The sequence below is a fragment of the Schistocerca nitens genome, chromosome 10 (assembly GCF_023898315.1).
Source record: "Schistocerca nitens isolate TAMUIC-IGC-003100 chromosome 10, iqSchNite1.1, whole genome shotgun sequence".
Lineage (NCBI taxonomy): Eukaryota > Metazoa > Arthropoda > Insecta > Orthoptera > Acrididae > Schistocerca > Schistocerca nitens.
In genome coordinates, this window is record NC_064623.1 from 107785895 (window position 1) to 107907790 (window position 121896).

The 121896-nt window shown below is 40.5% G+C and overlaps 1 protein-coding gene and 1 non-coding gene across 3 annotated transcripts; both read right to left on the bottom strand.

Annotated features, from left to right (window-relative positions):
* Nucleotides 1-23959: 23959 nt before the first annotated feature.
* On the bottom strand, nucleotides 23960-24030 carry Trnag-ccc (transfer RNA glycine (anticodon CCC)). Its single transcript has one exon. It is a non-coding gene; the product is annotated as a tRNA-Gly (tRNA).
* A 13067-nt stretch (nucleotides 24031-37097) lies between these two features.
* On the bottom strand, nucleotides 37098-120720 carry LOC126210646 (ADP-dependent glucokinase). 2 transcript variants are annotated; one of them, XM_049939970.1, is made up of 8 exons: nucleotides 120380-120720; nucleotides 98821-99011; nucleotides 88358-88454; nucleotides 84390-84526; nucleotides 70939-71102; nucleotides 60694-60800; nucleotides 51385-51562; nucleotides 37098-38311 (listed from the first exon to the last, which is right to left on the bottom strand). In XM_049939970.1, the coding sequence occupies exons 1-8, from the start codon at nucleotides 120706-120708 to the stop codon at nucleotides 38042-38044; spliced, it is 1473 nt and encodes a 490-aa protein (XP_049795927.1). In that variant the 5' UTR covers nucleotides 120709-120720; the 3' UTR covers nucleotides 37098-38041. The 2 variants fall into 2 exon arrangements, with proteins under 2 accessions (XP_049795927.1, XP_049795928.1); XM_049939971.1 differs by lacking the exons at nucleotides 51385-51562; nucleotides 60694-60800.
* Between the last annotated feature and the right edge of the window lie 1176 nt (nucleotides 120721-121896).

A 121896-nucleotide genomic window follows, 5' to 3' on the forward strand; every position in this document is an offset into this window, starting at 1 on the left:
GCCCTACAACTGGTGAAAAGATGAATCTCTGGTGTGTGCTGATAAAAGACAGCATAGTTAGAACATTTTTTTTTATCAATCACAGTAACAAGAACTGTTTTTCTGGTCATACTTGAGCAATTTGCTGTCCCTCAGCTTCTTCCCATTCAGGCAAATGTTATCTTCCAACAGGATGGTGCACCACCATACCGGAGTTAACATGTTTGTGACTTCCTGGACTTAACATTTTCAAAGCATTAGATAGGATGTGATGGACTAACCACAATCCCTGGACATAATCCTTCTGTATTTCTTCCTGCAGGTTTATGTGAAGGACGTTACCAGTGCTTTGCTTGTACATGACCTTTGCGACCTCCACAGAAGAATTGTGTATGCTGTAGTTTCCATCATCCCAAGGGTGCTTATGTACACCTGGGTTCAGTTCGAATATCGTCTAGTTACTTTACAGGTTATAAAGGGAACCGATGTAGAAGTGTATTAATCTGTTGCACAAACTTTCTGAGGCCACAAACTGCAAGAATTTATTTTTTAATTGCCTTACAAAATCAGAGAGTTTGCAAGATGACAAAGATGATGATGATGATGATGATGATGATGGTGCGAGCTCACAATAGTAACGTCTTTAGTACTAAAATTTTATGGGATGAGTGTAAAGAAATATCGAAAAATTATTAGTCAACTGCAAATTAGAATATAAAGATTTCCCTACACACACACACACACACACACACTCAGAACAACGAGAATCATGTTGCCAGATCTAAAAACTACAAAAAAAGAGAAGAAGCAATGGAAAGAATTAAAATAATACAGCTGATACGCGTGACTGGCTGATCGCTGGGATAAAAGGAATGAGCCAGCCACTCTGCAACACGCTACCATCTTCAGTCTAAAATCTCAGACAGACAATTTACACATCTTGAAAAGCTTGAGCACATTCATTAACAGCTAAAATTTCCTTCTGCCCACTTACCACAATAAAATCGCATCACAGACTTCACCAATACCTTTTTTATAGTTCATTCACGATAGTTTCAATAATGGTCCATATTTATTAAACATATTTACAAAATTATAAAATTTTCTAAATATGCATGAAATTGGAGGACGATAGCTTTACAGGGGGAGGGGTGGGGAGGGGGGCAACTTGAGTAATTGTTCCTCGGGTGGGGGATCTCTTCAGCATGGATCTGACCCCATGCAGTTGCAGGTAAAGCAAAAATGGTAGGTTTGGATTTAGTGGTAGAAACAACAATATTTCCATAAAAGAAAGTCTGCCTACAAAACACTCGTGCTGAGGAAAAATAAACTGCATATAGGGGTGGTCATGGACTGCAAGGATAGAAACAAGCTTGTGTTGCAATGACGAGATAACCCAAGAAATGCCACGAAAATGTTCAGCAGACCATAATGCTTCCTTCTCTGGGCTGGATGCTTCTGGAGATTATTGCAGGGCGTGTCTTTCAGGCGTTTCACGCCATACACGCCAACGGCCGTCTGTCCCATGGAGCATAAAACGTGATTCATCTGAAAAGACTACCAGTCACCACTGAGTGGACATACAGCTGTGGTACTGGCATGCATATTCCAGACTTTGTTACCGAGCGAGGTGGCGCAGTGGTTAGACACTGGACTCGCATTCGGGAGGACGACGGTTCAATCCCGCGTCCGGCCATCCTGATTTAGGTTTTCCGTGATTTCCCTAAATCACTCCAGGCAAATGCCGGGATGGTTCCTCTGAAAGGGCACGGCCGACTTCCTTCCCCATCCTTCCCTAATTCGATGAGACCGATGACCACGCTGTCTGGTCTCCTTCCCCAAACAACCAACCAACCAACCAACCAACCAGACTTTGTTGCAGCAGTCAGTATGGTAAGCACCTGCTATGGAGGCCCATAAGCAGCAACGTTTGCTGAATGATCATTGAGCAGACACTCCTTCGGTTCACCTGGGCACTCAGCTGCTGAACAGTTGCACGTCTATTACCCATACGCATCACCACAGTTGTCGTTCTCCCCTGGCGTCGATGGTCCATGATGCACCACGGTTGTCTCAGTGCCAGTTTTGGATAGCACAATTTTGCCATGCATGGTATACTTTAATCTAGTGATGGGAATCCACTCATTCGACTGCAAAAATGGCTCTGAGCACTATGCGACTTAACTTCTGAGGTCATTAGTCGCCTAGAATTTAGAACTAATTAAACCTAACTAACCTAAGGACATCACACACATCCATGCCCGAGGCAGGATTCGAACCTGCGACCGTAGCGGTCGTTCGGTTCCAGACTGTAGCGCCTAGAACCGCACGGGCACTCCGGCCAGCCATTCGATTGCAGCTTTACGTATCGGTTGAATTATTTGTTCATTGTTTTGATTGAAATCAGTCTATGGGAGCAACCGAATGGAAACAGTCAAATCAGTCGGTTTTAGTTTCACATATCAATTTGATTATTATTCATTCATTTCTTCTGCATGAAACTAATCTCTGGGAACAACCAAAAGAAAACAGTAGCCGCAACCTGGTGGTGTTTTGTGTACTGACTGAGTTATTCATTATTTCTTTTGAAGTAAAATCATTGTTTTAGTTTTTCTGGCGGTTGAAGCAAGCATCCATTCATTCGTTCAACTATAACCACTGTTTAGTGGTTTAGCTGACTGAGTTTTCCAGTTATTCTGCTGAGTGAAACCAATCTGCAGTACTTTCATCTGGTCAAGTTGAAGCAGTGGTACACAATACAAACTGGGCTACACATCCCCAGAGGGTGGACCAACCCGCCACTCCTCCTCCCCCCCTTTCCCCCTCCCTTCGCCCGGGTGTACGAGAAGGCACTGAGTACGCCAAAGTTGTAATAAGCAATATACATAATCTCTTAATTATATACTGAAAGACTGACTAATTCTTCTTTTCACCATTTAAAACTGATAAACTGAACATATGTTTTTGGATAGGGTCTGCCTTTGGCAAAACACAATTTTGTTTTTTAACCCAGACATTTTTCACTGCAGTTGCAGCCTCTTCAATGGGCTTTTATTTTATGGCTTTTTACCACATGGTGCGGTTTTTCTAATGTATCACGTTTCTACAGCGACAATTTTGTTTCACAGTTTGCCATCTGCAACCACTTACACGTTTTCTGTTTCTCCTTCGTCACTGTCAGACACTATATATTGAGTTGTCACTGTCACTTTTTCACTGCTTACCGATTGAAAAAATACACAATACGTCAGGAAAACCACACCATGTGGTAAAAAGCCATAAAATAAAAGACCACTGAAGATGCTGCAACTGCAGTGAAACAAGTTTGGGTTAAAAATCAAAAGTGTTTATTGCCAAAGATGGACCCCATCCAAAAACATATGTATTGTTAAAGCAAAAAAGAGCTTCAACCCCAAAATGATGAACAGATTCTGCGCAGTAATTAAATTAAATTGTTCCAGATGCAAAACACTAACTAATAAATAAGAGTTTGTTGGGAGTAATGTATAAACAAAGCAGAGCAAGAATAAAAAGCTTTCTTATGGGTGCGTGAAGAAGAAAGGAACATGGCCAAATTTTTGCGTGTTTCCATTCCGTTTCCCTGAAAAGGTATGACGGACGCTGGCGTTTAAAAATAATGACTCTGTAACTCACGTAAACCTAGCGATTATGTATCTATACTCCATAAGCCAGTATATAATTTGAGGTGGAGGGTAAATTGTGTACGACTGTTGCTTTCCCCCTTTCCCCTTTCAGTCAAGAATTTTTTGTTGTATAGCTGTTTCTATATTACATATAACATCTTTAATGTCGAAGTTTTGGTCGTCTGGATTAAAGCGAATAAACACACATTTTAACTTGGTTTCTATGAATTTTTGTCTTTGAATTTCTTCTTCTTTATTCCGATATTTGTGACCATTTTCATCACATTCAACAGCAAATCTATATTTTTTTAAATACAAGTCGATCCTGTATGGTTTTACATGAAACTGCAGTTCAATATTTTCGTTTGGAAAACGTTCAATTATTTCGCCAATACATCTTTGTTCTTTAGTTCTTTTCGGTAAATCTATATTTAACTGGAAATCATTTCTAATCTGATCTACAACTTTTTCTGAAGATACTGTTCTATGTTTCAACAATAAAGATGTCAGTCCCCTTTTATTGATGAATTTTGTCGATTTATGAATTCCTTTTAAGTTCATATTCTTAGAAATACTGAGGGTTTTTAATGACTGTTGATCTTCTTTGTTAACATTCTTTCTAACTGCTTGTGTAGGTCGTTTAAAATGCAGTATTTCCGCAACATCGCTTCCTTTGTACCATACATTATTTTGTTCATCAAGAACTGTCAAAGGCCGTTTGCCACCATACTTGTGATAGATTTTCATTCTCGACGTCTGCTGTATGTTATCACACTCCTCTTATCAGAAGTACATACAGCCCAAGCGTCCCACTATATAGAAATGTAGAAGTACTATTTCATTTTATATTTCATTTTAAATTTTATATTAGTTGTTTTGTTTCTCTGAGCTCGACTTTTTCTTTTATTTTTTAACAGCGTACTCGTTTTTTCAAATAACCTTTCACTCTTACCGTTAATTCCCTCTGCAAGCTCACGTCAGCGTACTGCTGCTGCCAGGGCTAGGGCAACAGCCGGCGCGAGGAGGTGGCGCAGTGGTCCGCTGCAGCCAGCGCAGGTCCCGTTAGCCCTGTATTCACGTCAGCCAACGCGCCACCTCCTCACGTCGGCTGCCTCCCTGGGCCGGGCAGCAGCAGGAGGCGGCTACGGCGACGGCGACGGCGCCCGCCCCCAACAGTGACCGTCGGCCCCCACGGAAAAGGGTGAAAGTATGGAACGAATCGTTCAAACCCAGAGACTGAGTGGAAACATTCATAAAACTGACATAACTGGCAGATACATGGAGAGTGACGTGGGTGCAGGCTATATTTTTTTCATTCGACCGAAAAAACCGGCTGTCCGTTGTCGCACAAACCACAAACGTAGCCGTTTCGGAAATGCAGGGTGTATACGTGGAAAAGGAAACAAAATTCCCACATTTTTCCCGAATTTCCCGGTTGAAAATACACTTTCTCCCGGGTGAAAATACACTTTTTTCGTATTAAATGACAGTATACTTTTCTTCGGCACTGTAAAACTTACCAATCCTTAGAATGTTTTATGGTTTTCTACACAGACGTAGGATTTGCCGGCACTTTAGAAAACGAAACCCAGGGGGGAAAAAACACGTTTTGGAAAGATCTTTACGCTGCATTTCTTCATTTTACGGAGGTATAAATTCGAATTCCACCAAACACTGCATGTTACTTTCCGAAGCAATGAAATCGAGATTGCGTCGCGCTTTTGTAAGCCAGTCATAGCTCATGTCACGTGATATCCGCAGCTGATGACAGCACAGGACACGTAGTGTAGTCAACCAATAGCAAGATCACTCTTAAGTAGCGCGAACACACAAAAAGAAAAGTTAATGGTTTAAATTAATATACATAGTTTTGCTAGAAGAAAAACAAAGCTTTTTCACAAATAATATTGGTCTTAAGATTAATAAGCTGCAAGAGAAGCTAAGCTTCCACATATAATTCTGATCATTTTGCGTGTGTTACACTTTAAGATACAGCACACAAATGTGCCAGTAAAGTTTTTAATAACAACGTAAATGTCTGATCTTCTGGGCTCGAAATTCTTCTAGATGGTCGACCTCAAAGAGTTGATTTTTAAATGAGAGTCAAACGCTCTGTGATTTAAGAAATTCGTTGTACATTCTCGCACATAGTTCATCTTGCGCAAAAGGAAATTTACTTTGAAAGTAACTCTTCTCAAACCACCATTCGCAATATTTTCCCGTGACCTGTTAGAAATTGGTTCGCTTCAGCAGTTGCCAGAGAGCTCCAGATAACAGGCGTCACTGCGCCTGCGCAGCTACGATGACGCAGGAAACTCGCATGTTTGTACGTGTAAAACATTAGAAGATCTTGCATCCTGTCATAAAAGAAACAAGACATCAAGTGGCTCTGAGCACTATAGGACTAAACTTCTGAGGTCATCAGTCCCCTAGAACTTAGAACTACTTAAACCTAACTAACCTAAGGACATCACACACATCCATGCCCGAGGCAGGATTCGAACCTGCGACCGTAGCGGTCGCACGGTTCCAGACCGTAGCGCCTAGAACCGCACGGCCACCTCGGCCGGCAAACAAGACATCAAAGGATACTTCAGGAGCATCGGAATTTCGTGAACCATACTGAAATGCATAATGCGGCTTAAAGTGCACAATCGTATGTCCAGATTCGTATGTAAATTTTCTTGAGTACCAGTACTGTATTATCTCATGTTTCGTTTTTTATTATGGCATAATGCCATACAAGCTAGAAGGTGGAAAACGTGCACTTGAGATGCAGCGAACAGTTGAAACTAGCCAACAGTGTGAAATTAAACACTTCGTTTCAAATAAATTGACTGCCTCAGCGCAAAATATTAATAAAAGCCAAATCTCTTTAGCAAACCGACAAAGAAAGGTGGAAATAAAACCTGAAACTAACAACATATTTTAGCCTTCCGTAATTATGCGAACGTATTTTAATTCATTTGGTAGCTCCCAGCCACAGAAATCTGTTTTGTTTTCATTTAATGTGAGAGCAATAAACGAAGAGGAAACAGCAAAATCACTAAACGTAAGCACAGGTAACGTGGAGACTACCCACCTCCCCACTACAACTCAGACTGCTCTGTGCATCAGCCTGGATCTACGATATTTCGGAACCGGAGCAATTTAGATAGTGGCGCCCAGCCACACATCTGTAGCCAGAAGCGGGAGAAGGTACTACTCGTAGGCGATTCAATTGCGCATGCCCAAGAGCCCGCCCGCAACTGCTCAAATGAATCAGATGTGAACAGCTGTCATGTCACGCTCATCGGAGGCAATTTTTTGTTAGGAAGCACTGTATATTCTTCCTAAAGCCTTTGACACACTTTGGTTGGCAGATGCTTGTATGAGCACTATGTTTTGTTATTGTATATGGCGCATTTCCTTTGCGACTTCAGTTTTATTTTCTTTTTTTCTCTCTCTCGTTCATGTTTTTTTGCTGCAGCATTATTCTGGAGAAGCGGGATACAGTAATAGCCTTCGTTAGAGTACTGGTTTTTACCAGTCAAAATCACAAAAATTTAAATGGTAACTAAAACAAGGAAAAGTTCCCGGAATTCTAAAAAATTCCCGTGTTTTTCGCGGTTTTCTCCCGGACGAAAAAATTCCCGGTTTTTTCCCTGATCTCCCGAATGTCCCAGGTCGTATACACCCTGAACTGCTTCCACCCATTGCCCGAAAGCAAATGATCAAAAATGGTTCAAATGGCTCTGAGCACTATGGGACTCAACATCTTAGGTCATAAGTCCCCTAGAACTTAGAACTACTTAAACCTAACTAACCTAAGGACATCACACACACCCATGCCCGAGGCAGGATTCGAACCTGCGACCATAGCAGTCCCGCGGTTCCGGACTGCAGCGCCAGAACCGCTAGACCACCGCGGCCGGCAGCAAATGATCATATTCGTTTTGCGTCGCCCCCGTCACGCTTTACATTAATAACACGATTATTGCAGCTAAATAGCCATACAGATTCAAAGGACAATTACAATAATACACTAAATTAGATATTTTACATACTGTGTTTCAAATGGCTCTAAGCACTATAGGACTTAACATCTGAGGTCATCAGTCCCCTAGACTTGGAACTACTTAAACCTAACTAACGAAAGGGCATCACACACATCCATGCCCGAGGCAGCATTCGAACCTGCGACCGTAGCAGCAGCGCGGTTCCGGACTGAAGTGCCTAGAACCGCTCGCTTACAGCGGCCGGCTACATATTGTGGTTTGAATAGTCACTGTGCCAGCTTGGTACAGAGCATTCACACGCTGCGTTTTTGGTTTATGATACGACGTGCTGCGAATAAGGTGGACTCCCATTCTGATGATCACGTGTCTCTTCTCGAAGTTTTCCTTTGTCCACATCGGTCAACCATGGCGCCTGTTCTGTAAACTTCTGGAGGTATGCCGTCCCTGTTTTCCTTCAATGTTTTTATTGGGCTTTTCGTAGCAGTGGTGTTGAGTAGCATCAGGTTTATCTTCAATGAGGAAGGATTCCTTCACCAGCAGGTATACGAGTCTGGACCGTGTTGTTTTGGACACTCAGATTGCTTTCTTATATAGGTCGCTTTTACTCTTTCTAATGTCATTAGTTTTTTCACTGTGAGATGTGGTCCGATTATTTCTACGCCGTACGTCAGTAATGGTGAGATATTGGCTCTGAATAGTGACATTTCTTTTTTTTTATTTAACGGGTTTTATCAACACGTGGCCATCGCACTGAACATGAGTGGCGCACACATTATAAATTCTGGATATCATGACAACATACAATTCGAAGGAAAAGGCCACCAATCTCTTTCTGTTCACTATCTTATTTATTCCGATAAATTCTATAACCTAAACACACAAATTCTATAACCTACAACAATAACACATGAGAAATTCCGCCCAGTGGGCATGGCTTTACATTGGTGAATCTCTATCTTATGGTCTCGTAATTATTTAACGCTACAGTGCACTTTCTGGATAGGATGGTGGATCTTTTATTATTTCTCACACTTCGACTCTCACAATCATCATCACGAAACTTTCCTCCAGACCGAGCAGTACAAAAGGAACACGCATAACCCACTACCTCTGAAACTACCTTGCTACTCTCCCATGCAAACCACACATACTTAAATTACATGACATACACCACACTACAATATGAAATTCTACACAGGGAATAGTCACAACATTATCACTTTCAGCTTTCCCACTTCAATTAATATTTATCCCAGTTTCAAACGACACTGCCCCACTTCGTAATTCTACTTTCCTACTATGAACTCTGGAGATATATGCACGTCTTCCTGTGCAATGCAAGCCAAGTGGCGTTGCTGGATAGATGGCTGACTCGCCTTGCTTCTCTCTCAGAGTATTATAGTTTGAATCGTCACACGGAAACATGTCACGCAAAGTAATATTAAGAACATATTCATCACACACACGAGTCCTCAACTGATACCATGGACGAGTACTTCTCTTTATCCTTTGTCTCATACACAGATTGAGACTCACACATTACTCACCACGTGGAAGTACTCGCCTCTAATTTCAAGTCCTGCACACGCTATTTCTTAAATATTTCAACTTATAGTACACACGCTAGTAATTCAGCTAAACTTCAGCACACGGAAGTATATCAACTTATTGCTACACGTGGTTTCATTGTGACCATTGGTCACTTCCGAAGATTACTACGATCCCATTAATATTACCTGCCTGACATTTAATTCTCCCCACAAAAGTTCCTGAAATAGGGAAATTATTATTTCAAACTACTCTTAAATATTCCACATGCATACCATGTCTCCACTCTTTTGTCTGTACGGAGCACACCTAAGACAGGTCTTAAAAGCACAAGATCCAGCGGCAGAGTGCCGAAACATGGCCGTTCTTTAGGTCCTCTCGCACCTCTGCCGAAGTGGGGGAGCACCTTGCTACCGTATTGGTCAGCCACATTTCAGGTAAATTTCATCTCTTTTGTCTCAAAGATGATCATATATTCACATTCACTATCTGCGGTTAGCAGACGACCATACATTCATTCATTTCACAGATCTCACCAAACTGGATGTAGGGATTTATTTTGTGGGACTGCACATGTGATCAATTAAATAAATAAATTGTCATTCTTTCCCACACTGGTATCCGGCTTCGCTGTATTAATTGAAATTGAGTTATTATTAGAAAAAAATGTGTTGTTCTGACAAAAATAATGAAGTATGTTGTACCTATTTTCAATGTCGGGCGGTACTGTACCCTTTCACCACCGGCTACCCACGCAGAAAAAAATGGCACGGTACTATCCTTGCAATGCGAGGGTAGTTCTGAACATTTTTTTAAGAAAGCTGTATTGGAACAAATGTAGCAAGTCATCAAAATAACCAGGAGGAGATCTTAGCCCCTGGTGACCTCAAATAGACGACCAAATGCTGTTACTTTACCAAATTATTGACACAGTTGTTGTATTATTGTACTCTCCACAATCCGGAGTAACGTACACATACAAATTTACAACAATCCACATGAAAAATAAAACATTACATCATACAAATAAATAATAATGTTGAGATATAAATTTGCTTAGTTACTGGGATCTTCGTTATTTTTATGAGTAATCCAAACTTCACTAATTCTATGACAAATAAAAAAAATACTAATTGTACTCATGAAATTTTAAATAGCTCACCGTCCAAACACAGAACAAGTAATCCGACATTCATAAATTGCGTTGTAATAATCTTTACACGGCAATGTCTAAATACAAAACAAAATCAACAAAAGAAAAAAATTGCGTACACTAGTTACACGTAGAAGTCAGGCTCCATATCAGTACTCTAAAACATACATCAAACCTACAGAGAAACAAAATTGAGAAGAAAAACAATGAAATATACCACAAGTTACATACTGGTTACGTAATATAGTCAACCTAAGACATCATGTCATACCTCATTAACTATCATCACTTAAGCAATTGCCACCACTACTCGACTGTGAGTTTAACCTTATCCTTGTCCACCAGTACAAATACCTGCTGCTGAGCTAGTCAGTCCATCAGCTTTGATCAATACACGCAATAAATAGTTAGCAATAAGTGCTTGAATCCACCAGTAGCTCTCGTATCTTACTCTACTGCTCATTTCTTTGTTGTTACACATTTAGACGACAAGAACTTGCATTTCGACTAGCCTTCATTACACTTTAATGTGAAATATCACCACTGTGATAATGCAAATAAGCGGCTTCAGTCAACACACCAACAAGATCATTACTGTCCACGACATTAAAATGCATCAGTTAATTCCGATATTTGTTGTGCAATGCAAACTTTTGTCCCCTGTGACAACCTTACTGACCAATGCAACAAGAGCCGCTACGTTAGTATTACGCCACTGGCTAATAATTAAAGCATCATTGTACCAAATATTCTAATAAACATTTTACGTGTACTTGATAACCCAGAACAAACAAAAAAACACACTAACTATTCTAAACACAAATGTTAATGAAATACAATTACACTTGCTGTCCCTTCAGGAATGAAACATATAAAAAAATTTACACAATTACAAGTACAAACATTATTTCCTATCTTGCGAGTCACACAGAATCATTTCATTCTGTGATTTTCTTGGGGTCAAAAAAGTTGCTGACAGGTTCCCTAGAAACACTGTCTCGGTGTCAAAGCTCTCCCATGGTTACCCCCGACGAAAGTCTTTAAGTCACTCAAATCGGCATTTTGAACACACACTGAACAGTAAACTGTCTCTCACATTAAACATAAATGTCATAGTCACTCTCAGAGTACCATCCACACGAATCTGGTCGTCCAGAAATGGCCCAACAACTACTATTACCCACTGTTCTGTCCTTTCAGTTCATGGTGTAATTAAAAGTCGTAAGTTCCATCAAACAGCACTTATTCCCGCACCAATTAAAGAAATGTCTCCTACTACAAATGCAAATGTCAATGTCCCACTTTAGTTTCTTGCATTCATACAATAATTAATCACCAAACGACAACTGTCCTTTTTAAGTATACCAAGCGTCTCACATGCAATTCACAAAGCGCACTTAACAAGTCACTGCCAAAAGTTTATGGATCCCACCGTTCAGTGGTCAAGACAAAACAAAACAATCGTCCTGTCTGCTAAAGACAAAATCTTTTCTACCACTCACAACGTGGAAACACCAGTCCTTCACTTTCCACCTTATGGAGACATACGAGCAGTCATCTTGCTTCACGGCTCCACAGTCCAGTACTAGTTAATAGTTGCTGGTAAAAAATGCCCGCCGGACTCTGCCGCGCGTCGTTCATTCTGCCGTGGCGCCGCCGCGCAAGCCGTTGAGCAGAAGAAACCACCCACTGTTGCCTCCGCGCTATACTTTCCCCAGTCGTAAGGGTGGCGGAACTTGTGTCGCCCCAGGCCGTCGACCTGCTGTAGCGGGCGCGTGGAGTGTACCCCGACCGGCAGTGGAGTGGGGAGTGCCGCGGCTCTGTCGCCTCTCCCATGGCGACGTCAGCTTGGCCTCCCCTTATGCAGGTACAGGCGCGTTCTGCATGAGCACCTCAGCGCTACGACACCCAAACAGTCAGACCCTTCCATGCATCTCGCAACATTACAGACAAAAGGATATTCTTACAGTATTTAAATACTCATTGATTACATGTATCATCTATTAGATACATTGGTAATAAAAGAATCTTTGTTCCAAAAAACGTAAAATCATACACCCTAGTTTTCTACACATACAACATCAACATCAACATTTATCCCTTTTCTATATACGGCCCACACTTGCGCTATTGATTGTACCTGTCGTCCCTCATACAAAACATGAAAGTGTAAAAAAAAAAAAAAAGGAATAAGAAACAATCTATACAGATCATAATTACAATATCTAATAGTAGACTACTCTAACATCCTATCACAGCGAAACTATTAGAAACTGTTGATTCTAAAACTACAATATACAGTGAACCTTTGTGCTTGTGACAGACTGAAATTAATACCCCTTGAAAGTGTTCTAACAAAAAAATAAGAAATAATCTACACAGCTCACAATTACCTACCACATGTTATTAAATAGTAAACTACTTTAACATCCTAACACAATAAACATTTTAGGAACTGATGACTCTAAATCTACAACATACAATGCACCTTTGTGCATGTGACAGACTGAAATTAGTATCTCTTTATATATTTTACCTTTTTATTATATATAACAACATTTCTAGGACATGTATGAACCATCCACATGATGTCAGATCCTGACCTGCCATCGAGGTTCATCCAAATCAAACAATAAAGCACAATAACGTTTTAGTTATGGATCGGTAGCATCCCATTTACAGGAGTGTGCGCATTGATCACACTACTCTACGACTCTCACTCACCAGACATCACATTTTCCTTCTCATTCAATCCATTAATACACTAACAGAATAGGTCTAGAAATCAGCTAACCTTAACACCACCCCACTCGCGACAACATACCATACCTTTGCTCCCTTATACTCAACCACATAACACATAAAGCTGTTTCGGAGATAGCATTCCAGTCTCTGAATTCGTCCTTTCACTCTGGCACCTCTCTCCATTGGCTTACCTCCGCATTCACTTTACCGACTATTCATCCTGCTAAATATCACTTTAGAATTGCGACATTTCATCTAAGAACAAAAAATACACAAATTATTCATCCTGCAAAATAACTGTACACATTCTTGGTACCGTTTTGAATAGTTATACTGGCACCAGGCTTCAACAACAACAAAAATTACTTTTTTTCATGTTGCAAATGTTATGGTAAGAATTAGATTTACACTTATATTACATCTTACGTCAGTATTCCACAACGTTCACCATCTGGATCTCATACTCCCTTTATATCCTTTCACGTTGTGCAGTTGTCCTCATCTCTTCATTCGTATTTCGGCTCTCCGTCCGTCCATTACCCCATCATTTCCTGATCTTCCTTCGCCATTCGCATCAATCTCGATTGCAGCATACACAGGCCTCTCTGTAACATACATCTAAGACATGTCCACATTATTAATTCTACTCACCTTTATTTACCACTGTTTCATCACGTCGAATCTCTCTTTATTAATCACACTGCTTCACGTCGCTTCTCTCCTTATATATCACCTTTATCAACTATTATTTATTACGTCGCTTCACTCCTTAAATATCACCTTTATCCACTACTATTTATCACGTCGTTTCTGCTTGATCCTTATTCATATGACAAAAAGTACTCCTGTTCATGACTCATTCGACCAGTCTATTCCGTCATACTTCCTGACATCCCGCCTGAAAACTGTTATGTTCGATTTGACCCTGCACAACGTTACATACCACAAATAAATACACTGACTATCTACCATAAATTGCCTACTTTCGATCTATCCTTAACTTTTCCATAATTTGATGTTAGAAATGTGACGAAGCCCACGAGATTGTTTTCCCTTGATCGTCTCAATCAGTACAGCATTTTCATGGACAATCCGCCTCACTCAGAATGGTCCACTATACACCGTAAAGAATTTGCTAGTTAGGAATCTGTGCTTCTTTGATAATCGATGAGTTTTAATTAGAACCTTGTCTCCTACTGCCAATTCGATCTTACGGATCTTTCCTTTCTGCTTCTCCTGCCTATCCTTAGCTGCCTTCTTAATACGCTCTATCGCAATCTTGACAATTTCTGTGTGCCTCTGCTTTCCTGATCGCGGAAAATCTACCAGCTCCCTGACTCGATCTGGTGGTGGTTCATTCTTTAGTACCGTAATTGGTGATAAACCAGTTGCTCCATGTGGTAGCTCATTGAGGATGTCCTGAAAATCTTTGAGAAAAATACTCCAACTTCTATGTTGCCTATGGCAATAGATCTTACACAACTTTCCCAGTTCTTTTACCACTCTTTCACTGGGGTTACTTGCAGCATGGTATCGGGATATGAACACCGGTTTTATCCTTCTTCTCTTCAGTGTGGTTAGCCATTGTCTGGATCTATATTGCGGTCCATTGTCAGCTATGAACTTTTCTACAGTTCCTACTTCTCGCAAAAAGTTTTTAACGATCGCTGCAGCCACTGTCCTACCCGTCGCACGTTTCAATGCGGTAAAAGTCACATACTTTGACACCAATTCCACTGCTACTAAAACATATCTATAACCCTGCACTGACCTAGGTAGCGGGCCAAACAAATCTGTTGCTCCGAATTCCCTCAATCTACCTGGCACTATCGGAAAAAGCGGTGCTTTGCACGAGATAGTTAACGATTTTGCCTTCTGGCACAATTTGCGACTACCAAGCACGTTCTTGATCCTCCTCTCCATACTAATGAAATAAACTGATTCCCTTAACTTCTTACAGCATTTCCTTGCCCCGTAATGCCCGTAACTTAGATGCGTGTACCAGATCAGCTTGTTGACTATTTCATTCGGTATACACAACACCCAGTCCTGCGTGTTCGGATTTCTACGGTAGAAAAGGACCCCGTTCTGAATTGTATAAAAGCGCGCTATATTGGCATCTAAGTTCGATCTAACTCTGTCCTTCACCATTCTCCATGACGCGTCTTTATCCTGCTCTTTCGCGATATTTGTGAGTACCGCCCCTATGTATTTCTCGAACGGCACGCCCTGCATATACAATATATCATATCTGTTCTCGTTTACCTCCTCATCAAAGCATTGACCACGACCTACTGGGTTCCTTGACAACGCATCTGCCACTATATTCTGTGGCCCAGGAATATACATGACCGAAAACTGAAACTCCTGTAAATAGAGTGCCCACCTAGCGAGTCGTCTATGGTTAAGTTTGGCCGACATCAGAAACTGTAGTGACTCGTGGTCAGTATAGATTTTAGTATGCCTCCCATACTAATAGTATCTAAACTTACTAAAACCCATACTATTGCCAAAGCTTCAAGCTCAGTTACCGTGTAATTTGCTAAGCACTCGGCTCGCAAATGCAATAGGTTGTTGTATTACTTCTCCTCCTTGCTCTTGGTCTTGGAACAATGTTACCCCAAGTCCACTACGGGAACTGTCCGTGGCCATACAAAACTCTTTCCCTAGGTCTGGATACCCGAGAAGAGGTGCCGATAGAAGTGCCTTCTTTAACGCCTCATATTCTTCCTGCGCGACAGGGTCCCAATTCCATACCGTTTTCTTTCCACTCAGCTGACGTAGTCTGGGTGTCGCTGCACCCCCAATCTTAATGAACCTCCTGTAAAAATTGATTAATCCTAAATAACCCCGTAGCTGACGTTTTGTTCTCGGCACCGGAAAATCTCTGATTGCTTCGAGTTTGTCTGGATTTGGTCTTATTCCCTCTGGTGTCACAATGTGACCTAGAAACTCGATTTCTTTTCGTCCAAATTCTGACTTTCCCAAATTCACGGTCACCCCATGTCTCTCCAGTGCACCGAGTAATATGCTTAACGTTCTATTGTGGTCTTCCCAGTTTCTTTCGGCTATCAGGACATCATCCACGTACTGTGTTACCTTATCTTTTATTTCATTAGGAATGACAGTATTTAGCGCTCTGATAAATGCCGCGGATGATACATTTAACCCAAATGGTAGTTTCCGGAATTGATACGATTTCCCGTAGCACAAGAAAGCAGTGTATTTTCTACACCCCCGATCTAACTCCACCTGCCAGAAACTCATTCTCAAATCAACTGAGCTGAGAACTCTGATCCCGTGGAACTTTTGTAGCAATTCGTCAAGTGTCAGCGGCCGATCTGTCTCTGGCTCTATTATCTTATTTATCCTTCTTGCGTCCAAAACTAATCTAATTGACCCATCCTTTTTTTCAACAGAAACTAAAGGGCTGTTGTAGCATGCTTTCGATCTCAGCTTCCACTCTTTCTTTGTACACAACAGGTATCGGGTACACTTGGGCCCTAAACTGTTTATGAGGCTTGACCTTGAATCTATACACAAAAGTTCTTATTGTACCCGCAGCATGTTTAAATACCTTTCTATTCTCGTATAAAATTTTCTGCAATTCCCCGTAGACCGTGGTCCCTCGTAAATGCCAGATTTTCTCCCTGATCTCCTCCTCCAAACATTTATGAATTTCCTTCTTCTCTTGTTCGAACCCCGTATTCTGTGCCTGTCTACCGGACTTTACCGCCAGACATAATGCTAAGTGTGCGTTATATTTAGCATACAAGCAGTCGTCGAATCTTAATGTAATTTCCTCCGAATCTCGTTTCAACTCCATCGAACCATTTCTCATGTTAACGACTGCTTTATATTGGTTCAAAAAGTTAACGCCTAATATCCCTTCAACAGTTAGAGATGACACAATCATGAACACTGTACTAAACCTCTTCGCCTGGCACACAAAGCCTACCTGCGCTTGTAACTTCACCTCAATTCCCTTTCCTGTAACTGCCCCTCTCACTGTTGTCCTTTGCAATGACAACGTTGGCCATGGTTTTGTAAGACTACAACACTTAAACACATCTTCCCTCAAAACACTCATTACACTGCCTATGTCGATGACACAAGGTACGATTATATTATTTATTTCTACGCTAATTATTGGGTGGACTTCACTCCCCACATCTCCTACCTCCTCTAACAGATTCTCCCTTAGTTTTCCGTAATCGATATACCTAATATTTACATCATTAATAGTCCTGGTTTGTACCCGCCTATCATGTAGTCACCTTCTTGTCCCTCCGTCATTGTGACAGTGATTGTCCTGTCGTGAACCCAATGACTGCCCATCCTCTCTTCGCCCATCATTTTCATTTTCCCTTCTTCTTCCATCTCTGTCCCATCTTCTATTTTCCCGGTTTGCCGGTCGATATCCCCATGAATTCTGCCCCCTATTTCCTCGCCATCTTCCATTTCCGTCATTCCTCTGATTCCATGCTCTCCTGTCATTCTGATAGTTTCTGTCGTTCCTATCCTCGACTCTGTCTGACCTATGAGTCGTGTCGCCGTTCACAATATTGCTCTCATTACCCAGTTCCTGTAACAAGTGCTGAAATGACGCGGAATCGTCTACGCCTTTGCCTGCTATCACTATATCTCTGCGCAATCTCACTGGTAACTTCGTTATACAGATCCTAATGAGCTCCCCAGCATTTCCTGATAGCACGACACTGGATCTCTTATACCACCTTCGTTACAATTTGGCATCATCAATATGCTTTGCTTAACCTGGTCCTGCTTACTTTTCGACCAGAATTCATTTAAAAACTTGTCACAAAATATCTTGTAGCTACTACAGTCTTTAATAACTTCCTGCATTTTCGCTCTAGCCTCGTCCCTCAAATGGTTACACACAAACTTCATTTTGAGGAGCGGTCCCCACGATGAAGGTAATGAATCTTGAAATTGAGACAGCCACAGGCATGGATGTTGGTAATTATCAGGATCCGGAAAACAAGTGTATGTTTGTACCGACACGAAGTGCCTCCTACATTCTTCTTCCGCATTTATGTTTTCCGACCTTGGACTATACCCAGTTGGGTTTGCCACCTGTTTTATCCGACACAACCGTTCTTCTAACTCTCTGAGTTCGTCTTCCTCTTTCTGCCTATTTTCGTTTTTTGATTTTATCTCACTCTCCCTCTGCAATCTACATAGTGGTGTTTCACCTTCGCTTCTGCACGCTAATTGCAACTGTGCTAGTTCTTCCCTATGTTTCCTATTTGTTTCTAATTGTGCCTCTTTAAACTGTAATAGTGATTGTATCTCCTCCTGGTCGGCATAAACCTCTCGCTGCGTACTGTCAGAGCCTGTTTCGCCTCTTATACTGACTGATCTTTTCTACATCTGCGCTAGTCGTATTCATTCTGACCACTACCTCCGCAACTTCATCCCTGTGTTTATTTAGCGCCACTTCCTGCCGGGTGACTTGAGCTTCCACACTGTCTAATGCCCCTTGTTTATCTGCCAGTAAGTCCTCCACTATCTCTTTGATTCGCTCATCCGGCAACACGTCCCTACGTTCTGTAATATCGCTCTCTATTGCACTTATTCGTCCCTCCAAATTATTGGCTTTTCCTTTCACGGCATCACATACTTGCTTCAACGCATCCAGATTCTTCTCCCCCTCATCTAACCGATTATTAACTGCGGACAGACGCTCATCGATAACTGTGTGTAGCTTCCTCATTGCCTCTTTATTTCCCTTATCCATTGCCTCCAGTCTTTCCTTACTATCTTTATCCATCGCTTCCAATCTTTCCTTAGTTTCCCTATCTCTCTCCTTATTATCTTTATCCATCCTCTGTAAAAACTGCAGTAGCACATTGTCATTTGCTACTTTCGGTGCGCTCACCTCGTTCGTCTGGGAAACCGTAGCTTCGCTAAGGGTAGCTACACCCTCACTGCATACCTGACCTAGTCCCGGCTCGCCTGCGTCGTCGGGAAAAGCCCCCGATTGTGGACAAAGCCCGCCGCTTAAAGGATCACCTAGCCGCGGTCCGCTGAACAATTCAGCCCCTTCCGAGTGTTTGCCATTCTCGCTCATTAACCCAAGGTCGACACATACTTCCTGCTGCACTGCTACGTTCACCCCAGAAACACTATTCTCCATGGTGACTACACTTTTCGACTGTGACCTAGTTACTACGGACATTACGCAAAAAAAATTATGCAACGATCTTCCAGCCTTGGACGATATAGCAATTAATTACATAAAAAAATAAAAGATCCTCACCAATCCAGAAAGAAATTGCAACAAAAAAAATTTTACTTCTTAGCGCTATCACAATATATTCCATCAAATAAAAAAAATCTTAACAGAAAACCCTAACAGCAAACCCTAACAGCAAAATATCCTGGCAGGGCTTCGCTGTATTAATTGAAATTGAGTTATTATTAGAAAAAAATGTGTTGTTCTGACAAAAATAATGAAGTATGTTGTACCTATTTTCAATGTCGGGTGGTACTGTACCCTTTCAATATACTTTCACTAATGAAACATTAAATGCTCTGAGTAACCGGAAGTCACTCATTGGGATTTTTTGTGATCTATCAAAGGATTTTGATTGCGTAAATCATGGAATACTTCTAGATAAGCTCAAGTACTGTGGTATGAATGGGACAGTGCTCAAATGGTTTAAATCATACCTAACTGGAAGAGTGCAGAAAGTTGAAATAAGCAGTTCATATAATATGCAAAAAACTGGTGATTTCTCAAACTGGGGAACAATCAAGAATGGGGTGCCGCAAGGTTCGGTCTTGGGTCCTCTGCTGTTCTTAATATATATTAATGACTTGCCATTCTCTTTTCATGAAGATGCAAAGCTGATACTTTTTGCCGTGATACAAGTATAGCTATCACACCCAACAGACGAGAAATAACTGGTGAAATTGTAAACGATTTTTTTTTTCAGAAAATAATTAAGTGGTTCTCTGCAAATGGGCTCTCATTAAACTTTGACAAAACACAGTATATACAGTTCCACATAGTAAATGGAATGACAGCATGAATAAATATAGACTTCGATCAGAAATCGGTAGCTAATGTATAATATTCAAAATTTCTAGGTGTATGCATTGATGAGGGGTTGAACTGCAAAAAACACACTGAGGATCTGCTGAAACGTTTGAGTTCAGCTACTTATGCTATTAGGGTCGTTGCAAATTTTGGCGATATACATCTCAGTAAATTAGCTTACCACGCCTATTTTCATTCTCTGCTTTTGTATGGCATCATATTCTGGGGTAACTCATCATTGAGTAAAAGTGTGTTCAATGCACAAAAGCATGTAATCAGAATAATTGCTGGAGCTCATCCAAGATCATCCTGCAGACACTTATTTAAAGAGCTAGAGATCTTCACTGTAGCCTCACTATATATATATATATATATATATATATATATATATATATATATATATATATATATATATATATATATATTCACTTATGAAATTTGTTATTAACAATCCGAACGAATTCAAAAGTAAAAGGTGTAGATGGCTACAACACTAGGAGAAAGGATGATCTTCACTACTCAAAGTTAAATCTAACTTTGGCTCAGAAGGGGGTAAATTATGTTGCCACAAGTCTTTGGTCACTTACCTAATAGCATCAAAAGTTTGAGATAGCCATATAGCATATAAAAGGAAATTAAAAGAATTTCTTAATGGCAACTCCTTCTACTCATTAGATGAATTTTTGGATATAGTAAGTGGGTAATTTCCCCAACCCACATCAAAAAAAAATTAAAAATATTAAGTGTCAAGTAATATTTTGTATAATGTAATATATTGTATACACACCTTTTATTAGCCTGACATGTTCCACATCATTATGAAGTGTCATATTCATGACCTATGGAACAAGTACTAATCTAATCTTACTAAAACTAATCTATAAGGGGACCAACTGTGCAGGGAATGAACATAACTGTAGAGATTTGCCTATGCAGATTACGTAGCACTGATCAGCAGTTCCAAAATAAAATTAATAATATCCTGCTACAAAGTCGCTGAGAAAACAAGATTGTAAAGACAGAATATATGGTCATAAGTATGAAAATCCGAAATCACGAACATTTGGCTGTCGATAGATTCACTATTCACTTCCAAGACAGTTGCCCGTTTCAGATACTGAACAGAACAATTTTTAAGTTTTGTCAATAGCTTAAGCGAAAGAACAGTTAATACGGTACTAATTTCTTCGCTTGTACTGACAACATTACACGGATGTGAAGCATTAAAATTTAAAAAGAAAGACGAAGGAAAACTGTTTCGAAACAAAAATTCTAAGGAAAATTTTTGGACTTGTAAGTGATGAAAATAACAGCGAATGGAGGATAAGAAAAAACGAAGAGTTACCAGAGCTGTACATACACAATTTTTAAACATCGTCGAAGTGCTGTAGAAAAGAAGGTGAAACTGGGCCGGCCATATAGCAAGAATGATAAATTAGCAAACGTCCCTATAGAACAGAAGATTGCAGGACAGTAGAAGCAACAAGAGGAAGACGTATGATCAACTGGAGAAGGAGAACATAGCTACTATGAACATCAACGCCAAATGGACAAGCAAATCACTCAACAGAAAAAAAAAGGGGCTCGTAAAGATGGTCGATAGGACCCTTGCCAGCTGTGAAGTAAAAAGTACTTACAACACTTTTTAAAAATTCAGAAATCAACGAATATTCAACTCGATAGAAAACTGTCCCCTACATATTGTGACCGTAAGATTAAGCTATGTAACAGCTCGCAAAGAGGAACTGAAGGGGAAGAAATCTTAAAATATAGCACAATATAGCCTAATAATCAATATACAAATATAAATATACAGTAATAAAGCTGCAATTCTCTTAGTAACGTCTGTTAAAAGATTTCGCTGGCACGTATTCATTAAGGAAAATTAATAAAGTAAAACTTGATCAAGGCGAACGTATATAATTCGGAAATCTGCCCAAACCGTCCAACATTTTAGTCCTGACACATTCAGTGCACATTTATATGCAAACATTTTACATAAAACGGAACGTGTCTATGGCGCAAACGGAATGCAAATTTTAAAACTTAATTAATAATCCGTTGTATAATGCGGAAAAAAGCTTATACAGTACTACTGTATTACAGTATACATTAGCTATTCACGACTCCACAAGGAATCTACTTGTTAACGCGAAGACTGTTAAGCGACGAAAAACCAACAAAGAGAAGTTAGGCGCTGCGGGTGTGGACACCCAACTGCGCGGCTCTGTGCAACAACGAACAAGACACGCGCAGTGTTGGCACATAAAGGAAATGATTCGTTCCTGAGCGCCTTCTTTGTCAGTGTTTCTCGTTTTCCGTTATCATTGAGGCGCGCGCGGGCCCACACAAGAACGTTATTGCGCCACTACGAACAATCAGCTGCAATCTGCACAGTGAAAGAGTTGGATGTTGTTCCGTTAAACAATGGTTTTATCCAGCAAGGTCAAGCATTCCAAAGAAATGGGCTGCCTGTATTATTTTCTGCCAGTTTCAGTTCACTAGTAGCATTTTAGGTGTTGTCGGTAACGTAATATCGAACAAAAGGTATGTGTCAGCAAACACTTAACAAAAAGATTAAGGTAAGCGAGGCGATTAGGAAACAAATTTTCTGTTCGCGAAATACGTTGCGTTTCAAATGCGACGAAACACAAAATTATGATACTTTAAGAAACAAGGATAAGATACGGGACGAATGGACGAAAGGGAACGAGCAAATGATAAGGAAGAAAACGGAAATGTAGAAATTAACGAGATGAAGTTGGAATTGTTTGTAAGTGCGCTGGCAGAAAACTTGCCTATAGTCTGGACACACGTTGCATAGTGCGGCTCTGAAAGTCGCTAAAGAGCTTGGAAATACGTAGGATGCTTGAATAGTTTCAAAGCTAGGCGCAACATCCTGTGGAATGAACTGTGTGGGGAGGCTAAGAACGTGTAGCAACTGGACGTAAGACAATTCGGTACAACCAATTTCGAATTAATTAAAATGCGAAATACTTCATATAGGGCAGATGAATACTTTCGAAGTGATGACTTCCTGCCAACTCACTGCACTTTTACTTCAGTAACAGATTTAGTAGAAATCTGTAGCAACACAGAAGATAATCAGGAAGAACCAAAGGAAGAAGAAGAGCAAAATGATGTCCCTAGAAAAAAATTAATACGCCTGAAGAAAGCGATTGCATGCGTACTCGATGTTATGCAATTTGCAGCTCACACAATTTCGCCCAAGCTATTGGAACCATTGTATAGTGCAAAAATTAGTGTACACAACAGAGATTTGAACAGTCTCTCCTTGATATTCAGCAACAAAGTGAAATCTAGAGTAAATAAACACAGCAATAATATGTATCCACATATAACAATAAACGAATTTAGAGTAATAATAATTATTTATCAGTTAGTGTAATAGTCTAGTGTTCTGTTGTACAATATACAGTAAGTGAACGACCACTATGCAGGGGTGAAGGTACGTAAATACGAGCATAATTACAAATTTATACGTTTGTGCATGATACCTGACAAATTTTATGTAGCCTACTGAGTTTTATGTAATCCGGAAACTTGTACAAATTAGAAAATTATTTTAGTCCCATGCGATTCCGTTTTGAGCTAGTTTTACTGTATTCACAACTTGCTTGCGTAGAGATAAGTACTGCACACACAAATCGAATTCCTAGTAACATGTGAGAACGTAACAGGAAGCAGTATATTAACACCACATCAATCAATAGCCATTACTTCTTTAAGACATTAAATGAAACAACAAGTTCATATTGTAACCGTAGTACGAATAACTAAATAGAAAATAAATTTTTAAAAAACATGCACTGCCCGGGAATCGAACCCGGGTCGCAAGAATGGGAATCTTGCATGATACCACTACACCAGCAGTGCCTACAAGGACAATCGGTTACCTTTAGTGTACATACCGGGCATAATTCATTGTTTCCGTTAACTTTAGACTTACAAATATTTATTTTGAATCCTATGTGAATCGAATTAAAGAGAAATTTGTTTGTATGCAGGGCGGCCTATATCTAGCTATAGTCTAACTTATCTCTTCTGTTACTGAGTAGCCGTAAATGATCATTTCCACTAATTTATTCGTTGCAGGCACCAGCTTCGTCTACGATTTTTTTTTTTAAAGATTTATTTTATTTGGTCCTATGAAATTACATTCTATACGAAGATTGTACTGTAATGTACGGCAAGTCAACGATTACAATACTATATGTGCAAAAAGGGAAGGGAAACAAACGTTACTGCACACAGTTTCAATGTGAAATATATGAGAAGTCGGCTCGAATCCCACTGATGGAAAAATATTTAATAGCCAAAGGGGACTTATTGTCACTCAGATCACAGTATATGGAGGATGTATGGTAGATGCACTGCCATTCATAATAAACAGTAAACTTGCAGACAGCTTTCACTAGCTTGTATAACAGAGAACATGATCAATAAATCAGTAGCTAAGTTCAGCAGTTCTAGAGAAGAGAACTGCTATGGCCTTTTATGTTAAGTTATTAGATGTAACAGGAAACAAACTGTAATCCTGTTGACTAAAATAATTCATAAAATCTTAAAGGAAGGCAGTCATCAAGGATGTTTGAAAATATCTGTGGCAAATCAGTTAATAAGAAAGGAGATGTAGTGTGTCCAAATAACTATCGACCTATCACTTACACCTATAATTCAGTACAAACAACAATAGAATACTGCATGCATAGGTGAGCCAGTATTTTGGTTCGAATGATATGCTTTGCTCCTCACAATGTGGGTTCTACTGCCAAAGCATGGCAGCAAAGCAATACAATTGCTTTGAATACAAAGAGATAATCTGTGCAACACTGTTGGACTTAAGGAAAACATTTGAAATGGTTTCCGACAATATTATTGTCATAAAACTCTTGCTCTGTGGAGTAGGAGAGAATGCTCTATGCGGAATGCAGGCTAACCTGAATGACAGGAAAAAGTTATTGAAGAATAATAATTACAAGTCAGTCTTTCAGTTACAAAGAGTGTGCCATAGGAATCTGTTCTTGGACCTGTCCAGTTCATTATATATATATATAAATGATTTAGTTACAGTTGTGCTATATGCAGATGACACAATATTATGTGACACAAATCTTGAAAATGTGCAACACAGTACGTTGGGAGAGAAAAAAAAAAAAAAGTTCCACTTGGTTTTTACTACAGTAACGTGACAGTAAAACTGTGGGCATAGCATCCAGTCCAGGAGTGTACACAGACCAAAAACCTTGCTTGGATACCCACACATCTGGTAGAACAGTATGTATCATCTCTCTGCTGCTCAAAGTGAGGAGCAGCATCAGTAAAGAGATCATATTAGAAGCATGTTTCACATTCTTCCATTCGCACATGAACTATAGAATACTACTATGCAATAATTCTGTAGGTTCAAGATTGTTTAAATGGCAAAAGAAAGCTATTTAGTGCATCGCTGGTCTTAGTCCATGTGAACTGTGTAGAGGCCATCTTGTGCATCGCTGATCTTAGTCCATGTGAATTGCATCAAGATTATTTCTGCCAACTTAATATAACAAAACTACTTAACCTATGTATCTATAACTGCACCTTCATTAAAGAAAACCAAAATGTATATGACCCAAGGAGGCAAGTCCACAACCTTAAAACAAAAAGTGGGCATACAATTAATATGCCTTGTTTTAGGCCAGCAGAGACCCATAACAAATATCTTGGTTTTATCTACTTCAACAAATTATCTTAAAAAGCCTACACAATGTCAATACATAAATTTATAACTAGCATTGCAAAATAGATTTAAAGTAAATAATGTTACTTCATTCAAGTGTTCCACTTGTGTGAGACATGTGACCTACATTTCTTATGAAATTAACTATCACTAAACAACAGACTGCATTATATAATCATAAGCTGCTATTTGTATTTATTTCATTATTATCTGATTATAATAGAGGGAAACATTCCACGTAGGAAAAATATATCTAAAAACAAATATGATGTGACTTACCAAATGAAAGTGCTGGCAGGTCGACAGACACACAAACACAAACATACACACAAAATTCAAGCTTTCGCAACAAACTGTTGCCTCATCAGGAAAGAGGGAAGGAGAGGGAAAGACGAAAGGGTGTGGGTTTTAAGGGAGAGGGTAAGGAGTCATTCCAATCCCGGGAGCGGAAAGACTTACCTTAGGGTTAAAGGACAAAACTCTACCATCTGGTGAGCAAGATGTATGAGACAGGCGAAATACCCTCAGACTTCAAGAAGAATATAATAATTCCAATCCCAAAGAAAGCAGGTGTTGACAGAAGTGAAAATTACCGAACTATCAGTTTAATAAGTCACAGCGGCAAAATACTAACGCGAATTCTTTACAGACGAATGGAAAAAATGGTAGAAGCCGACCTCGGAGAAGATCAGTTTAGATTCCGTAGAAATGTTGGAACACGTGAGGCAATACTGACCTTACGACTTATCTTAGAAGAAAGATTAAGGAAAGGCAAACCTACGTTTCTAGCATTTGTAGACTTAGAGAAAGCTTTTGACAATGCTGACTGGAATACTCTCTTTCAAACCCTAAAGGTGGCAGGGGTAAACTACAGGGAGCGAAAGGCTATTTACAATTTATACAGAAACCAGAAGGCAGTTAGAAGAGTCGAGGGACATGAAAGGGAAGCAGTGATTGGGAAGGGAGTGAGACAGGGTTGTAGCCTCTCCCCGATGTTATTCAATCTGTATACTGAGCAAGCAGTAAAGGAAACAAAAGAAAAGTTCGGAGTAGGTATTAAAATCTATGGAGAAGAAATAAAAACTATGAGGTTCACCGATGACATTGTAATTCTGTCAGAGACAGCAAAGGACTTGGAAGAGCAGTTGAACGGAATGGACAGTGTCTTGAAAGGAGGGTATAAGATGAACATCAACAAAAGCAAAACGAGGATAATAGAATGTAGTCGAATTAAGTGGGGTGATGCTGAGGGAATTAGATTAGGAAATGAGACGCTTAAAGTAGTAAAGGAGTTTTGCTATTTAGGGAGCAAAATAACTGATGATGGTCAAAGTAGAGAGGATATAAAATGTAGACCGTCAATGGCAAGGAAAGCGTTTCTGAAGAAGAGAAATTTGTTAACATCGATTATAGATTTCAGTGTCAGGAAGTCGTTTCTGAAAGTATTTGTATGGAGTGTAGCCATATAGGGAAGTGAAACATGGACGATAAAAAAAATAGTTTGGACAATAATAGAATAGAAGCTTTCGAAATGTGGTGCTACAGATGAATGCTGAATATTAGATGGGTAGATCACATAACTAATGAGGAGGTATTGAATAGAATTGGGGAGAAGATGTGTGTGTGGCACAACTTGACAAGAAAAAGGGACATGTTCTGAGGCATCAAGGGATCACAAATTTAGCATTGGAGAGCGGGGTGGAGAGTAAAAATCGTAGAGGGAGACCAAGAGATGAATACACTAAGCAGATTCAGAAGGATGTAGGTTGCAGTAGGTACTGGGAGATGAAGAACCTTGTACAGGATAGAGTAGCATGGAGAGCTGCATCAAACCAGTCTCTGGACTGAAGACCACAACAACAACAATCCAATTAAGAGAGCATGTTCTTGTAAAACAGCAGCCGACAGCACTTCTTTAATGCCTTCTTCGCCACTTTACATTTCGGTATCACTGTCTTTAAAATCCTCATCATTGCTGTCTTCTCCACAAAACATAAATACCACCAATATCTGTTAAATGACACTTGGTAGTATGACCCTTGCAGCTGATATAAAAATCTACATCTGTTTTGTAGAGCTTTCCGAACTGTAGGAACAAGGACTATCTGTAGAGTAAACTGCAGCACTGCCAGGCAGTCCAAACTCAGTTCATAGAGCACGGTTAAGGATTTAATGAGAAGTAATGCAAATATATCTCAAGTATTAGTTTGAAAAATATCTTTTTAAATATATCAGAAAACACATGTTAACAATGTTTATAATAAAATCACTGGGTTACAATGTCCCAGCTACTGAGGCATCTATTTGCTGTGTCCATAACTGATTATAATCATATCATAGTTGCTGAATGCGAAGATTCCTAATGGAATAGTAAAAGATTCCTAATGTAATAGTAAAAGTACTGATAATGGTTTCAATGTTGTCCACCAACATGTAACGTAGTGCCATAGCTACCACAGCCTTAGCTGTGTCTGTCCTTTAATAGGGAATACTCACAACCAGAAGGCTCAGCGTGTCAGTGTGGTGGAGAAGTGTGAGGGAACCATGTCATAGAGATGCACTCGTGCTTCCTGCAGCCAGCTGAGTAAGTTTGAAAAGGGTCAAATTGTGGGCTTCCAAGGGGTGGGATGGTCCTTATGGAGAATTGCCACGAAGGTTAGATGTGCTGCGCCAGTTGTGCAATGATGCTGGTATCAGCAGTCACAGGAACATTCCACACACCACATACATACACCAGGATTGTCATATTGCAAGGACAGCAGTAGCTGGTTCTACTCTACCACAACATAGAGAAAGAGGGCTTGTGAGTCCAGATGTATCAACATAAACTATTGTGAACCAGTTATTAGCAGTGGGTTTATGGGCATGCACACCTATCACCCATCTTACCTCACGCAACAGCTTTGATGCGCACCACTTGACCGGTGCCATCAGAGGATTACTTGAAAGATCAATAGCATGCAGTGATCTTCAGAAATGAAATCAGATTCTGCCTGAATGCAAATGATGGTTATTTATGTGTATGACTTAGACCTGGTGAGTGCTGTCTCAGAGTATATTCGTCCAAGACACACTGGCCCCACCCCGAGGCCTTACCACCTGTGTGCAATAAGCTACAACTTTCATTTACCTTTTGCTGTTTCTGGAGGGGACACTAACCAGTGCTTAGTACATGCAGAATGTTGTTAGACCCATTCTTCTGTCGTCCTTGCAACAGGAAGAGGATGCTCACCCACACATTGCCTATGAAATTCAATGTCCTCTCGCAAGCTCGATCTCCGGACTTGTCTCCAATCGAACACATGTGGGGTATGATGGGACGAGAAGTGACTTAAGCAATTCGTCAATCAAGAACTCTTACAGAAATGCTTGAACAGGTCGAGCAGAACTGGTATAATGTATCCCATAACAGTATTTGCCATTTGTGATCGACGGGCTGCTAGAGCCAGCGGCTGCATTGCTGCCTGTGGAGGCTGCACCATGTACTGATATTGTGTTTCAGCTTCTCCTATTTATCTGTATATTTAATCTTTTCATATACTCCATATGCAACAATAAATCTTGAGTGAAATGGAAACCTTAAAAGGGTGTGCTAATTTTCTTCCAGTAGTTTATATCAGGACTTTTAGTTTAATTTTTTACTTTTATGTGGAACTGATATAAATTGCAGTTTGTGACCAAAAAGTAACTAGTACAGGGGGGCACCTTTTACTATCTATTTATATAAACCGTGGTGCTGTGTAGGCTTGTAAACAGCAGCCTCAGTGTGAATTGAGCTATGGACAGTATAATGTTGTTTTACTAACCAGTGTATGTACATGCTTTCTGAGTGTGTATGATTCACTTCAAAACAGTGTGTTTGCCTTGCCCTGTAACCTTCAGTCTGTGTAACTGCTAAATTCTTCTTGACAAAATCAATTCAAGTGTCTGACTGTAATGTTTTCTTATTCCTTTCAGCACCGATGATGGCTGTAGTATAGCTGGATCCTGGTAGATATGCAATAAAATACAGATTGATACAAGACTGTTTACTGTATTCATCCGTGATGAGTCTCAGACATAAGGTTCTGGATGTCAACATCCCCTGTGACGTCAATATAGTCCCATTTCTTCATGCCTGCAATTTTCTAGTTAACCAGTGCATAAATTTGTGAGGCACAACATCTAGCCATCATCACAGGATAACAAGCTTCTGCCTTGTGGAAATGTTGTGTAGTTGAAACAAAATAATTCACCACTATGCCCAACAATCTATAAAGCAAATTTCTCATGTTAGCACTTCACTTCATATGAGAAACATTTTGAGTAACTTATGTCATAAACAGAAAAATTGATAAAATATTTTTACAAGCTATAACAGTTCATTCTACCTTCAAATTATGTTTACACATTTATGGCAAGTTCAGGGCCATCAGTCCTTCTCTCATATCTAATGAGGCATTCTTCGTTTTTCATCAGTACATTTATTATGATATGCTGGCTGATGAGTCTTATAATAGATCTTGTATTAAGTGCAGAATCTGACATTTAATAGCAATGTATACAACACAAAGAACCACATTTTACATTTATCTGTGAAGGGGAGAACAAGAACGATATCACTGAGTAAGCAGATTTAAGAGATTTAGACTGTGGGAGCAATGCATGTGAGAGGAGAGATATACGAGAGAGGAAAAGAGAATAATATGGGGAAGGAATGTGTGTGTGTGTGTGTGTGTGTGTGTGTGTGTGTGTGTGTGTGTGTGTGTGTTCACTATGTCTGCACACTTAAACGTTTGTGACACAGCCACCAAACTGATATTTTAAACATCTTATCAGTACAAGATTATTAATCTGCACTTTCAAAACAGCAATTCACTTTCAACGGTGACTTAATTCTTGGTGTAGGCTGTATTTAAAATCCTGAAGGCTGTAAACAATGAAAAGGGATGTCAAGAAAATTACACAAAGTTAATGCTCATTTATTTTGTTTAATTTTGTACAGAATTAACAGTGTTTATATAACATTTAACAACATATATATCTGTAAAATATCTGGCACATATGAAGTTTGCATACAACCATGTAAAAATCTAAAGAAAACTATTAGTGTTTCAATCAATGTTCTCTTTAAATTGTTAACCATTCACAGTGAAGTCTCTCTGCACCAAAAAGTGTCAAAACATTTCTCCAAACAATGGTAAGGCAAAAACTGTAAAAGTAAGTACAAAACGTAAAAGTGAAACACTTACAAGAAAACATGGTCCACACTTGCTTTAAGGCAGCTTACGATGAGCACAGCACTGTTCCTTTGCAATACGCACAGAATAGAAGTTCAGCATGAACAGTTTTATACTTCATTTATATTTCCTAACAAAGAAATTCATCATAAAGTGACCATCAGACTAACAATTGGTAACATCAATGACTGACAGCAAAAGCTCAGAATAAATTCACAGGATACTAAAACATCAGTCAAATAAAATTTACATGGAGCCAGCTAACCATATACAAGGAACTATTACTTCTGACACCCTCATGATACTATAAAAACTTACGACACTTCATCGCTTGAGTAAAATAGTGCACCACATCCAATTTTGCAGTTTTTCAACTAGGCACCACTTCTCATTGTGGGGATAAGCATGTGTCAGGGAAAAAATAGATTACATCCTAGGATGTATATTTCCTCACCATCTGTTGAAATATATGTGCACTTCCAAGAAGTGATACTTCTTCGTTCAGTGATATAATGGGCCAAGTAAATAGTGTTGAATGTGACAGATTGTATTTGGAGTTCAACATTTATAGTAATTCAGGAGACAAAGAAAAGTGATTAAAACACAACAGTTTGTTAGATGTGGGTATATTCCAATTAAAACATGATAATTTCAGATTAGGAAAGGATGGGGAAGTAAGTCATCAACGTCCTTTCAGAGGAATCATCCATTTCCCTGAAGCAATTTAGGAAAATCACAGAAAACCTAATCAGGATGGCTGGACGCAGGTTTAAACCGTTGTCCTTCCGAATGCAAGTCCAGTGTGCTAACCACTGCACCACCTCGCTCGATTTGAGTGTAGTGGGATACAAGAGACAAGGGTAATATCTGTATATTCAGATTAATATTGAAATCATCTGTATCTAGGATCCTTAATAAAAAGAACACTGCAACCTATTAAGGAATGGGCCAACATACAGTGTTTTAATAATGATTTTAACACATCTTTCCATACTCTTGAGTGCACGTGTGGAAGGCAGAGGCAGTGAGACAGAGCCTTAACAAAACTGAAACACCCCAGGAAACTTCTTCCTTATGTACCGTGCCTTCTGTCTGAACTACATGTCAGAGAATGGAGGTAATGAAGAAAGTAAGACACACATTGCTGAAGACGAAGAACAGTAAATCAGCACCCATAGTGCTGGTAAGGAAGGGATATGCCTTGGTTTTCGTAAATTTTTGGTTATGCTGTCCATATTATGTACTTCCTTTAAAAATTCTTACAATGAAAATGAATGATGTGGACAAGGTCCTGTTTTTCTCAAAAACCCAGCTGCTCTACAACAAGAGCGAGGACTTTCCTCGGCCAAAGCAGCCACTGGAAGTGCAATTTCATCATAACAATATTTTTTCTAATGTTAATTGTATTCTATCAAACATAATAAAACAATGTACTCATGTAAGCTATTCAGGTATTTTAATAATAAAATAAAGCACATACATTTTTTTTTGTCCTAACACAGACATGGCCCATTCCTTTACTCAAGCATCCACTTGTGGTCTATACCTGTGGCTTGTTTTATGAAATAATACCCATTGATAAAAACATGGAGGAGAATAAAATAAACCAGATCATAAGAGTGTCTACACATTTGTGAAGACTTTCTGTAAGAAAACATTCATGCTACCATCTCATTTCTTCACTACTGAGCTAAGGCCTTCAGAAAGCTATCAAATAAAAATGGCAAAAAGCCAGTATGGATATCTCAGTCTTTATTTAGGCTGTTAATCTTAAAAATTATGCTAAAACAAAACATACATTTGAATGTTTTGTTTGGAATGTAGTTATGTTATTAGGCCCTTTATTTTCGAATATAGATGCACAGCACACTTCTCTGCCATGTAACAAAGTAAACTGCAGAATTAGTGCTGTACTGAAGATATATAACTTTTGCTGTTCAAAATGGTGAGTAAATTGTATACAAATATGAAGGACACAACATGTAGGTCAGTCACCCCACAACAATTGATAAAATAAGTGCTAGGTGAATGCCAATGAGAAAAATGTAGTTTATAAGTTGATACAAGAGCAGTTACAATCTTCCACAAAGCACACAGTACACATCACTAATCTGATGCCTTAAGAATATCCCAGTAACATTATAATGCTCGATTTCACATTCTGGAATTTGCAGTACCGTAAAGCTGCAAAAAAAATGAGGAATTCCACAAAGTAAGTCCTAAGTCTCACAGAGATGCTAGGTATCATTAGTAATTAAAAAATTGTGACAAATCATTACCAGTGACGGCAATGTGGACAAACCAAGTGAAGCTGAAGAGTAGGATGGGAGGACTCAAAAGCCAAAAATGACAGTAGTCTGTACGAACTGCAGAGTTCGGCGCAGCACGCAAGACTTACTACAAAATTATTATCAAGCCCAGAATTCAAGACTGCACACAGAGCTCAATTAGTATAGTTGGTAAGTAACACAATGGCACAAGGAAACGACAAGGTGACATTTTAACATCTGGTAGGAATGTACGTACATCATCATGTTCACTGCTCAGTGGAGATTTGTCAGATGTGTTGCGACAACCGGATGTAGCTTTAAAAACGGCAACTACTAGTGGCATCTGCCCAAAAATAACAATGATGACACAGTCTTAAGACTAAACTACAATCTCAACTGAATATTTTTCACTTTGATACCAGTACCGCATATTTTACATTGCTTAAAATTTGTCTGTGGTATTTCTTCAGTATGCAGATTGTTAAAACTTCTCTCATGCAAAAGGGTGGTTTATTTATTTAGATTTCTGTCAATGGGAAATACCTTTAGTACATAAAGGGCATTTGTTCACCAAATGCAAAAACATACACCCTGGCCTCTTGTGTACAGTTGCCATCCTTTCTCACTAGGTGTGTATGGTATCATGTCATGTATCATTTAATGTGGATGTGAAGCTGTTCATTTAACTTTGAGACTATGTACTTCATTTTGAAGCATGAATGAAAAAACAGACCCAATTTGGTCTCTATTAGAGCAAGATATTATAAGGTCACTGGACCAGACACAGCCATATGGCAACTGATAGCAGTTCATCTTCTTACCTTGCAATGCAAGCAAGAAAATCCATGACATAAAATATCATCACAGACAGATGTCACTGTTTATCATCAACTTCATACATAATTACTATGGGAAAGAGACTGAAATGACAAAGCTAGCAGAAGAGGAGACAATACCTATCAAAATTGCCTAAATTAATGGAGGATGGACACAACGCAAAGGGAATGAAATTTTAGGATCTAACCTAAAGAATGATAAACAATGTTCCTACAACAAGCATTCCTTTGGCAACACAGATAAATGTGCTACTACTCAGCAATCTCTGTGATCAGTGAATAATTCTGAAAAATCCCATATCTATGAGAACTTTACAGCTCTGAGCTCACACATGACGGACACACAAACTGTCACAAAAAAATTATTTCTGTGTTCTAGTTATAAAAAGTACAGTAATGATTATGTGTGAATAACAATTCTGGAAATAACAAGATAGTTGTGAGGATGGCATATCACCTAACATCTAAGATTTTATGAAGAGAGCAGGAAAATCAGAGGATGTGGGAGAATGTGTCATCAGAATACTTAGGAAAATACATAGCCCACACAAGAAATTATAATCTGGATAAAAAGAAGACTGTCTAACCTTAACACGCATACAGACAGAATCAGTGTGAAAGTGCTTGAAATTCTAAGGTCTTATCTATAAAATGGTTGGCAATAGACTTAACACTAATAACTGAAACAAGGCAAAAGTCAACTAGCAAAAAAGACACTATGCCTGATTTAAAAGAAAGAAACATGACAGAAGATATATTACAAAATCTTACAACATCTGAAACACTTGGAACAATGTATACATTAGTGGAAAACCTCAAAAAGAAAACTGGCAAGAAGGATTCAGAAGAACAGGAAAAAATACAAAATTCTAAGGTTTTAGTAGACAATGAAAAGAACCATCAAACTAATTACCAAATTTAAACATAAACTTTCAGTTGGCAAAACAGACTAACGCAAAGAAGAGGAAGCACACCGCCAAAATGAAAGCATGCAAGGAGAATTATTCAAGAAAAATGGCAAACCAACATTTATTGGGTGCTACATATTTAGTGGATACAGCTCTCCATTTGTGAGAACAAAAAGACTGCACTTTTTTGCTACCCATCTCCCTTTTTTCTTGAGCATAGGTATGATGATGCTGCTGACGACTGAGACCTTAAATGTTTTCGATGGGTAAGATATTTGAGGTGCCAAATCACCACAGAAAATGGACTGAAATTAGTATGCTACTACGAAACAAGTATATTGAACAATAATGGTACTGCATCTAGTCAGTTGTGTGGCAAGTCTTTCCTATAGCACAGACATGTAACATTACTGAATTATTCCACTTCCACATTTTTTTCATAAGCCTGTAGTGCAACCTGGTTACACGGAATATGCATCACAATTACCTTTCCATTGAACATGATTTCTCTGCCTTTAATGGTTTCACCATTGCTGTGTTTTGTGGTGTAGTGTTTATGAAGAGGATGGTGTTTAACTGATTCTATCACAAGTATCAAAGTGAACTTACTGATATCTGATCAGAGTTTAGTGTGGGACACAGGAAAAATGATTCAACCAGTACTCTGTCAGTGATTTCTACATTCTGCAGCATAGCAAAATATGTATTTTTTTAGTAGGTGCATCTTTTTGTTAACAAATTACCTGATTTCCTATTAAAAATCCAGTAGGCAGCAAAAATGGTTCCAAATCTTATTTAACTTTTTTCAATCAACATTCTCAAAGAGTACCTTATGTAAACCCTAGATATATTTTGGAGGCATTTACTTTAATTTTTTTAAAGACAAAATAAGACATACATCTTTTCCTACCATACACACTGTGGAGCTACAGTAAATGCATAGACACAAACTGACTATTGACTATTTTTGCAACAAATATCCAACAATACATGTTTATGTAAAGTACTCTGTCTTACTCATGAAACAGTATCATCATTATCACACCAAATATGTAGTATTTTAAAAATAAGAAAGCATTCATTGACCTGAAAGACCAGAAGCCAACCATTTCCCATTAACCTGAGTAATCCACAGGGACTTTCATATAAGATACTGGAAAGAAATACATATTTCGAAGAGGGAGCTGAATTGACATTTCAAGATATTGAAGTAGAATTATTTGCATTTGCTATATAAATGCTGAATAAAAATATTATGTGAAAGGGACTAAATAAATAACATATTAACATTAAATTAAAATCTCTCATTGCTTGTTGCACTAAATATAACGAGGAATGTGAAACTTATTCTCTTACACTGGAATGGTAAGTAGTGGAGGATTAGTTAGAAGTAAAGACAGCAGAAAACAATTCAAAAATTTAAAAATGCCGTGTACTAGTCTTAAACCATTTGTTTTTTAAATCAAGCACACACGAGATGAAATGATTAGCTGTAGTTACAATAACTCAAAGCTTCATAAAAGTCTGCAACAGAGAGACAGAACTGAGTATAAATACAGTGCAAAAAGTCTGGAACAAATTCCCTGACATCTAGCCATCCTGTAATGTTTCAGAGTCGTCATAATTATTTCAATGGCTTGGAAACCAGAATGTGTTCACACAGTCATCACCCTATTAATTTCAAGTTACATGTAATGAAAAAAATAACTTGACTCACGACTATGGTACTAAGTACAGTCAAAGGGAGAAACAGTAGAAAAATCACTAATGTGTTGATGGGACACGTAACACAACACACCATTACCAGCAATTAACCACAAAAGAAACCAACTTTATGTCTGAACATTGGAATGAAATTCTGTGGGAAATGGGTTACATGTCACTGGCAGTCCCCCCCCCCCCCCCTCTACCTCTCTCTCTTGCGCGCGAGTGCACGCGCGCACGCACGCACACGCGCGCACACACACACACACACACACACACACACACACACGCACACACACACACACACACACACACCAAAGATATTAAATGACAAGTATGTGTTAATGTACTCCATAAAAATAATAGTAATCAGTCTTTTTTGTAAGTTCAGAAATATCTCTCATAGTTGTCCCAAAACACATCAGAACTGGAAAGTTAGAAATGTACTACACAGCGCATCTCTCCCCTTAACAAACAGAGCCAACATCTCCAAATAAATCAGTGTTACTACTGTCTCTCTTAACTTTTGATGTACAATATTTCATACAAAAGGAAAATTCAGCTGAGAACACTGATAAATTATGAGCCAGAATTGCTGAGTAGTATATACCTCAATTAGGGGAAATGTTTAATCCTGCTGATGCATGCATATGAAAGCAAAACTGATGATTCAGTCTCAGTTTCTGTAACTACAAGTTCCTTCCTCATGAAGGAGAAAAAGAGAGGTTGGTGGACGTATATCACCCTCCTCCTCAATGCAGGTGGGCCCCTCTCACCCTGAGCGACCTTCCCTTCGTTTCTCGGTCTTGCCGACCGTATCCCTCACCCCTTCCTGAGAAGGGGAGTAATAGTTCCAAAAATTAAAAATAGTGTAATAAATTTTACTTTCATGGCCATGTATTGGTAGTCCTAAACATTCCTCTCCCTGTAGGTAAGTACTGGTCAGCAGTTAAGTCTCTTAATTTATTAATGTACAACATTTGAAATCCGTTTGTTGACCTAGAGCGTGAGTGCACAGGAATACAATAAAGCAAGGAGAAATTCAAATTTGTGAAGAACAAAACAGACAAAATTTTGCTAAGGATATTAGTCTTAGTTCTGAACTACAGAAAGTGACATTTATTTACAACCAATCATTTCATCTCGGCAGCTTTTACAGCGTGTATTACATGGTAACAAAAAAGGGAACTTTAACCTTCGAACGCGTACAACAACTTCCCCAGGCATGTCAAATCTGGAGGACGAGACCAGCAGACGAGATGTTGTCACCACCTCCAGCAGTCTGGTGGGCACGGGTACAGACCAGGACGGGCGCAACGCAAATCTCGACAGGCACAGGAGGCACTGGCAGATCATCCCGGCTGACATCATCCTCCCCCAACACCTCCTCCCAACACGACACAGGTTTCTCCACGTCCAGAGGAACGCGCCGACTGCCCGGGGCCACAGACGTCGAAAAGCTCTCATCCATTATCAGCATAGCTTTACCAATGTCCACCTGCAATCACACAAATGTGCACAAAAAATGTCAGGTCAACATGTCCAAGTTCAGACGACAGTGCACTTCTGTTCAGTCACTCACAGCCCTTATAATATATTCAAACACGGAATGCTGTACAAATGATTTAGTCAACGTCTTCCAAACACCACACCTCTCGAGTACACAAATACTGGGGTGGCACGCCTGCATAACACCTTTTCAAATGGAAAACAATGTCCCTGATGAAGGTCATATGCTATGATGTAAAGTTTCCACAGGTCGACCTCTGAGCAAAGTCTTAAATTCTGACATTTAGTTTCCAGTTAAACACGAGTATAAATAATTGGTTTAAGCAAGTGATCTCCATACCTAACAATACTAATAAATCAAATGAGAATAGATTTTCATTTTTCAAAAAAGGTGTCGACATCTGTCCCCCTCCCATTCCAGTTATTACCAATTCATTTACTTTTTATGGGGAATATGAATAAAATGTACGTCACCCATCTTCATCACTACCAGTTGATTGAACTTAAGTCTCATTTCTTTAAAAATAAGAGTAACGGGCTAAATAACATTCCCCCCCCCCCCCCAATTCTATTAATGCCAACTGATTTCAGTTGTTACAATTTTGACAGATTCACGAGTAATGCCTGATGGTGACAGCTACAGTTTGGGAGCATACAGCAGCTGTGAGTACTGCCTTCTATGTAGATTAATTATGGTCAGATGATGGTTAAAACAGAAACAGGTCACCACCAACAGAAAACTGAAAAAAGGTTGTTATGTAGATTGTTACCATTTATTTTTATACAGGGTGGAGAAAAATTGTGTCACAAAATTTTAACCCTGGGTAGTTGAGGCCAGTAAGAACCAAAATTACTAATGCTGTGTAGGTCGACAATACACCATTTTTAACCTACGGAAACTTGGCATCACGCGCTCTGATTGGCTGTGAGATTGCCCTGTTGCTGTCTGTCGGTTGATGGGCAGCGCTATTGTTGTCGCTTCACACATACAAACGTCCCTCACCCCGCAGATGAAAACTGTGCGCCCGACTGAGACTCGAACTCGGGTTTCGCAGGCAAGTGCTCTACCATCTGAGCTACCGAAGCACGACTCACGCCCGGTACTCACAGCTTTACTTCTGCCAGTACCTCGTCTCCTACCTTCCAAACTTTACACAAGCTCTCCTGCGAACCGGGCGTGAGTCGTGCTTCGGTAGCTCAGATAGTAGAGCACTTGCCCGCGAAAGGCAAAGGTCCCGAGTTCGAGTCTCGGTCGGGCACACAGTTTTAATCTGCCAGGAAGTTTTATATCAGCGCACACTCCGCGGCAGAGTGAAAATCTCATTCTGTCCCTCACCCCGACACTGCCCCAATGTGATATGAACATGTCTCGAATAGGTCTTGCTGTTTGTTTGAACCTCACATCAGAGGCATCCACACGTAAGCTTCGCTTCAAAGCACACACACGTCATCTGCAATTTAGTCACGCAGTAAGCATGATGGCACAGTATTCGTTTAAAAAACAAGATATGATTTTTGTTTATGGACTAGCCAATGGTAATGGGCATGAAGCTCGACGGTTGTATGACGAACGGTACCCAGCAAGACGCCAACCACACCAGCAAACGTTTACAGCAATTCCCCGGCAACTTGGTGAAACAGGCTCGTTAGCGGGATATCATCGTGATGCTGGAAGACCCCGAACACGATGGGACGCTGCATTTGAAATGACTGTTATTGAGCTCTTCAAAAAAGCACTTACAACAAGTACTCGAGTGGTTGGACACGACATGGGGGGGGGGGGGGGGGGGGGCGGGGGGGTGTCACTCATTGGCCAGCATCCATTTACCTTCCACCCTGGCGAAGACCTAAATCCTGTGACAGACTATGAACACAGGCTAGGATTCTGCTGGTGGTTTCTGCAACACATTGCATGAGTTCCTGACTTCCCCGCTATTTTGTGTTGTTTACCCACGAGTGCACTTTCCATTGGGATGGCCTTTACAACACTCGAAACATTCAGTACTGGGCATAGGGAAATCCTCATGTGATGTATGTACACAGACGTCAAGAACGATGTCTGCTCAACTTTTGGACAGGCATTGTGGGTGACCATCTGACTGGGCCAGTCCATCTACCTCCTCAACTTAATGGGACAAATTACCTTCAGTTTTTGCAAGAAACTCTACCCGGTCTGGTGGAAGGTGTTCCCCTGGACATACGGCTACGTGTGTGGTTGCAGCATGATGGGGCGCCCGCACGTAACAGTCATGCTGTGCACAGATATTTAAATTAACCGTTCAGCAGCTGGGTAATTAGCAGAGTTGCTCGTAGGACATGGCCACCGTGAACATCAGACCTCACACCACTAGACTTTTTCCTGTGGGGATTCTTCAATGTTCTAGTTCACCCACCCGGACACAAACCACGTAGATACAAAGATGAATCAATGGATCGCATTCGACATGCCACCAATTACATCAAGGCAATGCCAGGAATCCTTGAAAGAGTTCAGCTAAACACCGTTCGACATTACCAAGCTTGTGTAGCATCAGAGAGTCGCCAGTTCCAGCACCTGCTCTAAGTAAACAAAGTCCTAGCTACAAAAATACGCCCTTTTCAGGACCGACACAATTTGTAAAAGACTTTCTGTATGTGAACTAACAGCTGTTGACAGGTTTGTTCCCAGTATGTCTTAACATGAAACTACAATGGATGTGTCGGGACCCTGGCGAATTTACCCCCAGAGCGGAAGGCTAGTGCGCTACCACCGAGCATGCGGATACATTGCAATCTCCGGCAGGCAAAGTACTTGCGGTCATGCGTTGTCCAGAGCATCCAACAACAGGGCAATACCGCAGCCAACTGGAGCGTGTGGCGCCAAGTTTCTGTAGTTTAAAAATTGTGCTTTGTCGACCTACACAACATTAGCAATTTTGGTTCCTATTGGCATCAGCTATCCAGGGTTAAAATTTCATGACACAATTTTTCTCCAGTCTGTATAAATGAACTGTGGATGTTCCAAACATGTTGCTAACATTTCTTACTTCTTTAGCTAACAGAGAAAATTTCTCATTTTATTATGACTAAATGAATTTCCTGAAAATCACTGATAATTTGAAGTTTAACAGTTAATGATTTTAAAGTTCATGACCAGCAGTTTATTGTATGCAATAACCCTACTTACTATTTTTATGTCTCTTCCAAGGGAAATAGTAATACAAGGTAGAGATATATAAAAAATTAAGGAGTTTCTGGGTAGTTGGTGATGTATGATGGGTCTCGGTTCTATTTTTGTATATTATAATGATTATTATTTGGGAGTTTGAAATGTTGTTCTGATTGGATGAAGCATATTTTGTTGTATTATAATAATATTTGCTGTAGCTGGAGTAGTGGAAGTCAGTTTTTGAGTCAGGCTATCATGTAAATCGCAAATGAATTATGTTATTGCCACCAACCAAATGCCAAGTAAACAGTTTCAATATGTAAATAGGGATACTTGGGTGAGGCACTGAGTAGCAAATAGACACGAAGAAATGACAAAAAGTTGCTTAACATTCAAAGTCTTTCATGGCTAACACACAATCACAGCACACACAAACTTTGCTGCAAGCGCTGTACAGTGTCGTATGTGGGGTATAGCAAAACATTAACCTAGTAATTTGCAAATTGTGGCTAAACACATGCTTGACCAGCCGATCGCAGTGCATGGTACACACCGTAACATGTTTGACTCCTACAGAATTTGGATACTCACAACACTCTCCACTCTTTATGAACTGCAAAGAGAGGAGCTGCTCCTCATACACAGCCATATACCTATTATTCACATAACACTGCTAATGACAGTTACTGACACTAAACCACCATCATCCCCCCCCCCCCCCCCCTTCCACCGTCTTGCTCCCACACCAAACTCTCGTATCCTCAGTTAATTTCAACACCACCTTAGACACTACATTGAAACTCGCCTCTCTACCCTATGCTGTTTCCTCGTTTCCTCCACTTCTGTGTTCTACCCAACTTCCATTTCCTCGCCATCCCCTACAGTCAAGGTCACCGACTGCCAGAATCAGGATACAAAATTGGCCGTGTGTGTGCTTATTAGGTCTAAAGAAGGACTTTGTTTGGAATCTACAGAACATTACTTCTTTTCTATGTGTCTGTCCAACTTCCATGTTTGGTAAATTGAGACATAAGTATTTTAAAATATCCTCAGATATAAGTATTTTAAAATATTTCATTCATCACTACCAGCTCCAGGCATCACCCATTTTCAGATACATAACACACCATAATGAAAACGAAGTTACTACATAAAAGCCATGCAACTACACTGGATAGTGTGTTACACAAACACTATAATTACCTGATGGTGTATCTACAGATGTAGATAACCATTCTTGTCTCGTCATACAAAAATTGCATGACGTGTGTATTTGTACACAGTATAGTTATCAATAATCATCATCTAAAATATAACTGCATGAAAAGATTGTCGTTGTGAGCACAATAGCATTACCACACTTTACAATTTCCCACAGAACCAGTAACAACAAGAAGACAAACCTTGTGATGCATAGCTACAAATCACACCCATACATACACACTTGTTTATGAAACTGACACACACATCTCTGTGCACAGGAAAACTGTAACGTCAATCACAGAGCGAAAATTAAAAGGATCTTACAGTACTATCAATACACTATTTCAAAGTTCACTTAATGTCTTATCATAAGTTACATGGGAGACAGGGGGATATAACATGAAAATATTTGTGCATTATGGATGACAGCAGTAAAATGTTTGTTTTCAGCACTGCCACACTACAGGGTGTCCCAATCAAACCTCCCTGATTTCAAGGACCCAGAAGAGAAAAACTACAGTAGATACAATAACGAAAAATGCACCACATTGTAGAGCATCTCAAAGAATTTTTATTCCCACATTAGAAGTGCTAAGTATCGTTGCCAGAGTGCAGCAAGTTTGCATGAAGTGAAAATGGCAACTCCACAGCAGCGCGCGCAAGCAGTGGTGTGGTTTGCAGAAACAAAATCACTGATTACTGTGTAAAGAAATTATCGCCGTGTGTATGAATGTGATCCACCTGATGTGAAAACAATTAAGCAATGGCACAGGAACTTTCTGGCAACAGGAAGTGTTCTGAAACATTCTGGCAGTGCACATTACGGAGTTTCAGAAGAGACAGTGGATGACATCTGACAAACGTTTCTCAGAAGCCCACTTAAGTCAACCCGTCAAGCATCTAGGCAACTTGATGTACCTCGATCAACATTGCATTGTGTAGTTCACCAGTGTCTTCATATGTGTGCTTACAAAGTGCAAATTCTGCAACATCTGACACCAAACGACAAACCACGCCGACAACAATTTGCTGTGGATAGGCTGCAGCGTATAGATATGGATGCCAGCTACCTGGAAAGATGTTTATTCTCAGATGAGGCAACCTTTAATCTATCAGGAAGGGTTAATAGGCATAATGTTCGGATTTGTGGTTCGCAAAATCCATACGTTGTCACTGAACATGTTCGTGATAGCCCTAACCTAAACATCTGGTGCAGGCTAATACACGACAGGACTGTTCTACTTTGCTGAACAAAAAGTGAATTGGTCAGTGTATCTGGACATGTTGGAGTAGTTTGTGTATCCTCAGATACAAGACTTGCAAACCAACATCATTTTTCAACAAGATGGAGCTCCGTCGCATTGGTCAATGGCTGTTTGCAAGTTCCTGGATAGGAAATTTCCCAATCGGATCAGACTTGGAGGACCCATTGCCTGGCCACCACATTCACCCGATATTATGTCGCTTGATTTCTTCATGTGGGGATTTGTGAAAGACCGCACATACGCAAATAGGATGATATTCCTACGTTGTGACGTCATATCACTAATGCGATTGCACAGATAAAAGAGGAAATGTTACAAAGAACTTGGCAAGAAATTGAATATAGACTGGATATTCTTCGTGCTACAAATGGTTCACATATGGAGGTGTATTGATGATAAATAAATAAGTTCTTTGAGATGCTCTAAAATGTGATGCATTTTTCATTGTCATATCTATTGTGGTTTTTTTCTTTTTCCTGGGTCTTTGAAATCAGGGAGATATGAGTGGGACACCCTGTGTTATTTACAATGAATTAATAAATAATGTTTTACCTGCACCCAATTTCTTATGTTCATTCTGCTACAATGATGTAATGAATTGTCATTATCAGGTTTCTTTTGATGTATTCACTAACACTTTGTTTTACACTCAGGCATCTTTATAAGTTCATCTATACCTCAATATTATGTACCAAGCAAGCCATCAGTTTTGAGATACGATGTTATATATACAACTTACTATAATTGTAATGAATACACATGGTATCAACATTCATGTTCTGACATTTGTACGAAATGGTTTCTGTACCAGTGCTTATGTGCGATACTACTAGAATAAGTCACAAGATGTTGGGTTGGGTTGTTTGGGGGAGGAGACTAGACAGCGAGGTCATCGGTCTCATTGGATTAGGGAAGGACAGAGAAGGAAGTCGGCCGTGCCCTTTCAAAGGAACCATCCCGGCATTTGCCTGGAGCGATTTAGGGAAATCATGGAAAACCTAAATCAGGATGGCCAGACGCAGGATTGAACCGTATGCGAGTCCAGTGTGCTAGCCACTGCGCCACCTCGCTCAGTGACACAAGATGTACTTTGAAATGGTGCAATGGTAGTACTGTAAGAACCTCTGTATTTTCACTCTCTGACTGACAGTCACAATTTTTCTGCAAAAATTCATACTTGTGTATCAGTTCCATAAACAGGTGTATGTAGGTGTTATATGTACCTATGCATCACAAGGTTTGTCACCTTCTTGTTAGGTGTTAGATGTGATGTTTCAATAGTTTGGTAAAGCTATTGTTTATGGGTTTGCAGCATGCTAGATCAATTGCACGACAGGAACGGGTGTTAGCCCGTTTGATTTAGAAACAGTCAAAGTATCAAGATTCACTTTTTATGTTATTGATGACTAGTTTCACGTAACCTGAACCAGTTTTCAAATCATCCTGCAAGATGGAAAGTTAAAATTATAATTTATCCAATAAGATGTTACAAAAATTATTTAGTGCATGTAACAAGACACATTGTATTGTAGCAACATATACGAATCAGACAGACAAAACAGTATTTTCCAAAAGGCATATAAAGCATGTTAAGATTACTTTAAAGTCAGTACTGCAATTGGACTGCTGCTTATTTGCAGTGTTACATTTACACTTACACAGTGTAAATGTAACACTGCAAATAAACAACAGTCTAATGGCAGTACTGACTTTAAAAAATATATATTATGACTGTGGCCCCGCATTATGAAAAAATTTTTAAATGTCAAGATTACACATATACATATAACCACAGCAAGTTTAACCATGAATAGTGACAGAATAAGCATTTAACTGACAGTCTACTTCCTCCACTGCCACAAGGAGTGCACCATCAAGGTTTAAGAGAATGTCTTTATTACAACTAGCAAACATCAAGAATAAAGCAATTAATACAATAAAAGTGCAAGTCAAGTACCACACTTAAGCTGTTTAATTTTTGTCCGAAAACAGGGCATTAAAATCAATAAAAAGTAAATAGCTACAGCACCACTCACAGTATACACAAAAAAAAGTCATATGCTATAGTGACACATATCATGATTCACTGTAAACCATAAAGTAACAAGGAAAAAATCGAATAGTATGAGATCAAAAAATCACCATCACCTTTCGAACTTGTAAATAAATACTTAACCAGAAACAAACCGAACAGAATGTGTAAATATAAAAATCCCTTTTAAAGAACACTTCATTAGTGAAGACAGAAATTAAAATGCTATGTTGTCTCTTACACTGTAGCAAATGTTGGGGCCCATAAAAGCATATATCAAATTGACATAGTTGTATGACCAAACAGTAAAGTATGAATATCAGGCACCTAAAAGGGAGAGGTGAGGAATGGAAGAACTTGTAAAAGGGGACGACAATGTTCATAGTGAACTCCTTTGCCTACAATTAATTCATTACTCCCCCTCCCTTCTGCCATCCCCGTCGCCTTTTCCGTCAGGTTTGTAGTGACCTACTCTTTGATATGTCTGCATAAGCAGAAGAAACTAAAGATCAAAGTCCGAAAACAATTTATTGGACTGTTCAATTAACCAAAACAACTTCTCCAAGTATAACACCAACACAAAACAGTGATCCACCATCAAATCACAACTACATACAAGAATAATATAGAAAACAACTGAAATAATTTCCTACTAGTCTCCACCAGAGACTTCTCCGATATACCAAGCCTAATCCAGAGATCAGTGAGAAGATCCAAGCCGGGCTGCCAGGGCGGCAGCTATCCGCGTCTGCTGGCGGTCGATGAACTGCCGATGTGCGGCTGAGAGCCGGCCTTTATAGCGCTTCGGCGGATAAGTACCTCGGAACTATTTTCGGTCACTTGGTTTGACCTCTTCCTTATGTTTATGTGGGCCGGTAGTGGCCCCTGGTGGCCGCTGGTGTCTTTGCTGTGGTGTTGTTGTTGTTGTGGCCGTTCATCAATATTGCCTGTCGGTTGTGTAGTGCTTCAGTGTGCCTGCGAAGTGGGAAACCCACAGCTGCAGGCTGTCAGTTTGGTTGCTGATACTCTAGGCGCCGTGATGTCTGGTGGAGAAGGCCACAGCACTCTTCATAAGTCTTGAATCCCAACCATTTTCCCTCTTTTATATAAATCATTTTTACACACCCTTCTGTCCTCCACCCCCTACCCCATTCTTTAACCCAAGCATAGTTTGTGCAATATATTCCTGTGTATTTCTCGTTGGTTGTCCCTTATACACCATTTATAGGTGTATAATCAGTGGATAATTTGTGGAAGAATGTAGTCCACACTGCTCTTTTAATCCCTTATGAACCATGTGTATTGTTTCTTATTGCCATTCCATAATACTGCTGGAGTTCACCAATGGTTTTGTCTGTTAAGTCGTTCTTTACCATTTAGAGTCTCCACAAAATGCATATGCAATACCACTATTTCTGTTTACACACTGCATCCAACCTCTTAACACGAACATTAACATGAATTCAAGTAGCAAATAGCTGAAAACCACAGGCTTCTAGATTGAATAGTTCTGGAGAGAGACGTACTTAAAGAAGTCAGTGCAGAACGACTGAATCTTTTTACACTTGCACTATTGACATTGACATAATAAAAACGATGCTTCCAACTAGAATTAATCGACAAATGATGCCTCAAATTATTCAGGAGATATCAAATATTATTAAGAGATAATAATCGGAAAATGTTACTTTTTGACCAGTTTCACCATAAGCACTTCCCTTAAACTTGCCTTGGTTATGTATAATCTTGACATTGTTTATATGCTATTGTATAATCTTGACATTGTTTATATGCTATTTCGGAAAATAGTTTTGTCTGTCTAGTAGGTATATCCTGATATGATATGTTCTTTATTTTGTTATATGCATTTTTGTGCCAGTTCATTGGATGAATTGTAATTTTAACTCACCGTCTCACAGGATGATTTAAAAATGGAATCAGGTAACTCGAAACTAGTCGTCAATCAAATAAAAAGTGAATCTGGAAACTTTGGCTATTTCTATAGTGAACTATCAAATGTTACTGTTCTCGTAACCACTATTATTTTAGCAACTTATATTTTATATAGGATGAACGTCAACAACTGTGCTATGCACAAATACACACGACACGTAATTTTCGTATGACCGTAGGAGGATGATGTATTTGCTTCTGTAATAGGACATTACTACACCTGCATAACATTACATTCAGTACAATTGTGCGGCTTTCGTGTGTCTTTCTCTCTTAATTATGGTGCGTTATATTTTTTTATGCACTTGAAAAGTGTTTTAAACTACAGCAAGGTGCAACAATGTCTTTCTTTAAATTATCGAAGCTGTGGTGTCCACCCAGCAGAAAATATTCTCAGATAGATAGCTCCACCTGAATAAAAGAAATGAGACCATTTGCTTTACTAACAAGCTTGCCATCTTGAGCAATGTCCTCACACTGTAACAGATTTTCTTTAAGTTTCAGTTTACTATGAATGTGTTCTTCAGCTATGCTAGAAAGTAAAATCAGTGGAGCACCTGTGCAACCTCGCAGGAAATGACACGTAGGAATGTCTGAGTAATGGGAGGCAATAAAGGCAGACGTGTTTGAAATCGAATGAATCTTGCGCTGTGACTGTCGCTAATTGAAAATAATTACAATGTAAACACATCTGCATGAGCACATTCATTCTCTTGTGCCCGACATTGTATGTGATATATGCTGATACAGTATAATGACACCTCTGTGGCACATAAACTGGTCATTCATAAGTGCCGAGTTCATTTTTTATAAATTTTTATTTCTCACAGTGTAGGGAGACTGTTCAAGACAGAAAGTAGTAATGATCCAACACACAGCATGTTCCTTAGTAATAAAAGCAGTTTCAACTCTTTAGTCAAAATAAGATTTTCTACACAATTTTTTTTTTTTTTTTAACTAGAATTTTTCCAGAAAGCATCATACAATTTGGTGTTTTTCAGGAATTGCACTAGGGGTGTGTAAAAACGAACAGCCATACAGTTTATTTCAGTTAAGGCTTCTGTGCTGAGAAGCCGTGGTCAGTATATAAAAGTATTCCCAAACATTTTGTCTCAGACTGTATGACACATCTTCAGATGTAAAAGGGGTAACTGCATAGAAGGCTCAAGGGACCCCTTGAATTTATACAGATGTATAAAGGGCACCACCATTTGTCACGATGCCACATATGTGATTATCACTGACTGGTGCCACTGTGCTCAATTAAAGGTAATTGGTCATTATTCTGTTGGTACGAAGTTGGCACCTAAGGTCCCTCTATACATGCACACATAGTAAAGTGTTGTCTCTGCTAAAATACTAGTCCTCATAGTTTTCCCTCTCAGAAAGCATGTTCCACTATGGCCGATTTGTATGACCCAGTCGGCAGTTACTTTTGTGTTTGGCTAAGCGGGCATTAACACTTTGGTATGTTTCCCACGGAATTTTATATACTCCAGGTGTTGCTAGTGGATGTCGAACATCTTTTGCTGTTTTTAAGAATTCCTTTTTTTGCTTGGTGGGTCTAAAGATTGTTTCAAACACACACTTGGCAATGCTTTTCCGTTGGAATCTGTAATTCAATAAAAGGAAATACAGATGGGCTGATTCACTTACTGCTGGCTTTAAAAAATCGTTGCTCCATTAAGGAAGTGGATTAAGCACTCCACCCAATAAGAAAGAAAGCCAGTACTAATGAGGAACAATGGCCACCAACCGGCGAAATTTTCCTCTCTTTTATTACCAAGGCTATGGAGGCATCGATAAAATGTTGGCTTCAGAATGGCAAAAGATGTACTGCATACATTAGGAACACCTGCAGTAGGTAAAATTCTATGTAGTTGTGGGCAAATACACAACACTACCATGAAATGAAGTGTTAACACCCATTTAGCTGAACACAAATGGAACTGTCATCTGTGACAGACAGACAAAGCTGCCTTAAAAGAACACACTTTCTTAGATGGAAACCATAAAACAAAATTCAGCAAATTTTAGCAAATTAAATGCATTATCTTATGCATACGTATACACAGGTCATCGAGATTTACAAATACCATAATAATTTTAACAGAAATATACAGAGAGTTAAATTTCACAAAATACATTTTAATTGAGAATGACGACACCTGCCAGAGATAATCAAACACTTGACATCAAGTCATGGATGGTGCTGCCTCCTATACATCTTTATAAATCTGGGGGAGGGAGGGAGGGAGCAGGGGGGGGGGGAGGCTTGAGCCTTGTCATAGCTTCCTTTTAACTTCCATAATTGTCTCCTGCAGTGAGAGAAGAAATGTGTGGGAATCATCTTATAAATCAACCATGGCCTCTAAGTTCACAAATTTTAAATGAATAAACATGGCTGGGAATGCCTACAGTGTATGCTTAATATACGATCCTCTCCCTCATTTTCAGCATGCTGTTAAAATTACTGAGCTTTAGCTGCCCACATTATTGTTGCTCTCTTTCACATGGGCAATACTTTTCATGGTATTTTTAAGCAAGCTGCCACATTTTATACAGTTACACTGACAATACATAGAAATTCACCTAATGCGTCATAACTTTGCCTCTTTTGTTTATTAGTGTGTGACCAAGATCACAAGCAGAGCTAGCAGCCATCATTCAATAGAGGCCACAATAGTACACTTTTTCCCTTATATTGTTCTTAATACACAGGGTGATCAAAAAGTCAATATAAAATTGAAAACTTAATAAACCACGGAATAATGTAGTTAGGGACGTAAAAATTGACACACATGCTTGGAATGACATGAGGTTTTATTAGAACAAAAGAGTATTGCTAGATGCGTGGAAGATCTCTTACGCGCGTCATTTGGTGATGATCGTGTGCTCAGCCGCCACTTTCATCATGCTTGGCCTGCCAGGTCCCCAGACCTCAGTCCGGGCGATTACTGGCTTTGGGATTACCTGAAGTTGCAAGTGTATCGTGATCGACCGACGTCTCTAGGGATGCTGAAAGACAACATCCAACGCCAATGCCTCACCATAACTCCGGACTTGCTTTACAGTGCTGTTCACAACATTATTCCTCGACTACAGCTATTGTTGAGGAATGATGGTGGACATATTGTACATTTCCTGTAAAGATCATCATCTTTGCTTTGTCTTACTTTGTTATGCTAATTATTGCTATTCTGATCAGATGAAGTGCCATCTGTCGGACATTTTTTGAACTTTTGTATTTTTTTGGTTCTAATAAAACCCCATGTCATTCCAAGCATGTGTGTCAATTTGTACCTCTCTATCTACATTATTCCGTGATTTATTCAGTTTTCAAATTTATACTGACTTTTTGATCACCCAGTATAAACACAATAAACAAAAAAACTCAATTCTGAACTTCTGGTAACAACTCGATCTTTCGGTTTGTCATCTCTGTACTGTTCTCCACTCACCTCTTCGGAGGCACAGACGTGACGGTGAGCCGTCAGTGATGCCTTGGCGGCTGCTGCCATCGTGTTGCGCCATGGCGAGCCCTTCACAGTCATCACTGCCTGATAAGCTAACGTATGGACGTGCAAGCGAGTAAGCGGACGGTTGCCGCGGAAGCCCTTACTCTTGCTCAGTACTAACCTGAAACACATTATGATAATTAACAATATGCTCTAGCTACATACAGAAGCATAAAAAAATGTAAGTACGCTGGAAGATGTACAGGAAGTGGTATCAACAGTAACGTCACTGTAGTCGAATAGTGCCTAATGTACGTCACTGGCTTCCCAGCATCTCACTGTCACACCCGAGTTCAGGCTGTCACTTAATTGTGCCCAGAAGGCTTGCTCACAAACGCCGTGGAGAATCAGTCCAGCCCATTTTCCATTTGATGACTACATTAATTTACTCAAGATAATAGTATTTCTCAATCACTGAACTGTATCAGTGAAACTAAAAGTGTGTGAGTTAGCCATCACACAAAAGCAAAAAAGGGAGCTACAAGCAACAGAATGAAGCCACTTGCAGTGCTCGAAATTCAGTCAACAAAAATTTTGTATTGGTGAAAATATAAACTAAAGATTGGTGAAAGACCCAACATATCGTGGCATAAACAAAACTCTCTTATGACTATTTGGGGTCAGGAATAAAAGTGTGTTTTTAAGACATATACTGCCCTATTTTAATGTACTGTGTGCTGGTGTAGTATTGAATTAAAGCAATTTATACAAGGAAAATGTGTAGTAAAAATTTATGGAATTTCAAAAGAATACACTGGTTAGGATATGGAGGAGGATGGCAGAAGTCAGGATGCTTGAAAGAATAGGGTAAGGAAGATTATATTCAAGCAATAATATGGTGGGGGGAGAGGGGGGGGGGGGGAGGCTGACCACAATCAAAACCGATGTTAACAAAATATAGATCTGAGGATGGGGGCGAAATGCAAACAACAGTTATGTATGGAGGGAATTGTTAAAGATGCCACAAGCCATGGCAACTCCTTCCGTTCGCCTCCACCTGTAGCAGCAGATGACAGGCTGTGCTGATCAAATTGTGATCAGCAAAGCAACTGCCAGCAAGTGTATAACTACAGCACACCAGCACACTCTCTGGTCACTTCCATTGGAGATAGAGCTTAGACTGCCACACTTTCTGGACATGACATGCCAAACCGTCACTCAAGCAGACTCTTCTTCCACTTCAATGAGGCAACCCCACCCAGCCATGCTATCAAGAGCTCATCCTGTGCAACACCACATGGCTTGAGCTGTCATTTGCTGCCCTTTTCCTAAGTATGCGTGGGCAGCAAGATTTTACACCCGCATCCAGTGTCACCATTTTGTAGTGGTTCCGTTAACAAGAGGTGCCTTCCTGAGCTGCATTCCTCCCAGATTGACGAGCAGTATTCACATACGGGTCAAATGAGGGTTTTGTAATCTATCTCCTTTGTTGATGGGCTACATTTATTGAGGATTCCTGATGAATCTCAATCTGGCACCTGCCTTACCTGCAATTAGTTTTATGTGGTCATTTCATTTTAAATTGCTCTGTATGCATACTCCTAAATTGCTCTGTATGCATACTCCTAGAGTTTTATGAATGTGACTGCTTCCAGGGATTGTTCGGCAATTGTGTAATGACACAATAGCGGTTTTTTCTGCCTATTTATGCACAATATTTTACATCTTTTTACATTAGGGGTCAAGTGACAATCCCTGCACCAAGCATCTGTCCTCTGCAGGTCTTCCTACATTTTGGTTTAATTTTCTAGCAATACAATTTCTCTACATGTAACAGCATCATCTGTGAAAAAGACACCTGCTACTTTCGAAGTTCTCCACTAGACATTTATATATATACTGAGAAAAATAATGTTCTTTTAACATTCCCTGAGATAAGCTGAAAGCTACTTTTATGTTTGAAGATTAATTACCACAAGCATTTTTGTGTTATCATACCATGTAAATGCATATAAACAACCCATCGACCGACCCTTCCCTCCATTTATATTATCATTACCCAGTGTGTAAATTAGATGTACCTTTTCTCACAGCAGATTAACAACATTCACATGGTTGACTACCTTCTGCCATCTCCCATCTGCCGTTAGTAGGTGCACTTCACTACCAAACACAATGGCCTCACTCATACGCTGTAAAGCTACAACACAGCAAAGCTAGTACACTAACCTTCAAATGCCAATACCTGCTGTACACAAAGTATTACAGATGAATAGCACTGATATGGCCAACAGCCTTGTCGCAGTGGTAACATCGGTGCCTGTCAGATCACTGGAATTAAGCACTGTCAGGCTTGGCTAGCACTTTGATGCACGATGTTCTGGCATATGGACAAGCGCCAGCATGAAGATGAAAAACACAAGAGCAGAGAAGGCTGAGAGACGATGTCAGCCAATTGCCCGCTGACTAGGACCACGCCCCGACAGGAGCGGCCTACACAAGAAGAGAATATAAGTGGCACTCCTGCCAGCCTCAGGTGCACAGTACTAAACCTGACCTAGCAGAGAGCGCTTCGATAGCAGTTATTAGTCATCCGTTGCTTGTATAGACACTGTCTATGGCGAAAGACATTGACTGTTTGCATGTCACCCATCGCTTGCAACACCATTGGAAACTCAAAGTTTAGTATTATCAATCTTCTTTATCGTAATAAAAACTATTAATGTGATTTGCTTGAATTGTTGAATAGCTATCCAAGAATGCAATCTTTAGGCACCCTATAAGACAGGTGGGCAGGACCCCACAGGTGACCATATGTGCTGCTGAGCGCTACTGGCAAGCAGGGTGCACTCAGCCCTTGTGGGGCCAACTGAGGAGCCACTCGACTGAGAAATAGTGGCTCCGGTCACAAAAACGAACAACAGTAGTGTGCTGACCACATAACCCTCCTTATCTACATCCAGTGGCGCCTACCTGCTGAGGATGACACAGCGGTCAGTTAGTATTGTTGGGTCTTCTAAGACCTGTTCAGATGAAGTTCATAGCTATACAATTTGTTGGCCCAGCACAACTGGAAAGAGTGAAAGGAGATGATCCAAATGTCGCTAACTAGAATGAGAAACAACAATCATTGAAAGATCAACAATGCTCTCTGATCTGTCTCCATGCTATCTAAAGGTAGCAAAACATTACCAAACTTGACAGTGTGGCTGATATGATATGGAACATACATAAAAACTAGATACATTCTGCAAGAGGTAAATTTTGTGTGTGTGTGTGTGTGTGTGTGTGTGTGTGTGTGTGTGTGTGTGTGAGGGGAGGGGGCGGGGCATACATACAACTGTGTCCATCTCAGACTACAGTAAAGAGAAACAGGGAAGCTACACACAACAATCTGCTATTCAATTATTATCCGAGGGCAGTGACCCTACCATTGACAAAATAAGTAACTATAGTAGAATTATTAGGATTAGTGTTAGTATAGTAACATAATAGCAGCAGTTGCTGCAGAAAAATCAAGGTGCTTTTAGTACTAATAGTGACTTTTTTACATTTTTAATAGTTGTATTGCAGAAGTACTACCAGTTGTCTTAACAGGAATAAGAGCAGTGGGTATAAATATTACTGCAAAATTATTCAAAATAGTTTGAAATAATGAAAACTTATGGCTCTTTTCATCAAAATTAAGGAACACCTGACAGGGTGAGGAAGAAGGTGCTGTAGGAAAGCTACATATAGAGTAACATACATTGAGAGTCCTAAATAGTGCAATAGCAACAGAAGGAAGTAGGACTAAAGATAAGGAAAAATAAATAGTGGTAGACACCATAAACTTAGTTCAATGATCAGAATAGAAGGAAAAGTGAAAGAAAGGAAATAGATCATCACAAAAATTCACATAAATGCTATTCTATATATACTCAGTCCTTTGTTGTCACAAGAAACTGGACTTTGATAAATAAATATATAAATAAGTCTATTTCAGCCATCTGAGTTTAGATAATTTTCCTGTAGTCCAAGCACTTTCTCCAATAATATAAACTCAATGTGACTGGACACACTGGAACAGTACATACATCACATCACATTACATTACATTACATTTGCTATTTACGCTTGAGACGTAATGAATGAATAGAGAGAAAATTTTAAAAGAGGAGCGGAAATTATACCTGTCACAGAATACAGGTGAAGGATGAACAAAGAAAACATAAATGTGATGAAGAGAAGCGGTTAGGATAACAACGGTGCTCAACATCAAAATTGGGAATGACAATGTAATTGCATGAATCCTCCTGTCTAAGAAGCAACCAGTAAACCCCCAATTCTTTAAAGAATCTAATTTCCATGTAAAAAACAGCTTCCAACACACGATTAATATGTTAAATATCTGACATTAAGCATGTAAATGAGAAAAGCTTAGAAAAGATTTGAAATTTTGCTTAAAGTTCGTTTGATGTCACTAAGTGCTCTCATTATAAAACACTTAATGAATGTAGTCTGGGGAATATGCACTCCATTTTAAGCAAAAGAAAGTTTTTCACTAATCTCTCAATCATTATGATGTCACAACTCTTGAACGATGTGTCGTCGTGTCATACACTGATGTAATTTTGCAGGTACATTCAGTGGTATAAGTGGATCCTGTTTGCACACTGTGTTGCCAGTAGAATTCCTTATGATGAAGTTTTCCTGCATGAACAGGCAAAATGTAAGCGACAAACTTTTTTTGTTTCATCATTTTGTGTGAGGGTGTCAGTGAAAAAAAAAAATTCATAAAGGTTAGACATTATTGTACTTGGCAGCATGTAAGACACACTTTTTCTCCTTCAAAACTAGGCCAGAAAACTGGTTGCATCTTAAAACCTAGTCTTAGGTAAAGGTAGGTAGGTAGGTATAAGCTCCATTTCTTCAAAATTTCTATGTCTTAGCTTGAAGCACTTCATTGTTAGCTTCCTTGTCCTTTTTTCCCCCTAAGGTAAGTCTTTCTGCTCCCGGGATTGGAATGACTCCTTACCCTCTCCCTTAAAACCCACATCCTTTCGTCTTTCCCTCTCCTTCCCTCTTTCCTGATGAGAAAACAGTTTGTTGCGAAAGCTTGAATTTTGTGTGTATGTTTGTGTGTCTGTCGACCTGCCAGGACTTAACGTCAGAATAATCATTAGATGAACGTCGGCCGAAGAACCCAAGACAGAAGCCAATAGGCAGTTTGTCAACAAGTGGCCACGAAAGCCTTAACAATTTTGTACCTCCTCATTAGTTATATGATCTACCCATCTAATCTTCAGCATTTTTCTGTAGCACCACATTTTGAAAGCTTCTATTCTCTTCTTGTCCAAACTAGTTATCGTCCATGTTTCACTTCCATACGTGGCTACGCTCCATACACATACTTCCAGAAACGACTTCCTGGCACTTAAGTCAATACTCGATGTTAACAAATTTCTCTTCTTCAGAAACACTTTCCTTGCCATTGCCAGTCTACATTTTATATCCTCTCTACTTCGACCATCATCAGTTACTTTGCTCCCCAAATAACAAAACTCCTTTACTACTATAAGTGTCTCATTTCCTAATTCCCTCAGCATCACCCCACTTAATTCGACTACATTCCATTATCCTCGTTTTGCTTTTGTTGATGATCATCTTATATCCTTCTTTCAAGACACTGTCCATTCCGTTCAACTGCTCTTCCAAGTCCTTTGCTGTCTCTGACAGAATTACAATGTCATTGGCGAACCTCAAAGTTTTTATTTCTTCTCCATGGATTTTAATACCTACTCCGAATTTTTCTTTTGTTTCCTTTACTGCTTGCTCAATATACAGATTGAATAACATCGGGGAGAGGCTACAACCCTGTCTCACTCCCTTCCCAACCACTACTTCCCTTTCATACCCCTCGACTTTTATAACTGTCATCTGGTTTCTGTACAAATTGTAAATAGCCTTTCGCTCCCTGTATTTTACCCCTGCCACCTTCAGAATTAGAAAGACAGTATTCCAGTCAACATTGTAAAAAGCTTTCTCTAAGTCTACAAATGCTAGAAACGTAGGTTTGCCTTTCCTTAATCTTTCTTCTAAGATAAGTCGTAAGGTCAGTATTGCCTCACGAGTTCCAACATTTCTACGGAATCCAACATTTCTACAGAACCCAAACTGATCTTCCCCGAGGTCAGCTTCTACCAGTTTTTCCATTCGTCTTAGAGAATAAGCGTTAGTATTTTGCATCCATGACTTATTAAACTGATTGTTCGGTAATTTTCAGATCTGTCAGCACCTGCTTTCTTTAGGATCAGGATTATTATATTCTTCTTGAAGTCTGAGGGTATTTCGCCTGTTTCATACATCTTGCTCACCAGATGGTAGAGTTTTGTTAGGAATGGCTCTCCCAAGGCTGTCAAGTAGTTCTAATGGAATGTTGCCTACTCCTGGGGCCTTGTTTCGACTCAGGTCTTTCAGTGCTCTGTCAAACTCTTCACGCAGTATCGTATCTCCCATTTCATCTTCATCTACATCCTCTTCCTTTTCCATAATATTGTCTTCAAGTACATTGCCCTTGTATAGGCCTTCTATATACTCCCTCCACCTTTCTGTTTTCCCTTCTTTGCTTAGAACTGGGTTTCCATCTGAGCTCTTGATATTCATACAAGTGGTTCTCTGTTCTCCAAAGGTCACTTTAATTTTCCTGTAGGCAGTATCTATCTTACCCCTAGTGAGATAACCCTCTACATCCTTACATTTGTCCTCTAGCCATCCCTGCTTAGCCATTTTGCAATTCCTGTCGATCTTGTTTTTGAGACGTTTGTATTCCTTTTTGCTTGTTTCATTTACTGCATTTTTATATTTTCTCCTTTCATCAAGGAGAATTCTTCTGTTCTTCTGTTTCTTCTGTTACCCAAGGATTTCTACTAGACCTCGTCTTTTTACCTACTAGGTCCTCTGCTGCCTTCACTACTTCATCTCTCAAAGCTATCCATTCTTCTTCTACTGTATTTCTTTCCCCCATTCCTGTCAATTGTTCCCTTATGCTCTCCCTGAAACTCTGTACAATCTCTGGTTCTTTCAGTCTATCCAGGTCCCATCTCCTTAAATTCCCACCTTTTTGCAGTTTCTTCAGTTTTAATCTACAGTTCATAACCAATTGATTGTGATCAGAGTCCACATCTGCCCCTGGGAATGTCTTACAATTTAAAACCTAGTTCCTAAATCTCTGTCTTTCCATTATGTAATCTATCTGAAACCTGTCAGTATCTCCAGCTTCTTCCATGTATGCAACCTTCTTTTACAATTCTTGAACCAAGTGTTAGCTATGATTAAGTTGTGCTCTGTGCAAAATTCTATCAGGCGGCTTCCTCTTTCATTTCTTAGCCCCAATCCATATTCACCTACTACTTTTCCTTCTCTCCCTTTTCCTACTACCGAATTCCAGTCACCCATGACTATTAAATTTTCATCTCCCTTCACTATCTGAATAATTTCTTTTATTTCATCATACATTTCTTCAATTACTTCGTCATCTGCAGAGCTAGTTGGCATATAAACTTGTATACTGTAGTAGGCGTGGGCTTCGTGTCTATCTTGGCCACAATAATGCGTTCACTATGCTGTTTGTAGCAGCTTACCCGCACTGCTATTTTTTTTATTCATTATTAAACTGACTCCTGCATTATCACTATTTGATTTTGTATTTATAACATTGTATTCACCTGACCAGAAGTCTTGTTCCTCCTGCCACCGAACTTCACTAATTCCCACTATATCCAACTTTACCCTAACCATTTCCCTTTTTAAATTTTCTAACCTACCTGCCCGATTAAGGGATCTGACATTCCACGCTCCGATCCGTAGAATGCCAGTTTTCTTTCTTCTGATAACGACATCCTACTGAGTAGTCCCCGCCCAGAGATCCGAATGGGGGACTATTTTACCTCCGGAATATTTTACACAAGAGGACGCCATCATCATTTAACCATACAGTAAAGCTGCATGCCCTCGGGAAAAATTACGGCTGTAGTTTCCCCTTGCCTTCAGCTGTTCGCAGTACAGCACAGCAAGGCCGTTTTGGTTAGTGTTGCAAGGCCAGATCAGTCAATCATCCAGACTGTTGCCCCTGCAACTACTGAAAAGGCTGCTGCCCCTCTTCAGGAACCAAACGTTTGTCTGGTCTCTCAACAGATACCCCTCCGTCGTGGTTGCACCTACGGTACGGCTATCTGTATCGCTGAGGCACGCAAGCCTCCCCACCAACAGCAAGGTCCATGGTTCTTGGGGGTATTACAGGTATGAAGAACAAATTGCTGAATTTCATCAAGTTGTCGTTAACACAGCTTAAAGACGGAAGTTGAACTTTCGCAAATTGGAAAAATGGACAAGAGTCCTTTTTTTAACCTTTGATGTGCCTTCTAACAGAACTGTGGAAGGTCACAAAAGCATCATTGTTAAAACTTCAGGACATGAAATGACTTATTACACAGTCATTTTATCCTGCTGTGCTGATAGGACAAAATTTCCAGCACCTTTGATTTATAAAAGAAAGATGCTTCCTAAGAAAGAATTGCTGAAAGGAGTTTTTGTCTATGTACATAATAAAGGATGGATGGATGGATGGATGGGTGAGAAATGAGGTTGTGGACAGATAAAATTTGATCTAGGCAACATGGAGGCCTACTGACAATGCCCTGTTACTACAGGAACAGTGAAGTTCTCACAGAACAGATGATGTTAAAAATAGACTGAATGAACTGATGATTCTGGCAACTCTAATTCCAGGAGGGCTACCTAGTTTACTTCAACCATTAGATATATGTATCAACAGACCATTTAATAGATTTATGTACGAGGAGTGGAACATATGATGCAAACCTGGCCCAATACGTGGCATTTCAACAGCAGACTAAACGAGTGAAATTTATGGACAAACAAAAACTACAGCAATTTGTGCCTGTGCAGTAATTTAAACACATAAATGCTTGTGTTTCAGCAGCCTTAAAATCATACCCCACTAGAATTACTTCGCCTTTACTTAAAAAATGTTAATTGGTCAAAGAAAGTACTAGTGAAATTTTTGGCACTGGTTGGAGGAAATGAACAGTGATAATTATAAGAATAACATTTGAAGTAATTGAGGAGGATATTACTACTAATGTCACAGTTACCAACAGAGTGGAGGCAATGTTACAAGTTCCACTGTTTGTTTCATCTTTTAGATGACAGAATAGTCACTTACATGTCTTCCACATCAAGTAACTCATTATTGACATGCGAACTGATTTAAAGACGACAGCAGTGTGAGCAGTGATGGGCAGTACGTACCTGAACACGTGACGCATCTGGTCGAGGACTGTCGCAACTCGAGGGTTAGAGTCTGACACCAGACTGATGTTACCGAACTGGAGGATGTGCTGCAGGTTCGTCAGTTCCTGGTGGGGAATATTAAGCATTTCACAACTTCTAGGTTTTAAAGCTTGTTCTCACAGCTTGAAACAGTGCAAGTTATCCAAAACTACATGCATTTATATTGAACATGTCCATGCTGAGCACAGAAACAGGCAAGTAAGTAGAAGTATTATTAAATGCTCACAAAATGAAGTCTGAATTAAAAGTGGCTTTGGAATTCCATATGAATTTTGATCCTGCAGCATAATGTGTGGCGATATTAAACTTCCTGGCAGATTAAAAGTGTACACTCAATTGGGACTCAAACCTGGAACCTTTGCCTTTAACAGACAAATGCTCAACGGAATGAGCTATCTGTCACAACTCACGACTTGAGTCTGACGACTTTCCTTACACCAGTACCTGCATAGCTTGGTCTGTAGAGCATCTGTCCACAAAACCCAAAGATTCTGGTTCAAATCCATGTCTGGCATGGGGCTTTCTCTCCCAGGAAGTTTAATTTTTGAAACTGTATATAAACTAATTGTTACAATTCACAAGAGCTGTTACTAACATCATTCTTTAGCATCATGTGAGGCATGGCTATAAAATAATAGTAGTATTACTGCAAAACATTTTATTCCAAAAACATACATATAATCTCCTCCTCTACCCCTACAATGTTCTACGCGTGTTGATGGAAACAGTATCACAAGTCTTCCTCGGTGAGCTCCTCAATGGCGTGTGACACTTTTCCTTTCACTACTTCAATGTACTGAAATCTTGTTCATTTTCATGCATATTTGACCTTGAGGAATAGTTTAAAATTACAAGGTGCTAAGTCTGGTGAATACAGTGGGTAATCTAACACTGGGACATTGAACTTCGATAGAAACCTCTAAAACAGAATGCGGTATGAGCCGGTTTGTTGTCATGATGCATAACATGTGACTTGATCTTCCACAATCTGGGTCTTTTCCCTTATTTTCTCTTGAGAAAGAACATCAGTGTAGTAATGTCAATTAATACACCGAAGAGCCAAACAAACTGGTCCACCTGCCTATTATCATGTAGGGGCAAACATGCAGAAGTGCAGCAACATGAGATGGCATGGACTCGACTAATGTCTGAAGTAGTGCTGGAAGGAACTGAAACCATGAATCCCGCAGGGCTGTCCATAAGAGTACAAGAGGGCGGATATCTCTTTTGAACAGCACATGGCAAGGCATCCCAGATATGCTCAACAATGTTCATGTCCGTGGAGTTTGGTGGCCAGCAGAAGTGTTTAAACTCAGAAGAGTGTTCCTCGAGCCACACAATGGACATGAATGGATGCAGGTGATCAGACAGGATGCTTACGTGTGTGTCACCTGTAGAAGTCCTATCAAGACATATCAGTGGCCCCATATCGCTCCAACTGCACAGAGCTCCCACCAGCTTGAACAGTCCCCTGCTGACATGCAGGGTCCATGGATTCATGAGGCTGTCTCCATACCCATACACATCCATCCACTTGATACAATTTGAACCAAGACTCGTCTGACAGGCAACTGTTTCCAGTCATTAACAGTCCAATGTCAGTGTTGATAGGCCAGGCAAGGCATAAAGCTTTGTGTCATGCAGTCATCAACAGTATACGAGTGGGCCTTTGGCTCTGAAAGCCCATATAGTTGATGTTTTGTTGAATTGTCTGTACGCTGACACTCGATGATGACCCAGAATTGAAATATGCAGATACTTGTGGAAGAGTTTCACTTGTCACGTAGAACAATTCTCTTCAGTCATCGTTGATCCCATTCTTGCAGGATCTTTTTCCGGCCGCAGCGATGTCCGAGATTTGATGTTTTATGGATTTCTAATATTCACAGTATACTCTTGAAATGGTCGTATGGGAAAATACCCACTTCATCGCTACCTCGGATATGCTGTGTGCCATCGCTTCTGTGCCGACGGTAACACCATGTCCAACTCACTTAAATCTTGATAACCTGCCACTGTAGCAGCAGTAACCGATCGAACAACTGCACCAGACACTTGTTGTCTAATATAGGCACTGCCAACTGCAATGCCGTATTCTGCCTGTTTACGTATCTCTGTATTTGAATACACATGCCTATGCCATTTTCTTTGGTGCTTCAGTGTAGTTTGACCTTCAGAAACCCAGTGAATACACACAGTTTCTTTAGTATCGAAAAGCAATCTAAATCTTGATTTGTTTATTCGAGCAACTTTTTGCTGTTAATAAAGTTGGACCCTTCCAATACATGCTCTTGCACTTTGTTTCTGGATCATAAGTGAAAAACCAACATTCTTCACACGTTATCACCCTCTCCAAGAAATCAGGATTATTTTCAGTGGTTTTCGAGGAGCCAGTACAAACATTACTACAACATTCTTTATATTCAACCATGAGAGCTTTCGGCACCAGTTTCGCACATTCATATTAAACTGGTTAGATAAAATTTGCTTTATGCTTTCTTTGTCAATTCTCACAGTTTCAGCTATCGATTGAATACTCAACTGAAGGTCAGATCAAATCAGGATTACACACTTTTCCATATTTCTATCTGTTTTTAATGTTGAAGGGTGTCCTAGGTGTGATTTCTCTTCAACGTCTATTCTTCCATCTTGGAAAAGCTCAATCCACTCAAAAACTCGTGTACATGACAAAATAGTCCTCACCATACACTTCTTTTAGTAAAGAAAGGTTTCAGTAGCAGTTTTTCCAAATTTTATGTGAAATTTCATGACAGTTCGTTGCTCTATTATTATATTTATATTTTTTCCAGCAAAAAAAAAAAGTAACAGCGCTTACACAAATGAAGAACACGGTCACAATGATTTGTCTATAGACACCAGTGGTGCCGCATTCGACTGAGAAGGCTTCATGCTTCACAGCTACTGGCCGTTCACCTTTGGCACATACATACTTAGTCCACAACAGCATCAGTCCCGTATTTTATAGCCACACATTATATGTCACACTATGACTCACATAGTGGCATAGTTCCAAATCCCACCACCATATCAGCTGTTCTAAAACTTCAACTCTCACTACTTGCAACCATGCTAGCTGTGTGTTATTCTACATAAAATCTTAAGTACTCACCAATCATACAATGAATTTTCCACACCTCATTTCTAATATTAAGCAACAACATTTTTCCTTAATTGATTTTGTGGTCTTCAGTCCAAAGAATAGTCTGACGGAACTTCCCACACAAGTATATCCAGTGTAAGCTTCTACATCCCCATATAACTACTGAAATCAATACCGTTTGAACCTGGTTTCCATAGTCAAGCCTTTGTCTCCCTCTACAATTTTACTCCGCACATTTGCCCCCATTATCAAAGTGATGATTCCTTGATGCACCATGTGCATTCCATTAACCAATCCCTTCTTTTATTGAAGTTGTGCCAAGATTTCTTTTCTCCCCAATCTCATTTAGATACCTCTTTATTAATTAGTCAATCTACCCATCTAATCTTTAGCATTCTTCTAGGCACCACATTTGAAAAATATCCATTATTTTCCTGTGTGAACTGCCTATTGTCCACATTTAACTTCCATACAAAGTTACACTCAGACATATACATTTAGAAAGGACTTCCTAACATTTAAATTTACTTAGAGAGGGATAGAAGTTGAAATAATGAACTAAAATTTGTGCCAAGGATGGAACTTGAACACGGGCCACCTGCTTACTAACCACTACACCGTCCTGGCACTGTGGCTCACACAGCTTCATGGACTATCCTAGTCTATTGACCTCTCTAACACAAACCTCAATTCATGCCTTCAGCCCATTTTCTCTTTCTTAAATCGTCAGTACTGCCAAGGCTCTCTGATACTGGAACAGCACCCCAGCTTTGTACGTAATGGGGAAATCCTGCCTGTACCTCAGGTGTAGATCTACTGATCTGACAGAATTACATTTTCCTGCAGATATACGAGTCACAACTGTATCTTCAATAAGGATATTATCTGAAGTAATGAACTAAAATGTGTGCCTCGGCCTGGTCACAAATTTTAATTCATTACTTCAGATTTTATCCTTACCGAAGATAGAATTGAGACTCGCGTCTACAGGAAAATGTAATTCCGTCAGATCAATAGATCACTTAAATTTATGTTCAATGTTAGCAAATTTCCCTTTCTCAGTAAGGTTTTCTCATTATTACAAGATTATTCATTTTTAGTTATTTTGCTCCCAAAATACCAAAATCCATCCCCACTTTTAGTGTCTCATTTCGCAATCTGATTCTCTCAGGATGGTCTGATTACTCAACTGCATTCCGCTGCTTATGGATCGTTTGTCCTCTGTGTGTTTTACCATACTCAGAAGGAATTTGATGTATACTTGACTTTCGTAAAAGCAGATCATCTTTCAGATATCCCAGAAGAGCTGCTGTACTGGCTGGTGGGAGAAAGATCACATCCATTTCATGCTTCTTTATTGTTCTTGCAATTTTTGAGAAATATTTCTCATGTATTCTAAAAAGGCCATGGACTTTATATCTCTTTCTTATTGCACTTATTTTGGTTGGTCTCATGTTTTCGGTTGCAAACGTCTCTTAATTTGATGTTTTTGTATCCATTCTTATGGAATATCTTTCCAAGTGTACCAGTTCACTCTGTAGAATGCTAGTGTCAGACTCTACATGAGCCCTATATAATGAAGTTTTCAGTAAACATACAATCTCACCAGCTGGTGGCAGCCAGGTGCCTAAAACTATAAATCAGTACAGGTGGACTACAGTAAATGCACCGTCCCAAAAACCCATCTTCCTTATGTCGAGCTAATACATCCACATATAGTGGACAACCACTCTGTCATATATCATCATTAGGCCGCATACGTCTGCTGAGAGTCTTATTTCCTTGCAGTGCTGACATGCCTACCCATTGCCTGCAACTGTGTCTTCTCTGGCAATTGTGTATTCATACAAGACAGTCATCACACGCCATGACTCCGTGCAGGATACAAACAGTATGTTTGTATGCTATTTGTTCCAGGCTCCATCAGGGCACCAGCTATGCTTCCAAGCAGACAACTGCACCAGACAATTGGCGGCACTGCTGTAGAAGAACAAACATCATTCCCACATCAAATGGATGTAAATGTACTTCCACCTGCTGGGTACACAAGACCAGGCACAGCCTCCAGCAGACCAGCTGCAGTTCCAGCACAGTGCAGTTCAGTTGCTCTCACAGTTCTGGGCCAGGAGCTAGATACCCTCAAAGACCATCCACAGGAACTTGATGAGACAAACCACGAGAATTTGCTCGGCTTCACACCGTCATCATGCTGACACTACTCCTCGCACAATAGATGGAATGACGCATGCTGTAGACCTTTTATTACACCAGTAAACTTTGTGTTTGTAATTTCAAGTGATAACGGCCATCTATCATTTCTTGATTTTGAGACAACAGATATTGTGAATGTATGCAGTTAATAAGTGTTTTGTATAGCAACTTAAGAATCGTTTTTAGCACAGCAAGCCACCAAAATGAAGTGCAGGATGGAAAACATTAGTTTCATGTTCCATTGCAAATTTGACATTTTTGTGAATGGAGTTATATTGTTCAACAAACTCAATTTGTTGTTGCATTGGGTCTAAACTGTGAATTTGCCATTGACATATCTCCAAAATGTTGTCAGTTTTACAACTGCATAGTTGGTAAATATTTCTTCAAAATCCTTCATAAGTCAGCTACCAACAATCAGCTTTTCCTTATCACCCCAACCAATAAGTCTCCCATGACCCACCACTCTGAGTGGCATTTCTGTTACTACCCCCACTTCCTAAAACTCGACAGTCATTTCCCTTCATCCCTCTTCCTTCTCCTTCAATCCCTCTGGCAGAAGAAGCCCTTGGCTCCAAAAGCTTGTGCATTTCCATACCTTATATGTGTGTTTTCTCCTGCTGTCACTTAGTGAATAGATTTTTTTATCTGTCCATTTTATATTCTATTTTCAAACATTGATTATTTTCAACAGTAACACATGTATTACTCTCATGTATTACACAATAATGACACAAACAACTGATAGTCAAAAACAAAACATGCAAAATTCCTCAACATTAGTCTGTCACAAAAAATGATAACCAATTTCACGATACGAAGGCAGACATGAAATTTGAGGGAGACGGAGGGAGGGAGGGAGGGAGGGAGGGAGAGAGAGAGAGAGAGAGAGAGAGATGAACTACTCACTGAAAAGGAGCTGTTAGAGTCCCTCACACATTTGTTGGTTTCACTTTGCAAAACAAGCTAAAATAACACCTAAAACAAACAGTCCCACTGCATGCAAGGTACAGCCAGGAATTTGATCCCTCAACACAACAACACAAGTCTGAAACTTACTATGAACTGTGTGGCATTTGTAGGTCTTCAGAAATGAATGAAGGAAAATGAAGTAGCATTGATATTTTGGGAAAGCTGTATAAATGTGCACACTGGAGAGAAAAGTGCAGACCTAGCACAAAAAAATATATCGCTTTGACGACTACTTTCAAATTGCCACATAGCAATTAACTCCATATGGAATGTTTAAAGGCATCCCAGGCAACAGAGGACACTAATTCTTCACAAAATTTAATTTTATGTTCCCCAAAAGCAAAGTGAAATCTGTGAGCAAATTTTTCATCCAGTATCAGAGAGATGGATCATGACAGGTGATGAAACTTTTTTTTTTTTTAATGTTAGTGTTAGTTCTGAGTAGCAAATTATTCCGTGGTGTAATTACAATCGAGGCTGAAAAACAATAATTACAAATGAGGCTGAAAAACTTCAGTCTGTGAACAAAATCATGGCAGCTGTTTTTTGTGACTGAAAACAAAAATTAATTGTTTTGAGCAATTGAGAACATCAAAAACATCTGAAATGTTTCGTCTAACACATTCGAAACTGATGTGCCATTCAAAATCTATGACATGGGAAGCTTGAAATCTGAAACTGTCCTAATTCATTAGAATACACACCTTGTCATAAATGCAGATGGTACATCTGCACAACCCTCCCCCATTACAGTCACGATCTAGCACCCTGGCAGCTGGCATCCTTTTCCACACAAGTAATGGCTCTTCTTTATCAACATTTACAGAGAATAATGAAGTATTTATTCAGTTTTCATTTGCCTGAAATCCATAACTGCAGTGTGCCACCTGGATCCTTCCTCCAGCTTTTCTTAACTGCACATGTGAGAACTCTCCCCGCAGTATATTTAGTTTCCTGGTCTCAACCTCTGTTAGTCATTCCCCTTACTCACCTAGCCACTTCCCTGTTCCCATTCCAGCACTACACAGCCCTCTATTCCACCAATGCACCAAACGTCTTTTTATGTCTCTTCTTTTCTGACACCCCCCTTCCTTGTCCTTCATCTAACCTACCAACTGCACCTAGCTGCCCTACTCTCTTCCCAACTCGTTTCTGTATGCTCCTACAAGCAGCCCTTTATCATCCCCCCCCCCCCCCCCTGCGATCCCCCCTTACTCCCCGCCCCAAACTACTCCTCACTCCCACCACCCAGTTGCTTCTCCCATCGTACGCTGCCGCTTGCAGTTTGGCCGCAGCACCCTGAAACTGTGGTCATGTGCGTGGGTTGCATTTGCGTGCATGTGTATATTTCTGATGGAAGTCTGTTAGGACGAAAGGTTACTTGCTGACAGTCTTTTTGCTGTGCCTATCTACAACTCAGCATCTCCGCTATATGGTGAGTAGCAACTATCCTGTTTATAATGTTGTCATTATTCCAGCCTGGATTTTCCATTATTTGGTAATGGCAATATTCTAAGAGCAACTTTAAAAATAAAAGAAGTCTGCTACATAGTATTGAAAGTGCTTTGATAATTATGGCAGTTATGAAGGAAAATTGACGAGACAAAAGAGATGGGGTGTTGGAGAGTTAAGGGAGGATTCCAATTTCATGTCCTGTCAGCGATGTGGTCTTTAGAGATGAGGCACAAGCTGACACTGAGTAAAGGATGGAGGAAGAAAATCGGTCACGACCTTTTTGAAGCAATGAAGTAGCATCTACATCAATAGATTTTGGGTGGAGAACCTGAATCTGGATGGCTGCATAGTAATTTTAATTCCTCAGCAATGCTTCACCCCACTCTGTTTAAATTTGTTATCTGTATCGTTTACTTTGGCCCTTTGAGAATGTGCAATGCAAATAAACCTTCTATTCTTACACCTCTTAAAATTTTTATTTATACTGTATCAAAGGAATTAATTTCCTACCCATGTATGTAACATGTTGCAGAGAGGAGTATATTTAAGAAGCAGAAACAAATTATACCTTAAACGTTGCGGTCTTCAGTCCAAAAACTGGTTTCACGCAGCTCTCCACACCAGTCTATACCACGCAACTATTGTCACCTTTGCTTAAAGGCTGCACCCTACATCCACTGGAACATGCACTGGAACCTCCTTACTGTGTTCCTTTTTTCTCTCCCCCTCCTCCCCACACATTTCCTTCCATTACCAAAATGGCGAGTCACTGATGCCTCAGGATGTGTCATATCAAGCAATTCTTTAAGTCAACTTGTGCTGTAAATTTCTTTTCTCCAATAATCAGTGCTTCATTCACCTACATCTAGATTATTACTCTGCAATTCACACTAAAGTGTGTGTATGGTGTATTGTGTATGGTCTTTAGCCACTTTTTGCACCACACAGACTGTTTCTTGACTGTACCATTTCTTTATAGCATCTAGGGAAAAATAAACACTTACGAGTGAGCACTGGTTTCACTTATTTTATTTGGATGATCACTTCCCCTATGTAGGTCTGAGTCAACAAAATATTTTTTCATTTGGGAGAAAATGTTAGTGATTGAAATTTTGTGAAAAGACCTTGCTGCAACAAAAAATGCCTTTGTTTTAATCACTGCCACCTTAACATGCATACCACTGCCACTCTTTCTCGATACTACAAAAAAAGTTGCTCTTCTTGGAACTTTTTTTATATCCCCAATTAATCCTACCTGGTAAGGATTCCTTAATGCACACAAGTACTCCGTAAGATGACAAACAAGTGTAGTGTAGATAATGTCTCTAGTAGCTTTGTTGCATCTTTTAAGTTTTCTGCCAATAAAAGACAGTTTTTGGTTTGCCTTCTGCTACAACATTTTCTATGTGAAGATTCGGTTTAAGTTGTTCGTAATTATAATCCCTCGGTATTTAATTGAATCGACAATTTTTAAATTTGTTTGATATTCATGTAAGTGAAATGTAATTGACTTTTTTCACTATTCAGGTGGAGGACCTCACACTTTTTATTGTGTATGGTCTTTAGCCACTTTTTGCACCACACAGATTTCTTGTCTAAATCACTTTTGCAATTTGGTTTCATCTTTCAAAGACTTTATTAAATGACAAGTGATGGCATCATCTGCAAATAATCTGAGGGGGCCACTCAGAATGTCTCCTAAATCATTTATGTAAATTAAACAGCAGAGGACCCCACAGTTCATTGGAGAACCCTACATATCACCTTTGTTTTACTTATTGGCTTCCTGTTAACAACTATGAACTGTGATGTTTCTGACACCTAGTCATGAATCCAGTTGCACAACTGAGACAACACACCATTGGCATGCAATTTGATTCTGTAACTCCTTTTTAGTTATCACAAATAATTTTCAACATTCTTCTCTAGGATTACATTTTTAAGCTCTTATTCTCTCCTTGTGTGAACTGTTTATTGTCCACATTTCACTTTTGTACAAGGCAATATTCTGGACAAATAAATTCAGAAAAAAAAATTCTCACACTTATATTCAATATTAACGAATTTACTATTTTCAGAAATGCTACTGCAAGATTGTGCTTCTTGCAGTCCCTGACGCACTTATAAGTTTTATTTCTTCACCATGACTTTAAATTAACTTTCCAAGTTTCTCCTCTATTTGCAGAATAGGGAGCGAGATTTCCTAATGTATGGTCTTCAGTTTTTTTCCAGTGAACACAGACATAGCCCTTTACATAGGATTAATACTCGTACAAACAACAATACAAAATTCTGCTTGCTTCTCTGAACAGTGCCCACATGACATCCAATAGCATTTCAACCTGTACATCCGTACTGTTCTAGTGACTTGCAAAGTAATGTTACAGACCCACCCGAAATGCTCATACAAACAGAGAAGAGAGGGAGATACTGCTAATTCTAACCTGCTCATTCATACCAAGAGAATCTGCAAATGGAATAATGTACATGGAGAGATCGTGCAGCATCTTAGGCTCACTGAAAGACGCCATCTCAAAGTGCACTTTTGTGGAAGCGGGACGGCTGCGCATCTGCTCCCGCACTCTGGCCAGCAACTGCATTCGTTCCCCTACAAAAGTTGGAAACAGGGATGCATGAAAAAGTCTGAGAATCTGAGATAGAAATGCAACAAACAAACATTTTGTGCTGTTAAAATCACAGATCAATACAGAGAAAAGTTACAGGTATCACATCTCAACATACTTTAAAAGGTTTCAGTAAGTGAAACCATTAATATTGACACTGCTAAAGGCTGTGAATGAACTAAATTAGAAGATCAACCAGGCAGCAGGTTACAGGAGCTTATTAATTACTTAATAGCCCACAAAATGTGCTGAAACCAGTAAAACAAAAAAGCAGAATAAAGAAATTTTATGTAAGCTGAACAAGGACTCATTATTACAGTTGAAAGTGTCTTCTTGCCCAATGATACAAGAAATTATCAAAAATAAGCTATGACAGCGCATTTCATAATAAGTTACTAATAGCTGTTTTACAACTTGATGTTTCATCACAAATATGTACTGTGCAATACTGTTAGTTTCATCTCTTACAGGAAACTATTCCACATGTATTTCTGTGTTCAATACACTGTTGACAACTACACACTACTTCATATCTCCTGCATAAAATGGCAGAACAGGATTGCAGTCAAGAAAGCGTAACATACTCTGAACTGTAAAAGTATCACAGCTTCCGAGATAGGACGGTGGCATTGCTTGTGCAGTGGAACAACTCTTCATTCAGCAGTTTGCCCCCACTAACTGCCATCAAAGGAACAAATACCTACCAGCAGTGAGTTACACACTGCCCATACGGAGCTATTAATGAATCACACTTGCTGCACAGAACAATTGCAGTGGAACATTCCAAATATACTGTAGGCACAAAAATAAAATCCTGATCACATGGATCTATGTGCATAGTAAGTTCTGAGTAATTCTGAGGCTACCTATTACTGACAAAGTGTGAATGGTATTGATTTTTTTTTTTATAATTACTGAAATTTTAACAGCAAGATGAACATTTAATGAAGACCGGCTAGTTTTCACTGCTATCCAAAAAATAAGGTGAATGGTGAAAACAGACTTTATTTGTTGGTGAATCCCATTCCATCAAAAATTTAATAGGGTCCAGCACGGAACATATTATTTCCTTAGTTAGGTATAACTTGGTAGCAGTATTATTTCAATAAATATGTTAAACAACACCCCTCCCCACCGAATACAAATGAACAAAACATAACAATAACAAAAAGCAATACCTGGCATACATACATTTGAACAGATAACAGCAGAAAATCTGATCATGTGGGAAAAAAAAAAAAGAGATTGTGATTTAAAGTTTTATCAAAATCATCATGTCAATCTGCCTGAACTCGCTAACCTCCAAGGCAACTATATGAATTTTCATGGAGGTTTTCAAAGGTAACTTTAGCATAGCTTGCAGCAATATATAGGCTTTATTGCATCAAAATCAGAAAAAAGATATCCTTATTAAAAATCCCCGAGGCTGTGGCTAAGCCATGTCTCCGCAATATCCTTTCTTTCAGGAGTGCTAGTTCTGCAAGGTTCGCAGGAGAGCTTCTGTAAAGTTTGGAAGGTAGGAGACGAGGTACTGGCTGAAGTAAAGCTGTGAGTACCGGGCGTGAGTCGTGCTTCGGTAGCTCAGTTGGTAGAGCACTTGCCCGCGAAAGGCAAAGGTCCCGAGTTCGAGTCTCGGTCGGGCACACAGTTTTAGTCTGCCAGAAAGTTTCAAATAGGCAAGACTTCGATAACTACAATCTTTAATTGCTTGTTAGAGCAAAACTGAATGGATGACCTCTATGAATGCACACTATTCCTGATTTTCTTACACTCATGGACAGAGGTACATGGCTAATTCAGAGATGCAAACACGGCCAGAACAAAACTACAAAAGTCCAGCCCTGGGTCTGACCTGCACGAAGGTTCCTCCTGGACCCCTTTTTGAACTGAACTTTCTCTCCAGGCACTGTCGTTAACGCTTTTATAGGCAGCATCAACCCCTTCTATGTTGGTGTCTGGCCACTGCCCTTCTGGGCCTCATATGTTACCATATAAGATTACTGTCAACGCTTGAGTTGCGCTTCGCCATGTGACCTCACGTGATACCTCCTGAGACTTTTTATAGTCAACGCCAATCCTATGGCGTCCCCTTTGTATTATCAACCAAACTTACTCGTTCTGGCTTCTGTTCTACTGCCTGTTAGGCATTGCATATTTTAAATATGTGACACCTTCCCCCCCTTAGGGAAAAGTTTGTACGCGCTGTCCTCAGTGACTACAAAAGTTTTGTACTATATTCTTACTTGTTTTATTCATTCCTTATAAGGGGAAGCATACACATTTGTTTTACTGCTCCAACATACGTAAATGCTCGCAGTTTTCTGCAATGATACATATAAATCAATCTTCTCTTGAAAAAGAACACATTTACATTTCACAGATTACATCAACGTTACAGTAGTATACATACATTTATCATGATTACACTTTTCTTCTCTCATAGTATAAGTATACGTTTTCATTTTACAATTTACTTTTCTGGTTGGATGAGTATACACTTTTATTTTACAATCACTTCTACAATCAACTTCATCATTAATTACATTTTATACATTGTTGCACACTTTGTAACATGATTACAATTTCATTTGTTTGTATTATTATGTTTAGATTGTATCCCCATTTGAGCTGTATGTCCATGACTTTTACCTAAAAATTTCCATTTCCCTGTACCTCGGAGCACAGTATCTGTGTATCTTCCTTTGTGACAGATGACAGTAATGCCCTCATTCACAGGGCAACAAACAGCCATTCATTATTACTTATTGGTGTCCATAGCCTTTCATTTTAATACTATTAACTTTCACATGGAATCCTTCAGAACTTCTCGCACTGGTTGCAGCATCTTCGCCTCACATCTCTCATGGTCATACATATACAAGAGAATGAGAACCTGTTTGCTTATCCTGAGGCCCTGACCTACTGTTTCACACTGTAACTGTTCGCTATTTAACTTCACCTACTTCCATTTCACGCATCAATTAGTACTAGCTCTTTCTCAGAGGTAATATACTTAAATAAACATCTCGTTCCATCTACTTCTGATGGTAATGGTAGTAATCGGTAGAGGTTGTACACATTGTCCTTTACTAGTGAGATGTTCAGCACATAACATAAGATGTTTCGAGCTATGAAAACATTCATATCAATAATTCTGATAAACTGATAACCACTATCGCCCTTAAGTGCAACAGGGAGCTGCTTATTCTTGATGTTGTCTTATCGGTTCTACATATTTCACGATCTGTACTGGATTCATCAGATGTGCTTCCAGAATGCCTTTCTGAGCGTTAACAATTGCTGATATTAAAATACGGTATTCCTACTCTAGCTCATTGAATATCCCCACGAGTTGTATTAACTGTTCATTAACAGTGATCAAAATGACTGCTTTCTGCAACCATTTGTCAGTACTGTTCTCAAATTCTACTATGTGCCGGCTTGATGGTTTCATTCCGTGCATTTTTTGCTACTGAGTTTACGGTTTGGTTAAATCTAGTCAAAGTAGCTTTAACTATAGTCACTTGTTCCTTCGAAAGTCTGAGCAGCTGTTTCTTTTCTCCTTCTAAGATGTCTATCTTCGCCTTGAAGTACGTACCATCATTTTCGTCTACGGTTCCGAAATTTTTTTTACTGAACTTGCCCACAAGATCGCTTTTTCTTTAGACCAGTTTCATGGCGTGCTAATTGTCCAATTAGTCGCTGCACTTTTTCAATTTTTCCTATGATCCAATTTCATGCAAATTCTAAACTTTTACACACTGCTGCACTCATGTTCAGTAACGCTAATCTATCCTTACAATATATAATTGCCTGCCTCGCGAGAGCCTTGATGTGTGCAAATTTTTTTCATTTCCATCAAGTAGAAATAATTCACAATTTTCCAAGTTACACTGTAAATTTTCATTTGCCCCAGGTTACAGTAATACAGTCTGGGAGACATCTGGAACTTGGTTACTTGCATATGACGTTCTTGTCTGGTGTGCTCAATCCCTGTGAGCATGAGGGTAGCGCCGGCAATGCAGTACAACGCCAACGTCTAGAATTAGAAAAACTCCTTCAATCTATTGGCATGAACCATAAGATACTTTGTTTCACTTCAGGCAAATTACCACATTAGACCCCTTTGTTAGTACTACTGTGCACAGACCTCGCCAATTCATATCGAACTCATGCGATCTGCCTCTTCGTGCACTCTCATGAAACAACAGAACCTTATCCCACAATGAAATTCCTTAGGATTCTGCATTCTGTCATAGTATTGCTTGTTCTTTATTTTACATTGCACACACACCAATGCATTTCTTGTACGCACTCCTTTAGCTCCATCTCATAACCATCAAAATTATACCTCATTCCAGCTGGATCTTTCTGCAGTATGCCTGGAATATTACATTTTCTTCCAAATAACAACTCATGTGGCATACAGTCTGCCGTACTGTGAGGTTTCTTATTATATACAAAAATTGCAAATGGAACCCAACTGTCACAATTTGTCTGCACTTCATTCACATAATGCCGTAACGTCTCTGTTAATGTTCGGTGCAACCTTTCTAACGCTCCGTTTGTTTGGCGGTGGTGGCTGGAAGTCTGAATCTTTTCAATACACAGCAGTTTACACAGTCTTTTCATGATTCCACTCACGAAATTACTTCCCATATCACTTAACAATACTGACAGTATCCTGTACCTCTCAACTAGTACGCGCGCTACTGTATCAGCATCTTGCCTGTCAATCACTTCAGCTATCATAAACTTCAGTTGGTAGAGCACTTGCCCGCGAAAGGCAAAGGTCCCGAGTTCGAGTCTCAGTCCGGCAGACAGTTTTAATCTGCCAGGAAGTTTCATAAGAATATACTTGTTTCCACTGTCCATCTGATTTAATGGACCTACTATATCAATATCACACCTTTCGAAAATGTTTTCAGGTGTTTTTGTGATTTTTAAAGGCATCTTTACGTTTTTCCGAGTAAGCTTGTTCTTTTGACAAATTTTGCACTTTTGTCTGTATTCCTCTATATCTTTTCTCATACAGTTCCACACATGGTACTTCTTTATTCGCTCATAGGTCCTTCCTACGTCCTGCTGTCCTCCAATGGGAGAAACTGTTTTAGTATTGTGCCTTTTTGCCTTCACTTATTTCTTCTGCCATTATCAGCTCAGCTGTCTTGTTTCCCGATATACTTTTCTATACCACCGATAAAGTTTTCACACTTCTGAATATAATCTTTCACAATCCTCGGCTCAGCTGTTCATGTCCTGGTTCTTGTTGGCCGTGCCTCCTGCCCGTTCACTTGCGTCAACAGCCCTGTTGTCTTTCCCAACCTGTGGGTCCCTGACCTGCACTATGGCTTCCACGTCGTCTGCGTCCTGCCTTAGGCTACTGTTGCCTTCCAGTCGCACACCCACCACTCTGACTTCTCTTATTCGTGATACCGCTTCGCTGGTTCGGTTCCGTTTGCCACTCTTGTACAAGATTTGATAATCATACTCCTCCAACTTCAAACTAAACTTCATCGATCTGGATGAAGGATCTGATATACGACCTGGCAATGTTAGAGTTTTATGGTCAGTAAAAATCAAAAACTTTCTGCCAATTACAGACAGTCTCCAATATTTCACGGCCCAACAAATGGTCAACATCTCTCTTTCAATCGTACTGTACCCTCTTTCCACTTTGTTTAGCATCCTCGAGGTAAGGCACTTCCAATTTTTCCCTGATTCAACAGAGCTCTGATGCTTGACTGGCTAGTGTCAGTCATAATTATGAAGTCCTTTTCAAAGTCCGGACACTGCAGTATACGTGGAGTTATCAGCTTCTCCTTCCAATACTGATAAGCATTCTCTTGCTCAACACCCCACATGTAAGGAACTTCTTTCTTCAGTAATTTGTATAGCAGCTTCGCGATTTTGCTGAAGTTGCTTACAAAATATTGGTAGTATCCCACAAGGCCTAGAAATGTCTTTAATTGCTTTGTTGTTCTGGGCTGTGGATACCACTTTATTACCTTGATCTTCTGTGGGTCCGGCCTCAAGCCTTCAGCCAATATAACGGCCCAAGTAGCACCCTTCTTTTCGTAAAAATTCGCCCTTATCCAACTGTAACTTTAAATTGTGGAGTGTCAGTGTTTCAAATACATCTGCCAGCTGCACACTGTGTTCTTCTGAGGAGGAGCCGAATATGAACATGCCGTCCAGGTAGATGAACAGCTTATCACCTTGCAACCCTGTCATAATGGAGTTCATCAATATCTAGAACGTACTTGGAGCTGTTTTGAGTCCCATGGGCATTCTTTTGTACTCATAATGCTCATACGGCATCCTGAAAGCCATCTTCTCTTGATCCTGTTCGTCTAATAAAACCTGATAATAGCCCTTTGCTACATCCAGGGTTGAGACATACTTCATGTTTCCAAGACCATACAGAATTTCGTCTATTCTTGGTAATGGATAAACTGAATTTAGGGAGATCTCATTCAGTCACCTGTAGTCTGCGACTATTCGCCACTTTTGCTTTCCACTAACATCTTTCTTTTTAGGCAAAATTATTAACGGAAAGCTCCACCCACACTTGCTTAGTACTATAATGTCATCATCTAACATTTTCTCAATTTCACATTGGAGTATCTCCTTTTGTACTTACGGTATTCTATAGGGTCATGAGCATATCACCCAACCTTCCACTTCTGGCAGCAGTTTACTTTCATGCCTGATACCATCAGTATACGACAATTTGTCTCCTAGAAAATGGAAAATATCACTGTGTATGGCGCATAGCTCTATAACTGCTGCCCTCTCTTCGGCATTCAAATGGCTTACTCGAATATTTTTCTTTAGAACCCTTATTCTCGCCTTCAGCTGTGGCTTACTTTTACTGATATGATTCACTCTGAGGGATTCTCTCAACAATTCCTGCTCTAGATCTACTTCGACTACTACCTGTGGGCATTCTATTGATACACACTTCTCTGTAGTGTTCACCACATTTATTAGATATTTTCCCAATTCTGCTTTTATCAAAGCCTCTAGTAAATACACGCCTTTTGTGATCTCCTGTTTTGGAATGACAGCCTTCCTCATTCCATTCGCTTCTATTTTTATCCAACACACCCATTCCTCTCGGGGTCCAATTGTTATCGTTGAAATTCGGTTAACATTTGGTTTCCACCCTTTTCTCTTCTCTCTGGCAATCCCTGCTGCCTATCACTGTTGTGTTGCAAATGCTAATGACTTTCTGTAAAAACTCACTCTCATCTCTTCACGTGTTTCTCACTTCATGCTTAAGCCTTTGTCGAAAGAGCCTCCCCTCTCTTTTGAAGTTACTGTGCGGAGCTCACCCAGTGACTCCATCTTCATCTCGTGATGCATCTTTTGCTCAGCGTCTAAGCTTTTTCAGAAAGATCCTTGTCTTTCCTGCACTTCCATGATTGTATTGGCAAGTCCTGGTCTTCTAATACCTAATTGAACTGTGCAGAGCTCACACTCTTTCTCTGCCTTAATTTCCGATCCATTCCCCTTGAGAAAGTCTCGGCCCACCAACTAATCAAAAGGAAGATCTTCCCCAATTACGTGAAACAATGCCTCAATTGCATTCCACTTCCCATTTGTAATCTGAGGTTTACAGTGCCTTCTGCCCTTGCAACTATATTAGTGATTCCCCGAATCCTAATATGTTCAGCTGCATTACATTTTCCGCCATTTTTCAGACTACTTTTCCAAACTAGGCTTATCTGTGTCCCGCTATCAATGACAAACCTCAGGTAATCATTAATACCTGTGTCACGGTCCACTTTTACAAACTCATTTTTGCTTTTGCAGTCAACTATTAATATCTTCCCAGGCAGGATGTAAGGTGACTGCTTCCTTACGCCCTTACTTAGTTTTCCAGGCTCTTACCTTTACTATATGCATTCTGTGCATGGCAAGCGCTCTCTGGACAGTCTCTCAAGTTATGACCTTTTCTTTGACATTTTAAGCAGGTTACAGATTCATTCTGCACACGTGGGCCCCTGCAACTTGGCAAATTGCATTGTGAACATTTCACTAAGGTTTCACTACTCTCACTCGGTCAGTTTCCTTGCAATTCCCTGGTGCAACCAGTCCTGCTTTTCGTATTACTTTATCGCTACAATGATCTTGCATCACATGGCCTGTCTTCCCGCGCTTGAAGCACTTCGAGGCCTTCTTTTCATTTTGTGGTATGGCACCACTGTCTCGGGCACTCATCTTTTCTCGGGAAGAGGCTATCGCACTCTCCTCTGCCAGAGTGATCTCTATAGCCTCTGCTATCATTAACTGTTCACTGCATGCTCACACTATGGTCTTTATCCTATTGTCATAAATGGCCTGGATAAACACAGTCTGGTTTAATTTCCAGACAAAAGCAAGGCTACCTTCTAATTCTGATTCTTTCATGGTACCTCTAATAGCTTCTCTGAAGTGGTTTTGCATTGTATCCAACCTTGAGCCCCACTATGCTATACTTTCCTCAAGTTCTTGCCGACTTCAAATCGACTGGCAAGCATAGTAATCAAGTGTCCTTTTGTTGCCATAGTTTTCTACTAATACGGCTCGCACATCTCACCAAGTGGCTCTTATGTCTCTAACTAACAACTTGCTGCATGCTGAACCCACTAGCTTAGTTTCAACAAACTTCAAAAAGTATGATGCAGCTCTGAGTCAATAAGAACAATGCTAAATCACAGTTATTGAGGAACTCATTTAGAGTCTTCTTAATGACGTCGAAAGATTGAGGTGTTAATTTTAGCACATCCAACAAATTAACAAAATTCCTAATGGGTTGCTCATGTCCGTCAGTGCCTGCGCTTGAAACATTATCGCTGTCACGTGACATGCCTGCTAATTTTTGTTTCATTCACCATGGAATTTTTTACTGCCACCTTTCCTCTACGAAGTGTTGATCTTGTGCTACCAGCTGTCGTCACTGCTGCAGTTGCTGTTGATGTGTGCCTTCCACTGTTTTGCACCGCCGTCTGCAACCTTGGGTGTGTCTCTGCACTGCCGCAGCTGTGGCCTGCCCCATGCTGTGTGTTGCCCACCCCGTTGTCCGTCGTCACTGTTGTCACTGCACTGCCTCTGTGTCGTCTGCTACCCCGCACTGCCTGCCGTGGCTGCCGCTGTGCTGGTTGCTCTCACGCTGTTGTCCACGACCTGGTGCCGCCTTCTGCAACTGATGGTGCCCCTGTGTACCATCTGTGACCTCATGCTACTGTCAGCCACCCCTTGGCCACCTGCTGGGATGTCCGCTTCGACCCCGGGCACCATTCGTGTGCTGCTACTGAGGCTGCACCACTTTGTCCCGGCCCCTTCTTCTTTCCTCATCAGGCACCGTCTGTACCTTGGCTTCCTCTTCTTCTGGAGAGCACGTTTGCTCCCCTGGCTCTGTCACTGGCTTGCATACGGGTTATCTAAGTAATACAAAAGCGGATTCTCAAAGCTGTTCCATCATTTTGCGTGACACTAGGCTGAGCAGGATTGATTTTTCCAAGAAAGTGATCTATTCCTATAACTTGTGGCATGGCAGTTGCATACTTATCCACAACGAACACCCCACATCTGACACCAAATTTGTAATGTTGTGCCCCAAGAGCAGTCTAAGATGCCTAATGACATAAGGAAGGGGAGGACGGTTCGTCCAGTTAGCTACATGGAGAAGTCAAACAGGATATTTGAAGGAGTTATGGAACTCAGTCGGAAATATATAAACAAATAGGCAAGACTTGGATAACTACAATCTTTCATTGCTCATTCGAGCAAAACTGAACAAGTGACTCTTGAATGTACACTATTCCTGATTGTCCTACACCCAGCGACAGAGGTACACAGCTAATTCAGAGATGCGACTAGAGCCACAGTGAAACGACACAAGACCAGCCTCGGGCCTGACCTGCATGGAGACATTTCCTGGACCACTTTCTGAACTGAACTCTCTCTCCAGGCACCGCCGCTACCGCCTTTATAGGCAGCGTCGACCCCTTCCACGTTGGCGTCTGGCCACCGCCCTTCTGGCCATTGTATGTCATCATATAAGATTACCACCAACGCTTGAGTTGCACCACGCACTCCACCATGTGACCTCACATGATACCTCATAAGTCTAAGTCACTTTTCTGGTCAACGACCATCCTGTGGCATCACCAATGTATTCTCAATAAAGCTTACTCGTTCTGTCTTCTGTTCTACCGCCTATCAGGTGTTGCATATTTTAAATATGCCACAATCTTCGGCCTGTGTGGCAGGGGCAGCACGTGCTAATCTATGTTACGCAGCAGATGAACAACAGTTGGCCGCAGCACTTGCTCGTCTCGCACGGAGTTAAATAAAAAGAAACCAAATCCTTGTGAAAGAAAGAATTAAATATATTAAATAATAGTCCACTCAAAAAAATCACAAACAAATCAGACATTGCTTGTGATTGCACCAGTGACAGGAGTACGAATGTTGGTGTCAGCAATTTTGTGAAACGACTGAACCTTGACAAACTCATCAAAATAAATGTTCATGTGATCTCACATAAATATGAGCCCTAAAATAATCTATTACACAATGTAAAAAGACTGACCTCAGCAATAACAGTTTAATGTGTCAATGTAAGACAATGTTGTATTTTTTGAATGATAAATTTTGGAGGAAACCTCATCTTAAACTCAGATAAATAGAGCACTTAAAGCCATCTAACAGGTCAGCCATATTATCAAACCAAACACTTGTGCCAGGCCACTGCAGTGTCACAAAATCATTGACGCAAATGGTAACACTCCTACCACTGGTGCAATCACAGGTAGTGTCACATTTAGCCATGTTCTGTATCTGTATGGCCAAATTGCTAGGTAATCTGCTTTAGTGAACTATTAATTGTTAAGTTTTTCTTTCACAAGGACTGGGTGTAGCACGATCTTATCACAAACAGCTTATATTCGTGTGGTATTTCCAAATGACAGACACAGTGTGTAATCTTTTCTTAGATAACGAATTTAGGTGGCATTACTCCTACCTGCTTTGTGCAGCTGTGCTGAAATCCTAGCAATTTGCAAATCTGAGCATGGAGAATCTACCTAGAACACTTGACGCCAATTTGACTTTCTTCGGATGCCGTCTTCGTGATGTCGCAATTTTAACGGCACGTAGTGTACACTACAGACAGCTTTGACCAGGCAATACAATAGCAAAGGTCAAGCTACTGTGACTGTGACTGTGACAGCAACTGAAGTGTAGGCAATCCACATGGTTACTGCAATGCTCAGTATGGTGATTGGAAACCCAGGATTCAAGGCTGGTTGGCTGATTCAGGGGAGGGGACCAAACAGCAAGGTCATCAGTCCCATTGGATTATGGAAAGATAGGGAAGGTTAGTTGGTTGGTTGGTTTAAAGGAAGGGGGAAGGGACCAAACCATGAGGTCATCGGTCCCTTGTTCCTAACAAAACAATGCCACAAGTGTGAGAATAAAACAGACGAGACATATAACACAAAACGGAAAGAAAGGAAAAACCGCAAAAATGAAGGAAAGGCAACGAACCCTAAAAGGAACAAAAGAGGACAAGAAAACAACAGACGCTAGAAACAGGAGAGAGTAAAACAAGAAAGCAGATTACAGTGGCTGGCTGACCACGAGAATAACAAGGAGAAGGCAGCCACTCTGCAACACATTAAAACTTCCACCCTAGAAGCACTACGGTGAAGACACAGAGGGACAAAGGACATGTGCTAAAACCTACGTAGAAGTATAAAACCCACTCTCACGGACAAAACTAAAAACTAAAGCTGCTGCTGAGGCATCGTCGCCCAACACCGAAGGTAGGGAGCTGGGAAAGTTAAAAATCCACCAAAGAGCGGCTAAAAGTGGGCAGTCCAGCAAGAGGTGGACGACTGTCATTTGGGAGTCACAGTGACACATAGGTGGGTCCTCGTGACAGAGTAGGTAACCATGCATTAGCCATGTGTGGCCAATGCGGAGCCGGCAGAGGACAACTGATTTCCCGCGAGAGGACCGCATGGAAGACTTCCACACATTCGTCGCATCCTTAATGATACGCAGCTTGTTGTGCATACTGTTATGCCATTCTGTCTCCCAAAGCCTGAAAACACTCGGGCGTAAGACAGAACACAGATCAGCTTCGGAGATGCCCATCTCCAGAAGTGATTTCCGTGTCACCTGTTTGGCCAGCCTGTCGGCAAGTTCGTTGCCTGGGATTCCAACGTGTTCAGGGATCCACACAACACCACTGAACGACGGGACCATTCCAGGGCATAGATGGACTCCTGGGTGGATGCTACCAGAGGATGGCGAGGGTAGCACTGGTCTATAGCTTGTAGGCTGTTCAATGAGTCAGTACACAGCAGAAATGATGCGCCAGGGCACAAGCGGATGTGCTCAACAGTACAAGATATGGCAACCAGCTCTGCAGTGAAAACACTACAGCCATCTAGCAATATGTCCTCCATGAACATACGCAAAGCCTACATGACCATCAGCCATCAAGCCATTGGTGTAAACCACTTCAGAGCCCCGGGACATGTCAAGAATCAAGAGGAAGTGATGCTGGAGAGCCGCAGGGCTAACTGAGTCCTTAGGGCCATGTGAAAGGTCCAGACGAAGCTAAGGCCAAGGCGTACGTGATCGGACCACAAGTAGAGGTGGTAAAGGGAAGGACTCCAGTTCAGAGAGAAGGGACTGCACACAAACCGCAATCGTTAGCCCCGACCTGGGCCACCAATGCGGGAGATGGACTGCTGTGGGTGGGAAAAGGAGACTGTAATTCGGATGCTCAGGAGAACTATGAATATATGCAACATAACTGGTGAGCAGTTGTGCACATCTCATCTGCAATGGAGGGACCCCAGCCTCTACCAGTACACTGGACAACAGACTCGTCCTATAAGCTTCTGTCACTAGTGGAACGGAATGGTGGGGAAGGAAGATGGCCATACCCTGTCAAAGGTCTATCACTGTCACAGTCTTATTGGACAATAGCACTGGTTCTGTCATGAATGAGAAATATGCAAAGTGTAAGTAGAGCAGTAATTTTTCAGAAAATGCAGAGCTCCAAGTGGTAAAATATTAACTTGTTACATCTAAGTCCCAGTTTAACACTAAAAAAGTGTTTTTATATCCTCTGATGCTGTCTTAACATCTCCAGGTATAGTGATAGTGTGTTGTAACTGATATTAATAAACTCTGAAAAGTAATAAACTCTAGAAACAATTTGCACTGTATGTATCAAAATGTTAAGAAAACTGTCAAGTACTCACCAAATTCAAAAGGATAATTGTCCATCATTTGTAAACCACTAATTACAAGCAGGTCTGGCTCAAAGCTGTCCAGAACTTCATCAAAGCCTTCCATTGAGCTCAATGTTGGATTTGTCACATCATTGTGGACAATAAACCTACAAATAGAGACAACAAATTTCACTTGTTACTGTATGTTAATAACAAATCAAAGGAAATTGGAATTTCTGGATGAATAAGAACTTAATAACAAAATATATTCATGGAATTTCCGATACAAGCACGCCACATAATACTGTTTACCTACACTGCTAACACTACATTATCCTTAAGAGAATCTGTGTTGCCAAATTAAATATCAAACTAGTTCGTATTCATCAAGAACACCAACTTTCTCAGTGATCCACTCAAAATATTACACTATTTTTTATAAATTAAATAGGAAAAATCATAACTGACTATTAAAAACATCTATAACAGAAAAAGATCATCCCTCAATCAAGCAATGTGTGCACCTGGAGCAATGCAATCTCATTTTCAAGCTGAGTGTTGCTAGAGAAAGCCACACAGCTAGTACACTCCGTTATGTCTAACAATTAGAACTCAATGCTCATAACATACTTTTAGTTAATAAATTATTTTCTTTCTCATTTTCATTAATCACAAAATACATTCATGGTTTTATACATTTATATTCCTATTCTGTGATGGCATGTACTACACTTGGCTGGGCTATACTCCAAGGACAACAAAGCAGGAATAGGCTAACTGGAAATAACAGATTATTTCAACACTAAGCAATATGTATGCTCATATTTTCCTTCACTCCTCCACTTGCCTGTTTATATTCTACCTCATTCATTCTCTCCCTGTCTTTTTGTCAGCATACCGTCTTTCCAGTAAACTCTTTTTACCACTTGCAATCAACGGAATATAAAAAATTATATCTAGGTAGATCACATCTCACTGAATAATGTGATGCATGCATATAGTCTTTTTTCCTATGTGATGAGTATTGACTCATACCTTCCCAGCATTTCACAATAGTGGAACTCCAGGACAGGACTGGGGCACATTCAATCCTTCCTCAATCTGAGGTGGGAAACCAAATATATCACTCTTATAGAGTACAAAAATTGTCTTGATGCAACATACCTACTCCACACGGAGATGCAGCAATTACAGAAGTCCAATCTGCCCATTTCCATACTCAAATAGTGGGGTCACAAAGTATGATCGAGCCAAGTGGTGGCAGAATACAGCAATAATTGCCACAACCTTTGCTTGCCACATAATATATGGGGTCCCACAGAGATGGGCACTGAACCCATTTCTCTTGCTAACATACATACTGCAAATATCCTTACAATTTAAAGGATGGTTCACTAACTACAACAGTTGTTGATTATGTGAGCATACTAATCTAGAGTACAAACTCAGCCCTACCAATCACAGTTCAGATGATATCAAACAGGCCTACAACTGGTTCACAGCACACAGTTCGAGAAATAATGTCACAAGGACTTACATTATGCAACTTCCAACATGAAAAAATTATCTTTTTTCACCAGAAACAGACATTAATGGTCACTCACTAAATGAAAAGCTATGTGTAAAATTCCTTAGGGTGTAAATGAATGAGTGAAATTGGAGTCAGCACAATATTTTTCAAGAGGCTCGATAGTGAAATTGGGGCAGCTTTGTAGAGTTACTATGCCCCGATGGAAGACATTCTCAATGACTTTACTCTCCTATAAATCATTTTTCTACTGAAATATCTGACCATTTCAGCTGCAAGCTGTGTGGTGAATGGAAAAACTGACACCGAAGTTGGGAGGAGAGAAAGTGACTCGTGCTTCATGAATTGCCTTGCCGTAACTGCCACCAGTTGTTACCTGTCCATCACAGGCAAGCATTGCATAATTGTATAACTGCACTGGAAACACTGCAGGGGTCTGCTACACACAACACCACTTACAGAGAGAGACTGCTTTAAGGCAACCTGACAAATTAGTAAAGTCAAAATTTATAACAACAGTCCCTCCTCCCATCCCCAAGCATGTCAATGACTTGCTTCACAATATTTCTGAAGTCTGTTTTCCCTTCATCCCACCATCCCTTAAGAAATAATCATATCTTCAAAAATTTTGCTTAAGGGAATAAGGAACACAGAAGTCCCCTATCCATCTGCATTTAAGAAGCAATTTGATGTGTTCAGCTGTCATTTCAATGATAAACAGTCACATTTACAATTAAAGTGTTTGATAATGGAAAATCCAGGATGGAATGCAAAAATATTAAGAAAAGGATAGTTGCTGCTCACCACATAGCAGAGATGCAACAATAAGACTATCAGAAAATAAGCTTTCGGCCAACAAGGCCTTCATCAGAGATAGAACACACACACACACACACACACACACACACACACACACACGAGATCACAGTCTCTGGCTGCTGAAGCTTTTTGTTGTATATATCTGTGACTCAGCATCTCTGCTAGACGACGAGTAGCCGCTATCCTTTTCATAATATTGTTACATTCTAGGGTTTAGGCTGATCTGAATACTGAAGGATGACATATTTGAATATCCCTTTTCATTCTATTTGTAACGAATGCATTTTGATGATGTTAACAGTCAAAGCCAAATTGTAGGGGTGAACAAGCTTGATTACCTCGTGCAGGGCCTGCTGTGCAACGGAGAGCTGGGATACTGACTGGCAATAGCTGATTGACAACCTGCTGCTTGTAATCTGCCTCTTCCCTCCCTTTGGTGCAGCACACACAGGAGTGACATGACATGGTGTGGACATCTGGTGATGGCATGGCACTGACAAGACTTTACATTAAACACTAAATTATCTTGAATCTCCACACTTTAAATGAATTAAAATAACAGTGTGCCACTTTACTGTCTCCATTATGTGTCACTTACAAGTGCCACTCGTGGATACAGATGGACATGGTGTGGGCCACAAAGTGATGTGCTGTGTAGCTGCTATATACCGTGCTTCGCTTGTTAACATAGACATGGCTCAAAACAGCTAGCTACCTGTCCCATCATGCCATCCCCAAACATCCACACCACACCAGTGCATACTGCCTTATCCGACACAAGTTCTCTGAATTGTTCTCTACCCTTAACACTTTCTGTGGTCACATAATCCTCTTGTTCTCTGTACTAGTCCATGTTCCCAACACATTTCCTAAATGGAGACCCCGTCCCCTCCCCCACTCCCACCCTCCAGACTTCTGACTTGGGTTGAGTTTAATGCATTTTATATTTCTAACCAGATTTTTTTTCATTAGTTGTCTCTATTTAGCTATAGCTTGTATGTCATCTACCATCAGACAAGATCCAAGAAAACACTGTGTCTGAAACACACACACACACACACACACACACACACACACACACACACACACAAATGCTTTCCACAATTAGATGGAGTTTAAAATCGTTGAGAGGTTATTCTATATTGGAAATTTTATCATTTTTATTTAAGGTTAAAGGATACAGTAATGACACATGATCTGCAGTCACTGTATAGTTACAGAAATTAAATTCTCAGCCATCAATGTAAATTCTAATTTAATGTTGCTTTGGAACTTCAAAATTAGTGTGCAGATATGAACATACAAAAAGCATAAAACTGGGAAACCATCTGCAAGAATATGACTATACCAAAGCAGAAACACCTCCAATGAATCTTTCCTGCAGAAAATGATTACATTAAAAAAATTCACAGTATATGTTACACTGTAAGAAACACACAGGAGTGTTGGAGATTTTACAGTACCATGATCCCTGTTACTCACATCCGCACAAAATATTGTGGGATTGGACAGCTATGACACTTGGAAATGTAAATATCATATTAATGTATGTAGGGTTAGTTTATAAAACATGAATAACTAATTCCATTAATTTCTGATGAAACCCACTGATTACAATATATACATAACTAGTCACCAACATTACATTTACCTGTTTGCTCTAGGTGAAGAGTACTTTCCCCACACCTCTCCTGCTTTGTACTCCAGAATCAAATGGACATCATCTCTCGATATTTCCCCTCCATAAACTGCAACAATTAGATAATCACAAAATGTTGTTACTGAAAGAAGCATTATACACATTAACACTTATTGTGCGTTTCAGTCTGTCCATAACACTGACATTTATAACTAAGGATGAGATTTATAACATATGGTTGCACTTTATGGTGGAGAAAACTCACTTCAATACACTAAGTGTGAGACAGAGAGAGAGAGAGAGAGAGAGAGAGAGAGAGAGAGAGAGAGAGAGAGAGAGAGGGGGGGTGGCAGTTGGCACACACACAACCAGGCATTGTCAGTTTGCATGATCTGGAGTCACTACTGCTAGGTCATCTAACGAGTGTGTCCTGATACATCAACAGCACATGATGGTCTGGATGGTGAACCATCCAAGTGCTAACTGCACCCAATGGGAACCAGTGTATCAACCATGGCACAGTCACTCCTACCTCAATATACACTGGGTGGGAACAACAACAACAACAACAACGAAGTGAATCAAAAGTTATAATAAAGGTGTTTATTTCTCTCAGCTTGCCATCCAGCAGTTTTATTACATTTCTCAGTTCCTTAAGATGTTCTTCAGCACATTCCTTTTTAAGTTTATTTGCATCAACAGAATGTCACGGCAGGACATGTCACTTTTGCTGTAGTGAAGCATACTGTATTTCTCAACCATGAAACCATATTCAACCAAGTTGTCACATTTAAGATGATGTTCTGCTTGCTGGGATGTTGGTGGTTCATTAAGGAGAGTGCCATTTCCAAACCTCTTTACATACTGGTGATCTTTCACCTATGCCTCTTACGCCATTCAAATATAAAATGGGGATGCCTTCTCATATGCCCCTACACCTTTTACTGCTAAATGCGCATCGGGTGCATATCATGATCTGTTATTGGCTGGTTAGGTAATTGGTGGGTACACAAAAGGCAAAGGTATGCAATGAAATGTTTTTGACAGCGTTCGGTTAGTATGTATGTACTACTGAATGTCTTCAGCATCATCCATTTGCTTTGTTAGGTTTTGATATGGAGGCAGTAAATTAAAGAAAGTTTAGAGCAAATGCATGCAGCATGTTTCAGTGCAAATGTTTCACAATGAAGTAGTGGACAAACTTGTTAGCACTACAATTTATCTGACAGTGCCATGAGCATGAGTGATTATAGGATCCGGTTGATGATAAATATCAGCATAAAGTAAAGAAATACAGGATGGCTACTGTGGGAAGGAAGGTGGTGTCAAGAAGCTCCTACTAAATTAAAGGTGGGGATGTGGGGGCAGCACATGATAATAAAGACTTTTCCTTTGTATCAGCTGAGCTATACTAGCCATAGGCAGTAGTTTAACTGCAGTTTTTGAACATAAGCAATTTATATGGAATAATATTCATATAATTAACACACTTTCAGATATTAAGTACTTTAAAATTTGTGATTTATAAAACTCTCAACAAATTCAACTTCAAGGCAAAGTTAAAAATACAGAATTACTAGATTTTATGAAATTCTTGACATGCCCTGAGACTTCCCCGATTTTTCCATGTAAAATGTAATTCCTTGAGACTTCCAGATTTTCCAGAAGGATTGTCACCCTTGAAATAAGACAGGTGATGTGAGGTAATCGTGTGTCAGTCTACATAAAAATCAACTAAAGGTTTTGACATCCCAGTGTCAAATATTTAACTTTTTTGTCTATTTTAAGTAGCCATGGAATATATAAAAAATGCAAAATTTCATGCTGTTTTGAAGCTGAAGTTGAATCTAGTATCACTTCAGCTTTAATTTGAAATGATGTAACATTTGTCAATTTTACTAAAATGTAAAAAAAAATTCGAAAAAAATATTAGTTCTACTAAAAATGTTTTTTTTCCCCTGTGTGTGTGTGTGTGTGTGTGTGTGTGTGTGTGTGTGTGTGTGTGTGTGTGTGTGTGTGTTTGCAAGCTGTGGGTGGTGAAAAACTGGGTTCTTGAGAAATAAAATTTAGGACATTATACTAGACAAGGTTTTAGTAATGAACTATGGCATCCACACTTTCCTTTACAAAGAAGCAGAGGAATAATTGAATTGAATTGTTTAACAAACATGCTACAGTACAGGTGACAAGCTATTTCAATCAAAAAATTTATCAGAAATATAAAGAGCTTAAGGACAATTTTAATAAACACTGTCTGCATTTTTGTTAGGTGAGTTTTAAGCAGTCTTTTTCTACCACAGAGGATAGAAATAAAAAAGATGCACACAGCTATCACTTGAACTATGTTATTTGATGTCACACACGCCAGAGGCCTGGAAGTGTGGTGTAGCACAGGTACCAACAGTATGGTACACTTTTGGTGCCTAAACTGCACCACGATTCCAGCCGTGCGGTGTGGGCCTCCACTCAGTTGTGATTGGCATTCCTAATGTGCGGCTGTCTGGCAGTGGACAGTTTCCACCAATATGCACTGACTGGCCTGACAGCATGTTGTGTGTTACCAATAATTTCGTACACTTGAAAGTGGGATTTTAAAATTCCAAAACTGGCCATGGTTTGAATAAATAATTAGAACATCTGTTGATCTAGGAAACTTTTGAGAACGCTGACTGGAACACATTTCTGAAAAACCTGATAGTAGAAGGTATACAATACAGGGAACAAACAGTTATTTACAACTTGCACAAAAACCAGACAGCAGTTATGAGAGTTGAAGGACATGAAAAGGAAACAGTGGTGTAGAAGGAAGTGGGACAGAGTTGCAGCCTACTCTTGAGCGTTATTTGATCTGCACACTGATAAAGCAACAAAGGAAACCAAGGAGAAATTTGGAAAGGGATTAAAGTTCAGGATGAAGAAGTAGAATCTTTGACGTTTGTCGATGCCACTGTAATTTTGTCAGAGACAGTAAAGAGCTTGGAAGAGCAGTTAAATGGAATGATGAGTGTCTTGAAAAGAGGTTATAAGATGAATACCAACAAAAGTGAAACTAGGATATTGGTGGAATGTAGTCAAGTTCATTCAAGTGATATTGATAGAATTAGATTAGGAAATTAAGCATTAGAAGTAGCAGAAGAGTTTTCCTATTTGGGCAGCAAAATGTCTGATGAGCAAAAATTCAGGGGATACAAAATGTAGATTGGCACAGCATGAAAAGCTTTTTTCAAAAAAAGAAGAATCACTTAACATTTGATGTAGATTCAAGTGTTAGGAAATCTTTTCTGAAGGTATTTATCAGACGTGTAGCCTTGTATGGAAATGAAATGTGGACGATAAGCAGTTCACACTACAATAGAATTGAAGCTTTTGAAACATGGTTCTGTAGAAGAGTGATGAAGATGCGTTGATTAGATCGAGTAAATAGCGACAAGGTACTGAATGAAACTGGGGGGTGGGGGATTTATAGCACAAGTTGACAAAAAGGAGAGATCAGTGTATGGGACACTCTGAAGCAACGAGGAATGGTCCATTTAGTACAATTTTAGAGGTAAACCAAAGGATAAGTCCAGCAAGCAGGTTCAAATGGATGTAATGGATGCAGTACCTACTCATAGATGAAGCAACTTGCAGAGAGTTGACTAGCATCGAGAACTGCAACAAACCAGTCTTCAGACAGAAGGTAACAACAACAACAACAACAACATATGAGGTATTACGTGGCCACTACATCGTGGCAGTTTCAGTTGGGGAGTGTTCTGAACTATTGTTGCGTGAGATACTGGTAGAGATTGGACCTGAACTACCACCGCCAACTGCAGAAAATAATTGCGCTAAATTCACTACCAAATGCTTTGTATACTCCAATTTGCTTTGCGTTGTGGATTGCTTTTTTTTTCTAATTCTGAAATGAGTGAAGAGACTAATATTGACACATAAAGGGATTCAAATGACACTCTCACCACAAGAAAAGGAATCAGCAATCCCTATGACCGCTATGTCAGATTTGCTTTTGCGGAAGCACATAATGCGGACATAGGATGGCAGTCCTTCAAGAGGGAGGCTAGGCTTATTCCCCTGCACCGCTCCTCTCCTCTCCTCTCCTCTCCTCTCCTCTCCTCTCCTCTCCTCTCCTCTCCTCTCCTCTCCTCTCCTCTCCTCTCCTCTCCTCTCCTCTCCTCTCCTCTCCTCTCCTCTCCTCTCCTCTCCTCTCCTCAGACAGTCCAAATTCTCATTTGTTCACGGTTGCAGCTGACTGCCATGATATACTGTACACGTAATACTTGCTATTATCAAATTATCGACAAATGGATCAAATCGTCAACAAATGGAGTGAACTTACAATAAATGTATTTGTTTGTTGATGTATAAAATGAGAAATTTTACTATCTTACGCCAAACACGAGATGTCCCAAGACGTTCAGCCAAACTGATTGACCTTAAGGTTCTTTGGTATCCCACAGACAGCAAAGGTAAAAGTAGGTACACCAAGATAGGGTCCCACTTGCTTTAGCAAGCATTACACAACTGCACTTTCCTCAGCAAGCATTACACAACTGTGTATAGGAGGTTCCTCAGAGACTGCCAATTAACGAATATTTTATTCATCAGTCAACCATCCCACTGGCACGTGGCACACTTGGCAGTATAGGCTTTTTTTTAAAAAAAACATACATTTGTATCATACTTGCGGTCCACATGGTTGGGTTCCCCACTCCCTAAGACAAGAGACGTTCCACTACCAGACGAGGGGGAGGGAGGGGGGGGTTGCTAAAGTACGCATTAAAAACTACAGGCACAATGAACTGACAGTGCCAGCCCATTCCCGGTACAGGGCTCTGAATTCACCAGACCTGTATGCAACCAACGAAGGAATGAAGGCAGAGATCCCTGAGGCACTCACCATTTGGCACAGCCCACGAGACGTGGCTTATCAAAATCCATGGACGAGCAAGCATTACCTCCACCTCCTACTTGAACAAGTAAGCTAACATACCAAATGGAAGCAACAACAACACTGATTTTAGGTGGGCAACTGCAGAACAGAACAAGTGGCTTATGTTAATGTGTTGCCCCTGTGCACATTATAGTCTGATTTTGGGAATGTGTGATAATGTCAGATCAGACAGCAAATACGTAGATGGTACCAAGTAGCCAAGAACATGCCCTTAAATGGATGACACCTCCCCGATGTAAAAAACAAACTGCTTGCATTTTGTGCACAGTCTTTCCTCCACTTTTTTTGCATCAGCTTCATATTGATGCTTGTTATCAAAATGTATTAGTACTTTTGCATTTACTTATGTTCATACAGTTATTACGAATTTGAAATAGTCGTCTTCAGAAAAGCACAAAATCCATGTTAGGTTCGGTTCCAAAGCAGAGCATAGCAGCACATAGGCATATTTAAAGGAGATTTAAAAGTAGACTAAACTATTGGATTTTGACTAATCTTCTTCTAAAGTTACTTTAAATATACCCGGCTGCAGTTCAAAGCCCCTCTATGCAGTGGGAATCAGTCTACCCTGTTTTACTGCTGTTATTTAATTAGTCAAGTCAATGAAAGAAAATTTGGGGAAAAATTATGTAGTCACAAATTTTTGTACAGTAGTAAGAGTGAGTGTCATGGGGATGGAGGTGGAAGGGGAGGGGCATTTTTTCCCCCCTTGATTAACTCAAAAATCACAGCTTCTAGCAAAAACTAGTTCCTGGTACAAAGTTAATCTACTTTATTTTACTACAAAAAAAGTTCTTTCAATTTTTTCTCTAGTAGTAACAGTTCTTGCACTGCAAGCAATGGAAAAATCGCAGATTATTAAAAATAATGATTTAATGGTACAAAATTAATTTTTGTGCACTTCCTTCCATCATAGGTCTGCAAACTGAACAGCGAGCACATGATTCCCCACTCTGTCTACCCCACTGTGTCACAAGAAGCAAGCACAAGGTGTTTCACAAAGTTATATTGACCATCCGTAGCACACCTTGCTACTGGTGACCCAGTCTATGGACATAGTGCTAACACGACATGGAATATAGATATGAGGTACTAATAATACTACTGTAAGACACACAGATGGACAGAACCTATGTAAATCTCTGCACACTGTTTTACATAACTAGACGTAAAATTCAGTCTTGTCATCTTGTACAGCAGGTACAGCATTGTTCCAGGATTGGCAACTTCCCCCACGACAAGTGTTGCTCGCTTTTCATTTTGCAGACAGACTACCTGTAGTGTCGGCAGACTTGCCAACACTACGCACACTAATTGAAAGAGGCGGCCAAGATGCACGCGCTAACTCACGAAGGATGGAGTGAGGTCTGAAACAGGATACGTTATAATTGCTATAAAGAAAAGTACGTAGCTTCTAAAATACTTAACTTTAATCCATCCTTTGTATACATCGTTCTTGATGAGCCATCTGGAGATTGTGGCGATACAAGTGAGACTCTTTTGATACATGCAATGTTACAAATGGCGCCTTGCTAGGTCGTAGCCATTAACTTAGCTGAAGGCTATTCTAACTGTCTCTCGGCAAATGAGAGAAAGGCTTCGTCAGTGTAGTCGCTAGCAACGTCGTCGTACAACTGGGGCGAGTGCTAGTAAGTCTCTCGAGACCTGCCTTGTGGTGGCGCTCGGTCTGCGATCCTGACAGTGGCGACACACGGGTCCGACATGTACTAATGGACCGCGGCCGATTTAAGCTACCACCTAGCAAGTGTGGTGTCTGGCGGTGACACCACACTACCTCCTCAGCATTTCCAGTCCAGTTCTTTTATGTGGCTAGACAAAGCAACCTCACTGTTCTCATATTTATACAACCGAGTTATCTTCAGTTCATTAAATTAGTACTTATTTGCAGGTGTTAAGTGAACTTTTATATAAAATATGTTGATATAAACAAGGGCTACAAAGTGTATAACTTGTAAGTGTAATGTTGTCAGAGACCTTTGAAGCAGTGGTGGGAAAGGGATTGTACCTCAATACTGTCTATCGTTGACAGCATATTGTAAAACCATATAACTGTGTTGTACTACGTGGTGAATTAATGAATGACCAGAAAGTCACTACACTTCTCGCAAAATTAATCACGTTACTTGTAGACTGCATAAACCTCTTCCCTTCAAGAACTGCTGTCACTTGTAGGATGGGCTGCACCGAGGTGAGCCACTCACCACTCATCCACAGAATATCTTTCACGGTAGGTGTGAATTTATCTGATGGAATGGGACTGACCAAGTTTAAGTCTAGAACAGTAATCTGCTGTAATACATTGCTTGACTTATGTTGAGATATCAGACATTCCATAACATCTAGGTGACCCACTTTTGTTGCAGAGAAGGAGACAATTCAAGCCTCTTGGCCTCTTCAGATGTTGGGAGACCTCAGGATGGTGTAAAGCATTTGATATCCCTTGTGCTGTCGAAAGTATTACAGCTAGTGGGAACAATGAAATCATCGCTGCCAAATACATACTGACATCATGTTACACTTGAGACAGGCTCTTCAATGTGATAGACAGCTGACAGCTTCAGCTGTTTAACTATTTTATGCAGTAGATCACTTAAAAACTGCAAATGAGTACTCATCTCATCATCACAAGTTGTCATGCTCACTGCTGAGAGTTGTGACCCCCATGAACCAAACATCTCCATCCCAGATGGTTACTAGCTCCTCTTAAAGCCTGCTGAAGAGACCTACTGGAGATCAGCTTTATTTGAACTATCCACCTACTTGCTGTTCTTCCTCCTACCTTCCCTTGTACAGTTATTTTCTCCATCTCTTCTCACAATATGTTCAGTAATGGACACATCTCTTGTTCTTTCAGGCCATTTCATGTGCAGCATCCTGTGCCACATCATAGTTAAACTGCATCAATATGCTTTGCCTAAGGTAAACAAGTAAGGAGTTCCTCTTCAGCACATTGTTAGCAATTTGGTCCTACTTACAACTTAGCCAAGTATTTGGCGTCCATTCTCAGTCCCCAAGTTAATGACAAATACTTTGAACAAACTGACGGAATGGCTATGAGGAGTCCATTACCCCCATAGTCACCAGTTTGTTTATGGAAGGTTTTGAGGACATGGCACTGAAGACAGCGTTCTTAAAACCAACTTGTTTCTGGAGATACATCGATGATATGTTTATGGTATGCCTACATGGGAGGGATACTCTGGATTACTTCCTAGATCATTTTAACTGTCTGCATCCCAATATTAAGTTCAAGGTGGATATTGAAAAGGACTGAAAACTCCCATTTTTATATGTCTTTGTCTACAGGAGGGATGATGGGACATGAAGACAAAGTGATTATCGTAAGCCCATGCACACAAACCGATATCGTCATGCAACAAGCTGACATCCATCGTACCAATGCAACAGGGTCCTACGTACATTGGTAAAAAGAGCTTACGCCGTCTCAGATGCAGATAGTTTGACACAAGAACTGGATCATCTAAAAGCTGTGTTCAAGCAGAATGGTTATATTGACAATTAGATCCATCATACTCTACAGGTTAGACCTTCGCAGCGACACAAAGAAGATACAAGCAAATTGGTGGCATTCTTACCTTTTGCACGGAGCATATTTTCAAAAATAGGAAGAATTTTAAAGAATTTGATGTTTAAAGTGTATTCCGTCCACCAGCTAAGGCCAGAACTCTGCCAGGCTCAGTAAAGGGCAATTTGGGTTTGAGAAAGCCCGTGGTCTGCAAGATTCCCTGCTACTGTGGGAAAGCCTATATTGGACAAACGGTTCATACCGTTCAGGATCGTTGCATGGAGCATCATCACCACACGCATTTATTTCAGCCAGAAAAATCTGCAGTGGCGGAACATTGTCTTACTGACGGACATAAAATGTTGTACAATGAGATACAAGTGGTTGCCCCTGTGTTGCTGATTTGGGACTTTGTAGTGAAAGAAGCCATTGAAATCCAGCTATCTGACAATATTATAAACGGAGATAACGCGTATCCTTTGAGTAAGAGTGTGAACCCTGTTCTGTTTGACATTAAGAAACAATTATCCTTGCTTCGGTCATCAAAAACTGTCAACAGTGTTTGATGTCTATTGTTTCCATGAGCTTTCACCACCTGTGTACTGTTGTGCCTGTCACTAGAGGGCAGTTATGTTAGCGCACACACAGAGGACCCACGGTCGACGTACAAACGAGCCGCAGCAGCATGTTTGATTTCAGTTCCGGCAAGATAGTGCAACGGCCTACTCAGCTGAAGATGGCAGCCAGGTGGACCGCCAACCTATTGTGTCCAGATGACAGTACGTTCCGACTGTTGATCCAACATGAATATACCCAGTAGTTGCTTCTTGTGATATAGTGGAGTAGAGAGAGTATGGAATCATGTGCTCCCTCCTTAGTCTGCATATCTATAATGGAGAGTATGACACGACCACATCCTGGTGACCCACTTTCCCTCACATTTCTATTCATCATCCACCACCACCCTCCACACTCCCAAAACAAAATTTATACCTTAATATGGCTTTAATGCACTTAGGCATGGAACACACATTTAATAGTTGTTCTAAACCCACTCCATTTAACAATAAACATTAATTTTATACCAGTAAAATAATATAATAATCTCTGATATTTCCATCCCCTGCAACACGGCAACTACTGTATTAGTCCAAGAGAAAAAATGAATAGGATCTTTTTTGTAGGACATTTAATGTAGCTTAATTTTGTACTGGGAAACACTTTCTATAAAAACCACACTTTTCGTACTATTCCAGAAAGATATAAAAAAGTAACTTTTAAATTAGCCCCATGTTCATGTCCCAATGGTAGGAATTTTTAATATGTTGTTCGGGACACTCCATCCTACCACTGTACAAAAATTTGTGGCTAATCAGTTTTTCTCCTCTATGCAACCTTTTTTGGTCTTCCTTGACTGGATTACGTTACAGATTTTTGATTGTTAGGATGGAAAGGGATAGTTGTATTTTGTGAACAAGCTTAAGACAAAGTTCTACATACATGCTGGCTGAAGATTGCTATGGACTGTCCAAGAATTATGTTAATTAATTCCCTGGGTGTTCATGACTATATGCCTAAGCTAGAGTGTTATTTTTCTTGCCTATTTACACTTTTTACCCTCTTGACTGTTAGGAGCTTAGGGCTGTTGTCCCATTAGAAAATAATGTTTAGTATTACTGTGATTGACAGAAACTCATCTTATTAACATATCACTGGCTGCTCGAAATCACCAACTACTGTGCTTCCTTAATTCTCACATTTGTTCACAACATGACATCTATGTGCTCTTAAAGGTAAGTTGGTGGATGACCTCTTGAAAACTTTCATGAAATGGGTTTATCAGGTACAAACAATACACAAGAGAAAATGAAACCATAATGCTAAGCTAGGACAGAGACTGTGTGTGTGTGTGTGTGTGTGTGTGTGTGTGTGTGTGTGCGCGCGCAGATCCAAATGGGCTACCTGTAATCTTACCTTTTACATCTTCAGGCAGACTACGCATGAGAGATACAGACATGCGTGCTGCCAGGACAACTTCACAACCTTCATAGTAGAATCTAGAGGCCATGACAGGCGCATTGCCTCCCAGGGCATAGCGTGTGCTCCCCAGAGCTGAGGCTGCCTGCACTAACTCCTCAAACAGTGACGCATTTGAAACAAATCGCCTGTTACATGAAAGAGAAAAAATAGCCCTTTCAGTTTTCAACCAACAACACATTTTATGTGAGAGATTTCCATATACAGCAGTATTTGAACAAGCACGCACACATGCACACACACACACACACACACACACACACACACACACACACACAATCATGCCATGCCAATGTTAACAAGAAAGAAATATTAATTAATTATTAGACAGTGTGAACGAGGTACAGAAATAAGGGTATTTCATATGTGCAATAGCATTATTCTTGTGAAGCAAAGTGTTTCTACTGATTTCAAATAGAGCACCCATAAATGATCTTGAATTAAATGGAATAATGTTATTACCAACTACAGGTCATGAAGTCAGTAGGTTCCAAATCTAAAAAATTAAATGTCAGCACACTTCCACGAAGTGTGCTGAAATAATGTACACAGATTATACAAGCTACCTTAATGTACATAATAAATGAGTCCATCACATGAGGTAACATTCCTGAGTATTTAAAAGTAACAAAGAGTTGTGCCTCTGTTAAAGAAAACTAATGCAGAAAACAGAGTTCTCAGAAATAATACTGTAGAAACAATTCCAAAAGACAGATAAATGAATTACTTCAACAAATAAAACCTTCTAAATGAATCACAGTTTGGTTTCTGAAGTCGTACAAGAACAGAATCAGCCATAGCAGAATACAGCAAAAGTGGTATTAGATACACTTCACAAGGATGAGAGTTCCACACATTTTTAGTAGTAGTTCTTCTAGCATGTTAGTATCATCCAATTCCTGATAAACATAAACTTATGAGGGGGGAAAAATTATTTTTGCTGACCATAATATTATAATGATTGAGAAAACAAGAGAACTTCTTGCAGAGAAAGCAAATGAAACCTCCAGGGAAGATGATAAAAGCTGCTGAGTAGTATAGGACAAGGAAAATGCTGGAAGCAATTCACCACGAGGGTATTAGGCAATCAACATGGGCATATCGTATGAGTCCAGTTACTAGCCTGCGTGCAAGGCTCCACTGTCTATTCGACGTCTCCTCCTCATGGTACACCAAGTGTACTGCACTTTGTCCATTCCTAAATCGTTAGCATCCATCTCCGGTTCACAGCTGCCACTGGAAAATCTGTTCCATCACCATCCACGGGCAAGAAGGCCATTTGGAATCTGTGTGAGAGAGCCTTGAGTTACTACAGTTGAGGGCCATTAAGATCCAAAGCCAGGGGTGGAGTAGGGGATCTCCTTTGCTACTAAAGATTCCGGCATTATTTTTCAAATTGATTGCTTACAAGAAGGATTGTACTCCAGACTATATTTTCAAAATTAAATTTAATGAGATTTTACATTGTCACCTGGATTTTTGTTACTCTTATACAGATGGGTCTAAGCAGGAGGATTTTATTAGCTGTTCTGTCATGTTTGCCAACTCATAAACAGGTAACAGCTTGTAAATCAGCCATTTAGCCTTTTTGGACAACCATCTCGGAGGCTTCCTTTCAGACTCTGCTCTGTTTAGCAGATGGATCACATAGGACAGTGGTCGTGACCATGATGATCCTTGTCCACTTTTCCTTGAGCAGTGTCTGCAAGGGCAGGCGAGCAGAACGAGAGGTCCATGAAACCATAGCAGTGCTAAAATGCATAGCTTGACCCATGTTCATCAAAATGATGTCTGCAGTTCATGTCAGATCCTCAAGTAACCAACCCCCAGGGCAAGTGGTGTTAGGTCCTTATAGAAAACTGTGTGCATTAGAGTCCCTTAAAAGGAGGAAGGGATGGGGTAGTTCATCAAGAAAATGTGTGAGAATCTCACTGTCAACAGGTTTAGGGGAAGGTGGATACGCAGAGCACACCTCGACAGTAACATCGGCCACTATCCAAACAGGGATCACTTGTAGTACAGGTAAGGAATGGATGTGTCCTTGATGAACACTGCTACCCCCTTTGTCCTTTCACCACCAGTAATGTTGTCTCAAAGTAGAGGTGCATTGGTCTGTTTAAAATGAGTCTTTTGGAGACAGGGGCAAAAAGGTGTGTCCTGTATGAGGAGTCTCAATTCCTCCATGTAAGTCCTGTATCCATTAATATTCCATTGGAGTATGGGGGCACTGGGGAGATGAGGCACGCTGAGACAGAGGGCAGTGGAGGACCTGCCTGCATCCAGTGACTTCCTGTCTTTCAGATGTGAAAATTTGGAACCTTCCTTGCTAGCTGCTTTTCTGGCCTTCCTTTTCTCCCTCAATTTTTTTCTTGAAATTCAGATCACTTCTGCATTTTGTATCAAAATATATACAATAACCAAGAAATAATGTCCTGCAAATACCAGACACAAATCCAATCACTGCCTTTGAAACCACTTCCTTTCTTAAACGCAAATTATATTCCTTCCTCTCACTGCACCACCACACATCCCCGACGCAAACTTCTCAGGCTGTCCACTGCACCAGCAACAGTTGTTAATCTGCGAAGCAGATTCAATACAGGTCCTACTCACCTCTGCATCAGCAAAACTAGCACACTGTACATTACACTATATGAGCAGGTCTCCAATAAGAATCCTAACTGGAACAATTACATATACTTGCCACAAAGAAATCAAACAGGGTGAACATAACTCAGTAATGCAGCAAACAATGGCTACCTTATACAGTAGGATCAGCTAGCTTACATCTGTGACGGCTAAAATAAAATTACTACTGGCTGAAGCTTTCAGACTATCAGCCTCATTATGAAATTCCTTTCATCATTACATCCTCACTGTTATTCCACCATAGACTTTTCATCCTTTACATCACCAGAAATTTTAATTTTATCATGTGAGAATATCTGCCCATCAGTTATGCATAATAAAAATAACTCCAATAATTGCTGCACAAACAGCTCAGAGCATGACCATTTAACTAGACTTAGACTGAATATAAATGAGAAGACAACAGTTCAAATCCCCGATCCAGCTATCCCAGGTTTAGGTTTCGCTGTTTTCCCTAAATCACTTAAGGAAAATGCCAGGATGATTCCTTTGAAAAAGGGCATGACCGATTTTATTCTCCATCCTTCCCTAATCTGAGGTTATGCTCCATCTCTAAAGACCTAGCTGCTGACAGGACGTAAAAACACTAAACTTCCTTCTTTCCCTTCTCCTCCTGTCTAAACTGAACATAAAAACAACAGCATTTGCAGCTACGGAGTAAAACTGTACAATAAATTGCCCACGGAGATGAAAGACATACCAAAACAAACTTATTTAAAGGGCAATGAAAAAATATTCTGTATCTTAAGCAATACAGTGAAGGATTCTTTAAACAACATATATCATCAAGGTTTTTAAAAAAAAAAAAAAAAAAAAAAAAAACGTGTGGCTAGGGCCTCCAGGCGGGTAGACCATTCGCCTGATGCAAGTCTTTTGATGAGGATGAGATGATGATGATTAGGACATCACAACACCCAATCCCTGAGCGGATAAAATCTCCGAACCAGCCGGGAATCAAACCCGGGCCCCTTGGCATGACATTCCGTTGCGCTAACCACTCAGCTACTGGGGCGGGTTTGGTAAAAGAAAAGTAATAGATAAATAACAATAATTATCATTAAACATCTTTACAATTTCACAACACACTTCTTAACTATGTTTTTTTTTATTTTATTTTCTGGAAACCTTACTCCAAAGCTGTGCAATGTATAGTAGAACTATCACCCGATCCATTTTCTGAGTTCAACATCCTATTCATTACGAAGAGATGCTAACTCAATTTTGCATGCAAGCAAATGTGAAGTTGCACAACACAAAATGAAAGCAAATGGCAGTCACTATGGCCCGATGTCACCTAACGTGTTTAGTGTTACACTGTAAAATAATGCACCTGTAGCATATGTGGTGATCAGTATGGATAAACAAATGAGCTGTGTAACACCAACGTTTTACATTATTTAATAACAGTTTTTTAACAATATTCTACACTTGGGGTAAGCCAAACGAGGTTGCACTGTTTTAAGCCGACAGGTCTTTTATTCCGAATAATGGAGGCTCCTACCTCCACCTAAGCACGCCGAGTTCCATTTTCCAAGGTTTTCACAAATCTCTTCAGGCAAGTGTCATGATGGTTCCTACTATAAGGTCACAGTAGACAACCTGTCCAAAGTTTGACATACTAGACCTGCAAGTATGTAAATGCCAGTATATATTAGGTTTCACGCTTGATCTTATACTGTAATACCATAACATGTCCGGCACGTTCGTAAAAGTGATCCATGGGTGAATGGAACCACCACCACCACCACCACCACCGCCTGCCTAGTTAGTCGTGCGGTCTAACGCACTGCTTTCCGGGTGGGAAGCCATGCCGGTCCCCGGCACAAATACACCCAGCGGATTAGTGTCGAGGTCTGGTGTGCTAGCCAGTCTGGGGATGGTTTTCAAGGCTGTTTTCCACCTGCCTCAGCAAATGCAGGCTGGTTCCATTATTCTGCCTCAGTTACACTATGTCGGCAATTGCTGCACAAACACTTTCTCCAAGTACGCGTACACCATAATTACTCTACCATGCAAACATTGGGGTTACACTAGTCTGGTGTGATACGCTCCCACACACATATATCTATATATCACGGATATATAGTTAAATTTTGAACATTTGTAAAGTGAAACTTCCTGGTTGATTAAAACTGTGTACCGATCTAGCTCAATCTCGGGACCTTTGCCATTTGTGGGCAAGTGCTCTGCCAACTGAGCTCCCCAAGCATGATTCACAACCCATCACCAGATCTTTACTTCAGCCAGTAATTCGTCTCCTACCACCCACACTACACAAAAGCGAAGGTGCTGGGTGCAAGTCTCAGTCCGGCTCGCAGTTTTAATCTGCCAGGATGTTTCATATCAGTGCACAATTTCCTACAGAGTGAAAATCTCATTCTAGAAACACCCCCCAGGCTGTGGCTACATCAAGTCTCCACAATATTCTTTCTTCCAGAAGTGTTAGTCTTGCAAGTTATGCAAGAGAACTTCTATGAAGTTTGGAAGGTAGGAGATAAGGTACTGGCAGAAATAAAGTGGTGAGGACAGGTTGTGAGTCATGTTTGGATAGCTCAGTCAGCAGAAAACTTGTCCGCGAAGGCAAAGTTCCCAAGTTCGAGTCTCAGTCCGGCACACAGTTTTAATCTGCCAGGAATTTTCATATCAGCACACACTTCACTGCAGAGCGAAAATTTCATTTTGCATTTGTAAGGTGTTTTTATTTTATATTTTTTTACACAAAGAAAAAGAGACATACAGATGTGAGTTTGTAATCCCATACCTATCACCTTTTACACAATAGCTGCAGTAACAGAAATTATTCTATGGAATAGGAGCTGTCAAACAGAGAAACTTTCTCTTGTTCGTTCTTTAATTATAAAATACTTTGGAACTCAAAAAATAAGTTTCCTAATCTTAACATGATGGAAATTTTCATTGATGGAAACAGACAATATTTAAAACAGTACTAGTACATATTAACCAATATAACTTTCGAGAAAGATTATTGTTGTCACGTGTTAAACTGGCATTTCTTTTGTACATCCACGAAGAAAGGAGCTTTTCATGTTATGAAAGCCAGACAAGCTCTCATTACTGACAGCACATCTTATCTACAATGAGCAAAATCCATAACTCATAAAAGTAAATATAATAGCAGTCCCACCAGCAGAAGTGTAAAGCCATGATAAGTTAAAGCAATGTTGGAGCAATACTAGATACCTTCCAAACACTCACCAACCCAAAGCGTGTACCCACATTATTGGGAAATGTACAGCTAAAATAGGTTTTTTGTCTGGGGAAGTTGGCACGCTCTTCCATTTAAACATACTGCAGACCAGAATGTTCCAGAAGAAATGCTCATAAATTCTTTCATAACCAGCTGCAATGACAAAAACTATTCACTGTCTTTTCGTCAGTAGGTTATTGTTAAACTTTAACCTGAATGATGATATCTACATAAATTCGGTGGAGAAGTTGTCAGTGAAGACAACGGAAAAAAAAGCATTTCTCTTAAATTTGTTACGAGAGAAAAGTTCTTTACATAGGCCTATTATAGATTCCAGGGAAAGGTTAACTTTTACTGAAATGAAATTAAACTTTGTAAACTAAATTTGTTGTCCATTATTTAAACGATCTTCACTTATGTATAAATGTATTACTGCTCACTGATTTTAACACTGATGGGTATACACCTAAGTACTGACAAAATCATTTGTGCACTGTTATACAGTTATGAAACGTAATAGTTTTCAGCAGTGTTTCGTGCTGTTTGTGGCGAAATAATGATTTAATAAACTTTCGGAAATGTTCACTCGCTGCGTTTTTTATAGTGTTCTGTGCGTTGAAGTTGTTTAGTAAACTTCGTGCTTTAGTTTTCAGCTGACGTTTCTTATTGTTTGTAGTGAAATATTTCAGTAAAATTTTCATTCAGTGTTTTAACTTCACTGAGTGTTACAGTGGCCAGTTGAATGTTTGGTTTTAGCTAATAATTTTGTGAAGTTTAGTTGGTATTGGTATTAGCTGTGGTGTAGTAGTATTAATACAAGTAGTTGCTTTCTTAGTAGACAGAAAATTTCGAGACCGCTAATGTTAGTTCTATAAATAGTTCTACTGGTGTAACTTAGGTAACGTAGACACATAGTCCCCCCCCCCCTCTCCCCCAGTAACTGTAAAATTTTACCACGAGGAGAAATGTGGGCTCTGTCATAGGTTTGTGAGTAGTTGGTTACAGATGAGATTTGTTCAAAGTATTTTCATTTTTTTTTTTTTTTTTTTTGGGGGGGGGGGGGGGGGATGCAGTGGGGAAGCCAGTGGGCATTCTAGTGACATCCTCTCCTGGGAGTGCAGAATCTGTAGTAGAAATAAGTTGATAGAGGAGCATGAACATAAGATCTGTACCCTTCAGGTGCAGCTACAACGTGCAAAGGAGGAACTAGATAGGTTGAGGAGGGTCAAGGGATGGTGCGGAATGGGAACTGCAGTTGGCAAGAAGGCAGCTACAATTAGTAGTACTCAGACAGTTATACTTTGCATATATGCAATAGATCTGACCAACTGTCAGGGTTGAGTGGAGAGAAATCTCTTGTAGCTGTATATGTGGGGAACATGCAGCAGTCCTCAGCAGTTAGGAGGCCCAGGTCAGTTGCAAAGTCTAACAGAAAGGAGGAGGTTCTGCTGCTTGGTAGTTCACACGGTAGATGTGTGGGCCAGCAGTTGCAGGAAGTGTTGGGGAGTGAGTACCAGGTCACCAGCATTGTGAAGCCTAGTGCAGGGTTGGCTCAGGTGACTGACAGCTTAGGGGAGTTATTTTGCAATTTTCCGAAGGAGGATTAGGTAGTTGGTTGGTTGGTTTGAAGTTTAAAGGGACCAAACTATGTGGTCATCAGTCCCTTGTTCCATTGAATAAGTCCATGGGATAAAATGGAAAACATACAAGAGACACCACAGGAGTTCGAGAGGGACAAATAGAAAAAAAAACACAAAGCTGAACACACCAGGGACAACAGAAGACAAGAAAAGCACAGACATACAAGAAACAGGCAGAAGAGCTTAAAACAGTAGAGCAGATGACCTGGGCTGCCTGATCACAAGGATAAAAAAGGATGAGCCAGCCACTCTGCAACACCTAAAAGGACTAGGATAGAAAGCACAGGGAGACAAAAGACAGGAAATAAAACTTAAACCGAAGAATAGAAACCAGCGTCACATAGAAAATGTACAACCAAGTTAGCTGTGGAGGCATCGTCTCCTAAAATAGAAGGAAGGGAGTCAGGGAGATTAAAATTCCGTCTTAGAGTGGTGAGATGTGGACAGTCCACGAAAAGGTGGACCACTGTCAAACGTGAACCGCAGTAACAACATGGTGGGGCCTCACGCCAAAGAAGATAGCCACGCGTCAGCCAAGTGTGGCCGATGCAAAGTTGGCAGAGGACCAAAGAGTCCCTGCAAGAAGCCCACAGAGAAGACTTCCAATCATTTGTGCTCTGCTTGATGGCGGGGAGTTTATTGGGCGTAACTAAGCTGCACCTTTCAGCATCGCAAATCAAGAGAACTTTGGGGCATAACACCGATCGGAGGTCAGGTTTGGGTATTCCAATCTCCAGAAGCAGCTTACGAGTGGCCTCTTTGGCCAGTCTGTCAACGAGTTCATTTCCCAGGATTCTGACATGCCCCAGGGTCCATACAAAGACTACTGATCGACCAGATCGTTCGAAGGCATAAACCGACTCCTGGATAGAAGCTACCACAGGATGGCGTGGGTAGCACTGATCAATGGCCTGTAAACCACTCAGCGAATCACTGCATACCATGTAGGACACACAGGGGCAGGAAAGAATATGCTCAAGGGCACGACAGATGGCCACCAGCTCGGCAGTGAAGACACTGCAGCTATCCGGCAAGGAGCACTGTTCGATATGGGCCGAGTGAAAATAGGCAAAGCCTACGCGACCATCAACCAGCGAGCCGTCAGTATGGATGACTTCGGAACCCTGGGATTAATCAAGCATCAATAAGAACCGACTGTGGGGTGCCTCAGAAGGAACAGAGTCCTTATGAAAACACGATAGGTCCAGCCGTAGTTTCGGCCGAGGCATACACCACGGAGGCATATGTGTATGGACCCCCACAAGAGGCTGGAAAGGAAAGGACTCGAGTTCCAAAAGCAGGGAACGGAGACGTACAGCGATCGTTATCCCTGACTGAGGCCGCAGTTACGAGAGATGAACCACAGTGCTCGGGAACAAAAGACGGTAATTTGGATGCTGAGGAGAGCTATGGACATGCGCTGCTTAGTGGGCGAGCAGTTGGCGGCGCCTGATGTGTAATGGAGGGACGCCAGCCTCCACTACGAGACTGGCCACAGGACTCGTTCGAATAGCGCCCGTCGCTAGACGAACCCGGCAGTGGTGCACAGGATCAAGCAGCTTCAATGCTGAGGGCACTGACGATCCATACACTACACTCCCATAGTCGAGTTGTGACTGAACTAGGGCTTTGTAGAGCCGCAGCAATGCAGAGTGATCTGCCCCCCCCCCCCCCCAAATGGTGTTGCTCAGGCAGCGGAGGGCGTTAAGATGCCATCAGCACTTTTCCTTAAGCTGACGAACGTGGGGGAGCCATGTTAGTCGGGTGTCAAAAACCAGTCCTAAAAAGTGATACGTTTCGGCTACCCATAGTAGATGGCCATCATGAAAAAGGGCAGGGTCAGGGTGGATTGTCCGTCGCCGACAGAAGTGTAAAACGCAGGTCTTGTCGGCAGAGAAGTGAAACCCATGGTCGAGAGCCCATTACTACGCTTTCTGAATGGTTCCCTGTAGTCAGCGTTAAGCGACACCAATACTTGAGGAACTGAAATAAAGGTAGAAATCGTCAGTGTATAAGGAGGGCGACAATGACGGCCCTACAGCTGCTGCTAAGCCATTTATAGCCACTAAAAACAGTGGAATGCTCAATACAGAGCCCTGCAGGACCCCATTCTCTCGGATATGGGAGGAGCTAAAGGAGCCTCCCACTTGAACACGAAAGATACGTAGGGAGAGAAAGTTCCGAATAAAAATCTGGAGAGCCACGGAGGCCCCACTCATGCAGCGTGGCAAGGATGTGGTGTTGCCAGGTCATGTCGTAGGCCCTCCGTAAATCAAAAAAGACGGCTACCAGATGTTGGCACCTGGAAAATGCCGTTCGGACGGCAGACTCAAGGCACACCTAATTATCTGTCGTTGAGCGGCCTCGGCGGAAACCACTCTGGGATGGAGCCAGAAGGCCCCGAGACTCCAGGAGCCAACACAACCTCAGGACAACAGGTAAGGGCACTGAGGAATTCCCACTCAGTAAAAGGAGCATTGTATGGCTCAGGGTGGCACAAGTGCTGTTGTTCTGTTCGCTCTTACAATGAACAAAAAGCCAGGTGACAATTTGTAGATGCAAAACGCCTAGCAAAATGCTCGGTGATTTCACCGGAGTCAGTGCACACTGCCCCATTTACTGAAATCCCAGGCACCCCCAACAGTGTCGGGTAACCATAAAAGGGGCAAATCTGACTCCACACCTGAGAGGCAGGTGTACAAGAACCAATGGAGTAAACGTATCTCTTCCAGCACTCTTGCTTCTGTCTTTGTATTAGGTAGCGGGCACGGGCATGGAACTGCTTTTTTTTTTTTTAAAAAAAAAGGAAAAAAAAAAAGAAATGAGATTCTCCAACGATGGATGCCGCTTATTTTGTTGTTGGAGGGCCCGTCTACACTCTCTGATGGCCTTAGCGATGTCTGGCAACCACCAAGGCACAGTTTTACGCCGAGTGCACCCCGAAGAAAGAGGAACCGCGCATTCTGCAGTTGATATGATCTATGCAGTGACCTGCTCGACCACTACATTAATAGCGCCATGTGCTGGAGTGTCAACAGTGACAGCAGATGTGAAAGACAGCCAAACAGCCCTATTAAGGGCCCATCGCGACAGACATCCAGAAGTGTGACGCTGGGGCAGTGACAGGAAGATCGGAAAGTGGTCACTACCACACAAGTCATCATGAACCCTCCAGTGGACGGATGGTGAAAGTCCTGGGCTGCAAAATGAGAGGTCAATGGCCGAATAAGTGCCATGAACCACACTGAAGTGTGTGGGGTCTCCTGTATTTAAAAGGCAGAGGTCGAGCTGAGAGAGAAGATTCTCGACAACTCAACCCTACAGTAATTGCAGTGCCACCCCACAAGGGGTTATGGGCGCTGAAGTCCCCCAACAGTAGGAATGGTGGGGGGAGTTGGGAAATCAGAGCAGCCAATTCATTAAGAGGTACTTCACCATCCAGAGGAAGGTAGACATTACAGACGGTAATATCCAAGGTTGTCCTTATCCTCACAGCAACAGCCTCTAAAGCTGTATGAAGAGACACTGATTCAGAGTAAACAGAGGTAAGGACATAAAGACATACGCCACCTGATGCCCTGTTACAGTCAGTCTGATTTTTATAAAAACCCCTAACAGCCACAAAGGGCAGGGATCTGCATTGCTGGGAACCAGGTTTCTTGGAGGGCAATACAGAGAGCAGGTGTTGAGCTCAAAATCTGTAGTAGTTCAGCCAAGTGGTGGAAAAAACCGCCGCATTTTCACTGGACGATAACGCTTTCTTTGTTCTTTGAAGGCATGGAGGGACGGGGAATGCAGGTTACTCCCTAGAGTCAGATGCTGCCACTGGTGGGGGGCTAACTGCTAGGTACATTTCATCTGAGGAATCGGCGAGAGCTAAGTCTTCAGGGACACCAGAAGCTCCACCTTGTCCTCGTAGGCGGAACTCGTGGATGGTGATGGTGATGGTGGTGGTGGTGGTGGTGGTGGTGGTGGTGGTGGTGTGGGGACCACTTCAACCTCTATCAGTAGAATGGGTTGTTTCTTCTTCTTTGTCTTCGGTTTGTCCTCCCGCCGCTCTTTCAGAGCTTGCTGGGAGGGCTTTCTGGAAGCAGCATCAGGTAAGAACGAAGAGTGGGAAGCCCGTCGACCTGCAGCTTGTGGCTCCTTGAGCCACTGGCTAACTTCCCTTTCACACAGTGTGGGGCCTTGGAGGGTAGAGCCCCAAGGGACCCCGTACTTGGGAGAGGGGCCGAAGAAGGGGGGCACTCCTTCGGCTCAGATGTGGGGTCCGGCGGCCCCAATGGTTGGGAGGGCATTGCACCCGAAGATGGAGGTGCGGGGGCAACAGTGAGCTTGAGGGGGCAGGTGTGGTCTTGTGACCTAAAGGGCCACCCACAAGTGGCGTCACTGAGGAACGGGAAACATGCGGTCACAACAGCATATGAAGAATCCATACAGACTGGGTTTAACCACTCAAACTTTTTCTTAGCCTCTGTGTAGGTCATTCAATCCAGGGTCTTGGATTCCATTATTTTTTGTTCCTTCTGGAAAACTGGGCACTCCGGGGAGCAAGGGGTGTGGCGTCCCCCACAGATGACACAAATGGGAGGGGGAGCGCATGGAGTGTCAGGATGAGAAGGACGTCCACAATCGCGGCATATAATGCTGGAATTACAGTTGGAAGACATATGTCCAAACTTCCAGCTCTTGAAACACAGCATAGGGGTAGGGATGTGTGGTTGGACATCGCACCAGTGCACCATCACCTTGACCTTTTTGGGTAAGGTGTCCCACTCGAAAGCCAAGATGAAGGCACCAGTGGGAACCCTATTGTCTTTCGGGCCCCTGTATATGCGCCGGACGAAGTGAACACCTCGTCGCTCGAGGTTGGCGCGCAACTCGTCATTGGACTGCAGAAGGAGGTCTTTGTGAAAGATAAGACCCTGGACCACGTTGAGACTCTTATGGGGCGTTATGGAGACAGGAATATCATCCAGGTGGTCGCAGGTGAGGAGTGTCCTCAACTGAGCAGATGATGCTGTCTGAATTAGGACAGACCCAGAACGCATCTCAGACAAACCGTCCACCTCTCCATACTTGTCTTCTAAATGTCCGACAAAGAACTGAGGCTTCATGGGGGTGAAAGATTCCCCATCAGAACATGTACAAACTAAGAATCGGGGCAAATATGGCTCATGCCGTTCTTTAGCCTGACGTTCCTCCCACGATGTGGCCAGGGAGGGGAATGAGTTCAGATCATATTTCCTGGCATTGAACTGATGCTTTCCTCGCTTTGAGACTGCTGGTTGAGGACCGGCGACACATACACATGACAGACTCCACTTCATTGCGGGTCATCCGCCCTGATGCAACCCACTCCAACCAAGGGCCCTCTCTCCACGGGTGCCACCCAGCCAAAGCAAGCGCCACCTGGCAGAATGGCCATTGCCGGGAGTCCCAATGTCCCAGGGAGACAGTTATCTAGTCCTTGGCATACGTGGGGAGTTAACACAGGCATCAGTAGAGCGATCGCTGTGTTGTCAGGGGTCTACACGAAGACCCCACCACAACGGACTGGCTACCGTGCTGGATATTAGGTAACAAGTAGTCCATTGTCATCGTCAGTGCAGAAACCGACACTGCACAATGCATGGTGGAAATAGCACCCAGAAAAGTATCCGTGCCCAAGAGATGGAGAGCGGGTGGGACTGCAATGCGATGACGAATAAGTTGGCTAAAGGTCTCAACGCATGACGGACACAATGCACCAAGTAAGGCGCCCTTCCCCAATCGACTCGCTCTTCAGAATAATTTTGAAATATGAAGGTCAAAGCCGAGAGGGCACCATCACATAAGGGCCAAAACGTTTGAGACTCATTTTAGTTGCCTCTTACAACAGGCAGGAATACCATGGGCCTACTCTTACCCCTGAACCCGCAGGGAGCGGATCAGATAGTGATAGTGGGTGGAGCACGGAACAGTCGTGATAGGGATGGAGAATATGATGTAGGTGGTTACCTGGCAAAGATAGCTACTCAAACTGGTGGCAATAATGTGCATTTCACGCAACTGTTTCAGCGTCATGATAGGCCTCATCTTAATGCGGCTGTCACGCATGTTAACATGGGGCTGGGGCGCATGCTGATGGCAGAGGGCATGGGTCACATTTCAGTAGTGCCAGTTGGGTCTATCAGTTGATCAGGTTTCACTAGGAATGGACTGCACCTCAATAGGGATGAGAAGGGGAGGCTGGCAAAGCTTATAGGTGACATTGTAGTGGGTGGTGGTGGGATCGCTTGTGGAAAAATTCATGTAGTAGTTGGTGTTAGAGCAGCACCTTTTTTAGATTGAAGTCAGCTGATATGTAGACCTGCTTAGAGGAAGTACCTGTAAGTGCTCGCCTTCAGAGGACGTCATGTTTCTAAGTAGAGAAGGAATTAGCATACTTCGTCAAAATATAAGAGGAATTAAAGGTAAAGTTAGTGAATTGCTTATAAATGTTGAATCTGAAATTATTGGTATGTCAGAGCACCACTTAAATAATTTGACAATTCAGAGGCTTCCTTTACCAGGATACAGATTAGCTAGCTGTTTTTCAAGGAGTTCCTTGCAGGGTGGAAGAGTGGCTGTTGTTGTTCTGGTCTTCAGTCCTGAGACTGATTTGATGCAGCTCTCCATGCTACTCTATCCTGTGCAATCTTCATCTCCCAGTACCTACTGCAACCTACATTCTTCTGAATCTGCTTAGTGTATTCATCTCTTGGTCTCCCCCTACGATTTTTACCCTCCACACTGCCGTCCAGTACTAAATTGGTGATCCCTTGATGCCTCAGAACATATCTTATCAACTGATCCCTTCTTCTAGTCAAGTCGTGCTACAAACTCCTCTTCTCCCCAATCCTATTTAATACCTCCTCATTATCTTCAGCATTCTTCTGTAGCACCACATTTCGAAAGCTTCTATTCTCTTCTTGTCCAAACTATTTATCGTCCACATTTCACTTCCATACATGGCTACATTCCATACAAATACTTTCAGAAACGACTTCCTGACACTTAAATCTTTACTCCATGTTAACAAATTACTCTTCTTCAGAAATGCTTTCCTTGCCATTGCCAGTCTACATTTTATATCCTCTCTACTTCGACCATCATCAGTTATGTTGCTCCCCAAATAGAAAAACTCATTTACTACTTTAAGCATCTCATTTCCAAATCTAATTCCCACGGCATCACCCGACTTAATCCGACTACATTCCATTAGCCTCGTTTTGCTTTTGTTGATGTTCATCTTATACCCTCCTTTCAAGACACTGTCCATTCCGTTCAACTGCTCTTCCAAGTCCTTTGCTGTCTCTGACAGAATTACAATGTCATCGGCGAACCTCAAAGTTTTATTTCTTCTCCATGGATTTTAATACCTACTCCGAATTTTTCTTCATCTACATCCTCTTCCATTTCCATAACATTGTCCTTCCATTTCCTTTACTGCTTGCTCAATATACAGATTGAATAACATTGGGGAGAGGTTACAATCCTGTCTCACTCCCTTCCCAACCACTGCTTCCCTTTCATGCCCCTCAACTCTTATAACTGCCATCTGGTTTCTGTACAAATTGTAAGTAGCCTTTCGCTCCCAGTATTTTACCCCTGCCACCTTTAGAATTTGAAAGAGAGTATTCCAGTCAACATTGCCAAAAGCTTTCTCTAAGTCTACAAATGCTAGGAACGTAGGTTTGTCGTTCCTTAATCTTTCTGCTAAGGTGAGTCGTAAGGTCAGTATTGCCTCACGTGTTCCAATATTTCTACGGAATCCAAAGTGATCTTCCCCGAGGTCCACTTCTACCACTTTTTCCATTCGTCTGTAAAGAATTCGCATTAGTATTTTGCAGCTGTGACTTATTAAACAAATAGTTCGGTAATTTTCACATCTGTCAACACCTGCTACTTTCTTTGAGATTGGAATTATTATATTCTTCTTGAAGTCTGAGGGTATTTCGCCTGTCTCATACATCTTGCTCACAAGATGGTAGAGTTTTGTTATGACTGGCTCTCCCAAGGCTGTCAGTAGTTCTAACGGAATTTTGTCTACTCCCGGGGCCTTGTTTCGACTCAGTTCTTTCAGTGCTCTGTCAAACTCTTCACGCAGTATCGTATCTCCCATTTCATCTTCATCTACATCCTCTTCCATTTCCATAACATTGTCCTCAAGTACTTCGCCCTTGTATACATCCTCTATATAATCCTTCCTCCTTTCTGCTTTCCCTTCTTTGTTTGGAACTGGGTTTCCATCTGAGCTCTTGATATTCATACAAGTGGTTCTCTTTTCTCCAAAGGCCTCTTTAATTTTCCTGTAGGCAGTATCTATCTTACCCCTAGTGAGATAAGCCTCTACATACTTACATTTGTTCTCCAGCCATCCCTGCTTAGGCAGTTTGCACTTCCTGACGATCTCATTTTTCATACGTTTGTATTCCTTTTTGCCTGCTTCATTTATTGCATTTTTATATTTTCTCCTTTCATCAATTAAATTCAATATTTCTTGTTACCCAAGGATTTCCACCAGCCCTCGTCTTTTTACCTACTTGATCCTCTGCTGCCTTCACTACTTCATCCCTCAGAGCTACCCATTCTTCTTCTACTGTATTTCTTTCCCCATTCCTGTCAATTTTTCCCTTATACTCTCCCTGAAACTCTGTACAACCTCTGGTTTAGTCAGTTTATCTAGGTCCCACCTCCTTAAATTCCCACCTTTTTGCAGTTTCTTCAGTTTTAATCTACAGTTCCTAACCAATAGATTGTGGTCAAGAGTCCACATCTGCCCCTGGAAATGTCTTACAATTTAAAACCTGGTTCCTAAATCTCTGTCTTACCATTATATAATCTATCTGAAATCTGTCAGTATCTCCAGGATTCTTCCAGGTATACAACCTTCTTTTATGATTCTTGAACCAAGTGTTAGCTGTGATTAAGTTATGCTCTGTGCAAAATTCTATCAGGCGGCTACCTCTTTCATTTCTTCCCGCCGAATCCATATTCACCTACTATGTTTCCTTTTCTTCCTTTTCCTACTATTGAATTCCAGTCACCTATAACTATTAAATTTTCATCTCCCTTCACTATCTGAATAATTTCTTTTATTTCATCATACATTTCTTCAATTTCTTCATCATCTGCAGAGCTAGTTGGCATATAAACTTGTACTACTGTAGTAGGTGTGGGCTTCGTGTCTATTTCAGCCACAATAATGCGTTCACTATGCTGTTTGTAGTAGCTTACCCGGACTCCTATTTTTTTTAATTCATTATTAAACCTACTCTTGCATTACCCCTATTTGATTTTGTATTTATAACCCTGTATTCACCTGACCAAAAGTCTTGTTCCTCCTGCCATCGAACTTCACTAATTCCCACTATATCTAACTTTAACCTATCCATTTCCCTTTTTAAATTTTCTAACCTACCTGCCTGATTAAGGGATCTGACATTCCACGCTCCAATCCGTAGAACGCCAGTTTTCTTTCTCCTGATAACGACATCCTCTTGAGTAGTCCCCGCCCAAAGATCCGAATGGGGGACTATTTTACCTCCAGAATATTTTAACCAAGATGACGTCATAATCATTTAACCATACAGTAAAGCTGCATGCCCTCGGGAAAAATTACAGCTGTAGTTTCCCCTTGCTTTCAGCCGTTCGCAGTACCAGCACAGCAAGTCAGTTTTGATTAGTGTTACAAGGCCAGATCAGTCAATCATCCAGACTGTTGCCCCTGCCACTGCTGAAAAGGCTGCTGCCCCTCTTCAGGAACCACATGTTTGTCTGGCCTCTCAACAGATACCCCTCTGTTGTGGTTGCACCTACGGTACGGCCATCTGTATCGCTGAGGCACGCAAGCCTCCCCACCAACGGCAAAGTCCATGGTTCATGGGGGGAAAGAGTGGCTATGTAAATTTTAAAAAAGTATTCCATTTGAGTCCATAGATCTATCACGGCACTGCACTGAACAGATATTTAAATGTTGTGTAGGGTCAGTTGAATTTAGTGACACTAAACTTCTAACTGTCATTGTTTATGGGTCACCTAACTCTGACTTCAGAGCATTTCTGCTCAAGCTAGAGAGGGTTCTTGATTCACTTCATAGGAAATACCAGAAATTAGTTACATGTGGTGACTTCAATATAAATTTTGTATATGATGGTGCAAGAAAAAGGATGTTGGTTGATCTCCTAAATTGATATTATCTGATGCAGACACTGTTTTTTTCCAAACAGGGTGCAGGGGAACAGTAACAGAGCCACAGACAATAATTTTTTTCATTCTTCATTACTAGATGAGCATTCTGTTATTAAAAGGGTGAATGGCCTTTCACAAACCGTGAAGCACAAATTTTAACACTCAAAGGCTTTGGTAGGCAAACAAATGTCACACGTAATTACAAACTGTGCAGAAAAGTTAATCCACCAGCAATGGAGAGTTTCTTAAACCTTGTCAAGGAACAAGAATGGCAGGATATCTTTAGTGCCAATAACATAGATGATAACTACTTTCCTTAACACATTTCTCATTCTCTTTGAGAGTTGCTTTCCATTAGAACATTCTAAACGGGATACTAGCAGTAGTAGGCAGCCCAGGTGGCTGACTAGTGGGACAAGGATATCATGTAGAACAAAGCAGGAATTATATCAACATGTTAGAAATAGTCACAATCAAGCTATGGTAACCTTTTACAAACTGTACTCTAAGTTGCTTAAAAATGTTATTAGGAAAGCAAAGAGCATGTGGTATGCAAATAGAATAGCTAATTCACATGATAAAATTAAAACCATATGGTCAGTTGTGAAGGAAGTATCTGGTCAGCAGCACAAGGTCGATGGTATAAAGTCAGTTGGTAGTAAAAATATTTCTGTTACTCGTAAATCAGATATACGTACAGTATTTAACAATCATTTTCTGAGCATTCCTGGTGAATTAAACAAAAATTTAGTTTCTTCAGGGTACCATATAACTATCTTGGCAAATGCCTTTCCAAGATTGATGTCTGAAACACTCCTCTGTGATACAGACAAGGGGGAGATTGAGTCAATAATTAAATCACTGGTTATGATGGAGTGCCTAGCAGAACATTAAAGTACTGTGCTGCACATGTTATCCCTGTATTTAGCCATATTTGTAATTTTTCCTTTGGGAAGGTCAGTTTCCTGAACAACTGAAGTACTCAGTAGTAAAGCCGCTTTATAAAAAAGGAGAAAGGGATAATGTAGACAATTTAGACCTATTTCTATGCCATCAGTGTTTGCTAAAGTTATGGAAAAGGCCGTGTATGTAAGGATAACTGATCATTTTATATCACACAATTTACCATGTAAATGTACAGATTGGCTTTAGTAGTCATTTAACAACTGAAAATGCTATATTCTCTTATCTCTGTGAGGTACTGGACGGGTTAAACAAAAGGTTTCAAATGATAGGCATATTTTTTTGATTTGACTAAGGTGTTTGAGTGTGTTGATCACAAAATATTGCTCCAGAAGTTGGCCTAGTACGGAATCCGGGGAGTAGCTCACAATTGGTTCACCTCTTACTTTAGCAACAGCCAACAAAATGTCATTATTCACAATGTTGAGAATGGCTATGATGGGGGTGGGGGGTCTGAGTGGGGTACGGTCAAGTGGGAGGTGCCCCAGGGATCAGTGTTGGGGCCACTCCTGTTCCTTATATGCCCTCTAGTATTACAGGTAATTCTAAAATATTTCTGTTTGCTGTGACACTAGCTTGGTAGTAAATGGCACAGTGAGCAACATTGGCTCAGTTCCAAATAGTGCAGTTCATGACCCAAGTTCATGGCTTGTAGAAAATAAACTAACACTAAATCCCAGTAACACTCAGTTTTTACAGTTTCTCACACACAATTCAACAAAACCAGATGTTTCAATTTCACAGAATGGGCATACAAGTGAACAGTTCAAATTTCTAGGTGTTTAGATAGTAAACTGTCGTGAAAAGCCCACAATCAGTATCTTGTTCAAAGACTTAATGCTGCAAATTTTTACTATTCAAACGGAATCTGAAGTGAGTGATCGTTCAACACAAAAATTAGTCTACTTTGCTTATTTTCATTCGCTTATGTCATGTGGTGGTGTATTTTGGGGTAATTCTTCCCATTCTAAAAGGATATTTTTGGTTCAGAAACAGGCGGTTTAGGCAATATGTGGTGTAAGTTCACGAACCTCTTGTCGACCCCGTTCACTCAGTTAATACACGGCAGAAAGCAAACCTGCATTTAGATCGGACTTTCTTAACTCTTGTGCAGAAAGGTGTGCAGTGTACTGCTGCATCCATTTTTAATAAGCTACAACCCAAATTCAAAAATCTTAGCAGTAATCCACCCGCTTTCAAATCAAAACTGGAGAGTTTCCTTATGAGTCACTCCTATTCTTTCAAGGAGTTCCTTCAAAAATTAAACTGATTCTTCTTGTAGTGTTGATTGTGTTTACATAGACGTATGGCTTCAGTTTTTTGGGTTCATAACATATTTTTATCTGTTATTACTTTCATGTTGTAATTTCATTTACTGACACGTTCCATCACCTGGGAGATTTGCTCCTCAATTTGGTCCTACAGAACTTGACGTGTAAATAAATAAAATAAAAAATGAATGGATGTGTTGCACCTGTGGGTCTAACACTAAAGCTACAAGTATTTTGAGCCTATTGATGCCAAAACATTGGCTTTGACCTGTTGCAATGCTATCGCTGTGCGTGATGACAGAACTTTGTCAAAACAGGTGAAACAACATAGCAGCAAAATATATTTTGCATCTATTATTTTTTACAATGGAAGTTGCAGTGGCAGACTGGTCTGTAGCTTAGCCCATGACTGGAGTTAGCCAATGGGTGATTCCATTGTTACAGACAGTTGTACAGTTGATAGTGAAGTAACATATTAACATGAAGATACATCCCATAAGTTATTTCTTTTTTTCTTTTTATGAATTGACCGTACTATGGACTACTTGATGATACAAGCTGTAACACATTACTGAGGAAATCAAAGATATTACACATGTATTTGTAATTCTTGTAATACCTGCAATATACTTCCGTGTGTACACAAGATTCCTTCTAGTAGACCTATGTAACAGTGCAAAGGTAGACTTTTCTAAAAAAAAAAAAAAAAAAAAAAAAAAAAAAAAAAAAAAAAAAAAAAAAAACACCACAAGCCAACATAACATTCTTTGCCGTGTCATGTGTATTCCACAGGGGACATTCAACTTCTTTGTTTAGACTGCAGATCATTTAGTTCTTGAGTGGTGGTGGCACAGATCATGTTGTTTACTGGATCCATATAGGTCTAGTAGTGATGGCAAGTGATTGTCGGATAAAAATGTTACCGAGTCCCAGAATCACAATCAATCCACCATGTGAATCACAGTTGGTTGGTAAATTATGCTGATGCCATCTGAGGTTTTAGGCCTGTTCACAGTGCACACTAGCAGTTACAAACTTGAAATAAATAGTCTTTTAACAATGAGGTTGTGTTTTATTTTTGGAATGACACTATTTAAGGGAATATTTTGTGCCACATAAATGACACCGTTGTTAAAACCACAGAACAAATAAGTGGTTACGCACAAATTCAAAGTTGGTAGTTCCTTTTCTGTCTCGGAATGACACTACTTAAGGGAATGTTTTGTGCCACGGAAATGGCACCCTTGTTAAAACCACAGAACGAATTATTATTTTTTCGCTCGGCGAAGTAAATGAAACCCATTTCGGTTCAGTATCAACCATACATAAATACTGACACGATACTATGATTTCAAATCCATGTAACGATAATTCATTACTCTTTGTTTATGCAAAGGATTTTCTTCCACCAGTTTCACTCGGTGTTAAGGATGTAGGGCAAGTCTACCAAGTGTTAATTAATTTAATGAAGCCAGTTCGAATTCACTTTGCTGAGTAAGCACCTCGAAACGTTACCTGAAAGAAGTTTTACGGTATAAACAAACACTTACTCCGCAGCTGCACCATGCCTGAAGAAATACGCGTAGGATCTCAGAAGTTCATCTCTTGATCTGATATCGCTGAAATGTTCAGGTTTTTCTGCAATGCTATCATATGTCAACAAAAGTCTAGCATCAACAAACACGTCCTGACATGCACCGTAACCCAACGCTACTTTTGGGTGCTGGTTTAAGGAAAACTGCTTTTCAGCCTTCACCAATCCTTCAAGCACTGAATTTAACCTGGTTTGCAATTCATCACCCGCCTCTCTTCTCACGTACAATGAATATAAAAGGACTAATAATGAAATAAAACTACAGTACTTCAGAAAGTTTCCCATTTTTGAATTGGCACTTCCTAAACAGCAGGCAACCAAAGATAATTTACTACCAGAAAGATACGTGCCACGTGAAGAAAAAACGCTAAATACGAAAGGTCATATCTTTTACTTGTGAATTACGAATAGACGTCAATAATCAATAGTATTTGCTGCGAATCATTTATTTCAGTTTCAGTTTTGGTTAATTTCTTGCAACGTAAATCCAATGATTTAGTTGAAAATTAATTTTAATACTTACGCTTTGATTCAACATGCAACTAAAATGACACCACTGGCTTGCTTGGTGGTTGTTTGGTTGATTTGGGGGAGGGAGCCAAACAGCGACATCATCGGTCCCATAGGGTTAGGGAGGGATGGGGAAGGAAGTGGGCCGTGTCCTTTCGAAGGAACCATCAAGCCATTTCCTAAAACGCCTGAGGGAAATTATAGAAAACCGAAATCAGGATGAAATTAGAATTGTATATTAATACCTTCAGCTACTGACGGGCGTTAATATATATCAACGGGGACATATGAAAATGTGTTCCCCGATCGCGACTCGAACCCGGGATTTCCTGCTTACATGGCAGACGCTTTATCCATCTGAGCCACCGAGGGCACAGAGGATAATGCGACTGCAGGGACTATCTCGCGCACGCCTCCCGCGAGACCCACATTCTCACCTTGTATGTCCACACACTACATTCGCAGTGTCCCTACCCAACACACTCATTACTCAAGGAAGAGATTCTACCAAGTCCCGTAAGAGTTCGGGTAATATGTGTGCATCTGCACAGAAGAAAGTCATGGTGGGTATTGACAGAACTATATACTTTATGTGGATATGGTGTCTGTTCTTTCTTCGTCATCATAAGGAAAACTGCTGAGCCACACTGACTGGGGTTCTGACCGCTCTACATTGCTACTGCTGTACTAAGCCCTTGCGCAGTCCTTTCTGGCCTATGGGAGCCTGGTGTATGGTTCAGCATCACATTCAGCATTGCAGCTGCTGGACCTATCCACCACTGTAGAGTTCGACTTGCAACGGCAGCTTTCCACATCAGCCCAGTGAACAGCCTCCTCGTGAACGCTGGCGTTCTCTAGTGTGGCTCAGATGGCAACTGCTGCTTGTGAATTACACAGACCACAATCATAATTAGTCTCACCATCCAAATTACCACCTCCATTTCCTTAACACGGCAATCCATT

What these genes read in the sequence shown, in the direction of transcription:
- LOC126210646 (XM_049939970.1), bottom strand. Translation starts at nt 120,708, where the DNA reads ATGGGAAACTTTCTGAAGTACTGTAGTTTTATTTCATTATTAGTCCTT. An exon ending in AGGCATGGTGCAGCTGCGGA is followed by an intron (nt 99,012 to 120,379) that starts GTAAGTGTTTGT and finishes TTCATGTAACAG; the next exon opens with GCGATTTGTTTCAAATGCGT. An exon ending in TCTTCACCTAGAGCAAACAG is followed by an intron (nt 84,527 to 88,357) that starts GTAAATGTAATG and finishes CTCTATTTGTAG; the next exon opens with GTTTATTGTCCACAATGATG.